The sequence below is a fragment of the Carlito syrichta genome, unplaced genomic scaffold (genome assembly GCF_000164805.1).
Source record: "Carlito syrichta isolate Samal-C Ts95f unplaced genomic scaffold, Tarsius_syrichta-2.0.1 Scaffold308807, whole genome shotgun sequence".
NCBI lineage: Eukaryota > Metazoa > Chordata > Mammalia > Primates > Tarsiidae > Carlito > Carlito syrichta.
The window spans coordinates 1-107725 of record NW_007252903.1 but is presented as its reverse complement, the minus strand read 5'-3'; the positions used below and the strand labels follow the sequence as shown (position 1 = coordinate 107725).

The 107725-nt window shown below is 37.1% G+C and overlaps 1 protein-coding gene across 1 annotated transcript; it reads left to right on the top strand.

Annotated features, from left to right (window-relative positions):
• Positions 1–2884: 2884 nt before the first annotated feature.
• POLA1 (DNA polymerase alpha 1, catalytic subunit) lies at positions 2885–75819 on the top strand. Its single transcript, XM_021716418.1, has 27 exons — positions 2885–3057; positions 6978–7102; positions 9543–9639; positions 10658–10738; positions 17672–17787; positions 18234–18296; positions 19110–19202; positions 19630–19717; positions 20285–20486; positions 20576–20754; positions 26152–26264; positions 27013–27129; positions 28575–28649; positions 29521–29659; positions 30348–30502; positions 35044–35128; positions 36759–36820; positions 38234–38323; positions 41006–41122; positions 43053–43228; positions 45306–45435; positions 45918–46037; positions 47099–47198; positions 49457–49581; positions 52022–52171; positions 52591–52713; positions 75660–75819. The coding sequence occupies exons 1-27, from the start codon at positions 3015–3017 to the stop codon at positions 75684–75686; spliced, it is 2991 nt and encodes a 996-aa protein (XP_021572093.1). The 5' UTR covers positions 2885–3014; the 3' UTR covers positions 75687–75819.
• Positions 75820–107725: the final 31906 nt, after the last annotated feature.

Below are 107725 nucleotides of genomic sequence, written 5' to 3'. Positions count from 1 at the left end.
AGCCCGCGGGCACAGGCAATCCACTCACCTCAGCCTCCCAAAGGCGCAGGATTACAGGCTGAGCCACCGAGCCTGGCTCCCAATTATTTTTTATGTCACATCCTTAAGCTTTTGCTCTGATGTAGACATTTAGGTCTCAATTTTTTGCTAATGGAAAATGCAACCATTAACCATCTTTGCATTTCTTTTATTTCTATTATTTCTTATTAAAGTTTTACCTGGCTGGGCACTGTGGCTCAGCCTGTAGTCTCAGCACTTTGGGAGGCCGAGGCAAGTGGATTGCCCGCAGATTTGAGACCAGCCTGGGCAACTTGGTGAGACCTTGTCTCTACTATAAATAAAAAATTAGCCGGGTATGGTAGCATGCGCCTGCAGTTCTACCTACTTGGAAGGCTGAGGTGGAAGGATTGCCGGAGCCCCTCAGGTTGAGGCTGTGGTGGCTGGGACATGCCACTGCACTCCAGGCTGGGCCACAGGGTGAGACTCCAACTCAAATAAAAAAAAAATCTTCAATTTTGCAAAATGATTGCAAAACTGGTCTTGGATAGGAGAGAACAAGTTTAAGACAAATAGTGATTTTTTTTGCATTATTAGATAACAGAGGCAGATTTACAATGAAGCTGATGAAACTTAATCTTCAGGGTCTCTCATTTGCATATGGGCCACTTCCAAGGCTGTGGGAGATGCTCTAGCAATAGTTTTACATTTTTGTAAAAATTTGCAGAAGTAAAATATTTTAGCGGCAACCAGTTATGACTATGTGGCTTGCTGGTAAATTCTCAAAAAAAAAACCCACTCTAATTTGTACCATTTGCCAATTTCCATGGTGTAAATACTCTCACCATGACTGATTTCAAGTTAACAACAATTTAACAGGCAGATTACAAAATTCTTGACTATTTAACAATCAGTTCTTGAGAACCTTCAACTGTCCCTCTGACACACTTCCTTTGCCTGGTGGTGGTGCAGTAGGCATAGGCATTTTGGGATTCTATGAGGATGTGAGTTGATGTTGCACTTATTTTAGGCTGTTTATGTGGGTTGAAGGCACTTAATTCATACACACACACACACACACACACACACACACACACACACACACACACAAAGTCATATATACTTAAATTATTGCTAGGTCTTCTGGTATAGGAATAGACTCCAGGAATATTCCTATCCAACTGTAATGCCTTACCTGGAATTTTGAACTGAAATTGCAGGGCCCAAAGTCATATCATGATATAGAAGTGTCCTATGGGTCCTTGCCCCCAAAGTATGTGGGTAGTTGTTTTAGTTTGTTCTGGCTGCTATAACAAAATACCGTAAACTGGGTAGCTACTAAACAACAGAAATTTATTTATCACAGTTCTGGAGGCTGAGAAATCCAAGATCAAGTTGCTGGCAGGTTTGGTGCCTGGTGAAGGTCCATCTTCTGGTTTATAGGTGACCCTTTCTTGCTGTATCTTCACATAGCATGGCAGAAGGGGCAAGGCAGCACTCTAGGGTTTCTTTTATAAGGGCAATAAGCCTATTCATGAGGGCTACCCTCTAATCAATCGCTTCCCAAAGGCCCTATCTTCTAATACCACCACATCGGTGATTAGGTTTCAACATATAAATTTTAGGGGGACACAAACATTTAGATCATAGCAGCAGTGAAAGAGAAAAGAGATCTGAAATGCTTAGAGTTGTAAGGTGGCATGTGGGAAATGATCAGATTTGTGAAATTGTTAAGGTAAAGATTTGGTTCTTATTCGTGCCTAGACAAAATGGTTATTTTCTATTAGAGAATAAAACTATGAAAGTTCCAATAGTTTTTAAAAGGGAAGTGTGGGCATAAATCTGTCCTGGTACTTTAAACAATGAATGTATCTAAGTATGAATTACTGTGTGATATATATGTCACTACATATGGATCACATCTTAACATGACATTAAATGGTTATGAACCTGAAAGAAAAATTTCTAAACAATTAAAAATTAATGAGCATTGATCAATCAGGCTAGAAGATAGACTGAATTATCTTTATATCCTCTTTAAAGAAAATATTACAAAATTGTTGTCACATGAAGAGATCAACAAGCACGTGAGCAAAAATGTAGGAAAAATATAAAACATTTGTGGCAGGCACTTTTTAATAAAATGTTATATCTATTTGGAAAAAGATAAAATGAGATGCATACATTATATGCGTTGTACCATACACAAAAATCTAATGACCTTTTTGTCATTCATAACATTGACATTTTGGAGGAGTTCAGGCCACATGTTTTGTAGATTGCCCTACACTTTGAATCCATCTGATTGTTTCTTTATGTTTAGATTTAGGGTAGACGTTTTCCTGCAAGAAGACTACATAGGCGATGCTGTTCCTTTTTCAAGTGCATTACATCAGGAGGCATATGAAGTCAGATTGCCGCATATCGGTGATGCAACTTTTGGTCATTTGGTTGAGATGGTGCATGTATCTTTAAGTGGACACACACACCCACACACACAATTACATAGCCACTGTGTTCACACTCTGAGAAGCAAAGTATCAGGCAAAACTCAGAGTGTGCAGCAGGAGGCAGACGCTTTCCCAGATTCTTGGGAAAACGGTCAACCACGCCCACCCTCCTGCCCGCCCGCGTCCCCTTTTCCGGAAAATCAGCTCTCAGAACCAGAGAGCCCCTCCTTCCACGCGCCCAAATCTTTTATCATCAGCATGCGTGCGCTTGCGCAGTCTCCCGGTGGCGCCTTTCCAGCGCCCGACCGCTTCTTTCTTACTACTCTCCTCCGACCTCCCCACAGCTCTAGTTTTTCCCTAAGGGGTCATCACAGGGCGCCAAATGCGCGCCCGCGGGAAGACCGGGGGCGGGGCGGGGCGCGGCTCGGCGCGGCGCGGCACGTCAGTGGCCTTCCGGGCGGAAGTCCGCAGCCTCTCGAGCCACTGATTGGCTTTCGCGCTGGCGCCTGTCTCGGCCCCCGCGCCAGTTTCGGGCTGGTTGGCGCGTAATCCGGAGGCTTCGGGAGCATGGCGCCGGTGCACGGCGACGACTGCGAGCCGGGGGCGAACGGTGAGGGGCGATTCCGCGCGCGGGACCCCTGGTCGGGACCGTGGCATGATTGCGGGTAGTGGGGGTTCTGAGAGAGGGGTTTTCTGCTTTGTTTTTTCTGAGGGAGGCGCGCGCTAGGTTTGGGCTCAGACCTTAGTCGTCCAGGTTGCGGGAGCCCCTTCTGGCGTCGGACCCGGCCTCTTGCGGGGCGGTTTGCTCTTGGCACATCCGAGCTGCAGGACTTTTCTGGGGGGAGGCTGTCTCACCTCTGTTGTTTGCCTTTTTATTTTTGACGACTCGCAACCACGTGCTGGGCATAACTTGCTGGTGGGGCACTGTCTTGGCTGAAAGTATTTCACTGCTGCCACCCCAAGTATCCGCTGGAGGGCTAGGACAGAACAGATGTGTGCTCCCCTTTCCGGGAACTTCCAGGAAAATTGTGATACATTGAAACTAAGCGGGAAAGCAAACTCTGAGTGCTGTCACCAGATACAAATGCGTTTTGTCTTTTTAGGTAATGGGTTTCTACTTTATGCACTAACAGTTTTTCTTTCAAATTCTTCTCCAGAAAGTTCTTCAAGTGCTGCATAGGAATAGTGTTCACAATTGCATCAGTACAGGGCATTTTGGATACACTGTATATTACTCAGTTTGTCAGTGGTAATCTTTTATTTCCAAAAATAGAATACAAAAATGTAAATGGCTTTGACTGATTTCTGATTTTTGAACAGCGTTCAGGTAAAGTGTGACTTAACTTTAGTGAACTTCTAACTTAAAATCAGATGCTTCACTTTGTTAGTTCAAGCGTCACATCTCCTGTCACTCAAATACATTACCATTAATGAGAACTTGCTTCCTAATCAGCTTCCTTTGCATTATCTAGTTGTGAATCAGAGATTTCAATTTGTCCTTCTAGCCTTTCGTTTTTTAAAACAATTTATTTTGGAGAGTCGACTAGCCTGGATTACAAATGGGATGTAGGATGTGAGTACATGAACAGTCTTTGCAGCCCTCTATCAGTGATTTGCCACTAAGCCTTTTCTTCACTCTAAAAACTGTATGTCATCTGTGAACATCAAGAAATCACTCTGGAGGATACTGTGCAATCTTGAGACCCCTCTTAAGTCAGGGTGTTGATTAAGTCGTTGCCAGGGACTTGTGACTGGAATTTTTCCTTTAGAACAGTCTAAAAGATTGTTACCTGAAAGACTGCTGCAGGCTAGTATCTTTTCTGCTTTTGGTGAGATTGGAGGTGCTCCAGATGGTAATTTTGAACCAAATATTTAAAACTTTGTAACGGATTTTTTTCATGCATATTCTTTTTTGTTAACTTACCTACATGATGCACTGGAGACATATTCCAAAAAAGTATTAGAAGGTGAACACCTTGACAATGGCAGTGAAAAGTTGAAACACCTATAGCTAACTGTTATTATATTATATATTTTCTTTTTTTTTTGAGTTGGAGTCTCACTCTGCTGCCCAGGCTGGAGTGTAGGGGCATGCTCATGGCCACCACAGCCTCTACCTGCTGGGCTCAGGTGGTCCTTCTATCTCAGCCTTCCAAGTAGTTGGAACTATAGGCATGTGCCGCCACACCCGGCTAATTTTTTGATTTATTGTAGAGACAAGGTCTTGCCAGGTTACCCAGACTAGTCTCGAACCCATGGGCTTGCCTTGGCCTCCCAAAGTGATGGGATTACGGGTGTGAGCCACCATCCCTGGCTATGTATTTTCATATATAATAACAGAGATCAGGGAAAGTTTAATGATCAAAAAAGCTGGTACAGTGGTTCATTTATTCATTCAGCAAATATTTATTATGTACCTACTAGGCATAAGCATTCTGCCAGGTTCTGACATTTGATGGTGAGTAGGGCAGACATAGTTTCTGTTTAATGGAGTTGAGATGGTAGACATCTAATTTTATGTAGATCTGCATTGAGACTTATCTGAGAAAACAGCTTGGCTTGATTTTTGTTTCCGAAGCTAGACTTTGGTACTGCTAGGTGTGGTATGTGTGGGGTATGTGTTTTTCTACCCTGCATCTATACACACACAGAGACATTAGTGAGCTTCTCCTATATTGTAAAGTGCGGAGTAAGATAGGCATCATCATATATGTAGTCTTTAATAGCTTTCTAAAGCAGATATGATTATCCCCATTTTACAGATGAGGATCCTGAGGCTCTGCATTAGTGAGTCCTTAGTCCTCTGCTTGTGTCACTCTTAGCCTGTTCTCTAATGGTGAAATTCTTTTTCTAGGCCTGTATTGTAAACCTCCCCTGTGAAACCTTCCCTGATTTCCCTGGCAAAATAACAAATTAACAGCTCTCTTCTCTACATTTCCTCAGTGCTGTGTTCTTACCTTTTCTGTTTATATTATTGTGGTGGTCTTAGGTACTTTTGTTTTACTTGATTGTGAGTCCCTTGAGGTCAGGCAATTCTGTCTTACTTGTAGTTGTACGCTTAACCCTGTGTAGTGGAATATTGTTGCTTGGGGAGTAAGTCTGTTTGAAGACCTGATTTTGTCAGGTGTCAAGGTAGTCTTGAAGATAATTCACTGAGGCCAGCTTTTCACTTTCAGAGGTCATATTCAGTAGTCTCTGAAACCTTTTCATGTAGGCCTGCTCATGATTTTTTGAAGTCATTTGAATGACACCCAAGATTTTGTGGCTGTCATCAAGTACCTTTAGTTCTTAATTTTTACTTAATGTGTTTCTGAAAATGGATTTAAAAGTCAAATGTAAAAGTCAAACAATAGACTGAGATGTTATAGAGGTTCCATTTCTAGAAAACTAGAAAAAAAATAAGATATTTAATTATGCTTCACCTTTAAGATATAGTTTTCAACAGTTTATTACCAGCATTTAGTACATGTTCTTTAAATTGTATCTTTTATTTCAAACACTTACTCAAATAGCTTAATGTTGTTATGAACATTCCAGGGGGGTTGGAGCTTTTAGGATGCCTCTTATCAATACTTTTTTTCTGTGCCTATTCCTTTTTATAAATTAATTAGCATCAAATACAATAAAATACTAAATTTCACGGACATAGATGGCAATTGTGCTGAGCCTAAACTCATGGCTCACAGGCAGCACTTTTGTGCTTGATTTGGTTATTCATCAGCTGTTATATAAAAGTTTTAATTCTGTGGATGCATTCTTTTCAGTATGTGTGCAGAGTGGTCAGTTTATAATGACCAAAAACATGAATAATTCAAAAGTTGAATGAATGAACACTGAGGCCCTCTGGTTTTTCAGTCATTTTTCACTGTTTTCTTATGGTGTTATAACCAATTGAGGCCTTGAAATCAGTGATAGAATAAAAAATCTCCTCAGAGCCATCTTTGTTAAATTTCACCAGTCTTCAATCTATTTCTTCTTTAAAATTCCAGGTACTTTATCCGAATCTCTATTAGGGCATGTATTACTTCTAAATATTGTTTTAGAGTTACTTGCTACTTAGCCTCCGTATTAGATTATAAGTTTTGTGAGTTCAGAGACCATGTCTTTTTGATCTTTGTGTCTCTCATAGTGCCTAGTACTTCACAAAGAGTAGAAGCTCCTTAAAGCCTTTTCAGATGTTGATTAATATTGTTACTCTTTTATAACCCACTGGATTACTTGTGGTCTGTCATTTCCAATGGAAAGATTATGGCTGATCTCCCTTCTCTAGTGTCTCTACAGGATATCAGTTGAGTTGGGGATTTTCCTCTTTTTGGAGGAAAAAAATAAAAGTGGCTTCGGATCTTAGAAAATTTCTGAAGAGCCACAGGATCTGCATATTTGGCCATGAGCTTTGTGAATTATTTACATTATAAAATGTTTTCATTTGTATGATATTAAAATTGTGTGTCAGCTAGAAATGTTCCTTTGTGTTGAGGGAAGATGACTGACAATTTTGTAACATCTCTTGTAAATTTTCCTTTTATTCAGTTGTGTCAGATTCAGGAAGTTTTGTAGTTTCTCGAGCCCGGCGAGAAAAAAAATCAAAGAAGGGTCGCCAAGAAGCTCTGGAGAGACTGAAAAAGGCTAAAGCTGGTGAGAAGTATAAATACGAAGTAAGTAAACATTTTTCTTTTTTTTTCTCCTGTGTTTCATCTAATTCATAGCCTGTAGGTAGTCTTATGTCACCTTTGCCCCGATTAGAAATCCTCATACATTTCAAGTTTCTTGTTACAGTAATTTCTTAATATTGAACAAACATGGTCATGAGGTAGATTTACAGATTATGGAGAGTACTCTACTTAAAGTTCCTGTAAGGCATTTTAGATGATTTTAAAGTTCCAAAATGAAAGTACACGGCTATATCTGTTTTTTTCCTTATTGAGCACACTGTATTTCTGGTAAGTCCCCTGGATTTGTTGGGGGGTAACTTGGAGGTGCTTTTACTTTACTCTTAATGTATTGAGCAGTCTAGCTAAGTACTTCATCTCCTTGGAGAGTATTGTTCTTTTTAATCTCATTTGCAAGGAGAGTGGCAGTGGAGACTTGCATGTTAACTTTTGCCATGTCCTGTTTGTAAGATTGAATGTGATGCTTTTGGCTGGTTTTCTTTACCTACTGCCTGTAGGTAAAAGAGTACTATCATCTGTATGGCATTGTCTAGCTCCACCTTCAGTACCCTCCCTGAGTATCTTAAGTGCCTCAGGTTTAGAAAGTAATTAATATTAGAAAATAACAATAACTGATATACTTTTTGAGTTAATATACTATTCTAAGTGCTCTTACTGTAATTTTATCCATTTAATCCTTTCAATAACCAAATGAAATTAGATATGATTAACAACATTTTTCAGGTGAGATATCTGAGGCACAGAAAGTTTAGTGAGGTTACAGTGGCAGATTCTTTTTTTGAACCCAGGCAGTCTGGCTTTAGAATATGCATGTTTAACCATGTATTGTGTAATTTAGCAAATAAAAGAGAATTTTTGCCATTTGGCACCATTTGTTTAAGTTAAGTGAGGCAACCAGATTATAAAGGATTGCTAAAAGGATTGTAGTAAAGCAGGAGTAAAGTTTTCAATGTAGATACTTCTGTAAAGGAGTTCCCTGGGACATTTCAGTTGTTGGCACAATGTGGTTGATTTCCATTTAAACACTGTGATGTTAATTGTATGGCTCTAAGTTCATGCTGAGCGGTAGCAATGTTGTTTTTAAAGATAGAGTCAAAATGACTTTTTACTCAAAATGACTTTTTAACAATAGTTTTCTTGTGTCTTTTGTATTATATAAGTGAGTTACTTAAATATGAGACAAAATATGTCTTCAACCAACAAAAATTACTGTGCCAGTTCCCCCTCACCCAAAAGAAGAAAATTGATCAGTACAGTAATATTAATTGGACTAGTTTATGTCTGGGTTGTTAAAAACTTAATTTGGTATGACAGTTTCTGTTACCAGATGGTCAAAGGCCAAATCAATATTTACCAGTGATCCCTGTAGATTAAAAAGTAGTTGAAAACTAAACCTAATCCTGTAATTATTATGTCTTGTAGGTGTGGCAGAAATCCAGTCAGCTTTGGCCATCAGACTCTCAAAGCTTTGTCCATGTTTTTTCCTAGGGAGTTAACTCTTCAGGTAGAGTTAGTCTTTCCCCCATACTCCTTTTGGAAAAGCTAGAACTCTTGAGAGGAGGGATTTTTAATGAAGTAGCTTTGAGTTCCTGTTAACTAGTCCACCAGATTCTCATCTGGGAAGTTAGTGAACTTTCACCATCAGCAGCTGTGGTAGTGGTGTATATCTGTTCTGTTTGTTGCCTTAACTGTGCAGAATTGGTCTGCTTTTTTCATACCAATAGCTCATGGTGCTCTGACTCTCTGGCAGTCAGGCAGCTGATGTGATCAGAGGATCTGCTGAACTTGCCTTTTAAATAGCTCAGCATTTAAGTCCCTGTGCAGTTTCAATAACTGAAAATGGTGGGGGATCAGTAGTAATGCAAACAAGGATCATTCAAAAACCATTTCTAGTTTTCTTGTAGAACATAGAATATGTTTTGCCAATTTTTGAAGGGGGATGGGTGAGGGAAATTTTCCTTTTGAATTATATTTGGTTGGTTGAACAAGTATTAAAATTAACATCTATTTGCAGAGCACACATCAGCTAGTGAAGAGAGAGGTGGGATGCCTTACAAGTTTGCTAAGTATAGGAGAAACTAGTCTTGAAATTACAAGTGAATAATCCCCAAAGTAGCTAATGAAGATTTGGCTATAATTCAGTTTGTTTTTTATGAAGTAGATGAGTAATTGATGGTGTGACAAGTATATTATGCTAATGGAATCATTTAATATCTTATGTTAACACCCACCTAAAAGGAATACTAAGTTAATTGATGTCTATTTAAGGAAAACCCTGTAGTGGTGTTGAATGTCAGAACTCATGATTTGGTTGCAGCTACTCCTTCAGGCTGCCATTTGAGTTTCATTTTGACAATTTTTTCATCAGAATTGTTTAACACTTTCACTCCATTTGAAATTTTTTCTCAAACTTGTATAATGGCAGGTCGAGGACTTTGCAAGTGTTTATGAAGAAGTTGATGAAGAACAGTATTCAAAGCTGGTTCAGGCACGCCAGGATGACGACTGGATTGTGGATGATGGTAGGTGGGGGCAAATTGCCTGCTAGGCACTGTGTCAGTTACTTCTTATAGATCCTCGTGCAGTGGAGTTACTGTTTTGCTTGGGAAGATGTTAGGATCTTATCTTTGGTTTGGATTTTCTTAATTAGGGATGAGGAAGCAGAACAATAGGAAGTTTATTGGAATATTTTGGAAAATATTTTGTTATACAAACCTCAGAACACAGTATACATCCTCCAGGAAATGACTGTGTAGGAGTTAGGAGAAGCTGTGTGCCTGTGGGGCCAACACACAGCACTTGGAATTAAGGATTACAGTTTCAAGATCTGTCTTTCCCACTTTCCAACTCTATGACCTTGGACAATTCATTCAATCTTTTTGAGTCTCCAAGTTCTTCATCTATAATGTGGGGATAAGAAAACGACCTGTTTTCTGAGTTACTCTGGAGGAGTACACGAGGTTCTAGGTGTGAAAAGTAACTTGAACAGTAGAAACCACTGTGCAAAGGCTGGTCCTAATGTCCTTATGCCCCTTGTAGAAGGGTCATTGGTTCCTCCTTTGTGGATCTGACTTCTTGCTATATAAGTGCTGACCACAGGGAGGAGATATAGATTGTGCCTGTGACTATGTTTCTCCTTCTGTAACTGGACTCAGTTATATTGTCAGTTTTCCCTGGTAGACTGGGGTGCCTTTCTGGGCTTATGTAAACTTGATTCTTTTACTTTTTATTCTTCTGATAGAGTAAAACTGTTATAAAGCATCCTGTTGTGGCAAACTTGATCCTATGGGTCAAATTATTTTCCCAGCTCAGCAGGCTAGGTATGGTAAGTATCCTTTAGTTTTGACTCCACATATGCTGTGTGTATGCTGTGCATTCTCTGACACCTATTGGAATAGGATTCTGCTACACTTAAAAATAGCACAAGCCCAAAGAACATCTGACTGGGTATAAAAGATTTTTTTTTTTTTTTAGTAGTGGCTAAAATGGTATTGGTCATTTTTAGAAACTTGATCCCAATATTAAATTTTGTTCTTGCAGATGGTATTGGCTATGTGGAAGATGGCCGAGAGATTTTTGATGATGACCTTGAAGACGATGCCCTTGTCGCCGGTGAGAAAGGTACCTACATTTTGTTTTTAAGAGTGTTGTTTTGAGATTTAAGGAGATGACTTGGTACTCTTTTGAGATGACTTGGTACTCTTATAAAATTTCTCTTTGAGGGAAGGACCTACCACCATTTTTTAAGGTATAGAAGAATATGTTCTAATACTGAGAGAAGCGTAGTTGTGTAGAAAGTTATACATAAAAATGAAAAAAAAAAACAAAAACAATATGAAGAAATGAAAAGTTTTGTGTCTCTTATCCAAAGAGTTTGATCTTTTGCTTATTTTGAAATTTCAAGTACTGAAGTCATTTTAGACTTGCTGATGTTGAGGGCTGCAACAATAATTGGTATCTTTTAAAATTTCTACTCAAGTGATATACTTAGAATTTTAGCTCTTTGATAATTGTACAGTACAATAGCAAGGTTTAGTTAGAACTAGAATAATCAACTTGCTTTGTATAATTGAAATTTAAAATGATGTAAATGAGTATGTCAGATTTTCTTAGCAATACAGTAATTGGCATTTTTTTGAGTAAACATACACAATTTTTTTTCCTGTAAATTGAGAATGAAAGATTTTCTTCAGTATCTTATAAAGGGTGTTTAGAAAAAAAAAAAAGAAAAATGAACAGAAGAATATGTAACAGTGTAAGAGTTTTGTGTGGCCCAAAGCCTAAAGTCTGTGCTATATTGCCCTTTACAGATAGTCTGGACACTCATTTTTAGATTAACTTTTTTTTTTTGGAGTTGGAATCTCTCTCTGTTGCCCAGGCTGGAGTGCAATGGCACACTCAGGGCCACCGTATCCTTGATCTGCTGGACTTGGGTGATTCTTCTGCCTCAGCCTTCTAAGTAGCTGGAACTACAGGTGCGTGCCACTAGGCCTGTTAATTTTTTATTTATTGTAGAGATGAGGTCTTGCCAAGTTGCCCAGGCTGGTCTTGAATCTCTGGGCGTAGGCAGTCCTCTTGCCTCTGCCTCCCAAAGTGTTGGGATTATAGATGTGAGCCACTCCACTCAGCCCTAGATTAACTTTTTGCAGTATTTGTTTCTTCTCTCCCTCTTCCCAACCACACTCACCGAGACTTTTTTCAGTGACTTTTTTGAACTTTAGCAGTGACCTAAGAATAAAGATACTTGTATACTTAACTATATATTATTAATTATATTATCTATATTAAAATTTTTCCAATTAGTTCAATATCTTTTAAAGCTATTTTAAAAATGTAGAATTCACTTTAGTTTTTTTTATCTTTTTTGTCTTATTTAGTGTAAAACAGCAACCCCCCTTTTGTCTTTTGTGACATTGACATTTTGTTTTATTTTTATTATTGTTATTATTTTTTCTTGAGTCGAAGTCTCACTGTTGTCCAGGCTGGAGTGCAGTGGCACGCTCATGGCCACTGCAGCTTCCACCTGCTGATCTCAGGCGATGCTTTCACCTCAGCCTTCCAAGTAGCTGTAACTACAGGTTCACGCCACCATGTCCGGCTAATTTTTTGATTTATTGTAGAGACGAGATCTCGCCAAGTTACCCAGACTGGTCTTGAACCCCTGGTCTTAGGCAATCCTCTCACCTCTGCCTCCCAAAGTGCTGCTGGAATTATGGGCTTGAGCCACAGCACCGGGCCTGACACTGACATTTTAAAGAGACCAAGATGATTGTTTTGCTGAATGTCTCACAATCTGAGATTTGCCTTACCGCTTCTTCACGCTTAGATTCAGGATAAATATTTTGGCAACAATAAATGCATATTTATAAATAAATGTTTGCTAATATCTACAATATAAAGTTGTGTCCTTTCCATTTATCATAACAGGGGCATATAATGTCAGTTGTGCCATTATTGTTGATATTATTAAGTTTGATCTCTTGGTTAAGATGATGTTTGTCAGATTTCTTGTAAAGCTACCTTTCCCCCTGTTGCAGTTAATGCAAATATGGGATGATAATTTTTTTTTTTGAGTCCTAATCTCACTCTGTCACCCAGGCTGGAGTGTAGTGGCACACTCACAGCCACCCCAGCATCGACCTGCTAGGCCCTGGTGGTCCTTCGCCTCTGCCTTCCAAGTAGCCGGAACTACATGCTTGTGCGACCACGCCTGGCTAATTTTTGATTTATTGTAGAGACGAGGTCTCGCCAAGTTGCTTGGGCTGGTCTGGAACCCGTGGGCTCAGGCAATCCATTCGCCTTGGCCACCCAAAGTGCTGGGATTACAGGTTGAGCCACCGAGCCCTGCCTGGGGTGATAATTTGAGACCATGTGTATATCCCATTCCCCCATGAATTTTCACCCAGTGTTTTTAGCATTTTTTGATGATCCTTTCTCTTTTTAAATAAAAAATTATTGCTTCAAACCCATGGATTTCTAAAAGATATAGTTACAACTCAGTATCCATTGTCATTTTTTCTTTTGATGTTCAAATTATCCCAGATTTGGCCAGTAGAAGCCCCTTTAAGCTCGTTCCTGCATCTTTTTTGATATGTACTCATCAGTATTTGAGCATTTCTTTGCTTTCTGAGCCAACAGTATAAGGTGTTCCAGGTTTAGCTTGTGTTCTTCCTGTCACAGATCTGGGACCAGCCATTTCTCCCAAGAAAACTGGTTCCTTTTAATGGGGAATGGTACTCAGATCTGGGAGATAGATATGCTCATTGCCACTTGGGTGTAATAGCTTCTAGGCCTTTCAGTGAACAGAATGAAAAGATTATATATGTCATGAATTCATACTGATATATTCGATTGATTCAAATCCAACATTGCCAGGTTCTTCATCTTCCCAATTCTATATTCATGTCTGCCTTTACCCTCAGTGAAAACCCCTGACTTCTAAAACATACACATAATTTTAGAATTACTAAATAGTACCTCTACCAACAACCTTTCTAAGTAAAGATCATGACTTTTCTGCAATTTTATTTGTTCTTGGCATGTGTCTTACTAAGGGTCTATAGTCAGCATTGTGTACATAGTGCTACTGTGAAGTTATATAAAGCAGTTTTTGTGTGTGTTATTAATTTACTACACAGGTTCATTTGTTTTTGTATTCAAACTTCAGTTTTTGAAAAATGCTTTTTGGTTTTATGTTTTGCATATTGTAAAAAAGTTGTGTGATTTAAAAATCAAAATGGTATCAAGAGATATACTCAGATGAATCTTGCTCTTATCCCTATGCTTTTTGCCTCATTTCTACTTATCTCTATAGGCAAACATTTTATTAGTTTCTGGTTTATCCTTCCTGTGTTTCCTTTTACAAAAAATAAGTATATTTTTTCCCATGTGGGATGTTATTTATTCATTCATTTATTAGAATATGAAACCAACTTTCTGGTTTCTGCCAACCTGTGTAATATAGAAACTCTATACACTTGTACCATTTGGTAGCAATGTGGTTAATTGTGTATTGCTAGTTTATGTGAGTCCATGAAGATGAGAATTAACCCTCTACTGCTTTCATCTCCCTGAACTGAGGAAGGAGGACTTGTTAGAGTTATGGCTATGTTAATTGTGTCATCTTGAACTAGTACCATTACTTTAGACTTAAGTTTTGTCAGCTGTAAATTAGGAGGTTAGGCTGGACAGTGAGCATCTCAAATTGCGAAAGGACCCATGTCCTGGTCATCCCAGTGTAGCAGGCAAAAAGAAAGTATGCAATATTTGTTGAGTAAATGAGCCATCTCTTTGTTTCCATATTCATCATGTTATCTCTCCCCAATAATAACATCAGTGAAGGGAATAATTTGACATTGTGGAAGAGAGCTAGTCTTAGAAATTTTTATTTCATGGTTTGCCAGCACCATTCATTCACATTTCCCCACTGTTTCAGTGTCCTTCACTAGGAACCCAATAAGGTCACAAGAAAGGAAAATACAATTCTGCAATCTACTTTAAAGACTCATAAGAAATTATAGAGTTTTACCTAAGTGAAAGGTTAGCTCTTTATGGTGTGGATCCAATTCCTGGCATGTTATTTTCACATAGAGGTAGAGAAAATTATCAACTGAGTTCCAATGAAGAAAAAGCAGCAGGAAAATGCAATAAAACAAAACAGAAACACTAAATTGTGGAAGAATTCTACCTCAGGTGTTTACTCATATTCTTTCTTTTTCCTCTTTCTAAATTCTACTAGCCTACGATGGTGAGATTAAACCTCCCTCATGAAGCCTTCCTTGCTATTAAAACCTCTATTGACCTCTTTTCATGATCTATGTTAAAACCTGGATTTTGTATACCAAACAGTTCACCATTAATTATATTGTTTCCAGGGTGCTCCAAATGATTTCAATAAAAATGTGTGTTCCTTAATGTAGTGCTCTTACCTCATATTTTTCATGTTTCCTAGGCACATGAAAAATACCTTTTTTATTGTGGTGAAATACATATTACATAAAATTGACCATGTGTGACATTTAGTACATTCACAATGTTTGCAATCATCACCATTATCTAGTTCGGGAATATTTTCATCACCCCAAACAGAAACCCCATACCCATTGTCAGTCACTCCCCAGTCTCTCTTCCTCCAGCTCATGGCATCCATTAGTCTGCTTTCTGTTTTTACAGATTTGCCTATTCTAGACATTTCATATAAATGAAATCATATAATATATGACCTTTTGTGCCTGACTTCTTTTACTTTGCATAATATTTTCATGTTTCATTCACATTGTAGCATATATTAGTACTTTATTCCTTTTTATGGCAGAATAATATTCCAGCATTTGGATGTACTGTACTTTATTCATTAGTTGAAGGACATTTGAGTTGTTTCCACCTTTTGGTTATTGTACATAGTGCTACTGTGAACATTTATGTACAGGCTTTTGTTTGAGCACCTGTTTAAAATTCTTTGGGGTAAATACTCAGGAGTGGAATTGTGTGTATGTGTTTGTGTCCTTTTTTTCCTTAAAAAAAGGTAATGCCCATAGTTTTGCACATTGCTTTTTTCACATAACAAGATATTCTCAAAATCACTCCATAGTAGTAAGTAAAGATCTTTCTTATTTAGTTCTATATAGCTGCATAGTATTTTAGTGTATAAATGTACCACAGTTTATTCAAATGGTTTCCTTGGATAGATATTTAGATTATTTTCAGTAATTTGCTATTACAAATAGTGCCACAGCCAGTAACTCTGTGCATATAGTGTTTAAATTCCTAGATGTGAGATTGCTTGTTCAAAGAGTAAATGCACATGAATTGCCAAATTCTTCTTCCTAGGAGTTGTCCCATATTACAGTCCCATGAACAGTATGTGAGTGTGTTTCCCCACAGCCTTGCTAACAGTGTATTGTAAAGTTTTTGAGTTTTTGCCACTTTGATAAGTGAGAAGTGACTTCTCAGTGTGGTTTTCATTGACATTTCTTTTACACGTGAAGTTGAGCATCTTTTCATAAAATGTATTAACTGTTTACATATGTTTGTATTTATTGCCTGCCTTTGAACTGTCTTTAAAGTTCTTTGTAGCAGGGAAATTTTTGTCAGGGAAATTTATCTTTTATTTGGGACATATATTGCAAAGATTTTATATTGGTTTTTCTTTTAACGTATTTCTGGTGTAATTGAATTTATCATTTTTTTCTTGCAAATGGATTTTAAATCATAGTTGGGAGGATTTTCACCACACCCAGTTTACAAAGGAATTTTCCTTTTTAAAAGTACTTATAAGCCAGGCTCGGTGGCTCAGCCTGTAATCCCACGTCTTTGGGAGGCTGAGGTGAGTGGATTGCCTGAGCCCGTGGGTTCAAGACTCGCCTGGACAGCGAGACCTCATCTCTACAATAAATCAAAAAATCAGCCGGGTGTGGTAGCGCATGCCTGTAATTCCGGCTACTGGGAAGGCTGAGATGGAAGGATCGCCGGAGCCCAGCAGGTCGAGGCTGCGGCGGCCGGGAGCAGCCACTGCACTCCGGTCTGGGCAACCGAGGGAGACTCCAACTAAAAAAAAAAAAAAAAAAAAAAAACGTGTATACTTTCATTTATAAACATTTTGTTTTGTGATGCATTTGATGTTTATACTAGTTTACTTCATTATAAATGGCTAGTTAACACTACTAGGTCCGTCTTTTCCCCAGTGATATGAGATACCACCTTTATTATATGCTAAATTTCCATAAGTAATTGGATCTTATTCTGAATTTTATTTTCTGTTACATCTGATGTATCTATTTGTATGCCTCTACCACACTATTTTAATTATTCATTAAGATTTTCTTGAGATTGAAGCTGTTCTGGGATGCATCAGAAAGTGAGAGTAAAATTGACAGTATTAGAAAAGCTTGTAGGTGATTTACATGTGGCCACAAGAGATAACATATGGCAAAAGTAGGTCTTTTTATTTTATTTTTATTTTTTTTTGAGTTGGAGTCTCACTCTGTTGCCCAGACTGGAGTGCAGTGGCTGCTCCCGGCCACCGCAGCCTCGACCTGCTGGGCTCCGGCGATCCTTCCATCTCAGCCTTCCAAGTAGCCGGAATTAGCCTGGCTAATTTTTTGATTTATTGTAGAGATGAGGTCTCGCCTGCCCAGGCGGGTCTCGAACCCGTGGGCTCAGGCAATCCACTCACCTCAGCCTCCCAAAGGCGCGGGATTACAGGCTGAGCCACCGAGCCCGGCTATTTCTTTTTTTTTTTTATCCGCCCAGCCTTCAAAGTAGCTGGAACTACAGGCGTGCACTACCACGCTTGGCTAATTTTTGATTTACTGTAGAGACGAGGTCTCGCCAAGTTGCCTGGGTGGGTCTCGAACCCGTGAGCTCTGGCAATCCACTTGCCTTGGCCTCCCAAAGTGCTGGGATTTCAGGCTGAGCTACCGAGCCCGGCTGTATTTTTAATTCTTAACATTTTTCTTCTCAAATTCACATATACAGAGAGCTGGTGACTAGGCTTTTAGTTTTCCATTTTGATTTTTGCCAGTGAATGTTTCTAAATAATTTATATTCCAATAGGAAAAGGTGGTAAAGTATGCAACAAAGACAAGAGGAATGTAAAGAAGCCTGCAGTGACAAAACCAAACAATATTAAGTCAATGTTCATTGCTTGTGCTGGGAAGAAAACTGCAGATGTGAGTTTCATGGTTTCGTTATATTTTGTCTTTTTCTTTGTGAAGTGAATTTAATATTTGATTTTATAATTAGTATGTGCTCAATATATATTTGAGTAACATTTTCCCAATTTCACTCACTAAGGTGGATATAGATTTTAAGTGAACTTAGGTCCCTCAGTTGGAGCTTGGGAGATAAAAAAGAAAATTGATCAGGAAAACTGAATTGATAGTGTATTTAATTTCAGTGATTAGCAGGAAGATTATGGAATGAAGATGAAAATAGAATAGAAGAACTATATATTTAGGAATTGTATATATACAGATGATTGTTAACATCTGTGAATAGTTAATTAGCACTCAGTGAGGAATGAAGAGGTGACTGACTTTCCTTTCATAGACGTGTGTAGTCTGGGTGAAAATTTTAAGTGCAGGGCTTTTATTTCACCTTTCTTTATAATTTCCAGAAAGCTGTAGACTTGTCCAAGGATGATCTGCTTGGTGACATTCTACAGGATCTGAACACTGAGGTAAGTGAGTCTCCAGGAATTGTAAAATATGCAGGAGACACAGGCTGAAGAAACACTTCACTAATTATACAAAACAGACTATTGCTAGAATTTTTAAAAGTACAAGGACAACACCAACCAAAAAATGCCACAAAAAACAAAAATAAAAATAACCTTCAAATTGGTTTCTTCTCACCACTTTAGGTGAGTAGTTTCCAGCTGTTATAGCTATGTGATTATGTAGATAGGGCTGTGTGGGTATGTGTTTGAAGTTGCAAAAATATACCCAGGAATCAGTTCTGTGAATACTTACTGCTTGTGTTCGGTTACTGTTGGGTATGTTCTCTAAATAGATTGAAGCCTGTCAATCTGCATAATCAGGCATGAGGTCTTGAGTTTTGAGTGGAATTGAAGGAAGAATCAAGTGAGCTATTCCCAATAGAACTCAAACAGTATTAGCTGCACTGTGAATTTGAAATTTGCCCATTTCTCATAAAGACTAAGCTTTCATTTAGAGATATACTTCTAAGTGACCATTGATTAAAATGACTAACATCAACACCATGTAGTTCTGTCTTGACAATTTTTTGGACAAGTAAGAGTATGTTAAATTTTAAAAAGAAAAAATTGGTGAGGGGTAGCTTTAATATATATTCCGGTTTTCTAGTGATTTCTGTAGTATTGTTGCTATAGTAACCACAGTGCATGAACATAGAGTTGGGGGGGGCAGGGAAAAATGCTTTATTTATTGGATTTCAATGAGTGGAGAAATGCACTTTTTCTGTCTGTGGTAAACAAATCATGGCAGTGACTGTCTCTTACCCTTCCTTTTAGATACCTCAAATAACTCCACCACCTGTAATGACATTGAAGAAGAAAAGATCTATTGGAGCTTTACTGAATCCTTTCTCTGTGCATACCCCCAAGGTATTGTGTGTAGAAATACCTTCAATCTTGATTTATAGTTTTGTTTTAAACTTATTTTGTTGCTTTTCTATGCAAGGGAAATGCCTTTTAATTAATTTTTATTTTTGTTTGAAATTGGGATTCCCATTCAATAAATAGTTCTATGTATTTCAAAAGTAGCATGTGCCTGCTTTTTTTCATAGTAAATTTTGTAGTAACTAGTATGTGTTTATTATAGGTATTACAACTGTGCTAAATGCAATAATTTTCCTCCCAGAAACAAGTATTTTTTTTGTAAACCTAGGTTACAGTAAAATAATTGAAGCTGTTGCATTAATACGACATAAAATCTTTTTATAAAGTGGGAACTGTCATTATCTCTGGTCAGGGTAGGACAGTTGAATATTTTTAGTATGAACATCTGACTAAATATTTAAAAACGTTACAGGCAGTTCCTTCAGGAAAAACTGCTTCCTCTGCCTCCAGAAAGGAGCCTCCATTAACTCCTATTCCTCTTAAATGTGCTGAATTTTCTGGTAAGTCTGATGTCAGGCAGAAGTACAAGGGTGTTGAGGAGTTGCTATCAAAAATTGGGGTCCCTATAGCCGGGCTCGGTGGCTCAGCCTGTAATCCCGCGCCTTTGGGAGACTGAGGTGAGTGGATTGCCTGAGCCTGCGGGTTCGAGACCCGCCTGGGCAGCGAGACCTCATCTCTACAATAAATCAAAAAATCAGCCGGGCGTGGTAGCGCATGCCGGTAAGTCCGGCTACTCGGAAGGCTGAGGCGGAAGGATCGCTGGAGCCCAGCAGGTTGAGGTTGCGGTGGCCGGGAGCGGCCACTGCACTCCAGTCTGGGTGACAGAGTGAGACTCCAACTCAAAAAAAAAAAAAAATTGGGGTCCCGTGTTGGAGGAGGTAGCAGTGATTTTGAAGGTATTGTGATGGCAAGTTTAAGTGTGAAAGATTTGAATTTATAGCACTAAAAGTTTAAAAACATCCAATTTGGAGATTAAAGAGAAATGAAAACATAGTTTAGAAAAGAGGTAGGGTGCTATTTCAGTGGCACTAACAATGTTTGATGAGAATGTTTGATGATGCCTATAGGAGAGTCTGTACAGGCAGAGCACATGGAAGTCAAGCAGGAGTCAGGGGTGATGGAGTTTGAAGATGGTGACTTTGATGAGCCCATGGAAGCTGAGGAGGTGAATGTGGAGCCTGTGGCTGCTAAGACTTGGGACCACGAGAGTGAGCCAGCAGAACGGGTGAAACATGAGGCAGATCCTGGAAAAGGGACTACGTCATACTTGTAAGAGCATTTTATGACTTTTTTGGCAAAAAGAATGACAATTATTTGGTTGGATTTTGAAAGAGTTTTTGGAAATGTGATTTCTGCAGAGGAAGTTTTCTCCCAGATGTCTCTTGTTGGGATATTGATCAGGAAGATGAGAGCAGTTTCTCCGCTCAAGAAGTTCAAGTGGATTCCAGTCACCTCCCATTGGTAAACGGGGCAGATGAGGAACAAGTATTCCAATTTTATTGGCTGGATGCTTATGAAGATCAGTACAGCCAACCAGGTAATCACACATAAGGTATACTATATGTCTTTAAAAGGAGTTGCACCTTTACCTTAAATACTTTAGTGATTATAATTGTCTCAGGTCAGCCTCCGCACTCCCTTACATACATTGTAAGAGAGCAGTATTCATTCATTGTGAGGTGCATGAGCCACCATGATGGAGAGGAGCTATGGTGTGAAGAATCCTTAAAGACACTTATTTCAAAAATAAGTTATATGTGGTTTTGGAGTGTTCTGTTTGTATGTCACCACTGATGTATATGAAGTTATAGAACTGCACTTGACTTTGAATAGAGTCAGTCATTGATTTGTCTATTCAGTGAATTTAAATGCTGGTTGTGTGCTAGGCATTAGGATGAATGAATAAGCTGGTCAGATTCCCTATACTATATTGGAGCTTACATTCTAGTGGGGTGGGAGTGGGTGGGGAAAAATCAGTAGTAAGTAAGATAAGTTCATAGATGATGTAAAGAAAATTAGGCAATAGCCAGGGGAGGCTTGTCTGAGGAGATGACCCTTGGGCTGAGATTTGAGACATGTGCAGGACTGAGGAAAAGTCATTTCAGCTAAGGAACCAATATGCTCAAAGACTTGGAGAGAGGAAGGAGGAGACCTGTGTATTTTTATCAGAGTAGTCAAGTGACAAGATTGATATAAAATGAAGTTGGAGATAAAGGCAAAGACCTGATAATGAAAGATCTTGAAAGCCATATTAAGGAGTTTGAAGCTTCTAAGAGCAATGGGGAGGCATTGGAGGGTTTTAAGTACAGGGGTTGGTGGTCACATAATTGGGTTTACATTTTAACAGGAAAACTCTGGTTTGTGTGGAGAATAGGCTCATGTGTGTGTTAGTCTGTGTGTGCACACACCTGGGGAGGGGTGGGCTGGAATGGGATCATGGGGAAGTGTGGCCCTGGAGATCAGTCAGTTCACGGCAAGGCTGCTAGTTACCTGGACCCTGGTGACTGGAGAGGAGAGAAGTGAAGGCATTTGACATGTATTTTGACACAAACTTGTCAATGGATTGGATGAGGGAGGTGACACAAAAGGAGGAATCAAGGATGATTCCCAGGCCATCCTAATGAGCTAATACTGTAAATTCCTGACTCACAAAAACCAGGAGGTTATCCAGTTTTCTTTTGTATCTCTTTGAGCCCTTCTTCATTGTGGGACTGGGCCTGATAAGGTCTGTCAGATTAATGTAAAATTCAGTATACATCCTTAAATTGAGTTGTCTTTATTTAGGTATTTTTTAAATCTACAGTAGATTCAAACTGTATTTCTCAAAGTGATTTCCTGCAAGCTTCATCCAGTGAAAATAGAAGGAGTACCTAGATGTCAGTTAAACAAGCGTATTAGGAAGAAGAGTAAATATTAACTATCAGACTTAAAGGCCAGATTTACCTCACAGATAATCAGGCATTGGCTTTAACTGGAAAGATGGGTGGAAACATTAATATGCTTCAACTTATCAGATATGTGTATAAACTCTTGAGCAATTTGAGTAGCATACTGCCATGGGCTAGCTTCTTAGGAAAAGATATGATCAGTCTTAGAAATGGTATCTTAATCTACTTTAGCTAGGACAAGATAATTTGATTAGACCCTCTCAGCTTTTTGATTACTTTGTTACTCTCTGCTGGAAGGTAGATTGGCAAGTATGATTAATGTGGCTGAGCAAATGATTTCCCAGGCATTGCTGAAACCCAGGGGGTACCATCTTCATGTGACCTTCCTAGAGCACAGCAGTGTGATTGGTGCTCCCTGGAGCTGTACAATACAGTGGGCCTACCCATCCCTGTATTACTTTCTTTTTTTTTTTTTTGAGTTGGAGTTTCACTCTGTTGCTCAGACTGGAGTGCAGTGGCCGCTCCCGGCCACTGCAGCCTCGACCTACTGGGCTCCGGCGATCCTTCCGCCTCAGCTTTCCAAGTAGCTGGAACTACAGGCGCGCGCTACCATGCCCGGCTCATTTTGATTTATTGTAGAGATGAGGTCTCGCCAAGTTGCCCAGGCGGATCACAAACCTGCGAGCTCAGGCAATTCACTCACCTTGGCCTCCCAAAGTGCGGGATTACCAGCTAAGCCACCGAGCCCGGCCCCCTGTATTACTTTGTATGCATTGCTGTGTCTGCTCAATGCTGCATTTCATTCCCTATCTTGATTAATGGTCCCATCAAAACTAGAAACCTTGGAGCCATCCTTGATTCCTTCGTTTTCCTCACTTCCCTCACCAAGTCTTGTTAGTTTTCGTCTCCTAAAGTAGACAACCTGTCTTCTCTTTCTCCTCACAACTATTACCCCTGATTTTTTTCTTGCCTTTCAAAACCATTGCACCAGCATTCTAACTGATCTGTTAGCTGTCATCCTCCACATAACTACTAGAGTGATCAGAAGGGTAAATCTGATTGTGTCATTTTTTATTTAAAAAAATCCTCTGTGGCTACTGCCTACAACATAAAGTTCAAACTTCCTAGCAAGGCTTCTGATGCCTGATTTCTATGAATTTTGTGCCCTAGAAATAGTTTCCTGATTGTATCTTGCTGTTCTTTATACCTGTGCCCCTTTACTCATTGCACATGAAAGGTTTCAGAGAACCAGTGTTGCATTTGCTGCTGTTACTGAGTTTGCTCTTGAAGCCTTGTGGGGTGTAAGAATGGGTAAAAGTGGATGGTGTACCCCTAAGGTAAATATGCCTGTGAAGCTTCAGATTGCCATTGTCAGTTGCTAAGGAATAGAAACTTAGAAAAAACAACCCTCTTTCCTTTGTGAAAATGAGTTTATACCTTTTGTTTACTAGTTGAAACTCTTATTAGTAACAGGGCAAGGGTCTAGAACTGCACTGTCCACGGTGGTAGCCACTGGCCACCTGTAGCTCTTTACATTTAAATTAATTAAAATGAAATAAAATTTAAACTTCAGCTTCTTCATCACTGGCCATGTTTTAAGTGTGCATAGCCACTTGTTGCTTATAGCTACCATGTTGGATGGCTCAGACACAGAACAATTCCGTCATCACCACAAATATCTATCAGTTAGTGCTGGTCTGTAGTGACAGGTGTTGGAGATCAAGATTGAAGCATAGATGTATTTGCAAAGCAACCAATTTATGTTATGTGTTGTTGTTGACTTCCTGGTACTGACCATAGCTATTGACAGACTTTTTCAACCAGTATTGGGAAATATTTTGCAGTTGAAAGAGGTGCTAATCTGTCATTGGTCTGTCATCCAAATGCTAAGGGAAAATAAAATTTTTAGTGCTGGAGAAGGCCTCAGAAATCATCTAGTTTAGTTACTCACTTAGAAAAAAAACTGACACTCTAAAAGATAAGGCAGTTACCTCTTTAGTGGCAGAAGTCTGGGCTTCTTACTCTCAGTCCACTCTGCTTTTTCGTGGTACTTCTCAAGTTGCATTCTATGCTATGGCACATCTTTCTCTTTTATTGATGCCAATGGGTTAAATAAGACAACTTTTTAAAAAGTCCTTTAATCTCAGAGGGTTGAACAGTTTCATCATGATAGCAGGTAATGATCATTGAGCTTTGGTGAAATCAATGCTGCTAATAAAACCGAAGTACTCCCAAAGACCCTGTTATTGTGTCTCACTTTCTTACAGATTCTAAGTAAGTCAGTTGTTGCTGAATGCTCCATAATTATGAAAAGAATCTTACTCTTTGCATATGGGAAGATATCCTGTCTTCATTATGACTTTTTCAAGGTTGAATAATCCTGACTGCACCTGGTTTCAGCTAGTAACTTTGGGGGGAATGTAATCTTTGTTTACTGTGATCTTTTTGTGGCAAATGAGGCATAAACAGTGTCAAATGTGTTTCATGAAGTGTGATATTAGTTTGACTGTAAAATGAGCTATTTGAATTTTTGAATCCAATATTAGGGTCTTTATTTTTCTTTGCATGGAATTTGGTTTTTCCATCTTTAACTGTTGTGAGGATGACTTTTAATTTTCTGAGCTACTCTGATTTTTTTCTTTTTAATCTCCCACAGTCCTCCCTTCCCTCTCCCCTGTCTTCCTTGCCTCTCCCCCCATCTGAAAATCACACAACTCTTGTAAGCATTTTAATCATCTGCAGACATGAAAATTCTTAGATCGTCTTACTTCTACCAGGACATGTGACAAAAGGAAGCATTGATGAGCAATCTTGTGAAACTGGGAGTAATTGGCCTTGTGAACAGTAGCCTTTGCATGTGCCAGAATTTTCTTAGTGTCTCAGATAAGTGGCTGTGTTGAGTAGCTATGTTGATTACTGCTCTCTGGAACCTGGAATTTTGCATAGTGACCATCTCTTGAGTTGGCTATCAAATCTTTGGAGTCCTTTCTTCATAGCCAGTTTTCATGAACAATGACTTGGTGTCTAGAAAGGCATGTTTTTACTTAGGGATTGCTAAAGGAAAGTATTTACTGATTTGGTTACTGAACATTTGCTAAACTGAAATAGAAGAAAAAGGAACATTGTAAACACTACCTAGCCAGATGTCTTAAGTAGCTGTGAGGTAGAAGGGTGAAATAGGAGATAATAGTAGGACCCTATTAAGAGATATTTATTGCTATCTGGAATAAGAAATATGAGATAAATTATGTTTTTCCTAAACACAGTTTTACACATAGAAAAATACTGATGTACTAGTTATATGATACATGAATATTGGTGTGTTTTTTGTTTTGTTTTGTTTTTTTGTTTTTTTGAGTTGGAGTCTCACTCTGTCGCTCAGACTGGAGTGCAGTGGCCGCTTCTGACCACTGCAACCTCGACCTGCTGGGTTCCGGCGATCCTTCCGCCTCAGCCTTCTGAGTAGCCGGAATTACAGGCATGTGCTACCACGCCCGGCTGATTTTTTGATTTATTGTAGAGATGAGGTCTCACCAAGTTGCCCAGGCGGGTCTCGAATCCGCAGGCTCAGACAATCCACTCACCTCAGCCTCCCAAAGCGCGGGATTACAGGCTGAGCCACTGAGCCCGGCTTGAATATTGATTTTTATTGGTAAGTACAAGTGCTAAAAAATAGAATTACTTTCTCAGATTTTTAAATTCTCACAAGAGGCTTAAATATGAGATTTGTTGAAAAATACTTTGCTTGTTTTGCTTCTCTTAATATGGATAATCCTAATTGTAGAGAAAATAGTTGCTCTGAGTTAGAGAATCATTTTGCCCCTTGTCCTCCCAGCGGTCACAGATTGTACCACTGTGATAGTATAGTAAGACATAACCGCTGAGTAAGGAACTGGTGCTGGGGAGTGGGCAGTGAATTTAAATTTGCTGTCAAATGAGTTATGAAGGCATAAATGTTTGGACTTTTTCAGTGAGCCTTTATGTTGCCTGTTTAATCTGCTGTAATGGAAATGTTTCTTTTCTTGTGCTTTTCCGTTGTTCTTTAGGTGTGGTATTTCTGTTTGGCAAGGTTTGGATTGAATCAGCTGAAACCCATGTGAGCTGTTGCATCATGGTGAAAAACATTGAGCGAACGCTTTACTTCCTTCCCCGTGAAATGGTAAACGTTAGTGATAAACTTTTAGTTTTCAGTAATTGTATATGCCATGCATTCTGTTTTCTGCTTCCAACTCTGTCCTTCAACAGAGCCATGAATTCTCCACAACCCTGATGCTTCTTTCTTGCTGCCTGGCTAGTGACTACTGATTGTCAACAACTCCATTAAAGATTGGGAAAAGTAGAAAAATGAAGTATAACTCGTTTTTTAAACTTGTTAGAGTGTAAAAGTGTCTGAGTTTTAGTATATAATGATTTCTTTTCTCTCATCCCTCATTTTCATAATAATCACAGTTGAGACTATAAAGCTCTAAAACGTGACATGGCATTTGTTCCATTTTCATGCTTTTGCTTCATAGTCAGCAGTAAAATTTCTCCATGGCCATTTAACAAGGTCAGTTTCATTTGTTCCTCCTTTTTTATTGGGACTTAACACCCCACTCCCCTCCCAGTCTCAGTTCCTTCCCATCTCAATTGAACTCTGAAATTTCTTATTCAGTATTTATAACACTTATTCTTCTGTTTTGTGCGATCATCTTTTATCTTTGATTTGCTTTTATTATGCTATTGAGAGGAATTGAGCATTGGGTTTAGTACATTTTGGGGGGTCTGTTTATATCTTTGAACTCACCTGTAAGACTGTTTCAATGAGTGAGGGTGAAAATTGGTGTAGACTTGGGTTTCTGGTGATTGAGAAGGTCTTATTTACAGATACTTTTTTCCCCCCTCTATTACCTTCTTTGGGAGAACAGAAAATTGATCTAAATACAGGGAAAGAAACAGGAACTCCAGTTGCGATGAAGGATGTTTATGATGAATTTGATGAGAAAATAGCTGCAAAATATAAAATTATGAAGTTCAAATCTAAGGTTTGTATTTGGTGATGCATTTTTTCCATCTCTTATTCATTTGTTGTTTGTTCATTTCTCGTCTTAGCAAATAGTTATTGCATATCTACTTCTTGCAGAATGCCTTCTGCATGGCTATAATTCACTGAATGGGAGTTTCATAGGTATGAATGTAAAAATAGTGTTTGTAAAAACTTTTTCCCCTCTTTATTAATTAACTCATAGCAAATTAATTGCCTCCAGTGCTTGCAACATGTCTTATGCTTATTCTGAAGTGGAGAAGAAACTGCTCTGGTCTTGTTTCTATTAGTTATTGCCAAAGTATTTTTGGTAAGAAGGTTAAGTAAGGTTTTATTTAAATCAGAGACTATGTTGCTATCTCCGCTAGAATGGAAACTTTCTATTCATGTGATATGTATGATAACTTGTCATGATTTTAGTGAGATATTGATGCCTTTGGCCATGATTGTGGAGGCTATAGCTTACTGACAATACTGGCTATCGGTAGTGATTGCAATAATGGGAGAATTGAATGACTGAAGATAAGGCTAACAATTTTAACTGTTTGAGCTGTGGATTGTAGCTGATGGGTCAAATCTTTAAAATTCTAGAAGCAATGTGGTATAATGGTGAAGAGCATAGGTGCTGGGGCTAAACTGCTTATGCTTTGTGTGACCGTGGATAAGTGCCAAGTGACTTTTCTCTCCTATTTCAAGAGTTACTGGAAGGGTTAAATCAGTTAATTCATATTAGGTGATTAGAACAGTTCTTGACCCTTAGCCAACACTCAGTAAATGGGAACTATAATTATAATGCTAATTATTTTTATTTTTATTTTTTGAGTTGGGGCTCTCACTTTTTCACCCAGGCTGGAATGCAGTGGCATGAACACAGCTCACCACAGCCTCTGACTCCTGGGCTCAGGTGATCCTCCCTTCTTAGCCTTCTGAGTAGCTGCTATTACAGACACATGCCACCATGCCTGGCTAATTTAAAAATTTTTTTTGTAGAGATGAGTTCTCCTTATGTTGCCTAGGTTGATCTCAAACTCCTGGGCTCAAGTAGTCCTCTTACCTTGGCCTTCCAAATTGCTGGGGTTACTGGTGTGAGCCACCACACCCTGCCTATAATGTTAATTATGTATTATTCTAGCAAGATGGATTGCTTAATATCAAAGAGTAGCAAGTGATTTAATGTATTAACATTGTAAAAAAAATTAATCTTTCATTGCTCTTCTTGAATGCAAATATTTCTAAGTTCTCTGGTGTCCAAGATAAGTCTTTTTAGCATTTTGTTACTGGTGTTTTTGTTCCAGTTGAAAGGGGACTTTTTGGCTTTATTTACTTTTGTGTTCTCTAAGGATTCTTGATGATTAAATACAGGAACATGTATTGTGTGTGTAATGCTTGCCCAATTAATTTGCAAAGTTTTTGTCTTAATGATTTTTAAAATATCTACTTACTCAGCCAGTGGAAAAGAACTATGCTTTTGAGATACCTGATGTTCCAGAAAAATCCGAGTACTTGGAAGTTAGATACTCGGTAAGTCAAACAAAGAAAATTACTGGGTTTTGTTTGAGAATGACACTTTTCTATTTTTGGACTTTCAACTGGCTTTCAGTTAGGAATATTGGCAGGTCTCCTCAAGCCCACAGTTCGTTGAGGTAGATTTACAGTAATTAATAATTGAAATGGATAAAATTAATTTAAGTACACTGCCTTTCTTGCCTTCAAGTATGCATCTTTAAATAAATAAATTGAAACAGTGCAACTCTTTGTCAAGTGTAATGAATGCCACATGATGGAGTTGGAGATTATTAGTCTGTTGAAATGTCCCTTGTGAGCAGTGGAAAGGTGAGAGAGGAGTGTCAGTAGCATTGCTATAGTGCTGCTCTTGCTCCTGTGACAGGCAAGGTCATTGCTGCAGGATGTTAATTAACTGGACCTTAACCTCCTTTTACCTCTGTTCTAGTGTTTTGATCTCACGATGTTGGAAAAGGGAAGCTTTGAAAAAGTATTTCTGACAGTGGCAATGAAAAGTACCATGGAAGCATTTTCAATGAGTCCCACTCTGTTGCTTTCATTCTTCTAATGGAGTGGTATTTACTGGGCTATTCTTTATCAGTAAGGCATGTACAGCTCTGGACAGAAATTCTCTTTTGGGGGAGCTTCATGGCCTATTTTTCTTCTAATGGGTGTCATCAAGATGCATTATTTTGTCATTGTGAATTGGTTTTGTTTCCTACTGTGAATTGTTTTGGATTTCATTTGTGGCAAATTACATTTCATATATATCAAAGGAATTTCTTCTGTGCTTCATAGAGAGGCTTTTGTTTATTTCAAATATAGACTTTGGAAAATGTGAAGTAATAGTTTTAAACAAAAAGATATATATATATTTTGCCTTTTTCAGGCTGAAATGCCACAACTTCCTCAGGATTTGAAAGGAGAAACTTTTTTCCATGTGTTTGGGACTAACACGTCTAGCTTGGAACTGTTCTTGATGAACAGAAAGATCAAAGGACCTTGTTGGCTTGAAGTAAAAAATCCACGTAAGGAAAAATACTTTAAAAACACTGCTAAGTAGATTGCTGATAGGTGTGGTTTTTAAAGGGGAAGTTAAGGAATTGTTCTATTTATTTTAGTGTGTCCACTTTCTTTTCTGTGTTTTTTTCTTCAAAGTTTTCCATGAGTAAGTAAAAGGAATACATTTGGAATCACTTTATCTCTGTGATACCTGTCTGTCTAGTTTGAGCAAGGTGTTAGTTAACCCTGGAGACCATTATGCTGTTGTTTGGATATACTTCGAAGCTAGCTGATGTTCTCCATAGTGAACTGTTGACCTTTGAAGATGAGAATTACTACTCAGTGTGAATCTTTCATGTTTGGCCTGTTGCCTGATGTTTGTCAGTATTTGCTTCTCTCATCTGTTTTGTTTTCATGAATCTCTAAAAATGTTTCATGATTAAGGCAGTGGTTTTTTTTTTTTAACTTATTTTGGGTCCTGGATTTTTTGGAGACTCTGATAAAAGCCATAGACATTTTTCCCCAGGAAAATGAACATATGTACACACACATGTGAGGATTTGCATACAACTACTTTTAGTTAGATGTTATAATGTGTTATTTTTATTAGAAGACAGGGTTGAAAAATTCTCAGTTAATCACAGATATCTTAATTATAGTAGTTTTTCTTTTTCAGTGAATAGCTATTGATCTGTTGTATCTATTCTCCTTCAGAGCTCTTGAATCAGCCAATCAGTTGGTGTAAAGTTGAGGCAATGGCTTTGAAACCAGACCTGGTGACTGTAATTAAGGATGTCAGTCCTCCTCCACTTGTGGTGATGTCTGTCAGCATGAAGACAATGCAGAATGCAAAGAACCATCAAAATGAGGTTTTTTTTTAAAAAAGGATAGATTTTGTACCTATGTTTTAGATACAATACTTGCCTGAACTTGTACAGCTTTTTTTCATGATAAAGTTGTTCTTTTTGGTGGGGAAAGAATACTAATTCACTACCAAACTCCATTTTGGAGAATGCATTTGTCTAGTGTTGGACTTTTTTTTCTAACACTTAAGTTGCTGGGCCTATTTTTGTGTATTAAATTTTTTATTTAGGAGAACTTTAAATGGACTCAGAGAGAATAATACAATAAACTTCCTATATTCATATGCAGCAGTTAGCAAGATTTTATCACTCTTGTTTATCCCTTCTTCCCTTTTCTTCTCTCGAAGTATTTTAAAGCTAGTCTCAGACATTGCACTGTTTTACTCCTGTATACCTTGGTATGCTTCTCTCAAAACATGCATACTTTCTTATATGATACCATTAGTACACCTAATAACATTAACAGTGATTCCTTGATATAATCTAAAATACCCAGTCCATACTTACATGACTCCATTTCTCAGAATGTTTTTTAACATGTGGTTTTTTTGAATCAGGATTCACAGGTGGCATTTAATTTCTGTGTCTCTTGGATCTCTTTTACATGGGAGCTAACTCCCACCTCCTCCAGTTTTTTCAGTGACATTGAATAATCAGATAATCACTGTTGGTTGTCTCATAGAATGTCCCATTTTCTGTATTTGCTTCAAAAAATAGTGTTGTTGAACTTTTTCCTCCCTACCAGGGGTTGGCAAACAATGGCCTGTGGGCCACATTCAGCACACCATGCTTTTATAAATAAAGTTTTGTTGTAACATAGCATGTCTGTAGCTGCTTTTGCACTACAGTGGCTGGGTTGAGTGGTTGTAACCATATGGCCTGTAAAGTCTAAAATATTTACTATCTGGCCCTTTATAGAAAAAGTGTGCTGATCCCTGTTCTATCCTTTATATTCCTGTATACTATAAGTTACTGCTAAAGGATCAGATTCAGGTTAGACTATTAGATTCAGGTTAGACTTTTCTAGACAAAATATTTTATAAGTAGTGCAATGTACTTTGTATTATATCATCAGAAGACACAGTGTTTGGCTAAAATGCTGTTAGTGAGGCTATGATTGATTAGAGGATTCAACTAGTGATAACCATTGTAGTTCTCTATCAGCTTTTCTTCTAACCTGAGGTTTTTATTATGTTTTAAATTTTTATTTTGAGTTGAAGGTCTCACTCTGTCACTCAGGCTTGGAGTACAGTGGCACGCTCATGGCTCACCACAGGCTTGACTTCCTGGGTTCAGGCAGTCCTTCCACTTCAGCCTTCCTAGAGTAACTGGGACTCTAGGTGTGTGCCACCATGCCTGGCTAATTTTTTGATTTTTTTGTAGAGATGAGGTCTTGCTGTGTTGCCCAGGCTTGTTTCAAACTCCTGGACTCAAGCGATCTTCCTGCCTCAGTCTCCCAAAGTGCTGGGATTACAGGAGTGAGCCGCCGCACCTGGCCTAATCTAAGGTTTTTAAACCTTGACACAATAGATATTTTGGGTTGGATAATTATTTGTTGTGGGGGCACTGTACTATGCATTTTAAAATGTTTAGCAACATCTTTGACCTTACCCCCTAGATGCTGGTAACCACCCTCCCCACTAGTTTTGACAGTCAAAAAATGCCTTCAGGCATCACTAGATGTTGGGGGTGGTGGTGGTTAAATGAATTATCCCCAGTTGAGAATCACTGATCTAATGACTTCATTTATTAACTGTTTTGTCCCTGAACTAGTTATTTCATTAGGAGTTGTAAAATGGTTGTTTTCTAATTCTGTCCATGTTTTATTAGTTAAAATTTTCTATGAAATTGAATTTTCTTCTTTAACCAGTATTATTTGGTTACACTGTAATAGTTTATACAAGATAGACAGGATAAATGCTTAATTTTTTCTCTTCCATTACCAATTTTTCAAGTAGGAAGTTGGGGACATATATTAACACGCAGTGGGGACTAATGCTTTATTTATTTATTTTTGTTGTTGTTACTTTTTGTAACTCCTTTGTTAAGGAATATCATTGTGACCACATGGATTTTATATACCTTCAGTATATTTTCATCTGTTGGATTCATTATTGTGTTTTTGATACTTAAATTTGTCTCACTTTGATCAGTGGGAGCTTTTTTTTTTATAATCAATATTTTTTATTCTGATATTGTGGGGTGCAGTTAAGGGTTAGGTATACAAATACGCTTTGTTCAGGCACCCTTTCGGAGCTTTTTAATGTTTCCTTCTAAGTCCTTATTGACATTGATGGGATCTTTTTTTTTTTTTTTTTTTTTTTTGAGTTGGAATCTCACTCTGTTGCCCAGACTGGAGTGCAGTGGCAGCTCCTGGCCACCGCAGCCTTGACCTGCTGGGCTCCGGCGATCCGTCTGCCTCAGTCTTCCAAGTAGCTGGAACTACAGGCGCGTGTAACCATGCCCGGCTAATTTTTTGATTTATTGTAGAGATGAAGTCTTGCCAAGTTGCCCAGGTGGGTCTCGAACCCGCGGGCTCAGGCAATTCACTCACCTCAGCCTCCCAAAGGCGCGGGATTACAGGCTGAGCCACCAAGCCCGGCTGGGGATCTTTTTTAACAGCATTTTAGTAGTATTTTCACTGTGATTTTTTTTGTGTATGATTTGATCTTTTAATAATAGTTAACACAGTAAATTACCATAATTAATAGTTAAGCATTTGGGAAGAGTTTAATTAGTACTTAGTTAAATTTTTAAAAAAAAGTATCCGTCCCCTAGTGCCCAGAGTGAGGTTTCCACATACCATTTCCTAATAAAGGAAATTAAATTCTGTGGAGTAATGGCTGATTCAGGGCAAGAAATGTCCAAGATATGTCTGGAACATCTTGTCATACCAGAAAGCAAGAATGATATTAAATCTACTGAAGATATGTCAAAAGGATTCAGGAATCAACTTGAAGAGTCTTCTACTGGCCAAAGATGGGACAGTGTGAGCATGATAAGAACAACTGCAACAGAGTGAAACACATCCCATTTATGAGTTCATAATGATACCATAAATAATAATAACACCATATTAGTTGCTTGTGTAGAAAGCTAGAGTACCAACTCATTATTTTGGAACCTGGTAAATAAAGGGAGTGAATCGGGAATTTAGTTTGACTTTTCTGAACACATACTATATATACCTCAAACATCCAAATAATTGATGAGGGGAAGTTTCTCTTCATAGAAAGTTTTCAGCTAATGATGAAGAACAGATAGAATCTTACCACTTTATAATCCCCAATGAAATAATGGATCTAGGCAATGATCGCCAGTGACTTAATATCACTAAAGTAAAGATAAGCAGACATTGATCAAGCCTTTAGACCTAACTATGAATTTATAAGCAGTACAGACAGAAAAACATGTTGAATGACACTATTGGAATACAAGCAATGGAATCCGTACTATAGGGCACTCTGTAGGACAAACAACCCAGTTTCTTCAACAAATAAATTATAGGGAAATGAAAGGTGGGGGGAGGTTGTATCTGTAGTTTTACTTATCAACTATTTTTAAAGTATGGGCCTTATTTGGTAATTAAAATTGAGATAATTAGAAAGCATGAAAATTTAAATCCTGCCTGAATATTTAATAAATTTAAGGAATTACTCTTAATTGTATTAGGTAAAATAATTGCATTATGATTATATTTTTAAACTTTTTATCTTTTAGAGTGATGGTTTTCAACAGGATGAGATTTTGCCCCTAAGGGGATGTTTGGTAATGTCTGAAGCCATTTCTGGTTGTCACAATTCAGGAGGTGGGGGGATGGGAGATGGTAATACTGGCATGTAGTGAGTATAGGCTAAGGATGCTGGTAAACATCCTCAGTGCACAGGACAGCCCCCACAACAAATAGTTATTAGGCTCAAAGTGTCAGTAGTGCCAAGATTGTGAAACCCTGTTATAGAGATGCATGGTGAAATATTTCTGGGTAAAATAATAGGTCTGGGTTTTGCTTCAAAATAAACTGGGGATAGACAGGAAGTGGGTAGGGCTATAGATGAGTAGGTAATTGAAAATGATGACTATGTAGGAGTTAATTTAATTTAATTTTTTTTTGAGTTGGAGTCTCACTGTCACCCAGACTGGAGTGTAGTGGCACGCTCCAGCCACCGCAACCTCGACCTGCTGGGGTCCAGCAATCCTTCTGCCTCAGCCTTCCAAGTAGCTGGAACTATGGGTGTGAGCTACCACACCCAGCTAATTTTTTATGTATTGTAGAGGCGAGGTCTCGCCAAGTTGCCCCGGTGGGTCTTGAACCTGCGGGCTCAGGCAATCTAGTCACCTTGGCTTCCAAAGTGCTGGGATTACAGGCTGAGCCACCGAGCCCAGCCAGGAGTTAATTTTATTATTGCCTATTTAAAAATATTTTTATAGTTAAAAAGTATTCATATGTACTTAAATGTGTATCTTCAAATATTCTTGGTTTTGGTGAGAATGCAGAACACATAGTGGATGTCTGATTAGTAACTCTTTTTCTTCTCTTTTCTTTGCAGATTATCGCTATGGCAGCTTTGATCCATCACAGTTTTGCATTAGATAAAGCACCCCCACGGCCTCCCTTTCAGTCACACTTTTGTGGTATGTTTTTCTTAAGCTGGTTTACTAACAGCTTGATTTTAGTTTTCTTATTTTTTCTCCAGCTGTTGGATCGGTAACTTGTTTTTCAAAAAATTGTTTCCAAGAGTAGTTAGTACATATTGTTAAAGAAGGATTTTTTTTTAACTGTGGAAACTTAAGTTTTATTGGATTGATTGCCTCCTAATCAGTTGGTTTATTTTGTTCTGGGAACAGAAGTCTGGAGGCAATTTGATTTCTTTTTTCTGTTTCAATGGTTACTTTATTGGGATTGAGTAATTTTTTTCCTGGGTCAAAATTAGACTTTAACTACTTTTTTTCCTGATACCATTCTAAAAGCCCATCATAGAAACCTGGCCAAAGTTTTTTCTGCGTGATGAGACAAGATGCCCGGGAATAAGTAGTTATTTACCTATTTTTTTTGGTGGGAGGGGGATGGTTATTGTAGTATCAAATTGGAGTTGGGTTGTGCTGTACATAAGCTTCACAAATGAAACAATTCCATGGAGTTCTGCATGTGTGTTTTATGAGTCTGTCTCCCAAGGAGGATCCTGACATATTTCATGTTGAGAGCTTGGCCAGTTAGATAAGGATTTTGTTGTCAAAAAAAAAAATAGAGTGAGAATAACATTATTGATCTATTTTTCCTGGGATCTTTTTCAGCCCAGAATCAGAGATTAACTTGAGCATCCTCTCTTGTCTTATTTCTTGGGTATTAGGAAAGTGGGACTAGGAAACATGCAGAGAAGGGAGTATGAGGTATGATTGCTGTGAATTTTACCCCTTAAATAGATAGGACACATGGAACAAAATGATGATAAGAATAGCTTGGAAAATATGTTGAAGGGAACACACTCACTAGCTCATTTCAACATGCATTCATTTACTTCCTCTACGTATGTCACTGTGTGAACAGCTATTGTGTATGGCAAAATACTTACGGTGTAATAGGGAAAGTCATTTTTATTTTTCTAACTTTGAAAAGGTTGTACTGAATTTCTTCACTGTATGCTGCTTGAGACTTTGGTGGTGGAAGATTTCCTTTGGGGAAGACTGTTAAAATCCTCCATTTTGACTTCAATGGATAGCAAACGTTTCATCAAAACCGTTTGAACAATAGTAGAGACTCAGGGTTCTGTGCTTGGTTGTTCTTTTGAGGTCCAACAACATGACCAATGGAAATACTTGATGATTCTCTTTTTTTTTTTTTTTTTTTTTTTGAGTTGGAGTCTCACTCCATTGCTCAGGCTGGAATGCAGTGGTACGCTGATGGCCACCCCAGCATCGACCTGTTGGGGTCTGGCAATTCTTCTGCCTCAGTTTTCTAAGTAGCTGGAACTACAGGCTGCTATCACGCCCAGCTGATTTTTTGTTTATTGTAGAGACGAGGTCTCGCCAAGTTGCCTGGGCTGGTCTCGAACCTGCAGGCTCAGGCAATCCACTCACCTCAGCCTCCCAAAGTACTGGATTACAGGCTGAGCCACCAAGCCCGGCTGATGGTTCTCTTAATTCTTTAGGGATTGGGGAGAAATTATTTTATTTAAGACAACTTCTGTTTGGAAACATGCAGTGTATATATACCTGAAATTGGACTAAAATGAATGTTGGAATCTTTATTTTTCCCTTTTTACAGTTGTGTCTAAACCAAAGGACTGTATTTTTCCATATGCTTTCAAAGAAGTAACTGAGAAAAAGGTAAAGAATTCATTATTTATTCCTTTTAAATATAAAGCACCTATTTGGAAAGAGAAAGATAAAAGGAAGATGATATGAACTGGTAGAAACAGGTTGTTCTATATTTTAATTTGTTAGATCTATTCTTGCTAGATTGGACTGTGGCATTTGCCCATTAAAATGTATTTGAAATATAAAACTAGAAATGTTTAATAATGTTTAAATGTTTCACCATCTGAAAATAATGGATTCTACACTATATTATTAGATAGATAGGCTCAAACCCTCCAATAGCCTAATTGGAAGCTTTTCCAAAATGCATGATCCCTTGATTACTGTTTTGGGAAAGTGTTGACCAGAGGGAAGCCAAGTGAAGTTGGGAATAGTTTTTATGTTAAAGGAACGTGTATTGGCACGGTTGATGTGAGCTGGCCAAAATTAATCAGTGATCTCTAAACTCCCAGTATTCTTCATGGTTTCTTAATAAAATGGAGGGGAAAGGGCAGAGTAGTATAAGGTAGTGAGTTTTTCACAAAGGTAAATACATATATTCTGAAGAATTTCTTTTTTTGGAGATTATGTTGCTTGTTTTATGAAATGATAGTGCTAAAAATTTTGTAGATTTAGTTTTAATGTCTTCATTGACAAAATTAAAAACCCTTTTGTCAAGTTCCACTTATTTCATTTGAAATTGGCTTGGGAAGCCCAATAGTCAGGGGTTACTATTAGATTAGGTTATTTTTTTGTGAAATGCTCTGAATTACCTATTGGAGTAAAATGACCTAGGAAAATTGCATTCGAGTCAAATTGATATTTTTTGGCTGGCCAAGTTATAGAAAATCATATAGCCATCACCTGCTATTTTAAGAGAGTTTTAATGAGTGGATTTTTTGAATACCTGATTTGTATTCAGTAATCCAAGTGGAAGCCTTTTATGTGACTATAGGTTTTATGTATACTTATAACACTTATAAATATATGTTTGTTTTTAGTCTAGTTTCTTATTTGTCAGTTCTTGTACCATCATTTAAGATCAGTTTCTACAATCCTTGGGATTTCTTTGCCTAGTAAATGCATAAACAGTAAAGTCTAACAGGGATTAAATAGGAAATATTTTTGATAAATACTCTGATTCCTGTGCTCTAAAATGTGTCCATATGCACAAGTACGTCCCTGTGGAGGGTCATTTCTGCAGTTGATGTTGCTCAGCACTTAAAATTTTGCTTTATTCAAATGCTTATTACTAGAATGAACTCCTCAGATTTTGTGCGATTATTGCCACAAAACCTGGAATCAGGAATTTCCTTGCCTTATTTAATTTGAAATGAATGGCTTCTTTTAACCCTAAAAAATGTTACCCTGGCTGAAAAAGAAGCCAAGGTACAGAACCTGAGAATTAAAGAGTCAGTGACTGATAATGTTTTTATTTAACAGAATGTGAAGGTTGAGGTTGCTGCTACAGAAAGAACACTGCTAGGTTTTTTTCTTGCAAAAGTTCACAAAATTGATCCTGATGTTATTGTGGTGAGTAGATGTTTAATTGTGTAGTTCTTTAGTTATTTTCAGTGTGACTTTATTGGTACTTTTGAGCAGCAAAGAATCTTTTAAGTTAAATGACGCTATGAACTGGTGGGAATTGTTACACTTTCTGCTAATAGGGAAAAAAATTCCCAGCCCACTGTAAGGTAGTTTTTTCTTTAATATAAAAGCAACCCATGAATTTTTTGTTGAAGTTTAGGATTCTTCAGTTATTTACATTTAGAGATCACATAAATAAGTAGACGTGTGTAAACTGTATCTCCAAAATTTTGGCTTAGTGGTCCAGTTGTATAGTGGTCACAGTAGTTAATTGACTCCCTTGGTTTGTGCAAATTACAAAACTAAGTATTTCAATTTTGTGAGCTTAATGGATCTCTATGAAATATGCCTTTGAGAACTCTGAACTAGGAATTTTTTTTTCTTTTGACAACCCACTGTGCTCCCATTACACAGTGAGAGCTAATAATTCATTGATTTGTTTTTGCCCCAAATCCTAAGACTTATAAAGCAATATTTTGCTTTTTATGTCCTCTGCCCTTCTTAGTTTGTAGGCTTTGGAATTTCTTTATTTGTTTCTTTTCTGAGTTAACAGATCAAATTATGTTTTTGAATTTTTTTTGGAGGAAAGTAGGCTATAAAATACCCATATTTTAAGTTGGTTACATAGAAGCCTTGCAAAAAAGTTTGCCCTTTTTCACGTTCAGTTCATTTTTTGTCTTGGATACCTTTTCTGGCAATGGTATAGCTAACGTCCTGAGAGCCTGTGGACTGTAACTAGTATCGCTGCACCAGCTTCCCTTAAATATTTCAGGACCCATATTTAAAGTGCCAAGAAGATTCTGTCTACAGTGTTGTATGGTGGTGCTCCTGTTCACTAGACCCTCAATTAGCCTCCAACAATATCTTGGGCCCCAAGGAAATGTCACGGAGCCTAGGATACCTGGCATGGCTTAGGGTGTTAGAGCCAAGTCTGTGAGAATTCAGATGTAAAATGAAATTCTGGCATGAATTTGAGTCCCTGATCCTTCAGGCATGATAATTTGGAAATGAGACCTCCTTAGGGGTCTTTGGGCCTTTGGATTTAATAGACAAAACTGGCATATTTATATAGTGATGTGGTATATATGTATAGTGTATGTGTGTATATATATATATATATATATATATATATATATATATATATATGTATGTATATTTGTGGAAAAATATACATAGCATAAAATTAACCATCTCGACTATTTTTTTTTTGATATAGGCAAATTGAATATACACCCACTCACAAATTGAATATATGTATTTGTATAAATTTAAGGAGTACAAGTACAGTTTTCTTACATGGATATATTGTATAGTGATGAAGTCTGGGCTTTTAGTGTAACTGTCACCCACATAGTGTACATTGTACCCATTAAGTAATTTCTCATCCCTCATCTCTTCCCACCCTCCTACTCTCTATGTTCTAAGTGTGAAGTTCAGTGGTATTAGCTACATTCATAGTGTTGTGTAACCATTACTATCCATCTAACTCTTTTCATCTTGTGTAACTGAAATTCTGTACTCATTAACTCCCCATTTCCCTAGTTGCTGGCAACCACCATTTTACTTTCTATGGTTTTGATTACTCTAAGCAGTAGTATATGTTTTTAATTAAAGTTAATGACCAACTAAATATATTTATTGATCTAAATTATTTTAATCTTCATCTAATTTTTTTTTTTTTGATTTGAAGTCTCACTCGGTCGCCCAGACTGGAGTGCAGTGGCCACTCTTGGCCACCGCAGCCTCGACCTGCTGGGCTCCGGCGATCCTTCCGCGTCAGCCTTCCAAGTAGCCGGAATTATAGGCATGCGCTACCACGCCCGGCTGATTTTTTGATTTATTGTAGAGATGAGGTCTCACTGCCCAGGTGGATCTCAAACCTGTGGGCTCAGGCAATCCACTCATCTCAGCCTCCCAAAGGCATGGGATTACAGGCTGAGCCACCAAGCCCGGCTTCATCTAATTTTTTTATAACTACAGACATGTGAACCATGTTATTCACATGTTGGAAATTGTAAATTATTATAGAAATGAAAAATCTGATTGCTCTGTACAGTATTTTTCCTTATTTTTAACAAGTTTTTAAAAACTATTCAGTGGTATTATATATTTATCTTGTTGCACATCGACTAAGGATTTAAATCATTAGTGTTTGAACTCATTTTTTAAGGAAGAATCAAAATGTAGTTCCTGAGTTTTGTAAGAAGTCTTATGTAAGCTGTCACACAACACAGGCAGGTTCTGTGTTTTTAAGGAAGCAAAATGAAATTGTTTGAATGCAGCTTTTACTTATCACATAAAAAGTATAGGACATTAAATTTGCATTTGCCTCTGAGACTGTGAAGCATGAGCTGCAAATTAAAAGACATCGTATGAACCTTGCATCAATTAGGATAAAATAAAGTTTATTCCAGCAATCTTCTTAGCAGCCTTGTTAATGTCAAGGCTAATGAATGCTGCTGATGAATAAATTCCTGAAGAAGAAAGGACCCCAATCGGAGGTAAGCGCATGATGTCTTCAATTAGAGACCAGAAAAAGAAAGGGCAAAGAAATTCTGTGTGTATGAAGATAAATCCTCTAATTTGCATTTGTTATAACATTATCGGCTGCCTTCTTTTTCTGACTAGGGTCATAATATTTATGGTTTTGAACTGGAAGTACTACTGCAGAGAATTAATGTGTGCAAAGTTCCTCACTGGTCCAAGATAGGTCGACTGAAGCGACTCAACATGCCAAAGCTTGGGGTAATAATAATTTTCAAAATCCTACTTCCTTATTTGACTTTTTTTTGTATGGGGTAGAACTACAAGGAAACATACTTTGCTATTATTTTTTTTTTTTAGTTGGAATCTCACTCTGTCACCCAGACTGGAGTGCAGTGGCCGCTCCCGGCTACCGCAGCCTCGACCTACTGCGCTCCGGTGATCCTTCTGCCTCAGCCTTCCAAGTAGCTGGAACTACAGGCGTGCATTACCATGCCCGGCTAGTTTTTTATTTATTGTAGAGATGAGGTCTCGCCAAGTTGCCCAGGCTGGTCTCGAACCCGCGGGCTCAGGCAGTCCACTCACCTCAGCCTCCCAAAGTGCGGAATTACAGGCTGAGCCACCGAGCCCGGCCATACTTTATTTTTTAAAATAGGAATTGGTTGTCTTGTGATAGGAACTTATGATAGTACATTTTTAACTGGCATTAAACATCTTTTTCTTTGAATTCAGTATTTGTTTGTAAAAGCCTCTGGTAGTTTTTGAAATCCTCGGTTGGCATTCAGGAGTAGTGACTAAAGATAGCACAAACATGTTACCTTCATTTTGTCATTCCAGAAGTGATAGCCCTTAGGGCAGGGTTGCAGGGTTCAGAAATTATTGAGCATTGCCATTCAAGAAGAATTTGGTGCCTCAGCCTCTAATCCCGGCACTTTGGGACTCTGAGGTGGGAGACGGGAGGATTGGTTGAGCCCAGGAGTTCTAGAGCAGCCTAGGCAGCATAGGAAGACCTCATCTCTGCAAAAAAAAAAAAGAAAGAAAGAAAAGAAAAGAAAATTAGCTGGGCATGGTGGTTCGTGTTTGTAGCCCCAGCTACTTGGGAGACTGAGACAGGAGGATCACTTGAGTCCAGTAGGTCAAGGCTGCAGTGAGCTGTTATCATGCTACTGTTCTCAGCCTTGGTGACAGAGTGAGATGCTGACTCAAAGAAAAAAAAAAGAATAAGAATTTTTGAAGAATTAGAATTAATGGAAAGGAGCTGATGTTGAATGTATAATAAGGTAATATTGCTTGATTAAATCTTGTGATTAAAAAAGAAAACAATAGACTAAATGCTTTCTGTGTTACTTATACCTCTCATAACAGCTCTGATTTTATTTTATAGAAATTCTTGCAGGAGTAATGTAACTTGTTCAAGATCATGTAACTAGTAAGGGAAAGAATTGAGATTTGAACCTGGGCCTAACTGATTCTTTCAAAGCCTGTGTACTTTTCATTCTATCTGCTTGCTTCATGTGTGGAAGTTGTGGTTTTTGTATAAAGCATCTTTTTCCTAAACCTAATATTGCTCAGTATTTGAAATCTTATTTTACTTAAAGCCTATAAATAAAACGGACATTTTGCCTCATCAGAAAAGTTAGGAGTCTATACCTTTTATAATGTTCTTTAGAGGATTCTGCTGTTGTAGATTAGAGTTGGGGCCACTGCTCTTGCTTCTTTCCCTATTCATATCTTTAAAGTGGTAGAGTCGTTATTAATACTTCATCTGAACAATTACTTAGTTCTTTACCTTTATCCCCTTTGAGATTTTCTTAACATGGCATATTTTCAGTGAGGTCTCTATTTAGGGTACAGTGCTCCCAAATTCCTTGATTCCCCTCACCCTGCTCTACTTTCCCCCTTTTCCATATACTTATTGCCTCCTAAAACTGTAATTTTTTGTTTATGATGTCTGGTTTTTATTACATGTCTCAAATGAGGTCAGGAATCTTTTCTATTTTGAGCACTGCTATATCCCAAACACCTAGAAGAGTGTCAGATACATAGTAAATGTTCAAAAATATTTGATTGATAAGTGGAAGAATGAGAGTTTCTTCATTATAATTTTGGGGCCAGATTTGAAATAGGTTAGAACAAAATATTCTCAGTCTCTGCTCTTTCATGGAATTTGTTTTTTGTCCCCATTTTGTAGGGCCGGGGTGGATTTGGTGAAAGAAATGCTACCTGTGGTCGAATGATCTGTGATGTGGAAATTTCAGCAAAGGAGTTGATTCGTTGTAAAAGTTACCATCTGTCTGAACTTGTTCAACAAATTCTGAGAACTGAAAGGATTGTAATCCCAATAGAAAATGTACGAAATATGTACAGGTATGAGCCTGGATTCTTTTGAATTTGTCTGTCTTGAAATTAACAGCAGGAAGCCAATACTATCCTTAGGCTGAAGGGACATGAGCCATTGGTGCTGTAGAGGGGAAATTGTTTGTCTTCACATTAGTACTACCATCTTTTCCATTACTTTCATAATTTGAACTAGTTCACCTCTTGAATTATTCTAATTTGATCAGTTTATCTATCTTTCTTGCCTTTGTTAACACCATCTTGATGTTTCCTAACAGTAGCTTGGAAATTGATATGAAATTTAGATTTCTACTCTTTTTTTTTTGAGTTGGAGTCTCACTCTGTCTCCCAGACTGGAGTGCAGTGGCCGCTCCCGGCCACTGCAACCTCGACCTGCTGGGCTCCGGCGATCCTTCCTTCTCAGCTTTCTGAGTAGCCAGAATTACAGGCGCGCGCTACCACGCCCGGCTAATTTTTTGATTTATTGTAGAGATGAGGTCTCGCCTGCCCAGGCGGGTCTTGAACCCGCGGGCTCAGGCAATCCACTCACCTCAGCTGAGCCACCGAGCCCGGCTTAGATTTCTACTCTTAATTCATTTATTCAGGAATTAATGTAGATATTTTGGAAATATAAAAACTGAGCAGTCATTAAGTTATGTAGAGATATGTTTGTGTATTTCTTTCTCCTACCTCTCTGGCCATTTCTCATTTATTCCTGCCAGTTCCTTCTAAGTCCTTCTTTGGGTTGCTTCTCTTTTCTGTCTGTGCTCCCTCTCTAGGTGATCTCATTGAGTCCTAGGAACTTAAATACCATGTGGGTACTGATGATTCTCACCCATGTATCTTCAGTTTAGACCTCCCTAAATTCTGGACTCAGTGTACCTACTTACCTATCATACTTGATTTTTAATATGAGCCTCCAGTTTGTTCGAAAATGAGTTCCTGATCTTTTACCCCAGGTTCTTCCTGTAGTCTTTCCAAATTAATGACAACTGTATTTTTACATTACCACTGGAAACCTCCAAAGTCATCTTCAGCCCAAAACCTTTGAGGCATCCTTGATTCCTCTTTCTGACATCTGACTGTAGATCTATCAGGAAATCCTGTCAGCTCTATCTTCTAAAAATATTTAGATCTGACTACTACTTTCACTTCTGTTGGACCCACCCTTGTCCAAGCCACTGTCCTCTTATTCCAGTATTACTGGGTTTATATACCTGTCTTCTACTTTTGTCCTTGTGGTATAATGTCAATTCAGGACCAGAATTATTCTGCTAAAATTAAGTCAGATATGGTGCTGTGCTCAAAATCTTTCAGTGACTCTGTTTTATTCAGAGTAAAAACCAAAATCCTTACTTTGACTTACACGGTCCTATACAATATGTCTTTGTGCCATTAATTCTGTCCTTAACTTTTATTCCTCTTTCCATTATTCTTTCTGATCCAAGTCATATTGGTCTCCTTCCTAGTACTGGAACGGCCAGATTTGTACTCATCTCAGGGCCTTTGAATGTTCTGTTCTAATATGAATGCTCTTCCCTTAGATGAAAAATTCATCTGTTAATATAAGACTTGCTCCCTCACGTCTTCTGGGTCTTTATTCTTAGTGAAATCTTCCCTAGTTTCCTAACTAACATTTTAGTCTCTGCTTCTGATACTTAATATTCCCTTTGTTTCTTAACTTTTTCTCCTTAACACTCAGCATTTTATGCATACTATATATTTCATTTTTTTCTTTTTTATACTCTGTCTCCCCCATGAGAAACAGGGCTTTTTGTCTGTTTTGGTAACACCAGTGCTTGGCACATGCAATGTATACTTACTGGATGGAATGAGTTAAGGATTTAGGTAATTTTCAGGTTCACAGTTAATATATAATCTCATCTTATGGGACTTTCTTGTGGTTTGGAAAAAGGCATTGGGATCAGTTGTATGAATGAATTCCTAGTTACATACTTAATGATTTTATTTTAAATTGTTACCCAAGCCAAGGTGCCATTGCTCTGAATTTACTTATACCAAGAATTTCTTGTAATATTTTATGAAGTTCTGATTATAAGTCATTATTTCTTTTAATTACTTGATTCTGTTTCATTCTTACTTACAGTGAATCTTCTCAACTGTTGTACCTGTTGGAACATACCTGGAAAGATGCCAGGTTCATTTTGCAGATCATGTGTGAGCTAAATGTTCTTCCATTAGCATTGCAGATCACTAACATCGCTGGGAACATTATGGTAAATTTAACTTAGGGGGAAAAAGCATTTCCTGTTGGATTCAGTGTTTGCTTGGGGTAGTTGTTATATGATAATGAGTCTAAATGCATGCTTATAAAATGAGTAACTTGGATTCTGAAAGCTGGGGTTCTTTTGTAAAAGAAGAACTGGTTAGGAGAAGGGGAGGAATGCCAGGTGCAGCGTGTTGAAATTTGGGCTAACATGAGGATCGTCTCTCTAACATCTGGATGTATCTTTTTGGTGGAGTGGTCCATTTGAGAGTAAAGAATAGCCAAGTTGTATTTTAAGTTCTCTTTGTTTCCTTTAACTATAATGCTTAAAGAAAATGTTAGCAATAATTTAGTACCTTTTTTTTTTTTAAAGCAGCCCTTGTTATTAGGAATAAATTTGAAGGAGGTGCTGTGATTAAACTTAACAACTCAAAGTTGCTTTTGTTCATTGTGGTTTGAGCTCAAGTTTTAAAAAGAAATTCTGTTCAATAGTCCAGGACACTGATGGGTGGACGGTCCGAGCGTAATGAATTCTTGTTGCTTCATGCATTTTATGAAAACAACTATATTGTGCCTGACAAGCAGATTTTCAGAAAGACTCAGCAAAAACTGGTGGGTCCAAAATTGTATGGTATTTTGCTTTTTCTTATCCCCCTCGCCTTTATATTACCTAGATAGCCTTTTTTGCTGTGATAATATCTGCTTCCGAAAAAATCCATCCTCTGTGTGTTTGTATTGTGTCATGTTTATTTCCTTGTGTTTGTGTGTTCGTTTCCTTTTCTACTTTTCTCTGTAAAGACAAAGTTATTTGTAAAATATGAAATTATTTGAGGAAAGCATTAGACCTCTCTGATGGGTGACCATACATGGAAAATGTTTTGACCCTGTACCCCTACCCAAAGTTAAATACCAGTTAAACTTTTTATTTTCTGAAACCTATGAGCCTTTATTTTTATGTTGCATTTTTCTGTACTAGTATGATTAAGGTCACCACAATTGGGTTTCTGAAGTGGTCTCTATCACTTAGGAATGAAAACTTAGCTTAGCTACTGTTTTATTAGCATTTGTAGTAACTTATTCAGAATGGAAATTGAATGTTAAAATGTGATTCAGGTTTTTATATTTGCTTATTTATGTACATTATTAAAATTGGTATAGGGAATATTAATTTAGAGGACTTTAACTTCTGCTGAGGTATTGAATGTTGGTCATTAATAAACTACTTAGGGATGAATTTTCAGTATATGGATGTACTTATTTTATGGTGTTCATATTAATGGGAGTAATGATAAGGCCCACATGAAATAGTTTGTATTTTTATATCATGATTGTTGGAATAGTGAATTTAAGATATACCCTCAAATGTTATATAATATGAAAAGTTGTATTTTTAAATATCCATTGACTTAAAATTATGAAATTTTTGTGATTTTAGCACCATTTGAAAGTAGAATTTGCATATTTGTTTAGGAAACTATCATGCTTGGTATTCATTTGGATTTATGAATGTATTAGAATAGCTGTCTTTCCCTACAGATAGGACCACTAACTAAAAGTAAATCATGTTTGTTGGAACTAAGTACTGCAGTTGGAAAAGAGGGAATTGTAAAACTTTTGTATTAGTTTGTTCATTCCTGATTGACTGGTGAAGTTTTCTTTCCATTTGATATTAGGGTGATGAAGATGAAGAAATTGATGGCGATACCAATAAATATAAGAAAGGACGTAAGAAAGCAGCTTATGCTGGAGGCTTGGTTTTGGACCCTAAAGTTGGTAAGGCTGGGCAGCAAATTGATTTGCCTCTGTTGTTAAGGAATTTCTTAATGTAGGGGTAGGCTTGAGAAATTATAAGACCTGAATTATATCTTATAGGTCAGCAAATGTCTCTTAATGACCTTATTATCTTTTGTTCTGGGAAAATCTTGTTTGCCAGTCACTTGATATGGAATTAATGTGAAATTTTTTTGCAGTATTCCAATACGTTTTTTTGTATGGACACTGAAATTTAAATTTCATATAGTTTCCATATGTCATGAAATATTCTGTTTTTTATTTTTTCCAGCCATTTAGAAATGTAAAAGCTATTCTTAGCTCATAGGTTGTACAAAAACAGACAGAAGGTTGGATTTGGTCTGCACCTAGTTTTGTCAACCCCTGGTCCAGTATATATATAGCTGGTTCTTCTGTGGTAGGAGCGTACCTTTGTCTTCTGTCCACTCTGTGAGCAAGGTCTTTGCCACAGAAAGTACAGATAGTAACCACCAAATTTAACTTTAACAGGAAGAGTAACTTTTCCTGTTGTCATAATTGTTGAAGAAGATGTTTTGGGTACATAGAGCTAGAAAGAACTTTTTTTTTTAGGTGGGAAAGCAGGATTTATTGAGAGGACAGAAAAGCTCCCAGAGCAGGAGGGGGCACAAGGGGTTACCTGAACGAATCTTAAAAAAGTTGTTTTTAACCTTTTTCAATTGTATAGTTTAGTGGTAATGTTAAGTATATCAATATTGTTGCATAGGGATTCGTATGAATTTTATCAAGTAACTTGATCTCTGAGTAGACATTTTTGAAAAAAGTGATTTTATTATTAATTGTAATGAAACAGAGCAATAGTACTTTGGTGTTAGATAGATCTGGGTTTGAATTCTATGTGATCTTGAGTTACCTGTTAACCTCTGTAAGCCTCAGTAACTTCAGTTTCCTCTTCTGTAAAATGGAGTTAAGAATAATATTTTCCACCAAAGAATTGAAAGAATAAAAGTGATTGTTTAGTGCCGGACACAGAGTAAGCTATCAATGTATGCTTCCAATTGTTATTACTGTCTTTATAGTGGACATTTATTTTTAAACAGTTTCTTCTCAAGGTGAAGATAACTTTTTGTAAATGTCCTAGATAAATATAGTAGCTTTCTGTTCACCCTTTGCAAGGAAAAAGGGTGGATCGTTCCACTACTGACATATATATATATATACAGGGGTGCCAAAAAATATATACACATTTTAAGTATGACATTAATTCAAAAGATGGCGTTAATCAAATGGATGCTAGCATCACCATGTGACAGACAGGATAGTCAAAGAAAATAGCAGAAGCACAGTTGAGTGGACATCATACTACACATAGCTGCTGTAATTTAATTCAACTTTGAAAAGTAATACATAGATAACATCTCTTAAAATGTGTATACATTTTTTGGCCCCCCCCCCCCCTTATGTTTCTTGTTTGATTTTTAGCACAGTTTGTGTATAGAAATGGGCTGTCCATTTTATTCTTTGAAGGTACAGTTGTAAAAAATATGTAAACCACTCACTAGGGTTTTATTTGGGGTGGGAATGGGAGAGTAGGTAGGAGGGAATGCTTACTTTATTTATTTTTTATCTTTTATTTTTTTGAGGTGGAATCTCACTCTGTTGCCCAGGCTGGAGTGCAGTGGCACACTCGGCCACCCCAGCGTCGACCTGCTGGGCTCCGGCGATCCTTCCACCTCAGCCTTCCAAGTAACTGGAACTGCAGGCGCACACTACCACGCCCAGCTAATTTTTGATTTATTATAGAGACGAGGTCTCACCAAGTTGTCTGGGCTGGTCTCGAACCCATGGGCTCAGGCAGTCCACTCACCTTGGCCTCCCAAAGTGCTGGGATTACATGCTGAGCCACTGAGCCCAGCCTAGGAATGCTTACTTTAAAGGAGAGCTTAAAAACATTTTTTTTTTTGAAATGGCTATGGCACCTCTTTAAAATAATTGATATAGGAAGGTGTTTGCCCATAATAATGGTGTGCTTTGGGGATTGCTGGGGAAAGGTCTGATTGTAGCTGGTTCTAAAGAGAGATAGAATCTTTTCAGTTTTTCACTCTAATCCAAATCATTTTATGGAGTGGTAGTTGTCTCTCTTTTGACCCCTTTTGTGTGGTTCATAACTCTGGATAGTGTATAGTTTCTAATATACTTTACAATATACTGCTTCTAATATGATACTTTGACAATTCTGCTTTCCTATAGACTTATTTTGACATGTGGCTTTTTTATTTCAGGTTTTTATGATAAGTTCATTTTGCTTCTGGATTTCAATAGTTTATATCCTTCCATCATTCAGGAATTTAACATTTGTTTTACGACAGTGCAAAGAATTGCTTCAGCGGCACAGAAAGTTACAGAGGTTTGTATTTAATCTGGGACTCTTGAAATTAAGGTTAAAGTAATTGCTTAAAGAAGGGAGAGAACCAAAGGAGTCAGCATTCAAGTTTTCCCTCTTAAAGGATACATTAATTATGTTCTTTCTTAGTGGTCCTAAAGGGAGAAGGGTTGGGTAGAAAGAGACTCAGACTACTATTTTGTCTTTGAAAAATAGCTTTATTGTGGTATAATTTACATACAATACAAACTGCCTGTGAAGGGCAATAGCTTTTAGTATATTTGCAGAATTTGCAACCATCACCACAGTTTTAGGTCATTTTCATTATTTCCAAAAAAAACTTTTTAGCTGTCACCTCCTCAGTCTCTTTATTCCTCCAAGTTCTAGGCAGTCACTAATCTTTTTCTTGTATAGATTTGTATATTCTGGACATTCATATAAATGGAATCATGCAATATATAGCCTTTTGTATCTGGTTTATTTCACTTAGCATAATATTTTCAAGGTTTATCTGTGTTGTAGCATGTGTTAGTACTTCATCCCTTTGTATTGCCAGATGATATTCCATTGTAATAGATACACACACTATATTTTGTCTACTTTTTATGTATTATTTTTCTTCTTTTTTTTTTTTTGGTATACATGGCAGAAGATGTCTATTTGCCCTCTGGCTCCTGAATTTATAGATCCTTTAGTTCCAACCACATCCTTGGGAGTTGTTTTTCAGTCCCAATTCCATATTCCTAGAAGAGAGAATCTGTTAGGCTTGCCTAGGTCAATGAGCACCCCTGGTCCCTATCACCTGTGACTATAGGAGTGGCTTCACAGAGTACAAGTCTGGCTGCTAAGGATGGGCCTTACTGTGGGAATAGAAGATACTTTTCAGAGAAGGTATTGGATAGACAGCCCCAAAAAGTATTTACTATGTTCAATTAATGTTTTTTGAACTCTGTTCCATATTGTGATAATTCTCATTGTCCAACTTGTATCCCCCCAACCTGTGCCCACCACCATTTTGTTTATTTGAACTTTCTAGTTTGGATTCTGGATATATAATAGAATCATTTTAGAGTTAGAAGAGAACTTAGAGATCATCTAAGAAATACTATACATGTAGCAATTTGTAGATTCTGTATCATTTTCATGCATAGTACCTACTTGTTCTTCAGAACAGTTAGTATCATACAGGCAATGGTGATAGGGCTGGGAGTGGATTATTGCTGTAAATAAATTGAAACATGTACCAAGATCTCTTTAATGAGTTTACTGTCATCATCTGCTATATTGGAAAACAATAGGTCCCTATTACTATTATAAGAATGTTCATCTGAAGATATTGATCTTTATAAAATCCAATGCTTGGTAAATGCTGAGTTTCTAAATGGCATTGACTTGACATGCTTTAATCCAAGAGGTTTATTTTTAATTCTCAACCTTTGAAAGGGCAAGTGTGCCTGACTTTTCTTTGCAGCCTGTTAATAGAATTAATGGAGGCTTGAGAAAAATGGTCTAATACTTTCTCTGCTGTAAATTTTAATATAAGAAGACTGCTGGTTGCTTTTCTATTCTACCGATTGCACAGCAATTTATGGGTAAAAGGTACTACATAAATGATAAGGAATATATATGTATATTAATTTTTAGAAATGTCATGACCTATTTAAATGTGCTTCAAACTCTTAAAAGAAATTTGCTGATTTAGTAGTTAGCTTTTTATTTTTAGTCCAAAGCATTTACTATAATTGCTATGATTCTCCATAGTTTAAAAACTATAGCATTTTGTTTGGTAGTAAAAATGATTTAAAACAGTAGTTTAGCTGCTGGTTATTTATTTATTTTATCCTAGATGTCTGTCTTAGCATTTGTATTTTAAAAACAATTTCTCCAAACATGTTGCTCTTGAATGTTGTTGAGGAGAGATTAGTAGAATGTGTAAAAATGCATCCCTTAAATGAAATCTAAATTCGTGAGAAACTACAAGGGTAAGAGATACTGGGAATGACAAAAATCCGAATATCACATGTTCTCACTCATATAATGGACCTTGAACATCCAATGCAATACTATGAGAAAATGATGGATGGTACTGGGAAACTATGGGGGGGAGGGGGATGGGATTAACAGTAGCAAATATCTGTCGGGGGATGGGAAAACACTTCTTATCTACAGGGTGCCTGAATGAAACGTCATTGTACACCTACCCTTAACTGTACCCCACAAAACCATAATAAAAAATACTGATTAATGAAAAAAAAAAAAAAGAATTAGGAGAAAAGAGGGCAATGTTGACTTGTTCTACAACCCTCTCAGCTCTTTTCTTTACTACCCCGTGCGTTGTTGACCTTATATAAGAAGGTAGCTTTTTAACATGTGATCATGGGGTAAAGCTCCCACAAAATATTATTTTAGAAATTTATTTCACAGAAGTTTGATTTGTGTGAAATTTCTGTTGTGTGTTTATCAGGATGGAGAACAAGAACATATCCCTGAGTTGCCAGATCCAGGCTTAGAAATGGGCATTTTGCCTAGAGAGATCCGGAAACTGGTAGAGCGGAGAAAACAAGTCAAACAGCTAATGAAACAGCAAGATTTAAACCCAGACCTTGTTCTTCAGGTATATCTTTTTACTAAGAGATTTGTGAGTGACAGTTTCAGCTTTTAGAATTTGATATTTAGGAGTGAAATTTGATTGTTTAGGATGTGGTAGGCAAATGTTTGTGCTCATTTTAAGTTAGTGGGTAGGTAACTATTCAAAAATACTAGAGTTCCTCTGAATGGAAGTCACCTCTATCTGCAAACACTGTATCTGAGTGAGATCCTTCTGACTCCTGGGAGCTCTGGAGATTGTATTTACTTGCTTCTAGGAGGTTAGGAAACCATGGATCCAGCAGGACCTGTTGAGTAAAAGTTTCTATGTTTTTCAGGGATATTAAGGTTTTCACCTTCTCATTTGTGATCTAGAAAGACATCTAATGTAATGTTTAGGCATCTGCAAATAATACTGTTTGTCTTTTGTCCTTGTGTGGCCTGCAGTATGACATTCGGCAGAAGGCTTTGAAGCTCACGGCGAACAGTATGTACGGTTGCCTGGGATTTTCCTATAGCAGATTTTATGCCAAATCACTGGCTGCCTTGGTGACATACAAAGGAAGGGAGGTAAATGGCATAATAACAGTCACATCTCTAAATATGGGAATATTTTTAACTATACGTGTTATAGTGTGGGAGAGTCAAGATTGTTATCTACTTATACAGCTTCAAATGCAGTACCCTTTTCTTAGGACAAGTTTGAGACAGATAGGCATTTAAATAAGGATTTATTAATTCATCTGTGTATGTGTGTGTATGTGTGTGTGTGTGTGTGTGTGAGAGAGAGAGAGAGAGAGAGAGAGAGAGAGATTATTTATTAAACATCTATTATAAACACATATAATAGTGGGGATAGAGTATCAAACAAGATATAAAAGTTCCCTGCTACCATGAGGCTTACATTTTATCCAGGGTGTGATGGGGTGGGGGTTGGGGGGGCATGGGTTGGGGATGTGGGGTAAGGAGAGGGTAGATTGGGAAAACAGACTGTAAATAAGTAAATAAACAAGTATAAGAAGTAACTAAGAACTATGGTGGAAGTAAATGCTCTGTAGATCATTAAAACAGGGTGATAGGCTAGAAAATGTTTAGATGACTAGCTTAGATTTGTCAGAGATGGCTTCTTTGAGGAGATGATATGAATGCGACCTAAGTGACATAAGGGAGCTATTTTTTTTTTTTTTTTACCAGTGGATTAGTTTGGAGTGTGAGTGAAAGGGAGAAAGCAGGAGGATAGCTACTGGAGCCTTGTACTGAGATGGAGGAAACTGGGAAAGAGGGATTAAGACTTCTATTTTGGATGTGTTGCCTTTTGACATGAGTAACAGATCTCTAGACATAATAAGTAGGCAGTTGGTTGTATAAATCCAGAATTCCAGGAGAATATCAGGATTGGAGTTTGTAAGTAAGGCTTTATTGGGACAGGGCTAAGCTCACTTGTTTATGTATTATCTATGGCTACTTTTGTGTTATGACGGTAGAGTTGAATAGTCAAGGAGGCTTGCTTGGCTCACAAACCCTAATGTATTTATTGTCTGGCTTTTTTTAGAAAAAAAGTTTGCTGACCCCTGCTTTAGAGTCTAGACAGCTGTCCAGTAGAACTTTAAGATGATGAAAAATGTCCTCCATCTGTATTGTCCAATACAGTAGTCACTAGCTACAAGTGGCTAATGAGCACTTGATATCACGTTAGTGCCGACTAGCTGAGTAACCAGATTTTTAGGTTTCTTTACTTATAATTAAAATGAATTTAAATTTAATAGCCACATGTGCCTAGTGGATACTGTACTGGACAGTGCAAATCTAGCTGGTATATAACACAGATATCAGGGTGTTCAGAGTCATTCTTCTGTTGGCAGCCCTGTCTCAAAGCCTTGGCTTTAGGGCACACTGAGGAAGGGGAAAACATGTATTGAATACCAGTAATGTGTTAGAAGCTTTCATATGAATTATTTCATTACAACCACACAAGAATTATTTGATACAGGTAATAATGTTCCCATTTTGCAGATGAGGAAGCTAAGACTCAAAGAGGTGAAGTATAACAAGTAGCTGTTTTAAATGTGAATTCGTGTCTTCCTGAATGTAAGTCTTACAGTACGTTAGGGTTATCTCCTCCATCTCCGGATGTCTTTTATGACTGTGGTTCTACTTTATATTTTACCTCTTATTTCTGGAAGATCATATTTTTTGGTCCTCTTCTCAAGGTATAGGCCTTTTTTATATAAGAAAGATATAGATGTATTAGAGGCTAGTTGAAGTGAGGGAAGGATGCTTTCAGTTTCTTAGCCTAAGTTTACTTCAGAATTATTTAAATTTTATTTCTGTATATGTATCCAGTGGCTTCTGATAGAATACCGTCTTATTTTTGTATTAGGAAATGCACTCACTATGCCCCAACTGGGTGATAATACATGGGTTGACTATTGAGATTGGATCAAGGTTACTCTTAAGTTTCTCACGAGAGGCAATAGTTGACAATTTACTCCCTTGGAGAGTGCCTCTTGCTGTTGGGAAATCCCTGTTGTTACATTTTCTGCATTGGCTCAGAAATCCGCAAGCTTAAAAGGGCACTGTTGATAATGATAAGCCCCAAATTTGTCCAATGATCTCCCCTACCCTCCTAATTCATTGTGTTTAGGGGAAATCTTTTCATTTAGCTGGATTTTTAATAGGGAGTCTAAGCTCAATTTTAATTTTTCTATTGCATAAGATATAACAATAAAAAAATCTTGAAAAAATTATTAAAAATCCGTGCTCTCCCCACTAAAAAATCTTTAATAAACTATTAAAAATCTGTGCTCTTCCAACTAAAAAACAAATAATTTCATACAAATCTAGAAATAATCATATGTGATTTAAATTCTTGGTTTCCACTTTCCCCTTTTCTTTTTCCCCTTTGCTGTTTCACAGAAATAGTGATAAATATAGTAACTGTGGAAAGTAGCCCTTCAAAGTAATATGAGGTTAATGAGAAATAATAATTACACAGTTGCTCCCTGGAAATCTTATTCTAGAAGAAGATCCAAAGTCATCTACAGATAGTAAAAATGATTGTTGAAGTATTGGTGATAATTATTAGCACTGATAGATGAAAATAGTCTACACGATGATCTTTCTTTGGGTTTGCTAGCTTTTTCATATATGCTATTAGGTCTTTGTGATTTGTAAGCATCTCTTAATTATTAAAGAGGTGGGAAGAGTGAAATAACAATGAGAGTCAATTTGCTGAGATTTTGGAATACCTTTGTAACTTATTAAACTAGTGTCTTTGGTGATAAGATAGAATGGACAAAGTAATATAGTAACCTGAAGATCCTACTTTTAAAGTTCTTGTAGTATAAGTTGGATTAAGGTTCAAGTGGAAATTAATGAGAAAGAAACCTGGTAGCATGCCATTGCAAAAGATCAGAAAATGTTGCATTTAATTAATACACAGTTTGGGGAGGCCTTGAAGCTCCCCTTCTTCTTTTGTTTTTTAAGTCTATCTTGTGTTTGCTCAGTTTTTTTGGAATCATGCAGGTTTGGCTCTGGCGACCTAATAATTTCTGTAATCAAATGTATTATGGCTGCTAGAGTACTCAGAGTAATTACTAATTGTACTTTTAGAAACAGGTTTATAATAAAAGTGCTAATAGTTGTGTCAAATGGACATCAATATTGTCTTTTCACAGGTGTGATCTTTCAAACTTAGTCTTCCATAATTTTGAATTGCTCAGTGGTAGAGGGATTAGTTAATGGTTAAAGAATTGTATGAGGGATCTCACAGTGTGCAAGTTATTGTTAAAAATAATGAAGTCAGTGTTTCCAGAGAGTCATATGAAAACTTCATTTATAGACTCTCAAAAGTGACTCTATACAGTTGCCATCTGTATTTGTGTTTGTTCTCAGTGTATGTGTTGAGAAGCATAAAGAAGAAATAGGTAAGCCTACAGCACTGAGTGGACATGGTATTTTTAAACCACAAAGAAACTGGTATCAGTTGTCAAGTATCTGATGTGGTAATTGAAGTGACTGTTCACTAGATGGCGATAGACACCCTGAGATCATTAATCAATTAAAGATTTTATTCTGTGAACAATAGTGAAGAGCATTTAATGATTTAAGTCGGTCCACATTTTAGACTTTCATTAATTTTAAAAGTATTAAAATCTAAAACTGGCACAGAGGATTGTAATAGTCTGCTTAGTGTTTAAAATTATGATGAATTTTTGAATTGTTTTATTGATAATAACAATTATTTAATTTATCAGGGCAAACTAATTCATCTATCAGGTAACTAATTCCTATGTCTGGCCATGGAGCTACAATACATAATTCCCTCACTCGTAGTATTAGAGGCTAATCTAAAGGGAATTGGAAATGATTTTGATATATAATTTTGCCCCTTTAATTTTTTTATTGAGACGTTTAAAACTTACTACATAATATAAGTGTACTCATCACATAATCCTTAGTGTAATGGTAATGTTTGTTATGGAATAATTGGTACTTACTGACATTGGTATTATTGTATTTTTCTACTCTTGTTATTTTTGTGCCCTTGAGAAAACCATTTTTGGTCTGGATTTCTGATTCTATTTAAAGTGAATATGTGCTCTAATGTTTGGATGTAGAGTTCATTCATTTTCATTTTCTCACTTGATAGGCTGGAATGAGTCTATGCCAGCCTGCTTGCTGACCAATCCTAGATTGCTTAGATTTGGGTTGTGTTTGGAGCTAAAATTTGTGCATTTAGAAAATATATCCAAATCATTAATGCAAACATTATAATCTGGGCAAGCCTTTTTGGGATTTTCTTGGAGATGTGGTAGCACCTGTCAAAAGCCATTGGGAATGGCACTGGGACAGGGGCTCTAACTTTTGTTGGTGTCAGTGGTGAAAGAGAATGAGTAAATATGGAAAATCTTACAATTAAGTGTTAAGGAAGTCTTTTATCTTTACCTTGAAATAAGCAAAAATTTCATTTTTCCAAACTTTTTCCTTAAAAACATTCTAATTTTCTTTAAAAATTAAAAGCAATAAGATATAGAGACAACTAAAGACCATTTCCTCTCACTCTCTCATTTCTTTTTCTTTTTCCTCAATGGTAACTAACTACTTGCCCAGGGTTTGTTTTTATCCTCTTGTCCATGGTTTTTTGTTTTGCTTTTACAACATGTGTGGGTACATATACATGTGATGCATTACAAGTTTTTACCACGTATGTATCATGCTATACATAGTCTTTTGCAGTTTGAAAAAAAAAGGGAAAACCCCTACTATGTATAATTTTAAGTATATTCATCTTGATACACTTTTAGATTTGATTCATTCATGTTAACTATTATTTAATATTTCCATGAATACGTGTAGCACGGTATGTTTTTTATTCACCTATCTTCCACATTTTTAGGTTTTCAGGTTTTCATTTGTCTTAATTTTTTGCTGTTACAAACAGTTCTATGGCAGGCAACAACACCTGTGTGTGAGTTTCTGTAGTGTATTTCTTAGAGTAGAATTTGCACTATATCCACAAGCAGTGTCTGAGATATTATTGATAAGAGCAACTATTTAATTTATCATAGGAAGCTAAACTCTGTTATCAAACAGTTAAATTTATATCTCTGTCGGGAGCCATAATACTTAATTCCCTCAGTCACAGTATCAGAGGCTAACCTAAAGAGATTAGAAATGATTTTGATATACAGTTTGCCTCTTTGAATTTTTTATTTTTCTGTTGAGGGATTGTAAACTTACTATATACTTGTAAACATACTTGGTTCGTAATCCTTAGTATTCCATATTCTTGCAGCACTTGTTATTATCAGAATTTTTTATTTTTTACCAGTCTCATGAGTATGAAATGGTATCTCATTGTGATTTTAATTTGCATTTTCTTAGTTATAGTTAAACTGGACATCTTTTCATGTGTTCTAATTATTAACGCTTGTATTTTATTGTTTGAATTGCCTGTATGAGCATATATGTCCTATTGTGTATGGTTGTATGTCTCTTAGTATACTCAAAAGCTAATCCTTGTTTGGTCATTTGTATTGCGAATATCTTTTTTAGTCTGTGACTTATCCTTTAACTTTATTTGTAGTCTTTTATTGTGTAGAGGTTTCTAATTTTAATGCCAAATATTTGATATTTTTCCTCTTTATATTATGTGGTTTTTTTTTTTGTTTTTTTTTTACAAGAGATCTTTCCAGTGACATAGACATTTTCCTCTTTTCTTCTAAAAGCTGCAAAGTTTGGCTCTTCTCGTTAGTTCTTTAAATTAGAGATCTAACTATATTTTGTCTGTTTCCTTGCAGAGCTGTTGAACTTGTTTTTCTATTTCCCAGGGTTGGCAAACTATGACCCACAGCCTGTTTTTGTAAATGAAATTTTATTGGGATGCAGACCCACACATTTGTTTATGGCTGTATTTGCACTACAACAACAGAATTGAGTAGTTGCTACAGAGACTGAGTGACCTGCAAAGCCTAAAATATGTCCTATTTGACCTTTAACAGAAAAAGTTTGCTGACCCTGGTTTAAAAGATAGTCATGAGTAATGGAAGAGTAACTTTCATTTCTAATGGTAGCAGTTATAATTGGTGAAAATAGAGAAATATACACTAAAGGTAAGAAGAAGGAATGAAAACAATCTTTCAGACACATAAAACATAGATTTTTGAAGTTTTGCTAGTTTTTAGATTGTTATGTGAGAACTTATCTTAACCCAAGTAGAGCGAGGAGGAGGTCTGTGCATCCTCTGAAGTTGTATGTAACATTTTGTGTCTCTCTGCATATGTGTACTTTTTTGGGGAAGTAGAGTTCATAGCATTTAAGAGATTTTCAAAGGAGATTGTGATACAAAAATGGTATAGAACTGCTGGTTTTTATATGTCATTTCTGCCTTCTTCTTATATAGCTTGAGGAGAAACTTTAGCCTTAAAAATGCATGCTTTTGTCACCTAAAACAAGGCAATGTGAAGAATTTTCTTTCCAGACCAGACCCATGGAAACTGTGTGGGTGGTAGGAGGGAAGAGTTCTAATTCTGTCTTCAGAATTTTAATAGCCACCATTAAGACTACTTTTAACTTCAGCTGACCTACTAACAATTGATTTTTTTAAAATATGGGAATTTCTTTTAAAGCTAAAATGAAGGTTTAATATGTTTTGGGAGAAGTATTTGTTAAAAAAAAGCAATATCCTTCTTTAGTGCTCATAGATTACTTTATCACTTTTAAAGTTGTTTACATTATAAAATTCAAAGCCAGATAAACCTTTTTTTTTACTTTTTATTGTCATTTCAGGGATGTTTGGGTTCTAAATTCTTTGCAGTTATTCAGAACTGATAACATGCTATTCAGCTTTATTAAGTCACTTTCTACTAATCCAGAATTTGTGGTAATTCAGATGGAATGAGTTGAAATTCTCCTTACTACAAATTTATAGTTATTTTGGAGCCTAAATTCTTTTCATATACCCTTAAATCCAGGTTGAGTATCTTTAACCCCAAAATCCAAAGTGCTCCAAAGTCTGAAACTTTTTGAGTGCTGGCATGGTGCTCAAAGGAAATGCTCTTTGGAGCATTTTGGATTCCAGATTTTCAGATTAGGTTTGTTCAACCAGTACAATGCAAGTATTCCAAAATCTGAAAAAAAATTCAAAATTCGAAAACACTCTGGTCCCAAGCATTTGGTATAAGGGACACTTATCCTGTACTATATTGGCATCTCAACTGCAGATCATTTGTATTGATGAACTTGACCTAAGGAACATCTACATTTACCTATTTATTTGTCTGCATCCTTTCTGAAAATTGATGAAAGTAATGTTGGTAAATGTAAAGATGTGAAGAGGAAGCTCTAATTTGGAAGCACCCCATAGGAGAACATTCCAGATTATAGTAACTTAGACTTTCAGTATTTGCGAGAAATGCAATGACCAAAAATTAAAATATATAGAATAATTCATGCTTATCACATTATTACATTAATGCTTATAGTAATAAGCATATGCAATATATACTTTGCATATGACAGGCAGGTAATATATATACTATATATTACATATATACATATATTACATATATAGTATTCTATTATTTAAAAAATGTTGCATTTATAGAGATAAATAAGTAGATTACACTTAGGCCTGATTTGGATTACTCTATATGCTTGAAAACACCAAGTATTTCTTTCAAAATAGCCAAAAATTTAGACTTGAGACAAATTCAGAATGATCTTGCCTTTCTTTCTTAATAGTTGGAAACTAGCACCTCTTAGATGCCTGGACATTGGCCTCTGTGTACCTTTTGGGGTTTTGGACATTGAAAGATATAGGTTGAAGAGGATACAAGATGTCAATGTTAGAGGCAGCTGGAAAGAGAAAGACTAAGTCAAATCCTCTCTGAGGTCTGTGAGAATAAGAGAAGAAAGCTTCATCAAGGAGATTATTTAGGTGCTTTCTTATTTAACCCCTTTGCATTTACTGAAGTTTTTGAGTAGTTGCTGTGTCTTTGTTTTTTATGAACTTTGGGGAATCTAGGCACTGGCCCATTTGCCATGATGATGCAAGTCTTTTTCAGAGGAGGAGCTCCTACGCACACACATTCTACCACTAAGTGTCTTTGGCAATAAGAGATGGCCCTGGGGTTGTGGGTTAGCCTCCGCAGTCTTGCTGAATCTTCTGTCAGTACTAACCTTCAGAGTTCCAGGACTTCTTTCATTAAGGAAGATGGGATTTTCTTATTCTCAATCTAAATTTTTGCCTTTTATCACCCATATGTTGGATTTTTGTTGTGGGTCTGCATAAACTAATATCAGTGCCTAAACTTTTTTTTTATTAACAAAAATCAAAACAAAAATCTATGGCCATAAATTATTTCTATAATTCTCCCATCTTCACTTCTGTTCAGTTTGTCAGAGAGCACACTTTAGACATTTTTGTGTTCCACTTAGCACCTAACCCTGTTCCCTCCACAGTGGATGCTTGTTTGCCTCATTTCTGGAATCACACTCACCTAGGAGTTTCTTTAATTACAGATTGGTAAACGTGGAGGTTGTGTTTCCTTCCTCTCCTCTGTCCCTCTTTCCGTCCCTCCCTCCGTCCCTTCCTCCCTCCCTGCCTCCCTCTCTCCTTCTACCAGATATGTTGGACAAAGGTGAAAAATGTTGCATTTTTAAAAGAAGATTTGACATTTAAGCCTATTTTGAGTTTATAAGAATGACCAGGACACTCCGAACAAGAAAATGGATACTTTGTGTGTTTGTAATAGGCAGTTTTATTTGAGAAGACAGGGATGGAATATTTTTGCCTTGATATTTTGCCCTTTTAATTACTGAAATCATTGGGAATGTGACTAAGGATGAAAAGATAACTACTAGAAGACTGATCTTATGTCAGCGTCACTGATCTCTGTTGAGATAAAGTTTCATTACTTTGAATCGAATCACATAAATTGAGTTCTGGAAATCTCTCTTTCTTTTCCACCCCTCACCAGAATGAGTGACTTTCTGCTAACCCAAATTCTTCCACTTTCTATATATGTGAACATTTTATATAAATTTCTTTTGGTATATGTTTCTTTTTCATAAGCTGCGTGTTATTTGACAGGTGTTCTAAAGCTCCTTGCTCTGGCAATGAACCAAGATGACAGAGCAGTCATGATTTCGAAAGTGCCATTCCCTCCTTGTTAAGAGATAAAAAGAAAAGTGTGAAGTTATTAACCACTACTCACCAGTGGCATAGAAATTGGGGTAAGGTTTAATTGTTTGATTCTGTAGTCAGTCTGTATAGGTAATTTCCTGGATACTCTTAAGGAGAGAGGAAAATAGCCATATAACTTCACTTTTTTCTCTCACATCATTTTTTTTTCTCCCTTCACAAATTGTAGATAGATGGATTTAAGAGAAAGGATCATTAGAAAACCAAAATATTGACCTCATGGGCTTTCCCTTTCCTCATCTGCCCAGGCAACAGATTTATGGGTGATATGGCAATACTCAACGACCTTGCAAATTTTCCATCCCCAAATGAATCAGATGCCCACGTATGTGAATCTGATGGTATACATGATGTTACTACACTCTTTCTATGCTTTAGTCATGCTGGGTATATTTATTACTAATTGGAAGAACCTATTTTGGCAGCCTGGGCTGTCTGGTGACTTGAACATGCTGACTATACAACACTATAGTCAGACCTGTTAAAGACACATCCATGTCAAATTTAAAAACAGAACAAGCTCATCAGACTTATGGCTCAAGACTGGTTAACTGAAGAAAGATTAATAGAATTAGTGCTTTTTGTTTGTGTTTCACCACTTCATTGGGTAGCATAAGCCTGTGTCAATTTGGCAGATCATAAATACTATGTTAAATTACAATGAGCTGAGAGTTTGGTAAATTGTGGGAATTTTGGAAGGCAGAGAGAAGAACAGTTTTATGTATGTGTGTATGTGTTAAGAAGCTGTTTGAGTTTAAGCTGGGGATTCTTGAATCCTGTGGTTATAGTTTCAGAGATCTTGTACCTACTTAAAATTTAGTGCTGGTGTCAGGTTGTACAGCTGTCCTTGTTTCCTTTTTATTATTAATTTTTGTGGTTGAATTGGCTTGTATACCTTTTAAACTTGACTGTATTAAAGTCTCAAAATTGAAATTTTGTTCTTTAAAAATTCCTTCTCTCTTTTAAAAAGCAATATGAAGTGGAATGTAACTGAAAAATGAATCTCTACTCACATTTTTAAGAGAACCACAAAGCATGAGTGATTTCCAGAAATGGTTTATTTATAATTTTTAGAATTCTTCTAATTACTAATTCTGTATAGACTTAGGCTTAGTTTTCCTTTACCTATTTTGATTGGCTTTCTTGTTTTACATTGAACAAAAGATTTGCTATTTCGAGGCTAGTGATGAAATTTTTTTTGCCTTAAGGCTATGAGTTGAGTGGGGATGGGAGTGGCACAAAGATATTGTTTCTTTCATAATTTGGAGTGTCAGACATTTGTCTGTATTTGTTTCAGAGTTGTTTTGATTTTTTCTTTTTTTGCCCCTGCTGAATTAACCATGGACTACATTTTCAGCCCTGTGCAGGCGGGTAGTGTGCCTTCTGCAGTCAGGGAGGAGGAGGGTTGGGGAAAGGGATAAGTTCATTGGCTATTAATAATGTACATTGTTCTTGAGGCCCCATGCAATGTCTGAGCACCAGCCAACACGGTAGGGTGCATGTTCTATTTATGTTGGTCTGCATGGTGTGATGCAGTGGACAGCTGATAATTTAATCACAGGAAACATCCGGATATTTCTTCTTTGATGGAGTCCTAATAGGACAGAAAAAAATAACTTGTTTTCAGAAGATTGACTTAGAATGGGTTAATATATTTAATTCAATTATTGGTTCTTACCTCATAGCCAGAAATTCTTCAAACAATATTTGCTGAGTGTGTACATGGAGAGAAATGGAGACAAATGACATTGCTTGTGACCTGCAGGCTTGAGAGAAAAGCCTTAGGCAATGATTCCAATAAAACTAGAGCTAGAGCCTGGGAGGCCAAACTCGTGATTACTTACTAGTAAACAAGAGAAAGAATCTTCTGTAGGTGCAAAAACTATGCAGAAATGCCTGAGTATGCACTGGAGAAAACCCTGGACTGGACACCAAAGGTGCCACACTCACCCACTTGTTTGCTTTGTATGACTTTGATCAAGTCAGCCAATTTGCCTCTGGTTTTCTGTTCATCAGAATGTACTAGATGACGATGATTACTGCACAGTGGGCTTCAGTTACAAAGCACCTTAACATAGGTAGCCCATCTACTTTTATTTCTCAGAACAACCCAGAGGAAGCATTCGTGCAAGGCACTGAGAACCTACCAGGTATCAGGTGTGGTACTAGTGTTGGAGAGGCAGTAGTTGTAAACTTAAGTATTCAATGACCTTGTCCTCATGGAGTTTTCTGTCTAGCAGGTGAGAGCCGTTAATGGGCAAGTGAATAATTATGCCATTCTGAAAGAAAATAAGTGCTAAGAGAAGGAATATGAATTTCCAAGTGCTGATAGTAAAAGCCCTTGACCTGGACTGAAAAAAAATAAAAGTTTTCCTGAGCCTGTGTCACTTGAGCCGAGATCTGCAGAGTGTGGGTTGCAGTTAACTAGGTAAAGAGTTGTAGGAATAAGCATTCTAGGGTAAGGGATAGCATGTGCGAGGATCATTTGGTGGGTAGAAGCATAATGTGGCCAAGGAACTGTGAGAAGGCTGAGATAGCTGGAGTGTAGAAAGGAAGAGGAGAATGATGGGAGGTGAGGCTGGAGAGGTGACCAGGGTCATACCATGCGGTCCTTGCAGGCTATGTTGAGCAAGGGGCAGACGTTAATGGGTTTTGTGTTGAGGAGATTGGCTCACATTTACATTTCGAGAAGATCACTCTGGCTGAGTGAATTGAAGGGGTCAGAGTGGATGAGGGGAAACTAATTAGTAGGCTATTATTAGAGCTGTATTCCAGGCAAGCAATGATGGTAGCTTGGCTGGTGTGATGGCGGTCAGAGGAAGGAGGAGGACACAGACATGAGGGAGATTTAGGAGAAAAACAATCAGCAAAACTTGGTGATAGACTGAATGTGGAGCTTAGGATGGGGAAGGTATCAAGATCAACTCCTAGCTGTCTGACTTGTGCAGGTATATGGATGGGATGCCTTTCACTGAGGTAAAGAGCACTGGAAGATGACCAGGTTTGGGGTGTGGGTAGGGGAAATAATAGACAATATGGTTTTGGACATGATAATTTTGAGGTGGCAGGATATAAATTGAAGAGTTACAGTTTTTAGAGGTAAATTAAGCCATGGATATGGATGGGATTACTTTGGGAGACAGGAGAAAGTGGAAAGAAAAGTGGGTGTAGAACTCAGTCTTAAGCATCCCCAGTATTTTAATGGCTTGATGGAAGAGGATAGGCTTAACAAGTAGGCTGTAAAAGAGCAGCCAAGAAGAGGTGAGAACACATAGTGTCATGGAAGCCAGTAAAGAGTGTTTTAGGCAAGTAGTGGGCAACTGTTGGGTAGAAGTGCTGATGATTTTGAATTTTGAATTTTTGGACATGGAAGTGAACGTTGACCTTAACTGGTGCTGTTTGAGTGCAGTAATAGTGGTGAGGCTGATTTGCTATAGGAAGATATTTTAATTATCGACAGTTTATAGATGAGGAATTTGAGGCACAGGGAAATGACTTGTAAAACAACTACGTGGCAGAACTAGAATCTAGGCCTAAGTTCAGAGGCCTCAGACTCCCTGTTGTCACTGTTATACATACTACCTCCAGCCTGCTACCCGGTAAATCCGTGGACCAAGGAGGCAAACACAGCTGTGTCCTGACTCTGCTTCTTCCTGGGGTGGGGTTATACTGACTAGTTATCTTACTTCTCTGAGCCTCAGCTTTCTCATTTTTAGTAATAGTAACTACTAATTAGTTACTAATAGTAATGGGGTTGTTGGGAAAATTAAATGAGATAATATATTTTAATGCCTTGAAGAGTGTTTGAAGCATAATAAGAACTTAGTAAATGTTAGCTAAAATATAAACCCTTCTGCTGTCTTCCCTCTCCTCAGAGCCTCTCCTATCTCCAACTACATTTTTTTCCTTTGAATGCTTAACAATCTGCTCGGAAAAGGCTAATTTGTATGCTATTTGCCAAATTATTTAAGTTAGTGTTTTTTTTTGAGTTGGAGTCTCACTCTGTCATCCAATCTGGAGTGCAGTGGCATGCTCACAGCTACCACAGCCTCAACCTGCTGGGTTCAGGCAATCCTTCCACCTCAGCCTTCCAAGTAGCTGGAACCACAGGCACATGCCACCACACCCGGCTAATTTTTTAATTTATTGTAGAGACAAGTTCTTGCCAAGTTTCCTGGGCTGGTCTTGAATCCCTGGGTTCAGGCAATCCTCTTACCTCTGCCTCCCAAAGTGCTGATATTGCAAGTGTGAGCTACTGCACCTGGTGCTATTTTAAAATTTATTCATGTACCCATCTCCCAGAATTAATACATGCTAATATTTTGCCATAACTGTTTCAGATTTTCTTGTAAATAAAAGAAAACATTACAAATAGTTAATGTCTGCGACGTGTACCTTTCCCCAATCTCCTCCTTCCCTCTCCAGAGCCAACTATTATGAAATTAATGTCTTTCCTTTTTTTGTAGTTTTGTTATCTAGGAATGTGCCCACTTAATTTATGTGAATGATACCATATTTGAGTTTCATCATTGTGTGTTTGAATGATATCCATGTTGCTACCTACAAATCTGATCATTGACTTGAACTGCTCTGTAGCATTCCATCATATGAGTACTCTACAGTTTATTTTTCCCTTTCTCAACTGATGGTCATTTAGATTGTCATCAGTATTTCAGTGTTATGAAAAGTAAGCGTTCCTGTCTGTGACTCTTTGTATACAGGTGCAAGAGTTTCTCTGTCATGTTCTTTTCTAGCTCAGCACTGTTTCATTCCCATTTTGGCACTCATCATTGTGTAATCACTGACTTGTGTTTGCTTGTTTATATGCATCTTTGTTATTCAACTGAGTTATATTAGGGTAGGGAGTGTGTTTAACTCACTTCTAGTCACATAGCACCTAGCATGGGCCTTGACACAGTAGGTTCTTGGTTCGTATCTGTTGAATTAATTCAGCTACCTGCCTTTCATCTACCTATCTGTCTTGAGTAGTTCATTTCTTTGACTCTGGAACTTTGGTTTTCAGATTTCTGAAGAAAGGTGTGGACTGATGAGTTGCCAAATCCTATGGTAGAGATTGCAGGTGATTAGGTAAATGTGGCATAGAAAGGAGATGAAGAGAAAAAAAGTTTTAAATACTTTGTTTTGGACTAAACCCTTTCTCATCTCAAAACTTGGAGGTGACTGATGAAATGGGGCTACCTGAATTAGTAGTTTTCATTATTAAAGGAGCTAGGTTGATCAGCTGTGGTCTCCTTTCATATCTGTAGCATTGCTTTGTCATAGAATTTTTTGGGGGTCGGAGGATTTTGTTTATTTTCTAAAATTATTTTATTTGAAAATTAGAAAATAACTGCTGACATTTAGAGTAGGACTTTTGGTAGGCATAGAAGACATAGCCCATAGAGACAAAAGAAGAAATTGGACAGTTGATCTTTGAAGCGGGATTGTTTAAATCAATTATTTTTAAAAACTTCTCATTTATATTAGAGTTCTTGGAATCAATACATGTATTCTGTGCTTTCTGTTTGTTTATGAAGCTGTTAAATGTTTTCCTTACCATCACAGATTTTAGATTTAACTATTTGATGCTCACATACTGAATTCACATGTAGAGAGGAAAGATCAATTTATAGGAGCAAATAATTTCTTAAAATGGAGATTGCTGCTATAATCACATTGGGCCTCTTTTCTAGTACAGGGCATCTCATTTTATCCTCTAGGAGCCTGCGTAAGCCATTTGCTGATAAATTGAATCACTGTATGTTATATTTGAAGATATCTATTGGAGGAAAAATTGTAGCCATAGTTAAATTCTATGCTAATGCCTTCTAATATATTCTTTTTCAGTTTGGAGTATATTGGTTCTCCCCTCTCCACCCCCTCCCTTAATTCAGTGTTGCACATTTAACTGGCCCTCCACAGGTTGGATATCAGTCATTAAGAACTTCCAAAGAGAATTAGGATCTAGTCTCACTTTCCCCTCTATATGTAAATAGTAAATAATTAGACACACAGTTAAACTAGGGACAATAATAATAGCTAAGCTATGATCCTTGCCAGATGCTGTTCTAAACACTTTATATTTATACTAACAGTAAAACTCTATTACAACATATAAACACGGTCAAGAAATTTTGTTTCTAATTATGTATAATGTAGGAGTTATGTTATAGTGAGGTTTTTGAAAAATAGTAATTTTTCAATTTGATTTCTAGTTACTGGGGGTGGGGGAGGTGGGTATGGAGGAAAAATGTTTGCATTTATTAGATGTATAGAAATGTAGTGAATTGAGAAAATATAAATGGCCATAGGTTAGTTATTTCCTAATATAATATCCCACCTGCTCCTCATCCACTTCCTCAGCAAGAGCTTTACCCTGTTTCTGTTGATGGGGGCTGGATAGAGGATGGGAATCAATCCTCAGTTGAGTTATATCTGAATTTGCTTGATTGTGAGGCAGGTTAGTATGGAGTTATATGCTATTATCTCCTTTTCATAGATGAGGGAACTAAAGTACAGAGAGTAACTTGCCCAGGATCACAGGGCTAATGAATAATGGAACCGTAATTTAAATCTAGGCAGTCTGAGCATTCTTAATTGCCACAGTACATTGTTCTGTTTTTTGAGTATTTGTGCAACAGGAATTAGGAGATTATAGTGTTACATGTATTCACAGTACTTGGAGCCATTTTTGTTTGAAAGGGTATATGCTATATTAGCTTGTATCATCCTGGCTTGGGTAGTATTGGCTGCTAGTTTTTAGATTTTTCTAAGAGCTTCAATTCTTTTATTTCCTTAACCTTGACAGCAACCTTATAGAATTTGAGTGGTCATAAATAATGTGGTCCTTGGAATGAAATTCTTTTTTTTTTTTGAGTTGGAGTCTCACTCTGTCGCCCAGACTGGAGTGCAGTGGCCGCTCCCGGCCACCGCAGCCTTGACCTGCTGGGCTCCGGCGATCCTTCCGCCTCAGCCTTCCAAGTAGCCAGAATTACAGGCATGCGCTACCATGCCCGGCTGATTTTTTGATTTATTGTAGAGATGAGGTCTCGCTGCCCAGGTGGGTCTCAAACCCATGGTCTCAGGCAATCCACTCACCTCAACCTCCCAAAGGCACGGGATTACAGGTTGAGCCACCGAGCCCGGCCAGAATGAAATTCTTAAGGAAGAAGCTTGGTGATGAAACAAGGGTGGAAAGATGGGGGATAAGGAGAAATGCTTCCTTCTGTCTTTTTTTTTTTTTCTTTTTTGAATAAAATGGTGATGCCATCCAACACAGCTGAAACCTGGAATGGTTCTGGAATATGTCTTTGTGTACCTTGCCTATGGCACTCAGCACCTGTTGTAATGGTAAAAGTCATTGATTGTTTGCCTTAAGCAGAATAAACAAATAGATCCAGAAAATGTATTCAGTAATTTTTGCTCAATGAGCAGAAGCTAGTGGTTGTTTAAAACAAATGAAGGGATAAAAACTCCCCTTTTATTTACCAATCAGATTGCAAAGGAAAAAATAGCCTATTTTTAGACTGAGGATCCAATTATGCTAAGCCTTGAAGATAATGAAACAGTCTGTCACAAAAGAGTGTGGTGACGCAAGTTTGTGTGATGAAATTCCAAGACATTCACTGACTTTTTAGGATTCTGCACAGTGAATATTAAGCTCCTAAAGTGTTTGTTGCCCGGAAACAGTGCTTTATTCTTTTACATGCAGTGTAATGAAGTGAACCTATGTTGTAATTTGTTTCTTACAAAGAAAAGGGAGAATTAACACATATCATCTATCCCTGCATCCTGTCTTTGGCCTCTTGTATGTCCGTATTATGTGCAGAAGCCACCAAGTCATGCTATTGCTAATACTACATATTGCCTCTGTTTTAGCCACTCTAATTTTTCTTAATGCTCTACACAGTAGGGGTTTCCAGTTTTTCAATTAATTTTATATTGTAGATTTGGCAGAATTTGGAGACTTTTTCTTTTCTGCCACTCTTTCCTCATTTTATGTAAAAATTACCCTTAGCTTTTCTGCTCATGTTCTTAATCATGTCAGGTGATGTCTTTCCTTGGAATTAATTAGTTTGGGAGATTTGAGTGAAATGTGTACTGGCACAGGGCTTCATTGGCTGGGTTAACAGAAGTTGGCTGTTTGTGCTCTCCCAGTCTCATGTTGCATTCCATTTACGGGTTTGGTAATGGTCTTCTGGGTTTTCATTCTGCTGCCAGTAGTTGTCTTCTTGAAAGTGAACCTGGGTGCTGAATGCTCATGTGATGAGAAGTATAATGCTTCCTTCCAAGGCAACATGTGTTCTGACTTCATGAATCTTGCTATAGCCTGGTCCTAAGGAATCTAATTCCTAGAGTCAAGAGCTCGGCCATCTTCCATTTGGTCTCAGAGTTTTCTTTTTCAAAGGATTGTCATAAGAACCAAATGTGGGAAGGGAGAAGGAAAGACCTGTCAACCTCAGGGAGCCAAAGTTGCGAGCCTCTGGCATTGGTGGTTTATGGTAGGATTTGATGAAGTGGGGAGGGAAAGGATGTGAAGGGGGATAGAAGAGCTCCTAATTAGATTCATATTGAAGTGCACTGGTGTGACCTGTGGACGAGCTGAAAACATAAAATAGCAGGTGATTGGTTAGGACAGCCTGGTTGGATAAAGTGGCAGGTAGGAAATCTCTGGCTGTGTGCCTGCTATCGACATACAGTGTTTACTCTATTTCATTTAATCTCCCACAACCCTGTGGGTAGGGACTATTATTCTTTTTACAAATGAGAAAAAAGTCTTGAGGGGATTAAGTAAATTGCCAAGGTCTCTTTATTTGTAAGTGGCTAAAATGAATATGACTTTTCACATTTGTGCCACTCTTCTGAAATATAGGAAACATAGACATCAGCAGTATTTATCTTCTTATGCTTGATAAGTAAAATATTGGGTGGTATAACTACTGTAAATTCTATACTTGCATTTTCTTGTTACTATACTTTAATAGAGAGCTTTTTCTTAAAATTACAGATTTAAGGGCCAAATTCAGTCCAGTCATCTGGCCTACTATGTGCTAGGCATAGTATTGAGTCATGAGGATTCAAGAGTAAGACAGACCATGGGCCCTGATCATAGTCTGAGTTGGGAGTGAGAGTAGAGGGAAAGGAAAGACATTGCCCTGTAAACAATTCCATACCATTTGAAATAAGGTATATTTAAGGAAAGAGGGAAAAGTGAACATTACTTGGAGGTTAGAAAACGATGCCCATACCCACAGTATAATTCCTCCTATAAGTTCCATTGATTCTTTGGTCTTTGCCACGAGTTGCCCAGAGAGGTGTGGGATGCTATCTCTGCAGGGGTGAAGCCCAAGAGGAACTATATCATGTTGTCAACAACCTTGGGAACCTTTCTTTTCATGAGGGTAACAAGGTTTTCTTTGGGGGGCATGAAGAATCTTCTGCTTCTACACCCATTAAAGTTTTTCTTTTCTTAATTTTAAACTCTTCTCAAGCTGCACCTTTCCTCGCCCCTATTTCTCACCAAGGATGGTAGAGGGGGTTCTAATTCCAGCTCAGCTACTACTTAGGAGATGACAGATAATTTCAGTTCCATCTAGCACAGTGCTTTTCACATAACTGGCACTCAATAACAGTGTTAACTGTACAACATTGTCACAGTTAGCTATTACTTCTAAGACCAACAGAAGAAACAGAATTGACCAATTTTGTTTTTCTACCTTTGTTAGAGTTACTAAACAAAGACATATAATTTGATTTTATCAAAGACCTGAAAAAGTTTCTCAGGGTATTGTTCTGGTGCAATAGAATTTGAAATCATCTGCAATTAATTATATTGATCTTTTGAGCAGGAACTGGAAGAGAATTAGTTTTTTTAGGATAAAAAACTGCTTCTTCAGAACTTCAACAATAACAAAAATGATAAATTGTCAAGAATAAATCACAGCTCAAGATAAGTGAAAAAAATACTTCAAATAGTGAAGAGTTATTTTTATAAATTCCATCTCCTAGCTAGATGCATTACATTTCAGCTCAGATTGCTGAAGGTGCTTGTGGTTCTGAGCACAATGCTTCACCCTTAGCATATGATCAATGAAGAGTAATATAATTATGAAAATGACTAATGGTGATCTCTAAGGAATTCTAGATAATAAGTGTTCTAGAATTTGCCAAACTTGGAGACATTCCCTTTCTAGAATAGATTGATCTTTAGGTCTTTTTGATCACTAAGATGGGAATTATAGGAATGACATCAAGAAACAAAGATCAGTCATAATGTTTCACACACTCCAAGTTCTGTAATAATCACAGCACTAAGCAGTACTTAGACATTTCTCTTAGCCTGAAGGTGGTATTCTTTAGTACCTTATACAGTAAAAGGCAGTGAACCTTTCAGTGCTTTGTTCAGGGCAAAAATAGGGTCATCAAGTCATAACTCTTATAATTTGGAATGCAAGTTGCATAACCATGTCTGAATTTTCTTGAGGGTTTCTGTCTAGAAGACTGAAGACAGTGAGTGTTGATCGTTTTCTAAAAAGAGAACTCTAGAAAATTATAGACTGGTGAGCTATACAATATAATTCTAGAAATGATTGCTAAGAAGTTGCTTTTGAGCAATTTTATGGTGGTTGTCAAGGATCAGTATTCCTCAAGAACAGGTAGTATCAGTAGCTTTTCCTTTTAGTCTTAATATTAAGCTTAAATTAGCACATGAAAGTGCTAGTTTTAGAAATCAAAAGCAGTTGAACATCAACAGTTTCACATGATTCATCCTAATAATTTGTATTGTATTTTTTTCTGGTTATAAAATTAATAAAATGTTCATTATAGCATTCTTAGAACATATAGAAAAATAGAGATAAATAAAATATATTCACAATCTAACAGTCTACTTTATGCATTTCTTTCTGTCCTTTTATGTATGTACATATACACATATATAAATATATGTTCATAAGAACAGCATTTTTCAAAAACCTTAATGTGGGACTGGGTGTGGTGGCTTATGCCTGTAATCCCAGAACTTTGGGAAGAAGAGGTGAGAGGATTGCCTGATCCCAGGGATTTGAGACCAGCCTGGGCAACTTGGTAAGACCTAGCCTCTACAATAAATCACAAAATTAGCCAGGTGTGGTGGCTTGTGCCTGTAGTTCCAGCTACGTGAAAGGCTGAAGTGGATCTTCTGAGCCCAGCAAGTCGAGGCTGTGGTGGCCATGAGCGTGCCACTGCACTCCTGCCTGGGTGACAGATTGAGATTCTGGCAACGAAAAAAATAAAAAATAAAAACTCCAAAAAGAAAACAACCAAAATTAAAAAAAAATAAAAACAACTTGATGTGAATAATAGTTCATTTTTGGAGAGTATCTGGTATGTAAATTGAAAGTATCATAAACATTTATCTGTAATTAGTAATTTATAGAAACTAAATTTTTACTATTATGATCTCAGCAAGTAGATATCACATAATTTATTTATACCCCTATCATAGGACATTCATGTTGTTTTCAATGTTTTACAATTATATTTAGTGCTGTAAAAAAAATCTACATGAATCTTGGTCTGCATCTCTGATTAGTTCCTTAGGATGAATTGTCAAAAGTGGTATTTATAGGTTAAAGGATGTGAACTTTGAAAACATATTTCCAAATTGCTTACCGTAGAGGATATGCTAATTTCTGCTTTTACCAGCAGTGTGTGGGAGAACCTACCTTACTACGACGTTGCCATAGTTAGCTATTACTTCTAAGATCAACAGAAGAAACAGGATTGATCAATTTTGTTTTTCTGCCTTTGTTCGATTTAATAAACAAGGACATAAAATTTGATTTCATCTGAGGACCTGAAAAGGTTTCTCATGGTATCCTTCTGATCCAATTAAATCAATGTGAACTGAATGTAAATAGAATCAGGGATCTCTAGTTTGCAGAACAACTATACCCTGGAAATATTTTATTAATATGTTATTGTCAACAGGAGGGGCACCTTTATTATCATGGGGTAAGGCCCAGGGACCCTGTCCTGAACAATATTATTTGTAGGATTTTGATAAAAGCAGAACATGAATATAGCAAATTTGTACCAGACTGTGGACTCCATGAGCATAGAATCCAGAGGGTTGAGAACATACCTTTTGGAGTCAAATTGCTGCCTATTAGTTACCTGTTAATTACCTAACTTCTCTGTGCCTTAGTTTCCTTATCTGTAAAACAGGAATGAACAGAATATTTACCTCATATGTTTCTTGGGAAGATTAAATAAGTTATTAAATGTAAAAGTATTGAGAATAGATCCTGGCCCTTAGTTATCAATAAAGATTAGCTGTTATTGTTGTTAATCTCTCTCTCTCTTAGATGGTAGATAACACATACTTAAATGAATGACTAAGTCAACATCATAAAGACTCTGTAGGCAGGTGGGATGGGCTAATACTGCAAATGAAATGTAATGGGTAAGTTTTGCATTTATGTTTTATAGTATTAGAACTGACTTGTAAAGAAAGATTTGAGATTTATACTGTGTAGCTCCAGAAAGTAGAGATATGGTTAATTGGTAGGAATGAGCAATAAGGTACTTTCTTCCAATTTTACTCAGCAGTGGAGTTGCTCTTATAGAATTCAAGTAGAAGCTTCCAGACCATTACAAGTATATTATTGAAAAGAGAGGCCTTCTTTGGCCAGAGGTGAGACTAGATGACCTCTAAAATCCCATCCAACTCTAGGCTGGTTCTGTGATTCGGAGTGGAATATGTAGGATTAGCACACATTGTGCAGTAAGGCCTCATGAGTGCATCTTTGGAAGGGTTGATACTGCTAATCCTTCCCCATTCTACCCTCTCTGCTTCAGTTTCTTTCACCTGTTGTGTGTTGGCCTGACAGTGGCCTATTCTTCAGCTTGATTCAGGTTTATAGTCCAACTTGGCATCCCAGGCTGCTCCCTCCTCAGCAACACTGCCTAGGGGAGGAGTATTTGAACTGAGGGCACATTTTTCATAAACATACAAGAAAAGAAAAAATTGTTGCCTGCAAAGTGTATCTCAGAATTATATTTTTTAAAAAACAAGCAAAATTTTTTGTCTGTGCTTTTATAGTTTTGTCAGGGGCTGAGGTGTGAACTTTACCTTTTGCTCAGGAGTTCTGGATGCTGGGTTTTTTCTACTTGTCTGATGTCTTCCCTAAGTTCAGCATCAATATTCTAATCTTGGAAGGAGCAGTTGAGCCCACACTGTCATACATACTACTTGGGCTTATTATACACCTTGGGCTGGAATTATTTTTCTGTCATGAATGCTGATTCCTTGCTCTTAAGCTATTTAAAGATAGCTTCAAAATAAAGTTAGAAAGTTGAGTTGAGAGCCCAACCAATTGTTTTTTTTTCTTAGGGTTCTTTGCTGAATAATTTCTGACACATCTTGTCATTGTTTTGTGCTGCTCTCCCCATTTATAATATTTGGAGCATTGGCTTTTTGCCATACTTGTCAAGGGTTTATGAGAGTTAATGACATGTAGTATATAAAGTTCTTTGAGATTCTTTCATGAAACTTGGTATTATCTTGAAAGCAAGAGGTTTGACTGTTCATTTGTTAGATAACTAGTGGAATTTTAAACAGACATAATCACACCATGCCTGTTTTTAGTGAATTTGATGTTATAGATGTACGGACTTTTACTACTCAAATTTTAAATGACATGGCTTTTTCTTTTCTTCTTTCTGTTTATAAAACCCATTAGTAGGAAATGCCTCAGGAAAAATTAGAAGTCAAGGTCCTGAAAAAATGTTCTAGTCCATGTTTTTTAATGTTCTGGTTTGTCCTTAGTTTTGCTGTCTGGCAATGAGTAGTTGAAATGAAAAACTCCTGACACCACTGCGTTTTGCTGTTGATACCATTACGTGTCTATAGCTTGTGGTACAGAGGCAATAACTGACAGCCATGCTGTACAATGAGCAGCCGAAAGGGTTGCTGCTCTGTGTGCCAGGTGGGTTAATATGTTTTAGACAAAGCATCTGTGGAATTTTGCAGTGGATGTTCTTTTGTAGTCATATTAATTTTACTCCTTTTGAGTAGTATCATTTTACCAGTCAGAATCTAGAGCACGCAAATGCGTTATCAGAGTAATTTGAAACACTGATGTATACACAGGTGTTGTAGGGATGGTTCTGATGCTTTCAAGGCCTAGAGTCTCATTGCATGTATTCTGAGCTAGAGTGTTAAGCCTACTGCTTTAAGAAGTCTTTGCTTTTCCTTTTAATATTTAGAATTTATGAAACCAAAAGCTTTGTAGTCTTCAGTAGGAGGATTGTATGTAGAGCCCCAAAGGTTCTTGGAACGTAGAAACCATAAAGAGGACTCTGTGTTTACTCTTATTCTTGTGTTATGTGCGCAGTGTAGACCTTTGTAAAATAAAAATTAAAATAATAGAGGTGGAAGATACTTCACAAATTATTACACATTAGATTTATGAACTTATCTCATTTAGGCTGAAAGTAACAGTATAATCTAACCCTCTCATTTTACAAATGAGAAAACGTAAGTTCATAGGGTCCTACTAAGCCAGAGTCAGGGCTGACATAAAACCTAGAAGTCTTTTCCAAGCCAGATCTGATTGAATCTCATCATTCTGATAACTGCTATACAGTATTACCACAGCATTTAGAAAGTACTGAATCATCATATAAGAACATGAGTATTGGTGAAACTATGAAGTTGTTGAGTCTGTAGTCCAAATAGGTTTTATCATTTGTATTAAGTAACTTCAGCTGTTCCATAGTCTTCAAAAAGTCTGACTGTACTTATTTTATCTACCTTTTACCCAGTTAACAGAATGCTTACTCTCTTATTGCCACTTAAAAGTCATCTGGAAGACTCATGCTGATAACGTAATGCATGGTGAAGGAAGGGGGTAAAGTAGGAAACATAATTATTGCATGCGCAGTCTTTTTAAAGGCTCTTTTCTCTTCCCTCTATCTTTTCCCCCCGCTTAGTTGGGTAGAACTGATTTGTGTAGCTTTTCTTTCTTTTATTTTCCTGAATTGGATAAGAACTGAAAAACTATTTAGGAAAAACTGTAAACAATAGCAAAGCATGTGAAAAGAAGTAGTTTGTGCCTTTCTCGACCTTGTTATAGATCTGTGGATAGTCTGGAGTTTACGAAACGGTACTTAAATATTTTCTTTAATATAGGTTGAGGACAGATTTCTATTTGCTGTTGATAACTGTCAAAACAACTTCCCTAGAGTGATTGTTACAGAATGTTGGGCCTCATTTTCTGATGGAGAACCTGCTTTGGTTTATTTTCACTGTTTTTACATGATTATTTATTATTTTTTCAGGTGCTTATGACATTTAATAATTTTTTAGTTGAGAATTGTGGCAGCCAGTAGTGTGATAAAGAAATTGGGTGTCTGCAAACTATTTAAATATAAACGATAGGAAAATTTAACCGAAAAGAATGTAACCACATTGATAATGAAAGTGATCTAGGCCTAAGACAAACTGAAATTGCATTTTCTCATTCATTTTGTTCTTAACCAGATTGCTTTTCCTTCAAACTCAAGCAAATCTTTTGTTTAATCTTTTGAATCAATACTTTAGAGGAGTTTTTGAAAAAAAAATTCAGTTATTGATGGACAGTATTATTGGGATTCAGTGGTTAAGATGTGTATGTATTCAGCTGTGTTTTACTGAATCCCAAGCTTTCTCAAGGCAATTTTAAAACCAGCACTGGTAATAGGCATATTTACATACAGTTTATCAGCTTATGGGTTTTTTTTTGTTGTTAAGTTAGGCTTTTACCCATGGAAGACAATATAAAAAATTTGACCAAAATAGTTTTCTAATCATCCTTGCTATGTGCATATTTTGGAAATACTGTGTTCACAGGGAAAATTTCTTGTTAAGTTTTGGTTACTCCAGAGGCATTTGGAGCAACTAACTTTGGTAAGTGGGGCTAAAATTACTTGAGTGCTGAAATTGTATTGTTTTGGAACGAACTTTAATACCATTCTATTTGTGTCACATGTTCTTGTTGGGACAATGGAAAAGAAATATTAGGTAAATGTAGTTTTTCAAGGAATAAATTTTTTAGTCTTTTTAAAAATTTTTGAAAGCTTACTGTGTTACCTTTTTATTGTAGTAAAAACATATAACGTAAACTTTACCATCTCAATCATTTTTAAGTGTATAGTTTAGTAGTGTTAAGTATATTCATGTTGTTGTACAATAGATCACCAGAACTTTTTCATCTTGTAAAACTGAAACTCTTTACTCATTAAAGAATGCTGCCTTTCCCCCTAATCTTAACTCTTGGCAGCTACCATTCTAATTTCTGTTTCTGTGAATTTGGCTACTTTAGATACCTCATGTAAGTGGAATCATACAGTATTTGTCTTTTTGTGACTGGCTTATTTCACTTAGCATAATGAGGTTCATCCATGTTGTATCATATGAAGCATTTCTTTCCTTTTCAAGGCTGAATAATATTCCATTTTATGTATATGTTACATTTTGTTTATCCATTTATCTGTCAGTAGACATTTGAGTTTCTTTCACTTCTTGGCTATTGTGATTAATCTTTATTTTATATGTTACTTTGTAATACATTTTGTTAGGTTAAAATCAAACACAAATTTTTGTAGATATGTATGTGTAACTGAGTATGACAGTAGACAGGGGTAGGTAAAATATCTAGGGATTTGAAAACTGAAAAGCATATATCTCTTAAAATTCTGTAGTAGTGATACTGATTTAAATATACCTAAGTGTTTTATGAGTATTCTGTTAGGGCTTTCAATATATACTTAAAGTATTTTGGAAGTTGATTGTCAACAAATTGACCCTAGAAACTACAGGTAAGGTCTTTGAGATTGTGCAGTATAAATAGAAGCATTTATTTTAGGCATGTACATCCTTACATGTACTTGAAAGTGAAAGAGTTCTAAAATGCTCATTTATAGTTTTACTGCATGAGACGCATTGTCATTTATAAAATCATCTCTTTAATGTTTGTGAAGCGTTGCATAATCAACCTGACAATACAGGTGCACAATTCACTGCTGGTTACAGTAGGGAAAGAAGTGAATATTTGCCTTTTGGAATCTTGGGAAAAGAACTAATACCTATCGATAATCTTCATGGCATTATTAAATGTGGAGAGAATGTTGAGCTAAGTTCTTGTTGCCGTTAATTGCTTCTATGGGCTAAAAGGGAATAAAAGTGTGGGCAGGCAGTCAATTGGCTACTGATATGAAGAGGAAGTGAAATGTAGGGCTGGCTTAATAGTTCAAGGTTGGAAATATATACAGGTTGGAAATATATACAGTTAAAAGTAATTTTATGGATTGTAAATACTTGTCCATGTATCTGATGTGAAAGAGAATTAGTAATGCCAGGTAATAAGGAAAGCATTATTTTAATATTTGTGTATTTTGGAAATGGACGATGGGATGATTTAAAGAGCAAAAGCTAAAAATGTTGCAGGGCTGGTAAGTTTATTTGATGTGATTTGTTATTAGGATTTAATTATAATTAGAGTGGTCATATATTCTTTTTTTTTGAGTTGGAGTCTCACTCTGTCACCCAGACTGGAGTGCAGTGGCCGCTCCCAGCCACCGCAGCCTCGACCTGCTGGGCTCCAGCGATCCTTCCGCCTCAGCCTTCCAAGTAGCTGGAACTACAGGCGCGCGCTACCATGTCCGGCTAATTTTTTGATTTATTGTACAGATGAGGTCTCGCCAAGTTGCCCAGGCCGGTCTCGAACCCACGGGCTCAGGGAGTCCACTCACCTCAGCCTCCCCAAAGGCACGGGATTACAGGCTGAGCCACCGAGCCTGGCTTATATATTCTTAACTCATTCGTGATCGCTGACGTGAATTTGCATCATTCCAAATTCTGTTCCTAGTTGTCACTTATGTGAATTTATATCTTTCAAATTGTTTCTGAATAATATATATTCAGTTTATAATTTGAATAAAAATACAAAGTACAGAATGCTAGTCAGTGGTGTTTGAGGCAAATACTGGATATGTATGTAACTTTCAGCTGTATTGTGAAAAAGGCAACAATTTAGAAAAGACCATTTCACTTGTGCTTAATGACAGAAGTTTGTGGCAACCAGCTTCAGAGTTTTTTAATTTTCACTCGCAATCGGTATTAGGAAAGTGGAAAATTTGCCAATCGTGAATGTGTTAGTAGTTTCTTCCTTTTTATGATATAAGGTAAGAGCAACTTGGCATCTAAAAGTTTTGGATAATGCGCCTTGATTTTGAGAGTCATCTTAAACATGTTGGATAGCCTATGCTTATTTTATGAACTGAAATATGTTAAAATTAATTGAGTTTTGAGAACTTTAGAGAAATGATCTGACTTTGATATAGCTGATATACTTGTTTATTTCCAATGTGCTGGGCACCATCCTAAGTACGTTACATACATTATTTAATCCTCATGGACACCCCATGATATTATTATTCTTGTTTTACAGAAGAGGAAATAAGCCATGGAGAGGTTAAATTATATACCTAAGGTCATAAATATAGTGATGGGCCTAGACTCACATTTATAATTTTAACTGCTATGCCATGTTACTTCAGACTCAGCATAGAAAAGTTCTTGGCATCTGGCACATCGTAAGGTTTGAGCAAATAATGGTGATATCTGTTGAACTTCTAGAATGACTGGAGATGCAGTGGTTTCCTATAAAAGTAAGACAGGAAACCATTGCACTGAAGACTGCTTATTTACCAAATTGATTTTGATCCAGTAATTGACTGGACACTGGTTTCTAACCTTACTTCTTTTGTGAGTTTCAAGAGAAACTGAAGAATGACCTTGGACAGTCATTTAGGCAAATGAAGTTTTTTTGTTAGTGTAGTATGACTTTTGTCCTCTGCTGTCATAATTGTACAAAAAATACAATTTAAGAATTGGTCCTGACTTTTGAGGAAGTCTAATTCAATCTTCACATTTTACCAGTTAATGAAACAGAAGAACCTTCTGAAGGTCACTTAGAAAAGGAGTGCCAGAGTTAGGATTGATGCTATAAAATAATAGTTCACACTGGCATAGCTTTTACCATGTACACTGGCATAGCTTTTATATATACATATAATATATATAAAGCACTGTTCCAGGTGCTTTATATATATTAACTCATTAATTCCTCAGAACAAGCCTATGAAATGGACGCTGCTGTATACCCGTTGTACTGTATACCCGTTGTACAAGTGAGAAACTGAGGTTATGTAACATACTCAAAGTCACATGACTAGTAATGAATGGAGCCAGGCTTTGAATGTAACGTGTAATTGCTGTCTCTTTTTTAGAACAAAAATAGTTTAATATCAGCCATTTCATGTAGTTCATTCTGGCATAGCTTGGGATCTTTCCACAGCATTTTATTACTACCTTACCACAAGTGAGTGTTTATGGTTATTATTATATCCCACTTGATCATAGTATATGATCTTTTTAATGTGCTGGTGAATTGGTTTGTTAGTATTTTACTGAGGATATTTCTATCTGTGTTCCTCAGGGATATTGGTCTATAATTTTCTTTTTCAAGTCCTAGTCTGACTTTGGTATCTGGGTAATTCTGGCCTTGTAAAATGAAATTGAAAGAGCTTCCTCTTCTTCAGTTTTCTGGAAGAGTTTGAGAAAGAGTGGTGTTAATTCTTCTTTACATGTTTGGGAGAATTCACCAGTGAAGCCATCTATCAGGTCCTGGACTTTACTTTTTAGGGAAGTTTTGTTTACTGAGTCAATTTCTTTACTTGTTATTGGTCTGTTGACATTTTCTGTCTCTTCATGATTCAGTTTTGGTGGGTTGCATGTTTCTAGGGATTTATTCATTTCTTCTAGGATATTCTATTTGTTGGCATATAATGGTTCATGGTAGTGCCTTAATCTTTTGTATTTCTGTGGTATCAGTTGTAATGTCCTCTTTCATTTATAATCTTTTTGTTTGTTTTTGGTTTTTTTGGTTTTTTGGTTTTTTTTTAGTTGGAGTATCACTCTGTTGCCCAGACTGGAGTGCAGTGGCACTCTCCCGGCCACCACAGCCTCGACCTGCTGGGCTCCAGTGATCCTTCCACCTCAGCCTTCCAAGTAGCTGGAACTACAGGTGCACGCTACCATGGCTGGCTAATTTTTTTGATTTGTTGTAGAGATGAGATCTCGCCAAGTTGCCCAGGCTGGTCCCAAACCCGCGGGGTCAGGCAATTCACTCACCTCAACCTCCCAAAGCGTGGGATTACAGGCTGAGCCACCGAGCCCGGCTCATTTATAATCTTACTGAGCTCTCTTTTCTTAGTCTAGCTAAAGATTTGTCAATTTTACTTTTTAAAAAAATCAACTCTCAGTTTCATTGATTTTTTTTTTTCCATTTTGCTTTTTTTTCTTTCATTAGTATTCATTTTTCCTACTTGGCATTTTCTTTAATTTATATTTTCCAAATAGCAGGATCAGATTGTCAATGCATGTTCCCATATCCTCTTGAGTAGAAGTGAAAAGAGCAGAAATCCTTATCCTGTTCCTGGTATTAGGGGGAAAGCGTTCAGTCTTTCAGCATTTAGTATGTTGTCAGCTGCAGGTTTTTCTTAGATACCCTTTCTCAAGTTGAGAAAATACCTTTTTGTGTCTACTTTCTTGGGAGTTTTTAAACATCAGAAATGTGTGTTAGATTTTTTCAAATTCCCTTTCTATGTTGAGATGATCATAAGGTTTTTCTTATTTTATTTTGTTTTATTTTTTAATTTGTTAATATGGTAATTTATATTGATTCATTTGTAAGTGTTAAGTCAACCTTGCATTCCGGGGGTAAACTCCACTTGATCATAGTATATACATACTTTTTATATATTTTTAGATTTTATTTACTAAAACTTTTAGAATTTTTACATTTATAAGGGGTATTTGTCTGAAATTTTCTTTTTTTGCAATATCTTGGTTAGTCTCAGTCAGACCAGGGTAATGCTGGTCTCATACAATGTGTTGGAAAGTATTCCTCCTTCTTCAGTTTTTTTGGAAGAGTTTGTATAGAATTGGTATTATTTTTTAAATGTTTGGAGTAATTCACCACTGAAGGCATCTGGGCCTGGACTTTTATTTGTGTAAAAGTTTTAAACCACAAATTCAATTTATTTAGCAGATATGGGGCTATTCGGGCTGTCTGTTTCTTCTTGCGTGAGCTTTAGTAGTTTGTGTCTTTCAAGAAATTTGTCTATCTATTGGTATGAAGTTTTTGTAATAGTCCCTTTCTGTCCTTTAATGTATATAGATTTGGTAGTGGTTTCATCTCTCTCATTCTCAATATTGGTAATTTGTGTCTTTTCTTTTTTCCAGCTATTGTAGTTACCCTAAGTTGTCTTCTGGTTCTTCAAGCCAGTTAGACTACTGTTCCACACAGCACCTTATAGTGTCTTCCCTTAGGCAAAAAGTTGGGGAAATGGGCAACTTACCTGGTGCCTTTCCTTTTTTTCAGTTGTAGACTTGTCTTTATTTTTAGCCAGTTTTTGGTTGCTTTCCAGTGTCTTCAGATAGTCTTGTTTACATTGTCCAGAAGTTATAGTTATTTTTTATAAGAGACTTTTTGCCAGATCCTGGAGATGGAATTTCTGGGTTTTTGGTTTTGAGACATTCTAGCAAAATGAGACATACTTTGCTGTAATCAAAGTATGGAACTGGATAACTGAGCAGTACTTTTTATTCCTTGTTGCCTTTATTAGATCTGATACAGAATAACTGCTGGATATTAGTGTAAATTATGGAGTTAGGGAAAGACGGCAAATAGAAATGTTGGATTAATCTTTTCAAAATATTTTCAGTGGGAGAAACCATTATCACTTTAAAAATTGAGCTTTTTTTTAAAGTGAGCATTTGGAATATGAATATGTCAAGCTTCTGAATGATTTTGAGTGCTTTTTCTTATGGGGAAGTTTTTCAAAAGAAAATGATGTTTTAGGCCTAAAAACAGAGCATTTCTAATTGCTTAATGTGTATTGTATTAAATAAATTAGTGTTAGGTCATATTAATGCTGTAGTACTTAACTATTTTATTTGTGGTGGAATCCATTTTCTGATCATTTTATGCTGAACATTTATGCCATTTTTAGTATATACTGCAATTCAAATTGAAAGGCACTAGAAAGCATCTTAGGTCTCTGGATCTCAACCTGGTATTTACTGAGCAGCTATCATGTTTCACACACTTTTCTAGGCACAGGAGGTTCAGTGGGTAGTAAGGAGCATATAGAGGCTCAGGAATCCGACCCTGTTAGCACACTGTGGATGGTCAGACTCACATGTACTTATCCTAATGCCAATTGTTCATTTAAAATGAGAACTATAGCTGTTAATTAGACTGGTGAGGTTGAACTGAGAGATTAGTGCATTTTCTCTTTGTAGACAAGCAACATGGGAAGCCAAATTACAATCACAAGGTTGCTTGGTGAGAATGGAATCAAAACAAAAGGACTTGGTTAGATAATCCATGATTAGGATACACCTGCCACAAGGACTATTTGGGTTTCCCCTGAGTAGTGCTGCACAGTAAAGCTTGCCAATGTCTGGTTCTTTGGACTTATTTCTATGCTGACCATTTTTTTTGTTCACACAGTTTTTTTTCAAATAGAGCTACAATCCAGTTTACTAAATGAAACTCACATGTACTTGGTTGCAAATGATTCTTATACATTTTAGGCCTGCTTCCCAATATTAAACTTACATCACCTTTGGAAACATTTAGAGGCTTCCCAATTCTGGGCCTGGGCACACAACTATAGACAATTTCTTTGTTGATTTCAACAGAGTGCTGCCTTATCTATTGTGCAAGCAGGTTTTACCCTCAGAGGGTAGCCTTTTTTATCTTACATCAATGGTGTGGAGAGAATATGTGAATTTCTTATAGTTGTCCCCACACACTGCCAGTAATATAGTTTTATTCTGTTTAAGTGGTTGCAGAAAATTTAATTTCTGTCTTTCATATGATTTACTGATGGCACACCCTTGTTCTTAAGATCAATTCCTACTTACAACATGTTTCAGTGGGAGAGGCTAATCTGTCTTAATAAGGTAAAATGAATTTATTTGAAAATATGGTAAATACTTAAACCTAGAAAGTCCTGGAATCCGAGCATACATGCTTAATTTTTTTTTTTTTTCATTAGGGGATATACTAGAATTTCATTCAAAAGGTCCAGGGAACATGAAATGCTACTGCAAGGAGCAGTAGCCTTCAAGGAGGAATTGCATGCCTTGAGGTATAATGGAAACTTAAACATTAGAATTATAAGCCTTTTTTTACTCACTAGATTCTTACATCGTTCCTTCAATTATTGTCTATATGTCAGCGGTTTACGATCAGGGTTAAAGTGCCACTCAGTTTACTATTTAAGAAAGCAAAAGATGTTAAAAACCCAATGAGAGCCAAGTTTGTTGTGTTTTCAGTACAAATGAAGTGATGCCACTGTTCATATGTCCACCAAAACCTATGGCCAGTCAACAAGGCCTTGCAGTTTGCAAGTTCCTTGAAGGCAAGAACCATAATAACAACAGCAGTAGTGGTAGTAACAGTGGTGACGTGTATAGTCCTTTGCAGTTTTTTACAGAGGCCTTTCTCCTGAATTATCTAATTTGAATTTCAGAAGTGCAATATGCATAGGTATATTGGTGACTGTTTCTGCTTTCTAGTCAATCATAACCTACACTCTTTCCTACAATAACTTTGTGGTCTGAAAAATGGGGAATACCTATTTTTTCCCATTTGAACTGCCGTAATATCTTCTTTTATGGAGAAGTTTAGTTTTTTGTGAAATTTTAGACTATACCTCTAAGGATTCTTAGCACCATGTTGATATTTTGAGATGAAAAGCAAAACAAAGATTCAGTGTCTGATTTTTTTAGATGGTGACTGCCCTTTAAATTCTTTCGTTGATTTTTTTTTGGCTAGTAAAAATAACAGGCCATTCTTTACTTTTTTAGTCTCTACACCATTCTTAAAGTATATTCCAATTAATAACAGGTTTGCATGCTTGTACACATTATTTCTCTAGCTATTCGTGTTCTAGATCTGCACTGTTTAGTGTAGTAGCCACTAACCATAGGTGGCTATTTAAATCTAAATTTTAGTTTATTAAAATTAAATTAAATTTTTAGTTATTTAGTCATACTAGCCACTTTTCAAGTACTCTGTAGGCATGGTAGCCACTTATCACATGAGGTTATTTAAATAAATTATTTAACAGCAAATAAAATTAAAAAATCAGTTCCTAAGTCACACTAACCACATTTCAGGTGCTTAATAGGCCAGTGACTACTGTCAGACAATACAGCTATAGAAATTTCCATCATTGTAGAAAGTACTATCAGACAGCACTGTTCTAGAGAGTCTAATTTCTACTTAGTTTTTTGGGGGGAAAATTATCAAATTAAATAATTCTACCATTGTTTATTTTATATGCAGGATTTATGTTTCTAAATATATCTACTGAACCTGCCTGGATGATGTAAAATACGTATTTTAAGTATACTTTTTAAAAGTATATATAAATCTTTCATTTTCATAGTGCTTCCTAAGTTATAGGTCTTACAGGTAATCAGCAATAGGAATTGAAGTAGAAACTAATGTAATAATAAGAACATCACGTTTCTCTTTTGTAGACATTTGCTGAAGTATAATGGAAAAGATAGGTGTAGGTACACTGTTCTGCACTAAAGAGACAGCCATCATATAAGGAAAAGTGACCAACTGATAATATTAAGATGAATCACATGGTTGAGGTTCCATGATGTATAAATTCAAGTCAATTATACTCTCATTAAATATTAGTCAAAAAGTTTGACTTGAAAAAGCATTTGTTAATTAGAAAATCTCTCAAATATAAAGCTGATATTAAGAATTTGATATCACATGTTAGAATCTTGTGTCTTTGTGATAGATCATTCAGTATTGTAGACTCTAAGTCCATCCAAGTTGCAGCAGCAAAGTTCATTATTTTGTCCTTCTTAATGTCTGCGTAATAGTCTATCATGTATATGTACCACTTTTTTTTTTTTTTTGAGTTCAAGTCTCACTCCATCACCCAGGCTGGAGTGCAGTGGCATGCTCAAAGCCACCCCAGTGTTGACCTGCTGGGCTCCAGCGATGCTTCTGCCTCAGTCTTCCAAGCAGCCAGAACTACAGGTCTGTGTTACCATGCCCAGTTAATTTTTTCAGTATTTGTAGAGATGAGGTCTCACCATGTTCCCCAGGCTGGTTTCGAACCTGCGGGCTCAGGCAATCCTCTTACCTTGGCCCCCCAAAGTACTAGGATACAGGCTTGAGCCACCTTTATCCAGTCTCTGGATAAAGGTGGGGAGCATGGCTGGTTCCATGTTTTTGCTATTGTATATAATGCTGCAATAAACATGCGTGTGCAGGTATCTTTTTAATAGAGTGATTTGAGTTTCTCCGGGTATATTTCCAATAGGGGGATAGCGGGGTCATATGGAAGTTTGATTTTTAGATCTTTCAGGAATTGCCAAACTGTTTCCCACGGAGGTTATACTAGTTTATACTCCCACATACAATGTAGAAGTGTTCCCTTTTCCTCGCATCCTCTCTAGCATCTGTTGTTTTTTGAGTTATTGATGATGACCATCCTGCCTTGAGTTAGGTGGTATGTCATGTTCTCACTCATAAGCAGACCTTGAACAATTATCATAATACTGTAAGAAACGGATTGGCAGTAGATAGAAACTTCTGGCGCTGGGGGATGAGATTGGCAGTAGTGGGAAACTGCCGGCGGGGGGGGGGGGGGGGACACACCTCATCAACAAGAGTACCTTTATAATGAACACTTGTATACCTAATCCTGAATTGTACCCCACATCTTCAAAATTAAATATTTTTTTAAAAAGTGAGCAAAAGACATGTATAAACACTTCTCAAAAGAAGATATACGGGCAGCCAACAGACACATGAAAAAGTACTAATCATCAGAGAAATGCAAATCAAAACCGCACTGAGATATCATCTAACCCCAGTAAGAATGGCCATTATTAATAAAACAAACAACAACAGATGCTGGTGAGAATGAGGAGAAAAAGGAATGCTTCTACATTGCTGATGGGAATGCAAACTAGAGCAACCTTTTTGGAAAACAGTGTGGCGATTTCTGAAAGAACTAGAAATTGACCTTCCATATGACCCAGCAATCCCCCTACTGAGAATATACCTAAAGGAACTCAAATCATTCTACCAAAAAAAAAAATACTGCACATTTATGTTTATTGCAGCACTATTCAGAAAAGCAAAACCAAAAACAACCTTGTTGCCCATTGAAACTAGACTGGATTTTAAAAATGTGGTACATATATTCAGTGGAATATTAGGCGGCCATAAAGGACAAATATATGGACTTTGCAGCAACTTGGATGGATTTAGAGTCTATTATACTCAGTGATCTATCACAGAAACAAAGAATAGATTACCACATGTTCTCTCTCATAAGTGGACCCTGAACAATTCCATAATACTTTAAGAAAGGGATTGGCAGTAGCAGGATGCTTTTGAGATGGAGGTGGCAGGGTGTACACAACATCAATAAGGGTACCTGATCTCAAACCAGGCAAAGTGGAGACCAAAGGGTGGCCTAAACTTTACCTGTATGATGACCACTTGTATATCTAATCCTGAATTGTACTCCACATCTTTAAAATAAAAAGAAAGGGATTGGCAGTAGTGGGAAACTGCTGGGGGACACACCTCATCAACAAGGGTATCTGCATAATGAACATTTGTATATCTAACCCTGAATTGTACCCCACATCTTTAAAATTAAAGAAAAAGAAAAACCAGGAAGAAAAAAAAGAATCTTAAGTGTCGCAAGTTAATTCTGTAATATATTAAGCATATCCCATTTACCTTTCTTTCCACTTAAAAACTCACATTGTACAGGAAAAACTCAGACTGAGGACTATTTTTGCCATGGGTGATTCAGGGAACATCAGGTTTTAAAGATGCATTATCCTATAATGTATTCAGATTAACTAGGGCACAGCATCCAGAGAAACGTCTTTGATCCTTGCCTGCATAAGAGTGGTCTCATGAGTGGCTGAATATCATGGAAAAGCATATTTTTTTGTAGGTGATCGTGCTATGCTATGGTGAAGGACAGAATCAGGTAGGTCTTGTTCAAGGGCTTTATAGAACAAAGAAATCTAGATACTCTGAGTTTCAGATAGATGGAGGAGGTCGTATGAATGTGTTTGTTTATTTTTAGAGACAGGATGGAGTGCAGTGGTACAGTCATAGCTCACTGCAACTTTGAACTCCTTTCTCAAGCGATTCTCTTGCCTCAGCCTGAGTAGCTGGGACTATATGCACCAGCTAATGTTTAAAGATTTTTTTTTTTGTAGAGTTGGGATCTTGCTATGTTGTCCAGGCTGGACTTGAATTCCTTGGCTTCAAGTGATTCCCCTGCCTCGGCCTCCCAAAGTGCTGAGCCACTGTGCCTGGCTGTATGAATTTGAAAGAAGTTCACCTTTACAAGAAACAAGAACAGAGTATCAGGAATATTGGTAGTTGTTACACTAGTATGATTCTGTATGATTGGATGTATGTTTAATCCCTTTTTCACATTTAAAAGCTATTACTTTCTTGTAAAGTTAGATAATATTAAAGCCTCAAAGGACAACTTTTAAAAATATATATTTAATTAACAAAGATTACATACATTAAAGGTATACATTGTGATGATTTGATATGTATATACTTTGTGTAATGGTTGTCATAATCAAATGAACACATCCACCAATATCCATACCTTAGATTCCCCAGAACTTGTTTCTCTTACAATTAGAAGTTTATACCCTTTGGCCAACATCTCCCCATTTCCACCATTCCTCATTCCCCAGACCCTGATTAACCATCGCTCTACTCTCTGCTTTTATGAGTTTGATGTTTTAAACTCCACATATAAATGATATCATACAGTATTTTTGTCTTTCTGTGTCTGGCTTATTTCACTTAACGTAATGTCCTTCAGGTTCATACATATTTTTGTAAATGGCAAGAATTCCTTATTTTTTTTTTTTTTTTTGAGTTGGAGTCTCACTCGGTCGCCCAGACTGGAGTGCAGTGGCCGCTCCCGGCCACCGCAGTCTCCACCTGCTGGGCTCCGGCGATCCATCCGCCTCAGCCTTCCGAGTAGCCAGAATTACAGGCATGCGCTACCACGCCTGGCTGATTTTTTGATTTATTGTAGAGATGAGGTCTCACTGCCCAGGCAGGTCTCGAACCCACAGGCTCGGGCAAATCACTCACCTCAGCCTCCCAAAAGCGCGGGATTACAGGCTGAGCCACCGAGCCCGGCAAGAATTCCTTATTTTTTTATGGCTGAATAATATATTCCATTTTGTGTGTGTATGTGTTACATTCTGTTTATCCAGTCATCCATTGACAAGTTGTTTTCATATCTTGGCTATTATAAATAATGCCACAATGAACATGGGAGCACAGATATATCATTAAGATTCTGACTTTATTTCCTTTGGGTATAATTTTTTGGAGAACCTCCATATTGTTTTGCATAATGTCCATACCAATCTACATTCCCACCAACAGTGCCCAATAGGTCCCTTTTCTCTACACCTTCCCCAACAATTGTATATCTTGTCTTTTTGGTAAGAGCCATCCTAACAAGTGTCAGGTGGTAGTTTTTTATTTGCATTTCCCTGATAATTGGTGATGTTGAGTGCCTTTCTGTTTATCTGTTGGCCGTTTTTGTGTCTTCTTTAGAAAAACATCTATTCAGATCCTTGCTCAGTTTTTAATCTGATTATTATTACTATTATTTGTTATTGAGTTGTGTGAACTCCTTATATATTTTGGAGAGTAGCCCCTTATCAGATATATAGGTTGCCTTTTCATTTTGTTGATTATTTTCTTATTAGCTTGATTGTAGTACCACTTATTTATTTTTGCTTTTTTTTGTTGCCTGGGTGTCCTAACCAAAAAATCATTGCCAAGACTAATGTCAGGAAGCTTCTCCCCTATGTTTTCTTTTGGGCGTTTATGGTTTCAGATCTTACACATAAGGCTTGAATCCATTTTGAGTTAATTTTTATATATGGTATGAGACAAGGGTGCAGTTTTATTCTTTTGTATATAGATATTCAGTTTCCCCAGCACCATTTATTGAGAAAATTTTCCTTTCTGCATTGTGAATTCTTGACTGTCTTGTCAGAGATTAGTTGACCATATATGCAAGGGTTTATTTCTGGCCTCTTTATTCTGTTGGTCTGTGGTCTGTTTTTATGCCAGTACCATATTATTTTCATTACTACAGCTTTATAATATTGTTTGAAATCAGGGAGTATGATGCCTGTAGCTTTGTTCTTTCTTAAGATTGCTCTGCCTATTGGGGGTTTTTAGTGGATCCATACAAGTTTTAGGATTTTTTTTTCTGTATTTCCGTGAAAATGCCATTGGAATTTTGACAGGGTTTGAATCAAATCTGTAAGTTGTTTTGAGTAGAGCGGATACTTTAACAATATTCTCATTTAAAGATAATACCTCATTTTACGAGGCCAGCATTACCCTGATACCAAAACCAGATAAGGATGCTACAAGAAAACTACTGGCCAGTATCTCTGATGCAAAAATCCTCAATAAAATACTAGCAAACTAAATTCAACAGACTGCTAAAAGAATCATACACCATTATCAAGTGGGATTTATCCCTGGGTTACAAGAATGGTTCAACATATGCAAATCAATCAATGTGATACACTACACTGACAGATTATAGGATAAAAATCATATGGTAGTCTTAATAGATGCAGAAAAAGCGTTTGACAAACTTCAGTATCTTTCCATGATAAAAACTCTCAGCAAATTAGGTATAGAAGGAAGGTACCTCAGCACAATAAAGGCCATATATAACCAACTCACAGCTAGCATCATGCAAAATAGTGAAAAACTGAGTGCTTTTCTTCCAAGACCAGGACAAGACAAGGATGCCCACTCTTTTCCACTTCTAGTCAACATAGTACTGGAAACCCTAGGCAGAGCAGTTAGGCAAGAGAGAGAAGTAAAAGGCATGTAAATTAGAAAGGAAGAAGTTAAACTATTTGCAGATGACATAATCTTATACAGTAATTCCTAGCAATTCCACCAAAAAAAATTCACTTATTAGGAGAAATAAGTGAATTTAGTAAAGTTGCAGGATACAAAGTTAACATACAAAAATTAGTTGTGCTTCTATACACTAACAACAAACTATCTGAAAAAAGATACTAAGAGAACAATCTCAGTTGCTATAGCATCAAAAAGAATAAAATGCTTAGGAATAAATTTAACCAAGGAGGTGGAAGACCTATACACTGTAAACTATAAAATATTTATGAAAGAAATTGAAGACACAAATCGAAAGATAACCCTTGTTCATGATTTTTTTTTTTTTTTTTTTACTAAGGCCTTTTCACTAGTTGAGGTTATACATGTAATGTTCACATAGAAAGCAAATATTCCCTTTTTTAATTTCTGTATTCATTTTAGTTATTCTTTGCTGAAGCAACAGCTTGTTATGAGCATGAGTACTGAACAGAGATTTTTATTCATATTTAAAGAACATCAGTAGTAAAAACATTTCCCTAGCTGTGACAAAGAACAGCTTTTGTTTAAGGGTTAGGTATGTCTAAGGAAGTGACTCTTGTTAGGAACTAAGGAATAAAATATAATTCATCTTATCTAGTGTAACAAAAATTGTCCTAACTTGCAAGCTGCTGAGTGCCTATTTTGCATTTAATGCTGAAGTAATGAAGCTTTTATTTTTTGCCAGAAACTCCCATTTCTCTCCCAAATAAATATATTCTCTATTAAAAAAAAACAAAAATTTTTCAGTATTTTGCATGGTAATGTGTCTTTGCTGATGCAGAAAAGCAATATAATTCAGGATGAAGAATTAATTTAAACTTCTTATGCACTCTTTTACAGATAATTAAAATTATTTCTAAGGAATCAAAAGGTAGATTTGCAGTGCATACCAAAAAGAATAGCTTTATCCTGGTGAATGGCAAAGGAAGGGTGTAGTCCTTTTCTTATCAAGAGGGAGAGGTTCCTAAAAACTGTTGCTGGATGTAGAATTTGTCTGAGAACTTTAAACCTTGTGGAAACTATAGTTGCAGGGGATCTGAAGTTGAGAGTGTATCTATGAAAGCTCTTAGGAATAAACAGTGTTTTCACTGATTTAAACAAATCTTCTGAATGTAATACAATGACATTTTATAGTTTATTTGGTAATAAGGGATACTGTATTTTCTTTTTCATTTACTATCCTTAGTTTAATAGAAAATTTGCTTTGTTGCAGATGGATAAGCATGCTTCCCCTTCTCCCCCGAGGCTGGTTTTCTTTCTGACGGTTCTTTGCCTTTCTGATTGTCAAACTCAGAAATTGTTGGTATCCATCTTCTAGAGCTCCCCACTCACATCCCACTTCTTCCTACAGACTTAGATGTCTTCAGTGTGTGGCTTTATTCTAAAAATCTTTATTCCTGGTCTGACATTAGCTTTTACCATCTTTTTCTATTCTCAATCTCAGCTCCTTTTTTCTTTATCCCCAAAAGGATTGAATCAGAGTTTGTGCAATTTACATATACTGAAACTGAATGAAATTTTTGAAGTTGCCAAAAAAAATACACAGAAGTAAATTTGAGTATGTGCAAGTTCAATTTAATATGATTAGATATGAGAAATTAGTGTCATATCCTGCAAATGTATATGAATATGTGAGCTCTCAAAGATTTTATGTGTATATGCACCCACCCACCCACATATATATATAAATAACATTTAGCCTAAGAAGAATTTGGTTAAGCTGCTCAAGAACGTTCAAAGCTTCCAACACAGTTGCACATTTCAGCAAAAGCAGGCAGTGTGCTTGCTGTCAGTCAGTGGCCTAATCAGTCATTTATTCAGCACCACTTTGGATTTGTGAACAGATGGACTTATATATAGCCTTTTGGAGCCTAACTGGTTCTGAAGACGGAATTCCAGTATAAGAGTTTCAGATCCTGAAGCCAGAACTATGTTACTTATCCTCATTTCTTGGACCTAAGGGGAATCCCCGATGGGGTAAAAATATCATTGACCCTCCCAACCCTGCAAAACTAGTAGTCATCAGACTTTGAAGGAAGCAAAAACAAACTCCTTACAAGAAAGAGGTTGGAACTTTTGTTCTGTGATTAAACTGTGTTTACTGTTAAAGTCTTGATTTTTATATTTAAAAAAAAAAATTATCCCTGGGCTTTGATTTGTGTTTTTATCTTTTAGGAATGATTGTATACATTGACAATGTGCTACCTTCTTCAAATTCTTTAAGAAGTAAACTGCAATATTCTGAGTTTCGTGTTGCATAGAGTTCTTATCCGTGAAAGAATGTCCAAAAAGAAAGTGTAGCAAATTTAGTATTATTTTACTCTAATTTGGTATTCCCTACTGTGGAAGTTTTAAGAGTTTTTTCTTGTGATCATCATTATCATAGTTAAGATTTATTGAAAGCTTACTCAACAAGGAATAGTTGGATTTTTGTACTGGTTTTAGGAGTACTTGTATGAGATAATGTGAGATAGATTCAAATATTGAGGCAGTCTTAAGACAGAAAACATCAACGCTACTGCCATACATTATCAGAAATCAGGAGAAAGACTTTTTAATCATTGGCCTGAATGAGATGAAGTTCAAAATAAGACTGTGGTCATTATTCATTACCTCTTTTCTTTCAAACAGTAAAACTCTTGTGGACAAGGCTGCTTTTTAATGGCATGTTCTTTAAACAGCTGTTAAGCACCCTCTTCCCCAATACCACAGACCACATCTGTTCCTACTGTTGATTAGTTAGAGGGTGGAGAAAGAAGAGAGGCTGTAGCATGTGTAATTACCAGTAATTAATTCATGTTGAGCCTCCTCATTTCCTTCTATTCTAACTCCACCTACTCTTCTTCCTGTCTCTGTTGTAAATTCTATTTCATGTTGGCTACTTGTGGAAGATAATCTTGATGGTTATACGGCTGTTTTCCTAAAATTTTATATTCACCTTACAGTGAAGTTTTTATTTTTCTTCTGGTGGCAGAATCTTTTAATAAGGCATGGCAAGTAAGAAAATACTAAAGTAACTGAGCATATCTCTTGGGGATAACTTTCCTGCTTCCTTATGTTCTGTTTCTGTTGGCACTGTTTCCGACTGTCAACAATTTTTTTCAAATATGTTTTCTGTTGAAGGAACTATTTATTGCAAAGCATGATTGAGTATGAGGAAAACAAATGTAAGATACAGTCCCGGTCATCAGTGTTAATGTGCAGTGTAATTAGAGACCTAAATTATGCACATGGAAATATAACTATGTAAGTTAACACATCATAATGATAACATATAGTAATTTCCAATATTGCCAAGACCATAGTGTTCTACTATTTTTCTTTCTCTTTGGGTTAATGTTGGACTAAAGGAAATATCAGTTTGAGCATTTTTAGTTAATATATCACAGTAAAAGAGATATAGATTTGCTCTTTTAAAAAGTTTAGTGCCGGGCTCGGTGGCTCAGCCTGTAATCCCGCGCCTTTGGGAGGCTGAGGTGAGTGGATTGCCTGAGCCTGCGGGTTCGAGACCTGCCTGGGCAGTGAGACCTCATCTTTACAATAAATCAAAAAATCAGCTGGGCGTGGTAGCGCATGCCTGTAATTCCGGCTACTTGGAAGGCTGAGGCGGAAGGATCGCCGGAGCCCAGCAGGTCGAGGCTGTGGTGGCCGGGAGCAGCCACTGCACTCCAGTCTGGGCAACAGAGTGAGACTCCAACTCAAAAAAAAAAAAAGTTTAGTTTAATCATCTTATTTACAAATCTGAAAAGCCTAGATTTTCAAAATGTGTGCTTCTTGTGAGTCTGCTTTTGGAAAGATGGAGTTTCAAGCAAAGTATTTAAAAACTATTTAAAAAAATTATTTGATCTACCAGTCAGTATCATGGCATGAAAGAGATGACACTGGGATTTAATAGAAAGATTTGATACAAGGATTGCATGCAAAAATGTGGGCAGAATATAGTGAAATCACAAGAGAATTATGTGAACTCCTAGTTATAGCAGGATTGTTATACTCTTAGGTGAAGAGATGGAGCAGATACCTGTCCCAAAAAGAGGGAGTTGGGTAAGAGGACCTCCTGATTATGAGTGGATGGACTCAGCCAATCTCTGCATGACCCCTTAAGAAAGAGCCAAGGTCATAAATAACTGCCCTCACTTTCTTCTTTCTTCTTCTCCTCTCCTGATCCATGCAGTATTCCCCATTAGCCAAACCCAACTGGAAATTAGAGGTCAAGGGAGGTGTTTGATGTAGTTCCTTAGGTTAGCTTCCTCTTTCAGAGAGCGGGGTGAAGAAGGGTCACATCTGTCATATTTGGAGACTTTTTGAAATTTTCCTAAACTTGAAAAATCTATCTTGGATAACATAATCCTATGCACTGAATAATCTTGACAACAATAGACATATGTATGGAATCAGTATGCTTTATGACAAATCTGTCACTTCTCAAGTGTGTGCACAGGGATTATACAGGGATTATTCTGGTCATTGATATAGGTTAGTGCTTCTCAAGGGGAGCAATTTTGCCCATGTAGGAAATCTGACAATGTCTAGAGACATGTTCATGTATGGGCTTTGTCATCAGGATCTAGTAGAGGGTAGTGATGATGAAGGGAAAACAATGAAGTGCCTTTTGATTCCATCAGGGTAGGTGGTGCTCAGATGATTGCTGGAGAATCTAACCTAAGCAATACAGTTCATTTTGGCAAGAGAAGATTTTACTGACCTTTGAAAGAACAATTTGACTTCTGAAAATGAAGCTACAAGGCAGCAAAAGTATTGCATATTAAGCATGAGCTAGAGGTCAAGTCCTAAAGAATAAAGAATAAATGAGGTATTGTCAATAATTGTTGTGTAGATTACAAGCTCCTCAAGTGCATGGACTATATTTTATTCATAGTCAAAGAATTAAGCACCACAGATTGTCAATATGTGTATGTTATGTGAATGAGTAACCCGTAATTGAGGAGAAATGGATGGTGCAGAAACAGAGAGAAAGGTACTAGTGACCTTTCTGAGAAAGCAGGATTTATTGAGAGGACAGAAAAACTCCCACAGTGGGAACGGACCCAAGGGGGTTGCCTACTTCCTTTTCTTTACGATGCAGTAGGTAGGAACGAGAACATTTAAATGATGATATCAGAAACTATTTATCTCATTCCTCTCTTGTCAGTACTACCCTTCCTCCCTTTTCATATTAACGATACTGTTCCTTGCATGGACCCAGAGTCATGCTCCTTCTCTTTGCGGACTCACTTGAAGAATTCAGCATGACTCCAAAGAGGTTTTAATAGAAGCACCACCATCTACCCATTGCTCAAGCCCAAAGTCAAGGATATATCTTTGCTTTTTCTCTTTTTTCTCACTCCCTACAACCTAACCTGTAGCATGCCCTGACTGCTTGTCATCCAGCTCTGCTGCTGCCACCTTGTCCCATGCTTATAGCATCCCTCCACAACCCATTCTCCATGCTGCTACCTGTGTGACTGTTTTAAAATCAGATCATGTCATTCCCTTTGCTTCATCCCAGCCCCTGTAAAATTCTTCTCACATAGTAGAAGCTCAGTGTGTGTTGAATAAACACATTGTAAAAGTTATTACTATGGGTAAAATTCCTTTAGACTTCCAAACTGTATATTGTCTTTGTAATGATAATAGTGGTCATGGGTTTGTGAAAGTTCATCTGTTTTTTTTTCTTTCCTCACCTTGTGACTGACGGCTAACACCCATTTTTTAGAATGGTTAACAATAGGTTTATATATGGCATTGGAGCCAGCAAAACTAGCTGCTCCTTGCTAGCAGTCTTCTGGGTAAATCAAGAGCAGTCTGGGGTATCATATATACCAGGCAGTCACCTATGCTGTTTTAAGGAATGATTTGACATAAGTATAAAATCACTGCAGGTTTTGAGGGGGCTAATTTAGGGGGGATAACCCTTTTGAAAATTGGGTGAAAGCTTATTCTTTATGCAGAAAAATCTCCATATATACACAAATACAGAATTTTGTAGATCATTAGAGGGTTCATAGACTAAACCATAGTTCATAATGGAGGTATGTGTAGTTTGAAAATACATATTCAAAATTAATGTTTTATTTGCAATAGGTTAAAACATCTAGTTTTGAAATATAAACTATAGAAAGTAAAGTGACAAAATATTGGCAGATGGGAATATTGCAAAAAAGAGATGATTATTTCTTTTTATCTGTGATTGTTTTTTTTTTTTTTTTTTTTGAGTTGGAGTGTCACTCTGTCACCCAGACTGGAGTGCAGTGGCTGCTCCCGCCCACCGCAGCCTCGACCTGCTGGGCTCCGGCGATCCTTCCGCCTCAGCCTTCCGAGCAGCCGGAATTACAGGCGCGCGCTACCACGCCCGGCTAATTTTTTTATTTTATTGTAGAGATGAGGTCTCGCCTGCCCAGGTGGGTCTCGAATCCGTGGGCTCAGGCAATCCACTCACCTCAGCCTCCCAAGGCGCGGGATTACAGGCTGAGCCACCGAGCCCGGCTTCTGTGATTGTTAATTGGGGTCATGGCAGGGTCTTAAGCCATAAGATTTTTTTTTATTGTTTGTAATAAAAATTCAGCAGCATTGGCTGGTTTTGCCTTATTTTTTTGTTGAGGTGGCAAAAGAGAATGATAGGTAAGCACCTCATACCTGCAGATTTTGTGCCTTTTAACCCAGAGAGATACCTGTAGACGCACCAACCGAGAGGGAAGCAGCTGATGGTCATGAGACACAGGGTGGAAGGAGAGGAATTTTTGAAGTATTTGAACCTAATGCTCTTTTTCTGTTTTAGTTCTTTGTTAAACAGACACTGAGAAAGATGATTTTTCTATTTGATAGAACTTTTTGGAAAAACTTTACTACTCTCTTATTCTATCTCCTTTGGGGTTGAGGAGAGCTGTTATTTCAGAAGTTATTGTTAGAGTTTCTTTTATTCCTATTGTTTTAATAATCTCAAGCTGGCATGTTTTTGGTAAATCACCAAAGCAGTAGGTATTTTGTCCAACTACCTAAGCACTGAAAGCAAGTATGTAATGCTGTAGTATCAGAGTTGTGGGTTTTTTCCTGCACAATATATTAACTAAGCAGAAAATTTAAAAGAACAAAGACAATAAAAGTAATGTTTGTTAGTGGTAGTTTGAGATATTTCAGGAGAGATGAGATGTGAAGAAAAGCAATGGCCGTATTTAGAAAGCTGCCTCAAACCCAAGAGTATCTATTGAAGTAAACTTGATGACAGACTTTTTTCCTCTTCATGAATCATTGTATTCCTATAAAAGCAAAAATTCCTCTTCATCTAAACAAATGGCTTCCACATCTGTTTTCTTAGTTTCTCAAAAGGGTATCTTCGGTTTGCATTTTTTAAAAAAAGTGTTTATCTGTTTAAAATGAAATATCGTCAAAAGCAGTTTATACATCAAAATCCAAGTTGGTCTTCAGCTTGTAAAAATTAGTCGAGAATGATCTGGTGGTAATGCTACTCGTGTAGCGAAAAAAGAAAATGCATTTTGTATTCTATGTAGGTTAAGTTCTTCCTCCTAACTTTAAATTTTATTGACTTATATTTAATTTTATGTGCCCTTTGGTTTTGGGGTACTCATTGAGTAGGTAACTTTGTCTTTAATAGCACTTTCCAACATTTTAATGCTCTGGGCTCAGATTCCTGAAGATGAGTATTTTATAAACTAATAGCAGGAGAATTACTCTGTTAGTCTCATTCACTAGAACTGATATGTAGTTGGTCTTTTCCTTTTTGAATTCCCATAATTAGTTTCTCCCCTACCTTGTCACTAAGAGAAACGCACTTATCAGTGGTTTGTAAAATGCTGTATGTGCTCTTCTGAAGCACTTGTTTAATTTCCAGGATTGTGTTAAGTTTGTGTACCCTTAAGGGTTTTGGTTTTATCTTTTAAGTCTTTAGTCTCTTCTTGGGTGACAGGCTTTCATGCCCTTGAACCCATCCTGCCATTTAAAAATAAAGAATGAGAAGCAGCTGAAATGCGGGCTCTTTTGCAGCTGACAGGAATCTGATCTACTGCTTGGATTCTTTATCTGGGTACAGACATGCCAGTGGTGTATAGCTCGTTCTAACCATGCCATTTGCAGTCACAAGGTTTAAGAGGGTGGGAACAGAGGAAATTGTCTCCAGGAGAAGGAAAGAATATTTTTTTGTTTGTCAAGGTCAGGGAAAGAGGTTGTAGATCAGCACATGGGGTCTTACAGCAGGTTGCAGGATTCATGGACTCTTACCACCCAGTGGAATTTCTGGGCCATGGTCGAGGTGTTTGTCTTTCAGAAAAGCTTGCACAGGCTCCTCCCACCTCCTGAACTACAGCTGTTTCTTCTGTTTAAACAGTGGCTTGCTCTGAGGTTAAAGGTCCATGAAAATTGTAAGGTATTTCATGTTATAAAATCTAATTAGTGGCAAAGACGATTGATGAAATCACTTAAAGGGACTTAGTTTCTCTGAAAAGTATAAAGAATATAATTTGTATACTGAGGAGAACCCCTCTCCCATCAGTACTTTTATTTTATTGGATAAGCATGAATCATAACTGCTAGCAAATGGCACCAAACTTGACATAAAATAAAAAAGATCCCTCCCCCTCTTCCCATGCAGAAGAGAGGCAGGAAAAAGGATGTCTATGTAGGAACTATAGGAGGTTCTTCACTAGTGACTTAAATTGATTGATGTATAGTCTTCCTGTTGAGTCTATCAACATTGCCTCCAGGAGTGGAGCCACTGCAAAGATTTTGCTTAGTATTTGTTAAGCCACCCCTGTAGTTGTTTTGGTTACTCATGAAAAGGCAAGGTGCTTCCCCTTTTTGACCTTGTTCAGAGGCTTAGTACAATTATTTGTATTAGGCACTAGCCACCTGTTGGGATCATTCTCATTAAAGGTCACTGTGTGGTGCCTGGCTGTCTGACTGTAGCAGCCTGCATCAGATTTGCTGGTGGCCTCTGGTTTGTGTAACACCTGCCAATTGTAACAGAAAGAATGGAGATCTGATAGCTGAAAGGGAACGGAAGGTACTGGAAGAGGAATGAAGAATCAGGAGACCCATGGAGCACCTGCCACTCTAGCTCCATGCTAACTTGCCTGGTCTCCCTTTTCTCCTACTGCCTCTTTGGTGAGCTGCACCATCCATTTTGAAGTTTTTAGTTATTGTCTTCATACTGACATTGCTTTGGTTTATTCATGTATTGCATCTCTATTAAGCATTGGATTTCCTGTACCTGAAATGCCCTGTGTCCTCTCCACTGAACATGTTAGTTTCTGTCTGCCTCCCTGTGATCTCCATTTAGATGTCCCATGATCATATCCCATTCAACTCAAAAACTATCCTTGTGGTTCTACTCCCCAACCTGTTCCGCTTCCCTGATTGCCTGTCTCAATGAATGATGAGACTGTCTACCCAGTTGTTAAGCCAGGGACATGGGCATCATTCTTGACTCCTATCTTTTCCTCATGCTTCAAATCCAGTCTGTTGCTAAGTCCACTTCCTAAGTATTTGTGATTTCCTATTTCCAGTGCCGTTGTGATTATGCTGTTCAGACCTCATTACATCTCCCTGGACACTGCCCCTCTCCCAAGTATTCTCCACATGATTTATAGCCAGAGAGACCTCTTTAAACTATTTACTTTTGCCACTCTCCAGTTTAAAGTCTTTAATGTGACTTACAAGGCCTTCATAGTTAGGCCTCTCTCCCAGTTGCTCCCCATTATCCCTGAGCATTCTAGCCTCAACTGTACTTTTTATTTCTCTTGCCTTTGTAAAACGCTTTGTTGTTTTGAAAACTTTCTTAAAAACGTAATTTTGTCTAATCACCATTGAGAGTTTCTTTGTGTCCCTTGGATCTTCACACTCTTCCCTCATCCTCTTCCTATTTCCTGTGACTTACCTTCCCCTTATAAATAATCTGCTTTCATGAAATTTTCTGTAACTCCCACTCCAGGGGCCCCTATTATGTACGCGTGCATGTATATAGTATATGTACAATATTTTCTAGATGCCTTTTTGGTTCTCTACTCCACTAGGTGTTATACACTCTAAGAGGGAAGGAATCGTGTCTGAATCATTCACCTTTGTGTCCCCTACCACCTAGCACATGAAAAGTGTTCAGTAAATACTTGTTGGTGTATGCATGAGTGAGAAAGAGATTGGTTTTTTAGAATTGAGCAGCCAAATCTTGTATAGCCTTTGTATTGCTTCTGTGTATTCTGCACCTCCATCCTAAATGAGTGTTCTCAGCCTGATCTCTGTTTATTTCCAAATTTCTCTGGGTTCTTTCCAGAGAAGGCATAGAAGATAATGGAGAAAAGGTGATTGATAAATTAGAAGATATTCTTCGATTGATTCTTAAATATACAGTTAACCCCTGAACAACACGAGTTTTAACTGCATGAGTTCACTTATACATGGATGTTCTTCCACCTCTGCCACCCCTGATACAGCAAGACCAACTCCTTCTTTTCCTCCTCCTCCTCAGCCTACTCAATGTGAAGACAAAGATGAAGACCTTTATGATGATCCACTTCTGCTTAATGAGTAGTAAATATGTTTTCTTTTCCTTATTATTTTCTTTTCTCTAGTTTACTTTATTGTAAGAATATAGTATATAAAACATATAACATACGAAATATGTGTTAATTGATGGTTTATGTTATCAGTTAGGCTTCTGGTCAGTAATAGACTATTAGTAGATAAGTTTTGGGAAAATCAAAAGTTACATGCAGATTTTCATCTGCAAGGGTGTCAGTGCCTATAACCTGTGTTTTTCAGGGGTCATCTGTATTTATTCTAGAAGCATGCCTAAACACGTCTATAATACGTTTCTCTGGTCAGGTGAACACAACTACATTTTCCTAAAACCAGACTATCTTTCGGAAAGAATATTTTTTTTAAGTGGGGGCCATCTTTTTTTAAATTATAGCTAGTCATAGACTCTGCTTTCTGAACTAATAAAATAGAAGGAGGCAAGGGATGCCATTTTGTAAAAAAATAGAGTTGCTATAAGAAGGCATGTAAAAGCATGGTGATATTAGAATGGAATTTAGTGATTAGGTCTAGTACTAAGCAAGGGAGTTACCCTCTGAAAAATTGGACTTAAAAAGTTCTTCCTCCTCTTACCTCCTTTGAAGCAGAGAGTAATGAAGGACAGTTCAGTGTCAATCTTGGCATACACTGATCCTAAAAAGGAGCTTTCCAGAAACCAAAAATGCTTTTTATCAAAATGGTAGTGGCAACACCTTGGTCCCTCTCCAACTTCAGGTTCTCCAGACTACCACCAGCTATGTGCTTTTCCAGGATTGAGCTTTAGGCCAGGTGCTTAGTAATAACAAGTGACAATTTGTTAAATCTGCCATTTGTGGGATCTGGGAGCTCAAAGTTTTCTGGTCAGATTTTCCCATGACCTCAGTTATAAAGAAAATGTTACAGATTCTAGAAAATGCTAATGTCCTTTTTAGCGGTAAGTATTATCTTGATTGCAGTGCTTCAGAATTGCCCAACTTCATTATCTGAGCATAGCCAGCCTGACGCCTTCTTCTCAAATAGACAATTATGATCAATTAAGCACTTTCAGGCCTTATAGAATACTTAATTTTATTAGTCAATTATTTGTGCTTTGAAAGAGTTAATGGTAGCTACCCAAGCCATTATTAGAAATTAAAATGTCCCAAAATAGAAAGGCTATTTCCTTTGTGTGTAGCACTGCAGTGGAAAATGCCAAGCATAGTTTTTACTGAGTTAAAGGGTGAGGGAAGGCGGGGTGGGGGAGAAAGTTACATGTAAATCATTTAGCCATTAAACTAATGGGTGGGTTTATAAATCCTATTACTATAAGCCCTTTTCATTTCCACTGAGGCCTGGTGCATGCTTGATCCCACTAATGTAAAATTCATTCAGTCTAAGTGTTTACTGAAGTAAGACACTTTGAGTCAATTTTAATCAGGTTGTGCAAAACTTGCTTGAGCGCTGGTGTTCACTATAGCACGGACATAGTTTGGCCATGTCTTAATTAGAACCCCTTCAGATGAGTTATACGAGAGGTCAATCAGGGAACCAAATCACCGAGCCTTTTGATGTGTACTTGTTTTTCTATGAAGGAAATACACTGTATGTAGGTAGGGGCTGAAAACACCTGGCTCAAAAACAAGGAACAAGGACCTTTAAGTGGGTATGTTTCTCGTCTTATGGACATTTTGTGAATCTTAAGAAAACTGAAATCTCTATTCTTGTGGTTAATTGGAGCATCCTCAGTGTTACTTATGTTTAAACAAATCAAGATTTCAAGTTTGAAATATGTCGACCTTCTTCCTAGAAAAATGCATATAGGCACACAGTCAAATCTTTGCTGACAGTTTCAGGGGATTTTCAGATTTCTTGGGCTTAATACTTCTTGCTGCAGTTTTAATCTTAGCGTCTTAGGATTTTTTCAAAAACTGGGACTATAATATTTAAGAGTGTATAGGGTCGTACTTGAACACTTGTGTCGGTGAGTAGTTTTGCTTTAAGTGAGTTTTATGGCCAGCTCTACAAGCTCTCTAGGGCCCTATGCCAGATATAACGCTATGTGTGGCAGCAATGTACATAATTTCAGGTGAAACATTCAGGATGTGTCCTTCTAAACCAGAGGTTGGACTGGAGGAGGAATAGAGAAAAAGAATGTTGAGAAAGGAAGGTTTCTTTAAAGGTGAAAACAGTGTTTAAAGGTCAGACTATAAAGTAGGTTTAAAAAATCCGCAGGACAAATAAATATTCACTCTGGGGACAAGATATTATAAGATGGGAGAAATTCACTTTTCATTTCACATATTCAAAGCCATGGTTTATGGTATTTTAAGTTTCTGGATCAAAATTAGAGTCCTGTCATATTGTAGGGCAATAATTGAGAGATACTCACAAATATCATTAAATTTGTCTGTTAGGAAATCAGAAATCGTTATTTAGTCAGTGTATTTTATATTCTTCACACATGAGCTATCAGAAGATCTGGGTTGTAAATTAAGGATTTAAAACAAAACCAGTTTATCTGGAAACAAGAATTGTATGGAAAAGGTACACTTTCAGTCAAGTTTATAATTAATGGGCCTTTATCATTAGGGTAGAAATTCATTTCTCTTGAGTGAATATTTGTTTATATAGCATGCATTGTGTTTGAAGGTGGGGTCAAAACTGATTCACTCATTTCTTTTATGGAAAGAGCCAGCATTTAAATGCGTACCGTGTGTGGGTTTAATTGCCACTTTTTGTAACCTATTTTAGGATTCTGTTGTGGAGATGCACTTATCGATTAATAATGGCTTTGTTCTTCTCAAACTGGACCACTGGGGGTTTTCTTCCTTTTACTAGAGTCTAAGAACTAAATAAACATTTATTGAATTACTATGTGCCAAGCATTGTGTTAGGTTTAATGACTGTGACATGATCTCTGCTGATAATTTGTTTATAGTCTTACCTTTTGTAATAGATTGGTGTGTTGTGGTATGCACAGACTATTTTGAGGGGTACATAAGACTAGTATGTTCATTAATATTATTGGGTTGGAGGGGTTGGAGAAGACTTTTCTGACAGTGTGAAGTTCCTTGTAAAATAAGCAGATGTTAGGTAATAATAATACTTAACATTTATTGAGCTCTTGTGTCCCAAAGACTATAGACAACAATGTACATACATTGTTGCATTCAATGCTCACAGTAGCTCTATTATAAGGAAACTTCAGTTATTATCTCCACCTTACAATTGAGTAATTGAAAGCTTAAAGAGATTATATTGTTTGCCTGAAGTCACAGCTTGTAAGCATTGCTGTTAGGCTTTGAACCCAGGTAGCCTGTATTAGGGATCTCCAGAGAAACAGAACCAATAGGGTGTGTGTTGTTTGTGTTACACACAAACACATAGAGGGACATTTATTTTAAGGAGTTGACTCATATGGTTGTGGAGGCTGTCAAATGTGAAACCTGTAGGGCGGGCTAGAAGGTGACCCAGGGAAGAGTTGATGTTTCTGCTGGAGTCCGAAGACAGTCTGCAGCGAATTTCTTCCTTGGGGACCTCACTGTAGTGGGTAATATGCTTTAATCAAAGTCAACTGTTTTCAAATAGTAATCTCATTTTTAAAATGCCTTCATGGTGACATCTACACTGGTGTTTGACCAAATATCTGGGTACTGTGGCCTAGCCAAGTTGGCACACAAAGTTAACCATCACCTAGCCTAACTGCTCAACTCATACTTTTAACCACTTGGAGAAACAGCATGTGAAAACATGGTCTGTTTAAAGAACCCAATATATTTTTGGAAGGCTGGATTGAGGGATGTGTGTATATATAGGAAGCATTAGACAATGAGATAAGCCTTATTTCAAGGGGGACTTTTTAGAAAGAACACTGGCAAAGCGTGAAGAATGGCTTAGAGGGTAATGATGCTGGAGACAGGTAGGCTGACTGATGAGGTTCTGAAGGAAGGACATGGGAATGCGAGGAGATGCCTCTCTGGAAAGACACAATATAGTGTAGGACATGTTTATTCATTGGATTAGAAAGGAAGCCATCCCTTTGTTTTGGTTGAACGTTCTTGGCGGGGCCATTTATCATTTTGAAGCTGGTTGAGGGTTTGGTGGAAATGGATGGGGTTTAGAATGAATGTGGGACTAACAGGTAAATGTGGGTCTAGAGAGAGAGAATGTTGAGTCATCATTGTATATTAGTGATTCTCAACCCTTCAAGAAATTTTGCCCCCTAAGAAATCATTTGATTGTATCTGAAGATAATTTTGATTGTCACAACTGAAGAGAGGGAGAGTGTGTGGGCATATGTGTGCGCTTGTATTACTGTAATCTAGTGGGCAGAGGCCAGTGATGCTGCTAAACAATTATCCTGCCTAAAATGTTACAGCACCAAGGTTTAGAAGCCCTGATCTATATGTAGATGTGTGTATACACTCCCTGGGACTAGAAAAGAGAACTCAACAGATGTTGGATGTTTTTTATATATTATAAATATGTCTACCCACATACATTACGTGCTTAAAGATGTGTGCAATTTGTGAGAACTTATATGTTTCTAGTTATTTTACAACCACATAGCCCCCAAAAGCAGGCTAGTATGTGGAAATATATCCTTGCTGTGCTAATTATCCTAGTTGGATATGTTAGTGCCTCTTTTTCCTAATATTATAGACATGAATGTGATTGAAAGGCAAAACAACCAAATATAATGAAGAGACATTTCTACGTCAAAGTTAATTCTAGAGCTTTAGATTTGAGAGGACTCTTAACCTCTTCATTTTGTAAACGAGAATGCTGAGACCTAGAGAGGGCCATAGTCTTGGTCCCAAATCACTCAGCTAGTAATTGGCACTTTAAACACTGTACTCTGATCTCAGACCCCTGACTTTTTAAAAAGTAATACTTGGATGGCGTTTTATCCATGCAAGGCACTTTTTTAGCATATGGCTCTTTTTATTCCCACCTAGCTCAGGGAACTAGGTGGTTGTATCACCCCAAATTTAGAGGAGGTAAAACTAAGGGTTAAAGGTAGTAAGTAATCCAGTATCACAAAAGTATTAAGTGGTGGAAACAGAAAGTAGGGTGCTTATTAAATCCATAGCCCTTGAGCATTTATAGAGAAGATACACACCTAAGAATAACAGAATAGGAAAATAGGAAAAAGGCAATGTTTTTTAAAAAGTTTATTTATTTATCGTAAAGATGTAGGGTACAATTCAGGGTTAGGTATACAAACACTGATCATGCAGGTACCCTT

What these genes read in the sequence shown, in the direction of transcription:
- POLA1 (XM_021716418.1), top strand. Translation starts at nt 3,015, where the DNA reads ATGGCGCCGGTGCACGGCGACGACTGCGAGCCGGGGGCGAACG. An exon ending in TACAGGATCTGAACACTGAG is followed by an intron (nt 18,297 to 19,109) that starts GTAAGTGAGTCT and finishes CCTTCCTTTTAG; the next exon opens with ATACCTCAAATAACTCCACC. An exon ending in AATGTACGAAATATGTACAG is followed by an intron (nt 43,229 to 45,305) that starts GTATGAGCCTGG and finishes TCTTACTTACAG; the next exon opens with TGAATCTTCTCAACTGTTGT.